The following is a 107,894-nucleotide window of genomic DNA, read 5'->3' on the forward strand; positions in this document are numbered from 1 at the left end:
AGCAAACGTTGTGACCTGTGTCACTGCTAAAGCAGCCAGGCTTTGGAAATTCTAATTTACCCAATAAACAAAAGGAAAATCAGGACTTGTGTGCAGTCCTTACACAGAAAACAGCGTGGAAGAATGGGAGTAAGTTGTTAGCACTATAAAAAGAAAACAAAAAGAGCAGTAAAACTTAATTTTTGTTATTCAGTTATTTATGCCCTACTCCACTGGAAAGGCAAACCAACTGGAATATTTTCATTTGTGCAGATGAGTAGACCTAGAAAATCCAGAAGAACTCCCAGGATATTTTTGCTCCATGCAAAGCACGGGCACCTCGAGCCTGGCCTGCTGAGCTCTCTCACAGGAATGGGTTGGGAGGCTGGAAGGAAACTGCTCCAGAGCTGTGCCCACCCTGCAGGGCAGCTCCAGGGCCAGCCAGGGGTGGGCACCCCCTCCCAAAGGAGGGCAGAGAGGAAGGGGTGAGGAAAGGAAGAGGCTCCAGAGGTTCACAGCATGAACAGTGAGTCCCACTATAAACGGGACTCCTTTAGAACTGGAATTAAAACTACTGCATGGAGGCCCTTGGACAGAGCATCCCTACACCTTCCAGAGTTCTCCTACCCAAATTCTTTACAAGTTTATACCCCCACAGTGGGCTCTTGACCTGAATTCTGAGTTTACAGCAATCACATCACAGTCCCTACCTCACAACTCAAGAGCCAGCTCTCCCAACACATTTCCCATTTCTTTAGCAGCTCTGGCAAAGCAAAATGAAATATTTCTTGTATGGAAAGGCAACTAAAAAAAGGCAATTAATGGGGCAAAAATTAAAGTGCACTTTTTCCTCTACTTTGGATTAACATTGGGTTTATAAACAAGACCTTGGAGCGCAGCAGGAGGAACGGCAGAGGAGGCTGCAGTGTTTTGGGGCCGTTTGGGTGGTTTTGTGAGTGCGGGGAGGGCCGGGCAGGGAGGAGCCGGGAGCTCCATTGGCTGCGGCCGCAGGTGAGCGCGGGGATAAAGCCGCACCTGCGGCCGCCGGGAGGGGCCGGGGCCGGCACCGCGCTGTCCTGGGCCCCCGCCCCCCGAGTCTGCTCCAAACATGGAAAGAAAGAAAGAACGAACCCCCCAGTTTCCTTACTCGCCCACTGTTCTAACTGAGTCTCTTGCCTCCTTAGCCTGTTTTTGTTGTTTTGGTTCAAAGTTGAGTGGAGCGGCCGCGGGATGGGATTGGGACCTGTTCACGAGAGCCAGGTGAGTGAGTGACTGCTCCATCCACGTGTCCGGAGGGGTTGGGTAAAAGTGGGGCAGGGTCTGGGAGCCACCTGTGTAGAGATGGGGGTTTGGGGAGTGGAGACACAGGATGCTTTAACGAGGTGTTCTAATTAATCCCGTTCCTGTGGCAGCAGCGCAGCTCATTCCCTACAAACACCAACACAGCTGCCCGGGGCCACGTGGGAGCTGAAGCCAGGACATGGCTTCTAAAAGGAAAAATGAGAACTTCTTAAACAGCTCCTGGGGATGTTTCAAGTCGTAAATGATAGCAAAGCTACTGAAAGCAGCAGCTGATGGCTCTTGGGGAGGTATTTCCCAAACCACCGAGAGTGTGGAGGTTGGTTTAAGAACAGTCTGACTCAATCAGAACCTTGCAGTCCCTCTGGACTTGCACTGGTGCAACAAACACCAGATCTGAGCTGCTCTCCAGGCCACCACTTGTAAGGATTTAACTTAATTTTCATCAGTTGATTCTTCTGTTGATTTTTCTGTGAATCACTTAAAATTGTTTCCTATCCAGTGATATCCCAAGAAGTGAAATATTTTAGAAAACAGTCACATTTGTTAATTTGCCTTATGGAGACAATTTTAACTTGCTTTAGTTTGAGTTTGCGCAGGTCTCTGAGGTCCCAAAGTCATTGTGATGTGGTGTTATAAGATGCTGAAGCTTAGCTTGGGTGAGCTCCCTCCTGATCTCTGGGATCAGAGGGACCAGGGGCCTCAGGCTGCATCTTCCCCTTTCTGTGGATGCCTTGTGTCGGCTGTTGTGTACCAGCAAAAGTGTCCGAAGGCCTTCTCTCACTTTTCCAAGAGAGAACCAGGAGCTTTGGCTTCAGCTGCTGCTGAACAATCAGGTTCCTCTCCACGTGCAACGGACAGGGGTAAAGCCAATTTCAAATGTAGCTGATTATTATGGGGTAAAACTTCCTGAAAACCAAGAGGAATTTCCCTTTTGAAAGAAATAGCAGCCAGTTGAAAGCAAAACATATGGAAAAGTGTGAGGGTAACACCTGAGAAAGGCAGGAACCCCCTGAATGAGCCTTGAGCAGGAACAGCCCAAAGGTTCTTGTGAGACACAACAGCTGGATCAGGCTGGGGCTGTGGAAGTGCTGCCTCTGGAAGTCCCAGTGTCAGAGCTGAGCCAATATTACAGGGACAGGAATTATTTTATATTTTCTCTCCAGGATGGGGAGTTCCTGGCACTTTTCAGAGCACGGAGGGCACGGCACTGAATTTCCAGAGGTTGCAATCCCTGGGGTTCATGCAAAGCCCTTTCAGTGTAGCCAATGCAGCCGGCTCAGAGCATCTGCCTTGACTGCTTGGTTCCTCCACAGACAAAGGAACAGAGAAACGTTTGCTCACTTTAAAGTTCAGGGACATCCAGCACAAGTTTACCTGACCTTTAGTTAAAGGTTTGCCCCTTCTGAAGGATGCAGCCGACCTTTGCTGCTGTTCAGGGGGAGCTGCAGCCTGACCCTTCACTTCTCCCAAGTGAAAAGCAAAAATCAAGGGGTGTCTCATAAAAATTTGAAAATCCCAACTCCCTACACTTGAAATTGGCTGTTCAGAGTTGAGGGGAGCTGTTGGAGGTGGGTCCCTGGAGCTCGTATTTCAGGTTTTTATTACCATTTATTTAATGTGAGATTTCGCTGATAAGCACCTTGATTTAACGATCTGAGCTGCTCCCGAAGGAAGCTGGAGCCGAACCCAGCCTGCAGCTGTTCGCTCCCTGTGCTGGGCTCGGTGTGTCCCAGGCAGGAAGGGGTTAATGGCCGGGAGCCGCGCATGAGGCATTTTCGGGGCTGAACCCGTCCTAACTTGCCTGATAAAAGGCATTTCAAATAAGCCAGGATTGCACTGAGGAATTTCAGTTGATGGGTTCCTGCCTAGGCCACCCTTTCTCAGGGCTTACCCAGAAGCTTTTAACAAGTCCTGACAAAACCAAGGGAGAGGCTTCAGGGCAGCAGCAGGTTTCGATTTAAAGGCAGGAGAGAGAGAGAAACACCCTGAACTATTTGTTCTCTTAAATCGTCCATCAGCACCTCCGCACTGGGGGTTTGTGGGTTGGGTTTTTGGTTGGTTTTCGGGGTTGTTTTTTTTTTTTTTTTTTTTTTAATTTAAGTGCAGGCAAACATTTCAGTTCACCTCCAAGGCAAGTTTTGCACTTTAAGCTCTCTTTTCCCAAGCTGCAAAGGGCAAGCAAATTAAAATTTGAAATCTAAAGTTATCCAAGTGCGTGGGAGGTTTGCCAAAAGTCAGAACTGGACCCTTCTGAAAGCCCCAGTTTTCCCAGGCATTAAGGAGGAAGGAGTTGGGACCTTAATTTGGAAAAGCCACCCAAACTGGAAACACCATTTGCAATTCCTTGCTGGGATGTGGTGAATTTTCATTTCATTCATGGGATTTGTGTGTTTCGAGGTAGATTTGTCTTACTGTTTTCAGTTATTTAGAGGAGAAGCAACATGCGATGCTAAGGATATGCATTATGTTCTGATTTGTTAATTTTATAGATAAACCCTGGACATATCCATAAAGTAAAATATTTCAACCTACAGATTCCTTTACAGGAATCTCAGAAATGTCTTTATTGCACAGATGTAGGGATGGGTTGGATTTTGAAGGTGGAATATTCCTAACAGTCTTAATTTTCATTACTTTTCTCTTTCACAGATTGGAAGCTTTCAGGAAGAGGCTGAACACCCTTTAGAGGGTTTTAAACTATTTAAATCATCATGGTGCCACAGGGCAATCCCATGATATCCATGATATCCATGATCCATCTCACAGAAGGGATGAGCAGGAGCAGCCTGGCAGTGCCACGCTGGGACAGGGGATGAGTCCCCTGCTCTGCCCGGGCTTCACGAAGCACCTGAAGGGAGCAAACCCCAGTTCCCACATCCTGGGGCCGGGACTAAATGGGATTATCTCTCCCCTGTCACGGCTAAAGGGAAGCAGTACCTTAACGCACTCCCAGTATGGCCAGAGGTCTCTAAAAAGGACTGGCACTTTGAGGAAAATCGCCTCCAGGCATTCCCTGGGTTTTATAAGTTCAGGGTTTAAGGCCGTGGCCATTATCTGGTCGCAGCTCCCTTGTAAAAGCCATAAAAGACAAAAAAAGCCTTGAGCATTTGATTTGCAGAAGCTCCTGGTGCCTTAAAGGCCTTCCAAAGACGAGGTTGCCACATCCTTGGCTCGGTTGTTCCCACAATTAACAGGACTAAGTGTCCAAAGTGGCTGCTTTGTTCCAGGCTAAAGTTACAGAGGTGAAAAACACGGATATGGTGGGGGGAAAGGAAAAGGATGATTTCAGCCCAGAGAATCCCTCCAAGCACCAAGTTCACACCTCTCACACACGCCTGAACATCGCAGGTGACCCAGCGGGCGTCCCTAAAGGCACCTTAGCACCCCAAAACCTCGCCCGCGTTTTCCTGAGGGAAATGAGGACGATCCATGGGTTCTGTTGTCCTTCATTCCACCGGAGTCTGTCTCGTACCTAACCAGATTTCAGTGGAGTGAAGCACAAGAGACATGGAGCTGAACCGGCACCAGAGGAGCTGCTTCCCACTGCCAGAGCTGGGGAACCACGTGGAAATTTGGATACACCAGGCAGAGACCACACTGCTGGGAACTGGAGAGGAGCAGCACGAGGAGCTCTTTAATAACCTGAATATTTCCTGAAAATCCCCAGTAAGAACCCTCTGTGAGCATGTACTTCCTTTCTGCATAATGTGTAAAGATTAAAAGTCTACAAAGACCACAAGCTGCTTTCTGGAAGGTTTAAATACCTTATTAGCAGGAAATTAAACCCTAAAGTGGATAAACGAGCTGTGTAACCTCATCCCTTTCAGCCATCTTCCCTCCAGGATGGGACAGCCAGGGAAGAAACCAGAAAATAACCTCATTTCAGTGCGCTTGCACCACTGCGTTCCCTCAAAAACCTCTCCCTAAAGAATCCCCAGTTGTGCCTGCTTCCCTCCAACTCTCCTGCCACACCACCTTCAGAACCTGGAAAAACTCCATCAATATTTTAGACTCATTTATTTTGTAATAAAATTAATGTAAATAAGATGGAAGTTGAGGGAGAATTCAGATTTTTCAGGCTGAGCACAGGATAGATCTTTCAAGGTGTCAGTGTAAATTCCTTGAAGGTTAATGCAGTTAAATATTTGATGCATAAATGTGTCACATCTAACACTAATCACTCACCAGTTGTAATTGCCTTTTCAAAGTCCTCACCTCCCTGAGACAAATGCAAAAAAAAAGGAGATCTGGCAAATTTAAAACAAAAAAACAAATAATGTCTTCCTCCCATCGGGATGTATTATTCGCCTTGATAGATTTAGTAGCAGATTTCGAGAATTTATTGTCCTGTATTATTCCTCAGCCGCCTGCCTAATCCTTCTTTTCCCCGGCCCCTTCTCTCTGACTGATTTGAAAAGCATTCAGGAAGCACTTGCTGATGGCTTTTCCTACAAACACAGAGCACGGCCACCGGCTCCCTCCCACCCTGCTGCTGAGCTCTCCCACTCAGCGAGTGTCAAAGCTCCTGGTCCTTGTTTCCAGGCCCATTCCTGAGCCCAGCACAGCCTCTGTGTTGAATATCTCACAAAAGCAGCTTTCCCTGCTCAGTGTTGAAGTTCCACTCGAGTTCAAACCAAATCACTGCAACTACAGATTTGCAAATGGGACTCTGGCCAGCTCTGCACTGCTTCAGGTTTTCTTATCCATCTCATACTCCATACCTTGAAATTCATCACCACCAAAACCAGCTCTTGATGGCTTTTCATAGAACGGTTTGCTTTGGAAGGGGTCTTAAAGATTGTCCCATTCCAACACCTTCCGCCATCCCAGGCTGCTCAGAGCCCCGTCCAACCCAGCCCTTAACACCTCCTTTTCCTGAAGGATTTTCCCTCAGAGCATCTGAGAGCTCAGCAAGCCATTCTTTGGAGTTCTGGTGGTGGGTGTCAAGAGCACTGGGCAGAAATTGGAGTTTTTACCGTTGTTATCCTTTTAGCAAAACCAGGAGTCCCAGTGCACCAGGGTAGGTCTCACTTGCCAAGCACAAGTGGATGAAAAACGCACAACTTTGTGTATTTGCCAACTAAAAGTAATAAAACAAGGGATCCTACCTTGCCCCAGGTCTGGAGGGCAGAACTTTGTGCGGAGAACTGCTGCTGCTGAAGATCCATTGGAGCAAAATTTGCCTTCCCACCGTTCCCTCCTCCCCTCCCTGCCCGGCTTCAGCTCCCCAGCCCTCCTCTGCAGGGCAGGAGAGGCCTGTGGATGAAGACACAAATAAAGCTGGGTATTAATGACATGCTGGGGAATGTTTACAGCACTACAAGTCATACATTACTCATCCATTTGTTCTATTTTTCCCTATATGAAGGACATTTTGGGTAACAGCTTTCCATACATTAAAGCGAGGCACATAACGAGACAGCAGACAAACTGCCAGAGCTGTGCGGTGCCGTGGACAAGGCTCTGTCAGCACGGGCTGAGTTAGCAGAGCTCCCTTCAGAGCTGACAGGTGCTGTGTAAATGCAAGCTCGTTATCAAAGGAACCACGGCTTGTTGCTCACACTGATGTAGCACCAGAGACAAGAAAAACCCTCCAGTTACTCTTTGGAGTAATATCTGCAGTCTAGAGACTGAATATTCCCAGGCCGTAGAGAGCAGCTGATGATTCAGATCTGGCAATTCACACAGGAGAAGGCTCCTCTCGGGGGAAAGGAGTGAGACCAGGGCCCAGCAGCCAACAAGTGCCAGCCAGCAGGGTCTGTGCCAGCATCTGGGAGCTTCTGGGGCACTTCACACCCAGTGCCCTCTCCTGCTGTTGTTTGTGAACATCAAACCCTGAACGGTTTCTGTCACCGCAGCTTGGTGAGGGAAGCTGGAGAACCCCAGTGGAAGGGATGGATTTGAGGCGCATTTCTTTGGCAGCTTGCATGTGCAAGTCCCGTGCTGTACTGAGGTGCATTAAAGCCTTCAGGCACAGGGATCCCTGGTGTATTGGAGGGAAACAATCACGAATAAACCCTCAGGCAGGCCAGGTTCTCTTACTGGGCAGCATAAAAGCAGCAAGTGCTCACCCACTGCAACCTCCCTGTCAAAAACTGAACTATCAGGAGCTGAAAGGTCCCTGAAATGGCACAAAACCAGGCTGGCTTATTCCAGCAAAATATCTGTTCTTTCTGAACATTTCCCCAAGGAAACAAGGTGAGGAATTACACTGCTGAGCCCAGGGAGACACACTGCTGGAAAAGCCACGAGTTTTCAGCTTTTTTAATGGTTACATTTCATTGTTGTGCCTAAATGCTTCATTTAAAGCCAGTTTTTATTCAATAGACAGCCTGGCCTCAAACACCATTTCAATGCAAACCTTCCAGCCCTTCCAGTTGCTTCAAATAAACGCTGTCTTGTCTGGTGCTAACTTTGCCGAGCCCACAAGCAGAGGGGAGGTTTGGATGAGAGGCCCTTTAGAAACCCTTTACAAATGTAGATTTGATTGACTGACTGATTGAACTTAATTGCAGACATTCTCTTAATTGTACACTTAATTACTGACACTGTGTCAAAAGATTTCTGATGCAGCACCTGGAGGACAACCTTGCAAGTGCCAGTCGGAGCCAGCTGCACTAGACATCGGGGAGGTGCTGCGCGTTGCCGCAGCTTGGAAGGGGGGAAAAAACCCATAATATTTTAATAATATACAATTAGGGTTCCACCCACCCTCAAACACGCGTGTGCACATGCACACAATCACAGATCTCCTGGCGGGGAGGGCGGCCAGGCATGGGGAAGAGAAAAGGAACAAAGGGCGGCAATTAGGGCCCGTGTGACAGTGCCACCCCTGCGGTCCCTGCGAGCATCCCCGGCGCGGGCAGGGACCGAGGGCACGGCGGCCCCGGGGCTGGCAGCGCTGCCACAGCTGCCGCTCGGGAACCCTGTGTCTGCCTGGGGAGCAGCGCAACGGGAACAAACCCCGCGGTGTTCGCTCGGAGGTTCCACCCCTGGATGTTCCCAGCGGCGCTGCGCGGTCACTGCAGCTCTCGCTGCGAGTGAGGGAAGAGATAACGGTGGTCTCTGCTTGTGATAAGGAGTGTCTGCGGGAACTTTGTATTGTTCTTGTACTTCTCAACAGCAAAATGAGCATTTTAGTGAATGCAAAAACCCCAAAGCAGAGCACACCAAAACTCTACAGACAAGCAGCAGAGAATGCTGGAATTTACACTCACAGAACTGCAATTTGCTCAAAACACCTGGAGCCTCGTTAATTTACCTGTGACATGTTGCTATACTTAATTGCCTTTGACAATTAGTAACATTTCAACACCTCCTTTAATGGCCCAATTATGAGAACACTTGTCTTCCGTGCAGCAGATAGAGGAAAATAGATGGGTGAATCTCCAATGCAAAACTCCTCTGCAGGTATTTTAATGAACAGCTCAGAAAACATCCCCCGAGGAGGCCGCTGTGACGGTGTTTGGTGACAGAGGAGCTGTGTTTGCCCAGCTCTGGCCCTGCTGGCACGGGCTGGCACAGCTGCCTCTCCGTCAGCAGCGCTGCAAAGTTCATTACAGGGAAAGTGCTGAGCGCTCCCCTCGCTCCACGTCCCGCACTCGGGGTTTTATCGATTCCTCCTCTCTGCTAACAAAGGGCATCCTCTGGAAACCAAATCCTGCCTCCAGACTGCGACCCGCACAGAACCTCTTCCAGCCACACGAGGTCCTGCCTGTCCAGCGGAAATCCCTGTTAGAATAAGGCTTTGCAGAACTGCTTGGTTAAATGTTAAATGTGGCCATCCTCTTGTCAGAGAAAGCAGGGAGCTCCTTACAACACAGCCTCGAGCTGGGCACAAGTGCTGATTTAACAGCTCCTCTGAGCAGAGGGACTGGGGGAACCTTGCTGCTGTTGCCTGTAATTGGAACAATCCCTGCTGACACACACGCAGAATTCACCAGCACAACAATTCTTCTTCTGTCTTCTCTTTTTAACAGCAGCTCTTAAATTACTTGGATCAGGACATAATCTTTTGCTGACCACTTTGTTCTCTCACTGGAGCTGTGTAAACCAGGAGTGAGTCTGAAGAAAGCTCCCCAGCCTCAAAGCTGCCCCAAAGTGGCTCCTCCAAAAGAGCAGGTGGAGTCTCAACGGTGGATGGAGTTTATGAATAAAACAATGTTTTATTAAACTACTATTACATTTTGATTGAACAGCGTTTGGACTACAGAGGAGCAGACACATTCCTGAAAGTAATTGGTTTTCCACATCTGCTTTCCTTTCTAATTGGACTAATTACTTCAGTGTAGGATCATGTTCACTACTCTCCAGAAAGCAAGAAACCCTGATTTACAGTGAGAAGAGCAGCAATTAGAGAGAATTAATTCATACGGCAACATCTAAATAAATCATATTATGAGAAGACAGCAATGTAATTATTGTGACTGGTGACTCCCTTGTGGAGAAACATCATCCTTAAGCCAAAATCAAGCAGCTCAGTCCTCTGAGGAATCCACCACACTCCTCCAATTTCACAGAGCGTGTAGTACCGATTTTATTTTTAAGACCCAACTGAGGTGCACTGTCAAAACCAATAGGTTCTAACACTCCTCAGACAGCTGAGGAAAAACAATCAAATCCTTGACAACTCCATGGTTGTCCTCAGAATCCAATGTGTGTTCAACAGCCATGGATAACAGATGCCAACAGCAGCTTCCCATCAGAGGTGCAGGGATTTCAGGGGAGGGATCCTCCCTCTGGCATGAGCCAGGCTTTTCTTCCTCCCCCAGCCCCATCCCGGGCTGGTTAAAGGGTTTAGTGAGGAGAACAAGCCGAACCATGGGGTTTCAGGAGAGGATCCTGCTCCACACATGGATAAATTACCTCGCTGTTCATCCCTGAGCAGTCTGGAGCTGCCCTCAGCACGGGGATGAGATTTTCTCTGCTCCTTTGGGAAGTGGTGAAAGCGTTTTAGAGAGCTCCCTTCACCTGTTCGTCATTAACTCTGTCCTTAATGCCACTCTCAGGTTATTAGTAACGCTAATGACTCATTAATGACACGTCTCTGTCCTTAATGGCATTCTCAAGAACTTCGGTGCTCCTCTCACTTGCTAAGGAAAATGCTGTCTTCTTCTCCTCCTGTACTTCCAGCAAAAAAATCCACAATGCCTTTTTTGGGTGAGGAGAAATAGATAATTTCCACACCTAAACCAGACAGCACTGAATATCCTGTTGTCTTGGTTTGAAAGACAGGTGTCTGCCAAGGAAGGCAGGAGCCTCCCTCGAAATGGAAAATGTAACGCCCTTCCTTCCGAATTATTATACTTTTGAAACTAAGGGGTTTTCAGGCAAAGATATGAGGAATAGGAACAACAGTTCCGTACTTATATATATATATACACATACATGTGTGTATAACCAGCCAAACAAACAGCGATAACTCTGGCAGTAACAGCAAACACAAACCCAGTGCCAGCCTTCTCGGCTGTCGGGCCCTTTCCCCTCGGGTGCAGTTCCGCTCGCAGCCGGCAGGGGCGCTGGCGGCTCCCGGTGAGCAGGGCAGGTGCGATGGTTCCCCCGCGGCTGCAGGGGGCGCTCCGGAGCGAGCTCGGGGAGCACGCGGCACCGGTGCCCTGGGATCCCGGGAAGGGATGGAACAAAGGCTTCACAAACCCCTGGGCAGCCGATCCCGGTGTCCGGCTGGACCTTTGGGAACAGCAGGCTGGAACGGCAGGGACGAGCACAAATCCCGGGTGGCAGACGAGATGTATCGAACTCCGGAGCTGCAGCAGGACCCCCCCGAGGTCTGGGCAGGCAGGGCGTGCGGGGCTACAGAGCAGCAAAGGCTCAAAGCAACAGCGGGGCAGGGCGGCCACAGCCTGGCTCCCAGCGGGGCGGGGAAGGCGGGCTTGGAATCCTGGGGTTCTCCCCGAAGCACCCGAGCACACGGTGGAAAGGTCCCTCTTTTAGTAAGGCGGGGTGTTAAACAGGGTCCCGGTGTAACAGCCGCTCCAGCGAGCGAGCTCCACTCACGGTAGAAGGAAGGCAGCCGAAAGCAGAAACCTGCAGCGGTAACAAACTGTCCACCACGACAACAGCCTCCTCTCCCTCTGAACTCTGGGAGAACAAGAGCCCTCGGGGCTGTCACCCAACCCCTTTTTCCCAGTTCAAATCTCCGCCCTAAAGGAGAGAACCCCAGGAGAAAGGCAGTAGCCCGATGGACCCCTCCCCCTGTAGCCAGGTCTTTCGTATCTCTCAAGCACCCAGTAATTTGTCCCCCCTGGCAGCACATATTGGGAAAATTCTTTAAGAGAAAAAGAAAACAAAAGGAGAACTCCTAAAACCCCCACACCTGTGCCATGATTCCATGGTTTACATGGAGCAGCTCCCAAGTTTCTCTGTGGCTTCACCACACCACGAGAGGCAGAATAGCCCCGTGCTCCTCCTCAGTGAATTAATTCACTTAATTTGGTTGTTCTGCTCTCAGGAGGTGTCTCTGTACAAGTGGCTCTGTGAATCAGGGCTGGGCACTCCCTGCGCTCAGACTCTCTGCTCTCACACACCAGCCCCTCCCAGGGTCTCACGCTGTCACACAGGATGTGCATAAGCAGGGCACGAATTAGCATAATGAGATGTTAGACTTCGTGTCCACGCGCTGACACCTCATAAATCCCTCACATCACAAAGCCACGCTTCCCATCCAAACACTCACCCACTCTGAGCAAACGCCTGATCCATTAGGATTTAGGGTGATAAATTGTCACTTTGGACAGGTGCAGGCAGATCCATCCCGATTTGCCGTTCTTGTGCCACAGCAGATAAACACAACCATCACTTCAGCACCGGGACTGGCAGGGAAAGGTGTTTAACACTGAGCCTGCGGGAAAGCAAAGCCTGGGGCTTGGGGGGTTTAAGCAGATTTAGGAGCCTCAGCTCTCTCTGTTATTATTTACTGCAATTCAAATCTCCCCTTTCCTTCTGAGAGGTTTTCATAGCTGCCTTTAAATCTCTAAACGCTTCCAAAAAAAAGGTAAAAATAAGATCAAATAAAAATGAAGAATTCCCTCTGCATTGAGAATTTATCCAGACTCTCAGACATTTGCATCCAGAAGGTGAGAATCCCTGGGGATGGATTCCCTTCATCCCACACCTGGGGCCATTTCTGTGCAGAAAACACACAAAGGGGGTAAAATGCTGCACAAAGGGGGTAAAATGCTGCACCCCAGTCCAACTGCTCTCTGTGCTCACTCTGTGGCAGCCACAGCTGGCAGAAATTTGGGTTTCGGTGCCACAAGAACTCAGCTCAGGATCGAGCCCACCTGTGCAAACACCTCCAGCAGAGCAACACAAAACTCTCCTGTTTCACTTCCTTGCTCCACTTTTATGTTAATATTTGTTACCTTAGCCAGACAGGCCTGGAAACAGAATAATGGGGAAATGGATCTAATTACTCTGGAAGCATGGAAGAGATTTTTAATTGATTTTAGCCCTGTATAGCCCTGACAAAAATATAGATGCAGAATGAGCAGAGGTCCTAAAGGAAAATTAAGGCCACAGGAAGCACAAGCTCGTTAAAAAAAGGGAAAAGGAGTACAATAATAAATATACCCAAGTATCACAACAGTGTAAGAACTATTTTGAAGGTAAGTGGAACAGCTAATAATTCACAGCCATTATTCTTTTATCATTGTTCAGCTGAAGGTTGAGAAGATTTTAAAACTGCAATTATGAACAATAGATTTGCATTGAAATCAGCTCCTCTGCTGCGTTTCTCCCTCCTCTCCCCTCCTCCTCCTCCTCAATAAAGAGGTGGAAGCAACAAAGAAAGCAACATCTTGAATACAGGAGAGAAAGGGAGTTTTTAAGGAATACCCACATAATCAGATACTCCAAAAAAGGAAGAAAAGCGGAGCCTGGCTCCTTGGGCATTTCTTAAAAATCAAACCAGTTAAGTTGGGTTCTTTGTGCCAGTTGGTCAAATAAGTAGGAAAGTTCCCTATTGAGCTGCACTGACAGATCTTTACATCCTTTTACAACCATCCTGAGGCCAGGTTTCCTTTTCCACTCCTTGGGGGCCCTTCTCAGCTCACTGGGAAGGGGAAACGTCTCAGCACTGGGAGAAGTGGAAAGGAGAACACTCAGATCCAAGGAACGAGGCTGAGAATCCAGGCTGGCTCAGCACAGGAGCACGCAGGGAGAGGTTTTCCTCTGGAAAACCCTTTGGAGAGAGGCAGCAGCATCCCTCACCTCCCCAGCCTCCACAAGCAACAGCTCTCCTGACAATTTATCTCCTTCAGCAACTTCAGAAATTTAGAATCACTTTTCTGGTAGAACACTGCCCGCTTTGGGTTTGTTTTTAATTTCTGGTGCCTCCTTCCCCGAGTCTCCTCATGAGTGTGGATTAATGAACAATTACAAGGCTTCATTCTCACTGCCATGTAGTTCCAAGAAAGGAAGAGCATCTCTCTAGAACATTATGCTTGAAAAACAAAGGAGAGCTTTGACTGTCAAGTCACTGATGTTCCCTCTTCACTTAAAAGCTTTCCAATTTACTTACAAATTATAGTGTTTTTAATGCAAATTAAGCACTAGAGAACATTCTTTCCTTCCCCCAGATTAGCAAGAACCAAATTGACCAAGAAAGCCAAACATGGAATCTGGACTCAATGAATATTTTAAATAATGAGGCTGTTTAATTATTCTGATTGGTGAAGGATGATGTTATTAAACGCCTCTGAGCTGATGACAGGGTTGGAGCACAGGGCTCTGCTTTGTGAACGCCGAGAAAGTGTTTCCTGACACTCCGTGTTCTGGTATTTTCTGTTGCGTCAACTCTGGGGCTGAAATGCAGCTACACACGCTCAGGACCCCTGGGGAATCTCCTGGTTCAGAAGCAAATGCCAGGATGGGAGGGCAGAGCAGCTGCAGGAGAGGTGGGAATGAGCACACCCTGCCCCACTGCTGCACCAGGAAACAGCGGGGCATCAGTCCAGGGGTTTGGGGAAATAAAACCACAAAATCAGAGTTCACTCAGTTCTGCTTTTGCTCCAGCACCCCTCACTTTCATGGACCTTTAGGTTTGTGCTCTCACTTCCCACAGGAAACAAGGAGAGGGATTCTTCACCAGGAGCTGCAGCGATAGGACAAAGAGTGATGGGTTCCAACTGAAATAGGCAAAATTTGGATTGGCTATTGGGAGGAAATTGTTCCCTGTGAGGGTGGGCAGGCCCTGGATCCCTGGCAGTGCCCAAGGCCAGGCTGGACATTGGGGCTTGGAGCAGCCTGGGATGGTGGGAGGTGTCCCTGGCATGGCATGAAAGGATCTTTAACATCCCTTCCAACCCAGGCCGTTCCGGGGTTCTGGGACAGACCTGATGGCTCTGAGATAATCGGTGTGTCCTGCACAGGACCCAGCTGAAGCTCGTTACACCCCACCCTCCCCACCTGAGCCTTGTGACCCCACTCCACCCTCACCACACCCCCCCCATGACCATCCCTGCACCGCCTCCAGCGCTTCTGGCATCGAATTTTGTTAAAAGCTCAGGTCCAGGTGTTCCCACGGGGCCCTTCACGAGGTCACGAGGGTGAAACAAGATCCCGTCCCCATGGCAACCCATTCACACCTCATTAACATCTCATTAACACCTCCCCCGCTTCCCAAGGCCACCTGCCCCGCCCTGAGCCTATTTTTGGCGTTAATTAGAGATTGTGGAGCTTCTGGAGACCGCAGGTGAATGAGAAGAGGCCAAGAGCACACCTGGCCCTTGATCTCTTGTCCTTGAACGCCCCCGGTGCCCCGGCTCCGAGCACAGGCCCAGCCCTTTGATGAGGCTGGGAGAGGTCAGAGGGAAATCTGCTGTTCCTGGGCTTTTTAGTCTGGATCCCATGCTCCTGGTTCCTGTGCTTTGGCTGTGTCCGTGTGCCCCTGGCTCCTCATCCCATCCCATCCCCAGAGGATTCTGCTCCCTCCAGGAGAAACCGGGGAGAGCTCAGCACAGCCCTTGCCTTGTCCAACACCTTCCCTGAGCCAGCACGAGGGGATTTATCCAAATCCAACTCCCCCTTGCTCCTCCACTTCCCTTCCTTGCGCCCTGGAGCAGCGATGTTCCAGAGGAAGAACATTTTGACCCCAAGCCCGGTGCTCTGAAATGGGCCAGGGGAACACAACAGGAACAGAGGCCGGGCTCAGGAGGAAGAGACTGGAAACAGCTGCAATTGCTGGCAGAATAATGGAGAAATCTGCTCAAAATGGGGCGTTTTTTGTTTGTTTTCTAAATGTTTACAATTAATTGTACCTAAGGGTAGGACCCCAGCTCTCTCCTGGCACAGCGCTGCTTTGCTGTAACACCTGATCTTCCCCAAAACGGGCAAAACCTGCTGCCCTCAGTGGCCGTGGGCCCCCAAACCAGGTCTGCAGCAGCCCACACACCGCTGCACCAGCCAGGGACCTCCTCCTGCAGTTCCCACTGAGCTTTCCCACTGCTGGCAGGGGCTGGCAAATTCCCCCTCAGGAAAAAAAAAAATAATTCAAGCTCCTACCTACATGAGCTACTGAAGGAAAAGACACAAAACCCACAAAAGCCAACTAAGCAAACAAAAAGGAGATAAAAGCAGTTTGCTTTAAGGCAGCAGCTTTTCTGAAAGCCTGCAGTAAATCTTTAAGATTATCAATAATGAACACATTCAATGTCTTTTTTCGTCTTCTTTTAAATCACTTCTTGCAGTGGAAAGAAATCAGTCCGGGGGGTTGTTCCTATGTGAGCTGCATTTATTATCAAGGGATTGAGAGAGCTCGAGATGGAAAGAGGGAAAATGAGCCTCGGCAGGGCTTTGGGAAAAAAGCTCAGCGCCACTTTATAGCCCTTCCTCCACCTCTTTGTCACAGCACCCCGTAATGAGCCCTGGAATTCATCTCAGCTCTAATGACACTCACAGTGGTGGATGTTTCTCCCAAATTTAGTCAAGTGACAACACAGAGTCTTTAATATGCAAAGGAGGCCTTTGTGTAACTCCCCAGAACTTTGGTGTCTTGTCAAGGCTTACAGGAATTCCGGGGGAAACAAATTGCGCTAATCACAGGAGCGAGCGCGTGGGGAGGGCTGTCACGGCGGCGCTGAGATGTTCACTCGCCCCGGGCTCACACGAACATCGGCACCTCCAGGGACTCCTCTGAGCCCGGCTCCGGCCCGTGGGGACCCCGCGGGGCCACTCGGTCACTGCCCCAAAGCCCAGCCCTGGCCAGCAGCTCGCCCCGCTCCTGGCTGCTGATTCCCAGGCAGGACGGAACCCAGGGCTCCTGGGGGAGCTCAGCAGCCTCGGGGCTCCAGGAGAGCTCCTGGGCAGTGCCCAAGCCCCAGGAGAGGCGAGGCTGCCAAGCCCCATGGTCCAGAGATTTTCCTGGGATCGTCTTTGGGGTTTGGTGGTGGTCGCTTTGGTTGGTTGTTTTGTTTTTTTTTTTCCTTTGGGGGGATTTTTTGGTTAAATGGGGAGGAAATAAAGCGACACTCCCCTCCTAGCCCAAATCATTACTTTAGAAAATCCTTCTGGCCCAAGGCATTAAATTAAAAAGAATGTGTCATTTCCTCCTGATAATTTTTAATTGATCACATCCACCACGGAGGTGGAGCTTGGCTAGAAAGGGTCTGCACCAAACAGCTCCTATTTGTCTGTGATTTCCCTGGGGCATCTTTTAAACCATTAAAATTTACAAACAACTTCATTTCTTATTAACACAGTTCCTTAATTGCTTCCATGGGAAAAGAGTCAAGTTATTTGCATCTTCTTTTCTTGGGGCTCCAGGGCTTCAGAGCAAACATTTCAGGATAAGCTTTGAAATGAAGCAGAAGTTCTGCTCCAGACCCAAGCCTGGCTCCTCTCCAGGCTGGCTCAGACACCTGCACATCCTACAAGGCCATTTTAAACCTCTTGGACAAATAAAAGGATGGTTTTGGGGCAGGTTTTTGGATAACCCACTACTGGCAGATCACACCAAGCCACCTTTCTTGTCCCTCCAAGCCAAAAGCTTCCAAGAAGGGCAGCACCATCACCTCTAGAACTGAACAGCCAGAGACGGCATCTCCTGCCTGCGTGAATGTACAAACCCCCTCTGGTAACACAAATCCAGCCTGGGTGTCTCCAGCACGGCACTCACAGAGAGCTCCCAGCCGAGGACATTCTCATTCCCCCCGAGTCGAGTCCCTCATCACCGCAGGGCGTTAATCAAATCTCCCTGGGTCAGGGCCGCAGCCCCTGCGTTCATCATCAGTTTGGGATGAAGGCATTACCTAGGCTCAGAGAATGCCTCCCTAAACATAATCAAGCATCACTTTCTGCAGTGTCCCTGCCCCGAGTGTTCTCCCTGTGAGGAGCCCATGGCAGGTCCCTCAGGCAGCTCCTGCAGGGCTCAGGAGCAGGGGCAGCATGGGCATCTCAAGGGCCACCAGTGAGACTTTCACTTCAGACAGACCCTCCAGCCAGGCCATCAGAGCAATTTTAGCATTTTTGGTCTGCCAGAGGCCCCTTCAAACCCCACCAACCTCCTGCAGCTCTCCCATAGGGCAGCTTGGACAGGGTTTGCTGCAACCTGGGACAGCAGAAGGCATCCCTGCCCATGGCAGGGGTAGAACGAGGTGAGTTTTGAGGTCCCTTCCAACCCAAACCATTCTGTGACTGATGATTCCATGAAATGGTGATTCTCTGACGGCAGTGTTAGTGCCGACTGCTGAGATCTCTCCCGTTTCCGTGTGTGTCTGTCGGAGCACTGCTCCAGCAGGATCCATCAGCTGTGCGTGGGAACACATTCCCAGGAAGCACCCACATGTGAGATGGAAATCCCCAGCTCCTCCCACGTTTCCCGAGGAGCCCGGGCTCTGCTCTGTCTGAGCACGGAGCGTGCCCCAGGAAAACACTTGCAGCAAATGGCACCGAGTTTGCCATAAGCTGATACATTTCACAAATTCACTTTACATTTAAAGACTGAAATATAAATCCCAGAGCTATATTGAAACTGGATCTCACCCAAAGCCAGGAGTCTGTTGCTTGGCTTTAAATATCACTGGGAAATAGAAAGGGATCCTTTTAGTTAATACTAATTATTATTCAGTCTATCATTAACAGCAACTGCACTTTGATAGACGGGTGGAGAAGCAGCTTTGGTTTGCACTGATGAGTCTGTGACGAGTTGCCCAACTTTTCATATTACTGATAATTAGCTCCTGTTCTTCATCAGCTGCTCCTGCTCCAGCACCGAGTGCTGGGGGCTGCTCATGCCTGAGGGGGCTGGTTCTGACACAGGAGGGATCTGAGCAGAACTCCCAAAAATCGGAGTGGGCAGGGACAGCTGCCTGCACCAGGACAGAGGGGAAGTAGGGGAAAAATGAAAAAAAAAAAAAAAAGAAATTTTGCTTCCATGACCTGAACTAATTTTAATAAAATGACCTTTGCAGAACTCGAGCTGCTCATCCTCTCTCCAGCGTTTTTAGCAACACAAATGCAATACCGTGACTGGCGACGGCAACTTTTAGGTTTCCTGCTGGTGATCATGGAATGGCTTCAGGTGTGTTTTAGAACTTCTGACACATCCATCAGGGGATGAAAAGAGAGCTGGGGCACAGAGAACCCATTAGAGGAGATTTGCTCGAAATTCCTGGCAGTTGAGTCATACTTTTGTAAAATAAAGCCTCTGTTGATGTCTCCTCAGGGCATAAGAAGTGTTTATAAAATACCCATTACACACAGGGATTATGAGCAATTTGGGGATTTATTTTCATACGTGAAACTGATAAAAATCTCCGAAAATTTCAAACATTAATTCCGCCAAACGTCAGTTTCGCAATTCCTTTGTTCCAGGGGACAATGGTAAACAATGCTCCAGTGACCTCCAGTGGGGACGGCGGAAAATACAGACCCTGCAGGCACCCTGTGCTTGGGGCAGCGCGGTTCTGCGGCACGCCCTGGAGCAGGACAGGCTGGCATCCTCCTGCAGGGGCCGCCCCGTCCTGATCCCAGATGGACAAACAGAACAAGGGCTCCGAGAAAACCTCCTTTGGTTTTTATTGAAACAGCTCAAACTCACCCCCATCCCTCTGATACGGAAACTCAGGTGAAAATCCTCCCTGTTTGGACAACAGGACCTTGAACAAAGCTGCCTGAGCCCAACCAACCCCAGCATTCTGCAGGTTCTTCACCTTTTCATCAGTCAAAACAAGCCAAGGGCTCTGAGCTCACTCTCATTCCTGGTTCTCTCCTAATGACTTCTGAGCCAGCCAAGAACCAAAGACTTTTAGTCTCAGATTAATCCCCTCCCTTCCTTTTGTTGGTGAGGGCCAGGGAAGAAAAGGAGGATGGTAATTTTTAAACCACAATTCCTTCTTATCACCATCTGGTCCTGATGAATATGGGCAGGACTCTGGTGCTACATTAATAAATCCAGGATTACACGGTAGAACAGATAGCGGGGGAACACATCAGTCATACCCAGCAAAGCTCGCTAAACTCGGAGGGATGACCTTGGAATGAAAGGAAACAGTGATAGAAGGAAAGCCCATGTCCTGGAATGCCTGTTCTGGCAGAGTCAGGAGAGGAGCCAGGACTAAACCAGACCAAGATTAAAAATCTTCTCTTGCTCTCACCTTTCCACAGCCACCAAGGCCTGCAGTGATGTCTATCTACAGGGGGGTGCTCCCTTTAGTGCACCTGGAGGAACTCATGGGAGCCCTGGAAACTTGGTGTTCCTGGAGAGACAAAACAGCCACGGGCTGCCCCAGCTGTGCTCAGAGGGACCCCAACAGTCCCACGTCCATCCTAAAAACACCTGAGCAGGGGTCCTGAGCCATCCCCCAAAACACAGCAGCACACACAGGGAGCTCCTCTCCCAGGCGGATTCCCCTCACGTTGTTTCTGCCTGATAGCACAAGAAAAACAATTGTGCGTTTTGCCTCTTTCTTTTCATAATTAAAGAACAAACATTTCCCTCAGAACTCATTTACTGTCCCAGAACACCATCCCTCATTGCAATGAAACTGCACAGAAAGGCAATTCTTCATGATGGAGGGAACACCAAGACCAGTGCAGGGTCTCTATCTGCCACTGTCTGCACAATATTAATGTAGAAAATAATATATTGGCTCGAATCAATACTTCCCTGACTCCTCCATCCATCAGCCCCCCTCCATTTGATAAAAGTCCCTCCATGTCATGTTTCCCCAGACTGATGAGATCACAGCACCTCTTCCCAGCATGAGTGATGGTGTGGGGATGTGTAATTGCCCAATAAATCACACTCTCCGGATCAAAGAGCTGAGATCCTCTGGGTGCCAAGGAGGCACAGCAAACATCATAAAATACAATAAGTTAATTAATTGCTGCAAGATTTTTACCACCTTGAGACAGGTTGAGCGTAACTTGTCACATACACGTACCCTGAGAGATCCAGGCAGAACAACCTGACTGCAGAGCTGCATCTGGAGCCTGGTGGAAAATCCAGACCCTCCTGGCTGTTCCCACCCCTGTCCCAAGCACAGGCCAGCACCAAGGAGCTCGTTCAGCCAAGAAAGTGAAGCCACAATCTGTGAATGCGAGCTCAGGAAATAACCCCACAGCATCCAGAACCCTCTGCTTTACAGGCATCTGATTCCACAACTTTTAATGCCTTCTGTCAGCCCTGGAAGATCAGGTATTAACATCTCTGTAACCTCTTGTACTAATTAAGACAGCACATCTTTGGTATTCACCTCCCCGGCAGCTTCAAAGCCGAGCACTGACAGGGCACTGCAGTGTTTGTGCTTTTGGTGAGTGGCCCTTGTAAAACAGAAATGATAATGAACACACCACAGGAAGCTTTAATAAAAGTGTGCAGCCATTAGCAAGTGGATTTGGGCTAAAAAACGCAGGTTCAGCTTTGGGAAACTCCCAGGTTGGTGCTGTGGGAAGCAGGCAGTGCTCCCAAACGCTCAGGGGAGCCTGGGACGCTCTGTCCAGCACTGCCCTTTCCACAAACCACACTGACACACCGCAGACCTTCTGCTTCTCCCAAACGCGCCTCGTGTTGCAAACGACCTAAAAAGCAGCAAAGACTTCCAGGAGGACCTGAGAAGCCAAAGCAGTGTCAGATAAACACAGGAGCAGGGATTCTGCCCTCCCGGCGCTGAAGGAGGGTTTAGGAGGAGTTCACACGGACGCAGACCCAGGGGTTTAGTCTCTAGCTCGCTTCTCAGCAAGGTTTCTGCAGCAGGGAGAGGTTTCTGCACTGCCCACAGCTCGCACCCCTGGGCAGGACTGACCCCACTGCCCTCCCCCAGCACAGCCTGGAGCTCCAGGTCAGGGAGGGCTGACCCAGCTGGAGACGAGGTCTGAGCTTAAGGCACAGCCCAGGATACAGGATTGAATGAAGTTTAAATCCCAAAAGCTGCTTAAGACTTAGCATCGTTATTTTTGCTTGTCTGTCCCCACAGCGCACTGAGGAGAGGCTGAGCACTTTCTCCACTTGCAGCTTGAGAACCACAGGGAAAGGGAACAGGAAAAGATGGCTTTTTGTATAAATATCATCAACTCCCTGCACAAACACCTCGGGATGGTGGGAGGCCAGACCTCCAGACTTCCCTAACCACACCTTCTACCTGTGCAGCAACCAGGAGTTCAGAGAAAATATAAAAACAAGAAAACAAGACAGAAAAAGAAAGTAAAAGCCTCAAAAACCTTTTCTCACGCACCCTATCCAGTCCTCCACAAGCCCCAGCTTCCATTTCTCTGCTGCTGTCCCAGCACAGGCTTTGCCAAAGGAGCTTTGCTGCCATGAACCTCCCTATCCGAACACAGTTCACCTTTCCTTCATCATCTGCATCTCCTTCACCTGCTGGGGCTGCCCACAGCAGATAATTTCAATAAAATCATTTGGCCATAGAGGTTCAGATCTTTGTCCCTGCTCTGCCCTTGGCCAAGATGAAGAATTAAAAACAAAACAAAACACACAAATCAAAAAACAAACTCAGAAAAAAATCTTGGTACGGGGAATAATTCAGTTGGAAAATTCAGTACTTTTCCAAACATCTCTGCTGGATTTCACTCCATGCTGGTCTCTCCCAACTTAACAACACACTTGGCCAACTTGACCTTTGGAAAGGTTCTTTTATTGATCAGATGTTCCACAGACATTTACATTTCTTGGAGGGAGGGAGAGGCAGGGAAGAAAATTAAATTACTTTGCTCAGCGATCTTAATTATCTGAAATAATTATCTTCAGTCAATTCTCAAACAAGAACTCTCTGGAGAACAGTGTATTTTAGTTTGGATAAAGCAAAAGGAATTGAGTCCAAAGGAACACATTTTGTAACTTATTTAGAAATACCTAATTAACCATCTGAGTGAGGAATCCAATCAGAGCTCCTCCATTACACTTAATTATTAAAAGCCATTTGCTGGGGGGGACAAAAGGAGGGGTCTAAAGCAGCTCTCTGTGCCCCAAAGGGTAATTTTAGCAAAGAACTGGACAAACTGTGTGCAGGGGCTGTGCACACAGCGGTGACGTGCCTGTCTTGGGGCCATTTGAGGCATTTCCAAGACTTCTGTTGGATCCATGGAGAACTCAGACTAAGGACCCTCCTCCAGCCCTCGCTGAGGGGACATTGGTCCCTGCTGTGAAATCAAATCAATAACTCAGAGCTCAGTGGCAGGGAATGGTTCTAACACAGCCCAGAGCTCCTGGATGAGAAGTCAAACACCGTTTTCAGAGATCTGGGATGGTTCCTCACCTCAAGGAGTTCCTCTCCTGAATTTCCTCGTGCAGAGTTCAGCCTACCTTGTCAGCCCCCAAGGTGATTCCAGGACTTAAAAGCAGGGTGCTGTTTAAGGGTTCAATCAAAGCAAACAAATTGCTAAAAATAAATTGGTATCCCATCTGTTGCCAGGCAGGGAATTCAGCCTCAACAGTTGGGGAGGGGATGAAAGGCTGCGATAAACACCTTGAAATGGATATCTGAGAAATTCTGGGGCCTCGGGAAAATGGTCTGATTTTCTCTTCCTTCTCTTTTAATTCATTTCTCCTGAGGGGAAGCGTGAGTGTGGGTTTGTGCAGCACAGGGAGAGAAACAAAGAAACACCGAACCACCGAGGTTATTAATGTTCCAATGAACTTTTGCTGATAAACAGGATTTCATGGGGATGAGCACAGTGCCAGCCCAGGCTCTGCACTGTCCCCACAGCAGGCAGCAGGTGGAAATCCCATTCCCACAGCATCCCAGGAACAGGGACGCCTTCCACTGTCCCAGGCTGCTCCAAGCCCTGTCCAACCCAGCCTTGGGCATTGCCAGGGATCCAGGGGCAGCCACAGCTTCTCTGGGAATCCAGTGCCAGGGTCTGCCCACCCTCCCAGGGAAGGATTTCTTCCCCATATCCAGCCCGAATTTCCTTTGTTCGGTGTGAAGCCATTCCCCTTGTCCTGTCCCTGCAGTTCCTGCTGAAGGGTCCCTCTCTGGGCTCCCTGTGGCCCCTTCAGATGCTGGAAGGTGCTCTGGGCTCTCCTTTGCAATCTGCTCTTCTCCACAGCTCTTATCTATCCCACGTGTGGGTGAGTCCAGTGGACACTCCCAATGCTGGTGGTCAGCCAGGGCTCAGGAATGTTCCCGAGCTCCAGTCAGGGCCACTGGAGTGCAGTTCCCAATGTCAGGCAAATCCCACGTTTCTCAGCCTCCCACATGCCAGGAGATGGACTCTGTGACTGCTCATGAAATGTTTTGTCATCTCACTTCCACTTTTCCGCAAGCTGATGAAAAAAAGCACAAATCCCTCCGACGTGTTGTCTTCCCAACTCCTGATATGTTTTGGCTACTTACAGAGAGTAAGAGGAGTCTTCGGAGCAGATGTGAAATTCAGCTCTTGTTTCCTCGCTTGTCATCACTCGGAAAGCAAAACAAACACTCCTGCTCCTGCAGAAACCAGCCCTCATGTCCTGCTGCTCTCTGTGCCTGCTCCTCTTCCCCAGGGATGAGGGTTCCTCTCAGTCCTTGTCACAAATTCTTTAGAACCTGCTGAGAAGCACCAGAGATCAAGATAGTGTTGGTGTATCACTTACAGGAGGGGTTTTTCCCTCATGTTCTTAAGCCTGTAATCACAGATAAAATAGAAGAAGTGATTTAAAGCTGTTCTGTGGCCCAGGAGGAAAAAACCTGATCTGAAACACGCATAATCCTGTATGAGACGAGCCCAGAAGAATCTAATTGGATTCTTCCCCAAGCTAAATTCTACAGTGCAGTTATCTCCTTGATTATTTACTGCACACAGTAATAAGCAGACAAAGAAAAATTGCTCCTGGAAAAGTTTTTCAAGCAGATTTCGGCATCCTGAAAGATTTCTTTTGTTGGGAATGCCTTAATAGGTCAGGGTTTTAACGGCCATCACAAGGTGTAAAAGGAATGGCTCTGGAAATTCTGAATTCCATTGCTCCTGTTGCCTTTTTTGGCTGTAAGAACTGATCTGTTGATTTACTGGACCTCCTTCCCTTTGGCACCACGGAGCAGGGAGGTGTCCAGGGCCCCAGTCAGAGCAGCACTTCACCAGTGACTTCTGGAGGGTGCTGAAGTTCCCGCTGTGCTCCTGGTCCCGGATGGAGTTTCCAGGGAATCCCGGAGCCTGGGGACGGTTCTGGGAGCTGCCAGAGACTCCAGCGGGAAGGACGTGGACTGAAGCCAAGCCCAGCCCCAGGCTGCCCCCGGCACCAGCTCTCCCCACCTTGCCAGGGAGGGGTGGGCACTCCCTGCAGGCTTCTCCGAGGACGTGAGCGGGGACTGGGGAGGATGAACTCCCCGAGGCTTCCCAGGCACCGCAGCCAGCAGCCACCACGGCTCCCCGAGCCTCCCCAGATGCACTAAATGAAGTTTTGCTCTTCACGGATGCGTAATTAACCCCTTGAGTAAACATCTATTCAAACCTGCATAATTAGCACTACATTTTGCAAAAGGGTAATGAAAGGCCCTTTTAGGTTCCTAATTGGCTTCCTCTCAGTCAGCTCTGGGTAGGAGCTATCAGCACGGGAAGGGCTCTGTACGGCAGGGACCGTGCGGATCGGGAATGTGAGGCTGGAATTCCCCACAGGATGGCCGAGGGTGCCCAGTCAACCACTCCTCGTGTGGACTCACAGAGAAAACCTGGCTCAGGTTGGAGAAACGCAGCCCTACACCCCCAAAGTGTGACTGTTGGGTAAATTTTGGGATGGTGGTTTGTGCAGTGGGTTGGGATGTGTCCCAGAAAGGCAGTTTTCTATGGAAATGATGGAGATAAAAGAGATGGTTGGAATTATTAGGGACAGATAATGAAGCTGTGCAGTAAATGTGCCACTGAACAGGGTAATTAACAGTAATGCTCATCAGGAGCTAATTACATGATTCTTTACCATTTTTAAATGAATGGTTACCATGTAGTTTCCAGGACCAGAATTCCCAGGTTAAGGAGAACGTGCAAAACCTGAGTTCCTTGGGTAACTCAGCCACCAATTTATCCACTTAATTTTTAAAAACTAAGCCTGGAAAAAAGAGCAGCTCTTTCCAGCTGAGACAACGTGACTCAAATAATCAGCATCCAGACCCACCTCAACTCATTCCCAATCAGGCCATAAATGAAGGAGCCTCCCTGCTTCGCAGAATCCCTGTTTTAAGGCAACAAAGAAAAGCAAATAATGCTCCCAGACTGAGAGGAATGTGTTATCGGACTGCACATTATTTCAAGGAGTTCAGCTACAATAATAACACCTTCCCCTGGCCAACTGCCCAAAATCCCAACTGCATCACTCGCGTTTTTGCAACTTTTCTTTAAAGAAGGGTTTTTCCTCGCCTGTTTCCTTTTGCTCCAGAGGCCAGGTGGTTCCATTGGCTGTGCTGCAGTGCTCTCTGCTGGCACCAGCCCGGAGCTCCTGGGATGCTCCAGCTGAGCAGAGGCTGTCCCAGACCCTGCCACAGAATCACAGAATGGTTTAGGTTGGAAAAGACCTTCAGGAACATCGAGTCCAACCCTTACCCCAGCACAGCCACCAATACTGCACATCCCCAAGTGCCACCTGGGATTGCCCTTCTGGTGCTGCCAGACCCAAGGATTACAACCCCTGAGTCAGGCTCCAGGAAAACCCAGGAATTGCCAGCCCTGGCTCTCTGTATTTGCTTTCTGAGTGTGTGTTTACATTCAGTGTGTCCTGACTCAAAATCCTCTGCCTGAACCTCCCCCCGTGCACACAGGTCCTGCCTGAAGGGCCCTGTTCCCCTCTCACAGAGGGTTTGGGTGGGAAGGGATATTAAAGATCATCTATTTCCAAATTCCACTGTCCCAGGCTGCTCCAAGCCTTGTCCACCCTGGCCTTGGACACTTCCAGGGACAGGGCAGCCGCAGCTTCTCTGGGCACCCTGTGCCAGGGCCTCCCCACCCTCACAGGGAGGAATTCCCTCCCAACATCCACTCTAAATCTTCCCTCTTTTACTTTAAAACCACTCCTCCTTGTCCTCTCACCAGCTGCCTCTGTAAAAAGTCCCTCTTCATCTTTTTTATTACACTCAGGGGATATTTTCTTTCCTCATTCTTTGCAAAACCTCCCAGGCACGTTCCAGGTGCTCTTCCCTGGGGATGGGGATAGCGGCGCCTTCCCTGCCCTGTGCAGAGGGGCTGCTGTGCTGTGCTGTGGTGCTGCTGTGCTGTGGTGCTGCTGTGCTGTGACCCTGGTGCTGCTGTGCTGTGACCCTGGTGCTGTGCTGTGGTGCTGCTGTGCTGTGACCCTGGTGCTGCTGTGCTGTGACCCTGGTGCTGCTGTGCTGTGGTGCTGCTGTGCTGTGACCCTGGTGCTGCTGTGCTGTGACCCTGGTGCTGCTGTGCTGTGGTGCTGCTGTGCTGTGACCCTGGTGCTGGTGTGCTGTGACCCTGGTGCTGTGACCCTGGTGCTGTGACGTGCTGCTGCTGTGATGTGGTGCTGCTGTGCTGTGGTGCTGCTGTGCTGTGACGTGGTGCTTGCTGCTGTTTCCCTCACGCCCCCTCACTCTGATTCACGCCAGCAGTGCCGCTCGCTCCCACTGCCTTTGGTTAAGAACTGCTATTTTGCTATTTTAGCTCAAGCCCACGGAGAGCTAGGCACAAGTCCCTGAACTGAATTGCTGCTGTCCCAGATTTCCATCAGGCAAGGTCAGGAGCCACCATCTCCATCGATTCCTGCACAGCAGAGCCCTCAGGGGAGCTCTTCCCTCTCACTCCTGCAGGTTGTTGGTGGCCAAGCTCTGAACTCTGGTGATGTGGGAACACTGCAGCTGAAGAGCTCTTCTCTCCTTCCATTTTTTTCAGGAATGTTTCTTCCTACTCTGACTTCTGGTCGTCCCCAGCACCGCCCTGCTGCAGTCGGGCTCTTTCTGTGGATTTATGACACATTTACAGCGAGTTCTGCAGGACAAGGCAAGGCGTGGGCACCCAGCGCTGTTTGCCAGAGCCACCTCCCCTCCAAACAGCTCCAGGGGCTGGAGCACAGGCAGAGCTTCCCTTTTGTTCTGCTCACCTCTGCCTTGAACTCCTCCAAAGCCATCCCAAGATGGCTGATGAATCCCCTAATAACCCCCCCAATAAACCCCCCTAATACCCCCCCAATAAACCCCCCTAATAACTCCCCAATAAACCCCCCTAATAAAGCCCCTCACATCACTCTGGCTTTGGTGTCTCCCCCAGCAGTGGGACTGACTCCCCCTCACTCCACAGCTGAGGCCTTACATCGACTTTCAGGGTAAACTCAATGCAAATTCCACCAAAACCTTGCACTAAAGGAAACCTGCATGTTCAAACCCACATCCAGAAATCCTAACAAAGTCCCTGTGGAGTTCCCAGAGATGGAACCCGAACAGCAAAGAAAGGAACAACACCAAAGAGCCTTCGCCTTGGAACCAAGCTACTGAAGGGAAATATATTAAGAAAAAGAATGTGATTTTCAAGTATTGCCTCAGAGCTGATTTATTCCTGACATAAAACTAAACTTCACAATGATATGGACTTTTTCCATGCATTATTCTAGATGGCAGTGTAAATCAACTGAGAATGCAGTCAGTAAAGTTGTTATTGCCAGCTCTAAAAATCCCACACTGTAGAAAAGATTCAAAGAATTATTAATATTTCCTCTATTCCTGTGTGCTGTGCTTGAGCAGGCACACAGAGGGAGGTTTTGAAAGTCAAAATAGAGCTATTGTATGGAGTAAAATAGCCCCAAATTCCAGGCATGGAGATTAACCTCAGCTCAGTGATTGTTCTCCGTGGGTTTGTGCCATTTAAACGGCGAGGAGCATCCCCTTCCCAGTGCTGGAGCTCCTGCTGGGAGACCCTGTCCCAGCCCAGTCCCACAGAACTCCCAGCGCCATCCGAAGGACAGCGGGGCGGTTTCCAAACGCTGAGGAGTCGTTTGTTTGATGAAGGCAAATTCTATTTGTGTTCCACCTGGGAACATTGCAGCGCCAGCCCGGGCAGTGGCAGGAGCTGCTGGCCCAGCCCCGTCCCTCTGGTGCCCGGTGGGATCGCTGGCACTGCCGCTCCTGCTGCGCTATCCCCGTGCTCCTGCTGACTCCCCTGCTTCCCAGCTCGGTGCTCCATCCCTTCCTCCTCCTCCTCCTCCTCCTCCTCCTCCTCCTCCTCCTCGCCGAGCCCGGGCAGGCTCTAATCCCCGCAGACTCGGAGCTGAGCGGGAGCAGCCAACTGGAGTTGCTTTGTCTGTGCTGACTTGGGTAAGCAAAATATTCTTTCCTTACGAGCCATTTGCTGTTCCTGCTCTTGCACTGGAGCAGGTGGGATCCCCGCTCACCTGCTTTTCTTTAAAATGGATTTTATCTTGTAACAGGGAAATACCGGAGGACTTCTCCTCCGTAGTATCCTCCAGCACTGGTGTTATATTTAGCGATTTCATAGAAAGCTGTCTCTGGCATTTTACTTCCAAAGTATTTTAGGAAATCTGGGATATTTATAACGGAAATGGAGATTTTTGTAAGTGTTCCCCAAGTTGCTTTGGAAGGGGTGGCGTGGTGGGGGGAATACGGGAGGTTTGACATGGGTTTGTTTTTAATGGCGAGCTCGTGGTTTCAATTTCTTATTCTTTTGTCCCTGAACACGGAGGCTGCCCTGGCACTTCATTCATTCATTCATTCATTCACGTGCAGATTTACTTGCTTTGCTGTATTTTTTTTTAAATCAAAGCCCTTTGAATTTGTATTCTCCTCTTTCTCCTATAAACTTCTAATTCCAAAGGCAAACCCCTGAAAGCTGCATGTCTGTTCCCCCTGCACATGGAAGTTTGTCACGAGACCATTAATCATGCCTTACAATCATTCTGCTAATGCAGTGCATCCATTCAGAAGCAGGGTCTGGCTGCAGATGGATTTGTTGCTGTGGGATATGGAAGCAGAACAAATTTCCTCAGGAAATATTTAAGCAAGGTCATAATAACATCCCTGGCACTCTGAGCAGTGTCGTGCTGGATCAGACAGAGCAGAGTAGTTCGTTGGCTCAGGCTGTAGAAGAGCCCAAAGATCAGACATTAATATCAAACCTGTTTATTATCTTATCTCTAGAACGTAAACTCGACTGAAGCCCTGCATGTCGCTGTATTTGTTATGATGGGGAAGAGGGAAGCTCCACAAATTAAAGCCATGTTATGCACTTCATTTTCAGCTCCAGAGGTCCTCCCCTGCATTAGTTAATGAGCTCTTCAATCTCATTATGCAACCTTAGCACACCGGTGTGCTTGCACTGCCAAGAGGTGAACGGGCAAAAGGGCACCACAGACCCCTGTTGGGATCAGGGTTAAAATAACGCGTATTCCATGTGCCTGTGGGTGCCCTCCGTGTGCATCCCACTGCTGGGGCTGGAATGTCCCCAGGCACACCTGGAGGGGTCAGGACGGAGCTGACAGGGGAAGGAGGGCAGGGCAGGGATGGGAGTGTGCAGATGGGCACACCACAGGGCAGGAAAAGCTGCCAGTCCCAGCACAAAGTGTGTGCCCAACTTCTGCCACGTTCTTAGTCCTGCGGGAAGCTTCTCCAGCTGCGTGGGTCGATCCATAAACCCAGGTTTGTGCACCAACAGTGGGACAGGTGAGGGCACTGGAAAGGGCACAGGGTGCCCAGAGAAGCTGTGGCTGCCCCTGGATACCTTGGAAGTGTCCAAGGCCAGGCTGGAGGGGGCTTGGAGCAGCCTGGGACAGTGGGAGGTGTCCCTGTCATGGCAGGGGTGGCACTGGATGAGCTTTGAGGTCCCTTCCCAAACCGTTCTGGGATTCTGGGATTGTTGCACCAGAGCTTGAACAAATAACAAAAGACAGACAACAAATACATCAAAGGTTGCATTGTGACCAACTGCTGTCAAGTGCAACAGGTGACTTAACCAGAGTGAGAGACAAAGATGGGCTCCCAAAGACTCAGGGAATTCCCATTCTCCTGATCCCATAATCATGGCTGGACCCAGGCTGCCATGTCCTGCACCATGGCAAACACTTCCCCTTGTACCAAAAGAGGAAAAATCATGGAGAAGGATGTGATCCAACATGAGGGGAGTTGGCAAGTGTCCCTCACCTGAGCACATATGGAATCACAGGATGGTTTAGGTTGGAAGGGACCTTAAAAACCATTCCCTTCCACCCCCCCTGCCATATGCAGCTTTACATCTCAGGAACTCAAACATTCCATTATTTTGCTCTCAAAATAGCAGCATTTACTCCCCTTCCTCACAGAGAGGCGAGGGCAGGCAGGAAATGACTTGCTGATGATGGCACAGAAAAACTGAGAAAGCAGGAAATCAAATCCACGTGTAGGGAGCGAGAGCTGCTCATCCAGCCTGTCCCCAGCACCAACTGCCACACACCAAGTGACAGCAGGAGCAGCTCTGACAGGAGCAGGTGATTCACAGGAGACTGAAGAAAACAGGATACTTCGTTCCGGTGGGAGCAAAATCCGCTTTAAAATAAGGAACTTGTTGAATTCACAAGGAATTAAACATCAAAATACTCCAGGAATGGAGCTGAAATGAGCCAGGATTGGGCAAATTTAACCCTTGGGCTTGAATGGGCCAAATGCTCAGAACTGAGTGTCCATCACGCCACTGTCACCTCTGCCCAGTGCAGGAGGGGTTTGTCTGCCCTGGGTCCCTCTGCCCCTCTCAGGCTGCCCATGGAGCTGCTCCCAACCAGGACGTGCTTCAGCACAGGAGCCCAAAATGCCACTTGTCCCCAGGGCCAGGCTGACCTACTTGGGTTTTTTTTCTTTTTTCACCTCATATTCTCTGGTTGGCAGCAGGCTGGGAGAGGAGTGAAGAGCTCCTCTCAATTTCCCTGTCACTCAGCACCACTGCCAGCCCGGGTTTGATGTTTATTTAAGGTGGATAAAACTCACCTGCCATCACCAGCTGAATGTCTCTGCCAGCAAATTCTCCTTCTGTGATGTTCCATGCCTGTACATTTGGGATGGGCAGGTGACTTCAAAGAAAACATTATTTAGGGGCATAAAATAATTGGCAGAAAGGTTTCTACTGATTGATCAGCATTTTTGTGAGGGACTTTTGACCTTCACTGATTTCAAACAGCAAGATAAAGCTGGGTTCTATAAGGAGCTGCATTTCTAAGAGTTACACAGGCATCAGAAACCAGGAGGTAAATAAAGGTCAAGTTCATGAGGCCTTTGGTGATTTTATGGACTGAAGCCTTCAACTGTTTACAATTGAGTCAATTTTGGTTTCAATAATATTAAATTAACCTTTAAAAATTGTGTCAAGGAGCTGAAAACCCTGCAAACGTGCTAATTAAGGAGATAAAGTAGGTTCAGGACGAATCCAATATCTAAGCTGTCTCTCATGAAAAAAGACCTTTCAGCTTTTCCTCTGCTTTAATACTTCTGCCTTTTCCAAATGGATAACTAACATCCATGAAAGCTTTTGCTTTGTCTTCTAAAGGCCCAGCTATGTCCCACAGTTCCTGCTCTGGGAAGGCAGATTCTCCACACTCCCAGGGATGCTCCCCATGCCCCTGCTGCCCAGGGTCACTTTTACATCTGTTTTTCCCTCTTTTCCAGGCTCCTTTCTCTCCTTCCATTGTCCCTCCAGTCCTTAGACCCGATCTCATTATGAGTGCTGAGGGGTTTGTGGAACATTTCACACCTCCGAGACCTCGGCCAGCTCTAATTCTAATTCTAACTGGGGAGTCCTGGGCTTCCTGCAAGCACAAACCATGTCAGGCACCTCTTCTCCCCCTCACAGCGTTCCCTGCTTCCACTCTGGAGGAGATGGGGCGCAAGGAAGAGGACGACAGCAGCTCCTGGAAGAAGCAGACCAGCAACATCCGCACAACCTTCATTTTCATGGAGGCCCTGGGATCGTGAGTACCAGCCCTGCCCTCGGGGCAGGAGCACCCCCAGACCCGGCTCCCTCCGGGTCAGCCCGGGAACAGGTGAGGGGTGCCCAGGGCTGCTGCTGCTCCAGTTCCCAAACAGCTCCAAATCCCCCCAGCCCCAGGCACAGCTGAGTCCCCTCTGCCCTTCCCTCCATCCCCTCTAACCCTGATGGAAGCCTGGATAAGTTTTTGCTCCGTTCCTGCCTGCTCCTGCTGCTGCAAGGTCAGGGCTGGCGCAGGGAGAGGAATGACAATAACAAGTCGTATATTTAGCTCAGGAACCCTGACTCAGTTGGGGAATGAAACAAAAACAAGGATGTTGGAGTTGTACAATCCTTCCCTGTTCGTTAACAGCTTAATTTGCCTATTCATGGGGATGAGACAACAAAACATTTCCAAGGTGGTGGGGGAGGAATTGAATTACCTCCACCAGCAAGTTCTGTCATGGACAAATTTTCTGTGACTTCTGAGCCCATGACAAAGTTCCCAAAGAAGCAGCTACTCCAAATTCTGTGCCTTGTCAGCCTCAGAAATTAACTGAATTATCCAGCAGCTTTCACTAAAGGAATGAGGTTAGAAAAAGCTTTGTTCTCTCCTATCCCACTTGTTGATTCATCATTTTTAATAAGGGGCATAATTATTATAAACTGTTTGGGACAGAGATGTAGAACAGATGCCCCAGCAGCTGATTTGTAGGTTGTTCATTTCCTACTATCGCTTTAATAGGAAAATTTATCATTAGCAATTGGGATTTTTCCCCACATGCATTGCTTCAGCTCCCTGAAGAATTGAAATTAAGATCTAGGACCTAAAATCACCTCAAACTTGTTATCACTTTCCCCCAGGGTCCACAGCATTGCCCTTCCTTGCCCTGCCCTCAGCTCCCTGCAGGGCTTTGCAGACTCAGAGCAAATTCCATTTCATGGCCCCCAATTAATGTCCCGCGGGTTTGATGAGGATTAGTGAGGACTGACCTGGCACAGTGTCACTGTCACTGCCCCGAGCCTCGTGCTCAGCTCCCCAGGACGAACCTTTAACAGGATTTAGGGCTTTAGGCAGGTTATAAATACCTGCTCCTGCTGCTTGGGGTGAGCCCTGGCCAGGGAGGGAGCAGCCACTCCCTGTCACTTTGTCACTGAGGGGACACAGGTGGAAGCAGGTGACACCAACCCAAGCTGCAGCTCCCCGTGGGCTGGGCTATCTATTTTATAGATAAAACTGTGGGGTTTTATCTATACTGCATAACCTTGCCTTGAATATCCTAAGATTGGGGCTGCTGGAGGTACAGTTCCAGCTTTACAATCCCACCACGTTGTTTTCCCTGGCTATTTCCCCTCTCTGTCGGTCCCTCCCAGCTCCCAGAAGCAGCACCCACTGAAATGCAGCTTCTCCCCCTCTCTGCAGAGGTGCCTTCTCAGAGGTTTTCCTGGTGAAGCAGAAGAGCACTGGCAAGCTCTTTGCTCTGAAATGCATCAAGAAGTCTCCTCTCAACAGGGACAGCAGCTTGGAGAACGAAATAGCAGTGCTGAAAAAGTGAGTGTTACAGTCCAAGGAACGCTTCTGACGGACTGGGTACCTCAAATAAAGGGTCTGGTCCCCACCACTGATGGTGCTTGGTGCTTCAAAAGGACTTGGATGGGCATCAGTGATCCTCTGCCACACAGGGGGAGGGACATCAGCCCCAGAACACCCCAGTGAAATTTCACTGGTGATTAAAGCAAGATGACCATCGGGTTTCCCACCTCAGAAGCCCCTTCCGTCCTTGCCAGGTTTTGTTTCTGACCCATGTTTCCCTTTGCAGAATAAAGCACGAAAACATTGTGACTTTAGAAGATATTTATGAGAGCACAACCCACTTCTACCTGGTCATGCAGCTGTGAGTACCATCAGAGCCATTTCTGTGGGGCCACAGGGGCAGGAGCAGGGGGATTTCAGCACCCACACCCCAGAGCCCCTCAAGGGCCCATTCAAGCACCCTCAGTGCCAAGGTTGGAACCAACCCGGACACTCCTTGTGGCACCTTGGCTCATCCCCGTTTTAACAGCAGCTTTCTAAACCATGATTTGGATCTATTTATGCAAATGAATTCCTCACAGTTTAGCAGGGCAGAGGCAGAAGTATTTCTAATTAGAGCTGTGCCACGCAGGGTTTCTAGAAATGGAATGGGCACCGTGTCAGCAGAAGAGAAAGAGCCCTGAGCACCCGGCTGCTGCTGCTGCTGCTGAACTGTAAATTTAGCAAAGGACAAAAGCCTATAACCACTTGTGGAGTAGAGCCTGAGGCAGGGCTGGATACCTGCAGCTCAGCCCTACCAGGATTTACCTCACAACCTCACCCAAGTTCCCCAGGTTTACCAGCAATCCTCACTGGCAGCCTGGAATCGCACCCAGGAGCATCCATCGGCCTCAGCCTCCCAAAAGCTGCTGCCCGAGGAATGGTTCTGCTGTAAAAGGACCAGAAACTCAGCTGACCTAACACCAAAGCATGATTAGCTTTGTTTACGTTTTTTCCAGTCCTTTTCTGTCTAAGCTGCCCTCTCCACAGGGTGTCTGGGGGAGAGCTGTTTGACAGGATCCTGGAACGAGGCGTCTACACAGAGAAAGATGCGAGCCTGGTGATCCACCAGGTCCTGACAGCTGTCAAGTACCTCCACGAGAATGGGATCGTGCACCGGGACCTGAAGGTGAGCCCTGCCCTGGCTCCTGGCCCGTGGGGAGCTGGCAGCTTCACCTGCTCTGCCCCACCACCTTCTGCTCCTCTTTGCCATTTTCCTGCCACAAATTTCACCCTCTGACCCCCGCCGTGTTCACAGCCTGAGAACCTCCTTTACCTCACCCCCGAAGAGAACTCCAAAATCATGATCACGGATTTTGGCTTGTCGAAAATGGAGCAGAACGGGATCATGTCCACAGCCTGTGGGACTCCAGGATACGTGGGTGAGCCAAGGGGCAGCAGTGGGGTTGTGCTGGTGGATTTCCTGGAAAACAGTTGTGCACGTACAGGACATTGCCTGGAAGAAGGGAAAAAAATACATCAATACGTTGCTAATGACATGCTACTCACAGATGAACTGCACAGACCCTACAAACAGGTGTAGGGACTGAAAAACATCAAAACTTTTAAAATGCAAAGAAAAGGGTAATTTTGAGAAAAATATATTTATTGAAAAAATTATAAAAATTATTTTAATGCAATGGGATTTTGTTTAATTCCCACCAGACTACATTGGCAGGATGCAGCTCCCTGGTTAAACCTCACTGTGCAGGCAGAGATTGTCTGTGGTTCCTTCTGTTTAATGGCATAAAATAGATACAAAAACCACAGACCAGTTCAGCTGGGAAATGGGGCTGGTGCTGGCTGAGACTGCTGCTTCTCCCAGTGCTGGATAATTCATTACTGCTCAGAACTCCCCTTTGGTTTTGCTGTCCTGCAGCCCCCGAGGTGCTGGCCCAGAAGCCCTACAGCAAAGCCGTGGACTGCTGGTCCATCGGGGTGATCACCTACATCCTGTGAGTACCAGCAAGCAGCAGCATCCCACTTGTTTTTCCGTGAGTTTCCCAACTCCCCCGGGGCTCTGCGGAGCGGCAGCGGGGGCGATGCCAGACCTCCTATTTTTCTGTGGAGCACAGCACTGAATTCCTCCTAAACACAGGAATTAAAGGGCTGTGGGGAATCAAGTGCAGGAGCGGAGATGAAAGGAATCACATTTGCTCTGTTCTGCGCCTCATCCTGTGCTTTGTTTTTCTCCAATTCCCTACAAATACCGTTCCATCTTCCCGGGGACTTTTTGTTTCATTCCCTCCCACACCGCTCAGCTCGGTACCAGCTGTGGCTTTGTCCTCTCGCTGCTGCAGGGAAGTTTTTAACTCTTTTGTGCATCTTTACAGATCCACTGAGCAGAGAGGGACGGAGGAGCGGGCAGAGCAGCTCCTCTGCCACTCCTCACTCCTGTGGCCTCCCTGGGCTCTGGAGAAGCCTGTGCCCACTTTGTGGTGGCATTGAAGGGCCCCTGGCTCTGTGCTCTGTTCCAGGCTCTGTGGGTACCCCCCTTTCTATGAAGAAACTGAATCCAAACTCTTTGAAAAGATTAAGGAAGGCTACTACGAGTTTGAGTCTCCGTTTTGGGACGATATCTCCGAGTCAGGTAAAGCTCCGGCACTGGGAAGCTCCACGCTCCCTCCCGCAGGCTCAATCCCAAATCCCCAAACCAGCCAAGCCCTGAACGCCCTGTGCTGCCTCAGCAGGGAAGGGGAGGGCTGGGGCTCTGAGTGGAGTCACTCACACAGCAGCAAGCCCTCGGATGTGGGGATGGTGGGGATGATCAGAGGCTCCATCTCCTCAGTGCTGGGGGAATGATGCCAAAGCAAAGCTGCCCTGGCAGACAGGGGGGTGCTTGGAGCCTGCCTGGAATGCAGCATCCTCAGCTGAGGCCTTGGTTAGTGTAAACCTGATTTTCACAAACGATTACTGAGCTCTGAGCGGGCTTAGATTTCCCTTGGAAGTGTCCCAGGCCAGGCTGGATGGGGCTTGGAGCAGCCTGGGACAGTGGGAAGTGTCCCTGCCCAGGGTAGGGGTGGCACTGGATGGGCTTTAAGGCTCCTTCCAACCCAAATAGTCTCTGATTCTGTAAGAAGGGAAACTCCAGGGGTTTTCCGCATTTTTTTCCTATGTCCTGTCAGCCACCACTTCCCCAGCCCAACCTGCTCGTGGAGCTCCCCTGTGCACAGCTCACTGCAGGCTGCATCCTCACGGCCCATTCCAACATCAATCCTTAATACAAACAAACAAGCCTAGCAGGGCTGTGCTGGGGTTTAATAACAAACATCACGATCCCTCCTGCAAGAAAAAGAAAAAAAAGGGGAGAGATGTAAAAGCTCTTCAGGGCAACTTCTAAATCTGCTCAGTTGGCACTTCATGGTTTTTAGAGTTATTTTTTAAGTGAATAATTAAACTGCAACTCACACAGTCTAAGAGTGAAGTTTGGCACATCCACAGTTGATATTTTTTCATCTGGAGCCTGTCCCTATGAGAATCTCCCTTTATTGGAGCAATTACAGAATTACTAAGGTTGGAAAAGACACGCAAGATCACGTCCAGCCTTTGAATGAATCCCACCATACCCACCAAACCACATCACCAAGTGCCATCTACTCACTGTTTGAGCACTTCCAGGGATGGTGACTCCACCGCTGCCCTGGGCAGCCCCTTCCAGTGCCTGACCACTCTTTCAGTGAAGGAATTTTTCCCAATATCCAACCTGCACCTCCCCTGGTGCAGGGATACAAATCCCTTCTAATCAGGGCTGACCTCTGTGATGTTCATCCAGCAGCATTTCCCATGTTCTGTTAGGGCCAGGTCTGGCAAGAAGGTGAAAATAACCTTTTCTCTCTGTTTTTTTCCCCCTTTCCCAAACAGCCAAGGATTTCATCCGACATTTACTGGAGAAGAACCCAAGCGCGAGGTTCACCTGTGAGGAAGCCCTGCGGCACCCGTGGTGAGGGGACAGGGGTGGCCATGGGGATTCTCCAGCCCCCATGTCTCGCTCCATGTGCTCCGTGGGAGCTGGGAACAGGAGCATCCCTGGGAACAGGAGTGTCCCCCACCCCGTCATTAACGTCACTGCCGCCCCCGCGCTGGCTCCTTCTTGTGAGCAAAGAAAGCAAACGATGAATAATTAAAGATGCAATTTGTGCATATTTGCCTCCACAAACAGAGGCAGAGAAGAAATCCCACCCTGAGCTTTCTCAGGCTTTGAAGTGTGTGTTTGTGTTACATTTTGTTGCTGTTTTTCCTTTGGGTTTAATTATTGCTGATTGAACGTACGAAGCAGTTCAGTGCTTCCAGAATGTGGACTGCCTTACAAATGCCATCTGCTTACGAGCCCATTTTCTTCTCTTCCCATCTGCAGGATTAATGGAAATACAGCCCTTCACCGTGACATCTACCCATCTGTCAGTGCTCAGATCCAGAAAAACTTTGCAAAGAGCAAATGGAGGGTAAGTGGCTGCTGCCAGGAGCCCAGAGCCATTTCACCAACAAATACCAGTTGCTGTCAGCCAGCACGGAGCAGGGCTTCAGCTGGGTGGGTAAGCACCCAAAAGTTGGGATCCTCCAAAGCTGGATCCTCCACACTGCCTGCAGTCAGTGTTTGCAGGGTGTTTGGAGCAATATTCCCTGCTGCAAAGTGAGCTGGGAGATTCACCACAAACATCAAGCTCCAGGGCCTCACCAGGAGAGCAGAGGGCAGGGGGCCGTTCCCAGCTGTTCCCCATTTTCCTCGGGTGGAAACTCCAAATGCATCAGCAGCTTGCACTCGATGGAAAACACGGAGTTTATGGCAGGAACGTGCCCGTGCCAACAGCCAGTGCCAACAGCGCTGTGCCCGGTGTCACCTGGGGGGACAACGTGTCCTGGCAGCACCAGGTGCTCACCAGGGGTTTTGTCTCCTTCCCCAGCAAGCCTTCAACGCTGCGGCCGTCGTGCACCACATGAAGAAGCTGCACATGAGCGGCCACGGGGCAGCTGAGAGCTCTGTCCCTGTCACAGAGACCTCAGAGCCCCCCAGACCCAGCAGCCCCACGGGGACCCCCCCGCCAGCAGCGCCAAGCGGTGACAAGGACACAGCGCAGGGCCCCTCACAGGGGTACCCAAACCCACACACTCAGCCCGAGCAGGACACAGGAATGGGCGAGGAAAAGCTGCCAAGCCCCCCGGAGGAGGGACCCCTGCCCAGGGACAGCAGCCTGGCCCTGCCGGACACCCACAGCCCCCCGGAGGAGGGACCCCTGCCCGGGGACAGCAGCCTGGCCCTGCCGGACACCCACAGCCCCCCGGAGGAGGGACCCCTGCCCGGGGACAGCAGCCTGGCCCTGCCGGACACCCACAGCCCCCCGGAGGAGGGACCCCTGCCCAGGGACAGCAGCCTGGCCCTGCCGGACACCCACAGCCCCTCGGGCAGGAGCTCCTGCGGCTGCAGCCCCTCCTGTGTGGGCCACGAGAGGACAAAGGTGTCCTCCTGCTCCGAGACAGCGCTGCCCAAAAAGTCTTCAAAATCCCAGTAGGTATCCAGGTCCTTTCCATTAACTTCCAGCACATTGTATGGGAATGACCATCCCTGGAAGGAGATGCCTGGCACAGGGGCTGGTGCCAGGTGGAGGGAGAAGGGGAGGAATGAGCCAAGGCTCTGGCTGGGAGCTGTGCCCAGCCCAGGCTCTCCTGGGTGTGTCTGAGCACGGGGTGGGCAGGTGGCCCCGGCTGGGTCGCCCGGCTCTCCACAGACTGGAGCACAACTGGTTTTCCAGAAAAGCTTTCAGTGTTCCAAGCTGCTGGTGCTGAGTGCCCAGACCCTGCTGTGGCTGCAGGGGCTGCACCCAGCCATGCTTTGCTCTCATAGCTGATGTTCTGTAATTAACACCACAATCCCCCTGCAGAATGACTGTAAATAATTGCTATTTCTCGTCTTTCTGTTCTGTTCCACCCATTCCCAACCAGTCATTTCAAGTCAGAGGTTCTTGTTCCAATGAAAACCAGTAAACACTCATCTCACTGTGGCACTGGGCAAACTGGAGTTTGTTTGATCATGTGATGGAGGCAGCCACCTGGTCAGAGGTGAGTGCTCTGCAATCCAATCACCAGCTGCTTTTAATTAATCCAGTTAGGGCAGGCAAAAGAGAAAGGCACAAATAGCACAGTGACTGTACATGAAGTAAATGAACCCCGGTTTTTTGCAGCAGAAAAAGCCTTTCACCAAACCTCCTCTCAAGCAATGACTCAGCTCTCAGCTTCCATCAGGGCCAGGCCAGTGACTCTGAATCCAACTTTTACATCACAACAAGGTTGCCCAGGAACATGAGAGAGGAACCCAAGCATGGGTTTGTCACACCAAACTCTACAATTATTTCAACCTATTCATGAGGGAAAAACACTGGTGCAAGCCTCTCCCTCAGCTGGGATTGGGGCTGTTCAGCCAGGTCTCAGACCATGAGCAAAGGGCTGACAAGAGCTGCGGATGCAGGGCTCAGCACAGGCAGGACCTCTCTTTCCCACATTTGGCCCAGGCAGGTTTAAATGTCTTTGTGAGCAGAGCACAGAGACGCTCATTTTGTAAAGCAGAGTAAAATAATGCGAGTTTGATCCTGTTTGACCACAGCTTGGCTCAATCCTGCTATCATCTGCATGGCTTTGTGTGTGAGCAGTGAGAAGCTTTGCTGTTAGATCCTGCTCTAAGGAATGGCCCAAAGGTGAGCTCCTGCTGGCAGAGCTCTCCTCAAAAGCTACGTCAGGGAGCTGCCTCCTCTCATGTCCTGTGCCAGTCTCCGCTGATGAGGTCGTTTGAACAGGACTGCTACGCACAAAGGATGAACAGCAGAGACAAATACGAGTTAGAGCCACTACAGACTCCAAAAAGGCCCATTCCAACAATCAGTGCTGTGACAGCCCTTTGTAACCGAGCCCTCAAAGGGATCTGAGCTGTCCCTCGCCCCCACTGCTGCTCATTAGCAGCACGTTCTGCAGGCAGCAGTGAGTGAAACAAAGCCCAGTCCTCACCTGGAATTCTTTCTCTTGCAGAACCAGAAGGGCTCTTTTACTCTTTTCTGCACTTCAGAGCCAGACACCGCCAGTGTGAGCAGGAAAGGAGGCTCTGCCCCGCCAGCAGCTCTCGGAGAGCAGTGACCAGCTGGGGACAGGGGCACAGTAGTGCCAGGAATCCATCGCTGCAGTGGCCTCGAGGTGTTTCTGGATCATCACAGCTGGGAGGAGGCACGGGAAGGTCTGAGGCTCCTGCTCCCACACCCAGTGTACATTATCCATAGGGCATCATCAGTGCTACAAGCTTTTGTTTTCTGTTTAGTTGTCAATGCACAAATGCACTGCACAACACCAACCCCATAAACCAAAGCCATGCAGAGCTTTACTCCGTGGCAGCTCAGCTGTTTTTACAACCCTCACCCTCTCCACTCCTTGTGCTTGGTTAGTCCCAGGCTTTGGCACTCTGGAGTTCAGCTGCCCAGCCCTCACTGCAGCTGCAACAGGAGAGAGAACCTGCTAGAAGCCTCCCTGTGTCTGACAATAACACAGCAAGGTCTGAGTTCCGCTTCCAAGGCTGTAATTGCACAATGAATACTTGCTTAATAAAGCTGAGTTTTGTTTTCTAAAGCGCCTCTTGGTTATTCATAGAAATCTGATGTGGAAATGGTCTGTTAAGTCCCTCCTAAAGCTTTCCCTGTGCATCCCAGACCTGCTCCCGCTGGTGTTTCTCTGGCAAAATGTTCCGTGGTAAATAAGCAGATTGTGGCAGAAAATCAAACAAGACATCTGACTTCACCTTCGACTATGTGTTTCTCTAATTTGCATAAATATAGGTATGTTGTAGAGAGGGAGATAAAATTCTCCGTTTCTCTGATCTGCTTATTTGAAGGAAGATCTCAGAGGGAAGTACTGAAGCCATGGCATGTTTGAAGAATTAACTGCAGCACAGATAAAAAGCTTTAAAAGACCCCACAGGAGGGCTTTAATTTGAACAGTGAAATTCAGCTTAAAGAGCTTGAATTGGCTAAAAGAAGAAAAAAAAAATGTCCTGCTTTCTAAAGCCCTCTGGAAATAACAACCTGGGGATGTGTTTATTTGCCACGGGAGCCTGATGTCTCTCCCCTTTTCTCCTCCAACCACTGGGCAGCTTTGGCCAGTCCAACCCACTCTGTGGGGCTGCTCCTTTGGTTCAGTGCAGCTATTTTCCAGAGGTATGGAAAATTAACTTGCTAAAAATAGAGATACTGGACACAGGAGAACTCCAGCTGGAAAACGGGAATGAATGCACCAGTCCGTGTGTGCAGAGGAGGCAGCAATGCCCTGGAGCACGGGGGCTCCTCAGGAGCACCTCTCGTAGTAGGCAACTCTCTCCTTGATGGTGTCCCGGATCCTCCCCACCTGCTCCTCCAGCCCTGACAGCCGGGACAGCCTGGACATCAGAGCCTTGTTGCCTTCCTGAATTTCCGACTCCAAAGCTGAGGAGAGAGGGCAGGGAAGGGCAGGGCAGGGCAGGGCAGGGCAGGGCAGGGCAGGGCAGGGCAGGGCAGGGCAGGGAAGGGAAGGGAAGGGAAGGGAAGGGAAGGGAAGGGAAGGGAAGGGAAGGGAAGGGAAGGGAAGGGAAGGGAAGGGTTACATGGTGGGGTTGGGCTGAGCCTCCACCTCCCTCCTGTGCAGCTCTGATGGGGCAAGAAAACCAACATCCTGCACTGCCTCTGCTCCCCCTCTAAAACAACCCCAACCAACCACTCCCAACAAAGCCATCTGCTTTGAATGCTTAAAAATGGAAGTGAGTGTGTGGAGGAAAACGGGAGCACAGTGGCATTTGAAAACTCTCAATTTCCTGGCACAGCACCACCAGCTACAGCCCAAATCCCACCCTCTCACTGCCCAAAGTGCGTTGTCCTCCTCGTCACTCCCTTCCCTCACACCACAGCAGTCCAGGAGCTGCTCCCCAGGGCACAATTACGCTGAGTTTGCGAGAGCCTTACTTTCCATCCTGAGCATGATGCCCATGGTCTCCTCGAAGAGGGCCTGCGCCTCCCGGCCGATGCTCTGCACCCTCCTGCCCTGCTCGCCCAGCGCCGGGCTCTGCCCCATCCTGCCCTGCAGCTCCGTGTACAGCTCCTTCACTTGTGCAAAAGCCTGGGGAAAAGCAAACAAGCACTGCAGGTAGGATCCAGCAGGCTGCAGAGAAGGGGTTTTTCCAGTGTTGAATCCTGCTTAGATATTAAATGGATGCTGCACTAGAGCATTGTTACCAAATGTGTGACAGCTTGTGATGCACTCAAAGACTGACAGACAGCTCCATGGGCCACTCTGCCTCAGGCAGGACAGACCAGAAATGAGTTCCCAGCAAAGGTCGTTAGGATTGGGAATGACTCTGGAGAAATTCAGCTGTGGGATGATGCTGCGATGTGACAGCACACGAGCCATGGCCTGGACAGGAAAATCTCCTCTCCTCGTCCCGAGCCAGGACACAGCTGGCTGCGCTGTGCTGCTGCTGGCAGCGGGGACACCCCGCAGCTGGTACCTGCTGGGCACTGCTGGCCTGCTGTGCCGCTGTCCCCGCCATGTCCTGCATGTCCCCGGCCCGCAGGCGGTTCTGGTCAGTGCCGCGCTGCAGCTGCGAGAGCCGCCCGGCCAGCCCGGCCAGCCCGGCCCCGATGGCCGCCACGTTCCTCTCGGCCGGACCAAGGACAGCCTCGATCTGAGAGCAGAGGGATCCACGTCAGGTCACATCCAAAGGCCCTCCCTGTGCAGGGACCAGCTCTGCTGGCCGAGGGACTCGGGATCGCTACTGGGAAGGCACCGGGCATCGCTCACCTCCTCCACACGCTCCTGGATGAAGCGCAGGGAGGAGCCCGAGCCCCTGAGGGCCCCCTGGGCCTCCAGCAGCACCGTGTTGGCTCGCTGCAGGGTCCCCACCACCTCTTCCACGCTGCCCTCCACAGCGTTGGCCCGGTTCCTGGGGAAAGGTTAGAAGCAGCCAGGAGTGAGCGTGGGTAAGGGCACAGACTGGAAGTCGAGGTCACAGAGGTAAAATCAGGGAGCTTGAGAAGCAAGACAGGATTGCTACTGGGAAAGTTGCCATCTCCCATCCCCAAAACCCACAGGTCTGGACTGCAGCAGGTTTCCTTGTGAGAGAAACATTAGTTCCACTTCACAGCCTCAAGCAAAGGAGACAAACTAAGACGGGGAGAGAAACACCTTCCTTCAAACTAGTCAGAAACACTTCATAGTGCATAACAAGGTATCGAAGGGGAAGCAATAACCATGGAAGCAGTTCCAGTGAACAGTTTTCTGCTCGCAGTGGGACTGTTCAGGCTGGGTGGCAGAGCCCTGGAGAAAGCCAGGCTCCCCTGTCTCATCACTTCCAGCAGGTTAAGCAGGTGTCAGACACTGCCAAGGAGTTTACAGACTTATCCTGCTGACCTTCTCACTGGGGAATTGCTGCAAGTCAACTTGTGACAAAGCAGATACTCCAAATTGGCAAGGACACCCTGTAATTACTTTTTAAGGGACCGTGGAATAATCCTCCCAACTTTCACCCAGAAAACAAATAGCCCACTGAATCTCCTCATGCTCTCTTGTGCAATTAGGATGTAGGTCACCAATATCAACTAATACCAGGGCAACACTGTCATGTCCCAACACAGGCACTCGAGATAAGAGAAAAGCCTCCATTGCTTTTGATAAAGCCCTTCTTGTCCTGGTATCTATAATAGGATCTATTCTTGGTAGATTTATTCGCCTAGGGCCCCAGGGAGGTGTCTGGAGATTGCAGACTCATTCTTTTAGGCACTGGATGGACACAGAAGGTTCTGGCCTAAAACTTCAGATTGTGCAAGCCAGGACAGCTCAGGCAGAGCGAGATTTGAACCCAGCTGAGAACCACCAGTTCCACCCCAGCCGAGGGACCCTCAGCTGCCAAAGGCCTTGAACCCCCACCGACCTGGCCTGTTCTGCCTCCTGCTGCAGCCTCTTGGCCCTGGCAATGTCCTCGGCCGTCTGGGCAAGGATGTCCTCCGGGCACTGCAGCTCCGTCGCCAGCTTTTGGATCTCGGTCATTTTCCTCCGGACTGCAGCAGCGTCCGTGGGGAGGTGCAGGGACAGAACTGACTCACTGATTTCCTGGATAGAGGCAGGATCCGTGTCCTTGTCTGCAGACAGACAGCATCAGGAAAGGTGGGAGTGCAAATGCAAGGGAGGAGGAGGGCAGACACCCATGCACATCTCACACATGTCTCATTCCAGACAGCTGCCAGCATCCCTTCTGAATTAATCTCTTTGAATTCCATGTACTTCTCATTCACACCAGCAAAACTTTCAGCAAACAGCTGAAATGATACCTTGAATTTGGCAACGAGAACACCATGGCTGAGCCCAGAGCAGTCAGGAAGCCCTCACTGAGCAGATGAGGGTGTGTTTCAAGACAAGCCTTTTTTCATTTCAGAAATAAAAGTTAATAAATCAGAAGCAGGCATAGCCCAAGGGACATTAGCCCAGCGATTAGCTCAGAAATATCTTCACTCATCATTAGCACCAGGCAGCACCAAATGACCTGATTTTCTTATTCAGCTAATGCTCAGGAGGCTCATTATGTTATTACAATCTGTCTGTGAACAATAAGTCATCCCATCAGTTTGTAGGACAACAAGGAATTCTCATCTGATTAACAGCCTGCTCCAGAGAAGGGTCATCTGTCTGTTTGCATCACTGAGCCTGGCCAGAAAACCTCTCTGCATCGGGTCACTGCTGGCTGCAAATCCCCATCCCCGGAGTGTCCAGGGAGCACCTGGACGTGGTACTCAGTGCCCTGGGCTGGTGACAAGGTGGGGATCAGGCACAGCTTGGACTTGATGACCTTGGAGGTCTTTTCCAACCTCATTGATTCTCTGATCACTGTAAAAACCAGCTGTGTCCCTGCACAAAGCAGGCTGCAGCCCCAGCCTTGCAGTGCCAGGGGTACCTGACAGGAAGCTCCGCACTCGCTGGATGAGCTGCCGGATGCGCCGCACGTCCCCCTCGATCTGCGTCCTGGTCACCCCCAGCTGCTCCACCAGCCGCCGGGTGCTGCTCTGGATCTGACTCGCAGACAGCTCTGTCGTCTTAATCTGCAAACAACAGTGACCTGATGGTGCCTTCTGCTCGTCCTAGAGGCCACAGCCCTGCTGCAGCTCCGAGGGAACTGGGCAAGGAAACGATGCTCTTCCCTGTTCTCTCTGTGCCTGAGCTTTAAAGAACTGTGAACGTTAAAGATTGAGGGTTGGATCTGCAAAGGAGGCTCTCAAAGAGAGACAGCACCTTTCAGCTTCTAAAAACACCTTTGAAATGGATTTTGAATGACTTTGAACCCTCACTTTCTCTTTGCAAGGCACAGAAAGAAGCTGCAAGAGCCCTAACACACAAACTCTCCCTGATTCCACCAAATGCTAGAGCAGACACACCTAAAGGATCCAAGAGTTTTCCATATTCCCACCCCTTCTGCCGTACTGATCCCAACCCAGGAGTGAGAAAGATTTCCTTGTGGTCTGTCCAGAGCCACTCACGTGCCTTCAGCTGGGCAGGCAGGACCCACGCACACAGCAGGAAGCCTCCCACTCAAAAACTCCTGGATTTCTGAAGCTACCCAAAGGATCAAGCCTCAAATAAGGTTTGAGGTGGGGCATTCCTCACTCTCTGCTGCGGTAAGCAAAGGTCCAAGCAGGGGGACAGGCAGTGCCCACACTCACCAGCTGTGCCGTGTCCCGGATCCGGGCACTCAGGCTGCCGAACTCCTTGGCCGCTTGCCCGGCTGCAGCCAGGGCCCCGCTGGCCAGCGGGAAGAGGCCGCGGCAGGGCCGGCCGGCCTCGCAGGCAGAGCTGTTGTCCCGAGGGCACAGCAGCCCCTGGCAGCGGGCAGGGGTGCACGGCTCCACTCGGGCCCCTCCACACACCTGGGTAGGGAGAGAACAGCTGGAGTTGGGCAGCGCCCGGCTGGAGACCCTTGGTGCCCGTGGGGGGCAAACACAGAACCACAGGGGCTGCAGACCCGGCCAGGGCAGCTGGGAACTGCTGAGCTCGAGCTGCAGGAGCTGCCTGGGCACCAGGAGGGAGCGCAGAGGGGCTGGCAGTGACACGGGTGGCACAGCCCAAAGCACTGCAGATGTGCCACTGTTGGACAAGGGCAGGCAGAGCTGGATGCCCACACCTGAGCCAGCGACACCAGGTCAGCATCGCCTCACCAGCCCGAGCTGGAGCAGAAACAGGAGCCAAAGCCCAGCGGCTCACGATGAGTAACAGCACATCTGTGTGGAGCAAACACCTCTGCAGAACCACCCATCCACCCTGCACTGTTTGCTGTGGGGAGACCTGGACCAGAAGCCCCTGGAGAGCAGCAGCAGTTTGCACTGCACAGCATCTGGCAGAGTCAGCCCCAAGCTCACACTGCAGCAGGGGCACGTGCACAGCCAGGGCCAGGCTGGCGGCTCGGAACGTGCTGGTGCCTCGAGCAGCAGAGAGGAGAGGCTGGTGGTCTCCACAGCAACCGACACTGAAATGGATCTCCATGGCAATAACAAAGCAGTGAAGGAGAAATAAGAGAAACCTCATCCAGAAATTAAGTGGTTCTTAGAGATACCAGAACTGCCACAAGAGAGCCCCCAGAGGGAAAAGCACATGACTGGGAGGGGGTGGTGGGCAATGCTTTGGGATCTGTAATCCCCGGGCAGGGGCTGCTCAGCCAATTCTCCACCGATGGCCCCAGCAGCAGCTGAGTCTGTCTGGACAGAGACTTTGTCCTGCCGTGCTGGCCTGCCTGAGGAGATGGCACGGCTGCGAGGCCAGGCTTCTGCCTCCCGAGCTCTGCAGGGCCCCCCGAAAACCGCACACACCCCGTGGGGAAGTTAAAAACCCACTTTGCATCTTCACCTGGTTGATGACAGGGGTGAGGTTGGGGGCTGAGGCCAGCTCGCCCTTCAGGGCCAGCAGCTCGGCCGCGGCCGCAGCCAGGCCCCGCTGCAGCCCCGCGGCGCTCCGGCGGCTCTCCCGCGCCTGGGCCAGCAGCCCCGGGGCACCGGCGGCCAGGCTGCTGGCACTGCTGGATGTCTGGTGGGCAGAGCGGATAGTCTGGAAGGCTCCTGTGGGAATAAAGCCGGTAAATGGCACAAATGACGCACAAATGCAGCACAGCCCCTCGGCGAGGCGCTGGCTCTGCCCTGCAGCGGCTGCCTGCACAGGAGCGGGGTGCAGCCAGGGGTTAGTCACTGAGGCGTCACCAAAAACTCCTTTTAATTCCAAACACCTTCCAGCCATTCCTTCAGCGAGCTCGAGGTCTCCTGAAGGACTGAACTCTGGGTTGGGGTTAAAAGGCTGAAACAAAACTGAAGGCAGCCAAGGCACACGTGCTGATCCTGGGCTTTCGCAGGGCAGGACAGATTTCAGAGCCTTTTCCCAGCTCCTGAGCAGCCCCAAAATTCCTCTCCAGCACAGGCTGGAAGGAGGGTGGCCAGGACATGGAGCTCTGAGCCCTGCACGGACAGAGAGGTGCAGAGTGAACAGCCCTGGTGCAGCCACTGGGCACAGCTGGCACGTCCCCGAGCTGAGTGTGTGCTGTGGCAGCGAGGGGACAGAAGGGAGGCACTGGGAGAGGAGCTGGAGCGGAGATCTCATGGCAGCAGCCACCAGCAGCGTCGCAGGGCTTAATTAGCTCTTCTCCTCCCAAGTGCCTGACAGCCGCCTGGCTCTCTTCCCCACCCTCCATCCCTTCCATCTGTGCACAACCTCCCTCCTCTCAGCCATGGATTCAGTGACACTTTCCCAGCAGGGCTGTCCCCTTCCCCCCCTCCCCGGCAGCAGAGATTGTGCTGGTGGGGAACAGGAACACAAATGAGCTCCCAGCCCCAAAACACCAGAGCAAATACCCCAGCAGTGTGAAAGCCCAGGTCATGGAGCAGAGGCTGCATTGGAAGCATCCCTCTCACTGGGAAAGGAGATCTGTTTGCTGTTCTGAGGCTGACAGCAGGTTAAAAACTCCTTCTCATCCGCCCATCCGGGGGGAAACCCCAGGCACAGTCACGCTGAGGTAAATTAATAACTGCAAATGAAGAGATGTTGCAGCTGCAGAGCTGTACCTGACAGGTCCGTGCTGCGGCTGGCTTCAAACTGGGTCTTCTTGCTCTGGTACTGGGAGTTGGTGGCAAACAAGCTGCTGTTGAGGGCTTCGAGCTCCCTCGAGAGGGAGGCAGTGTCATCCAGGAAACGAAGGTCAGGATTTATGCCTCGGACCTGCTCCCTAGCAGAGAAAAAGAACAAAATGTGAATTAAGCAGAGAGCAAAGCACCTACAGACAGAGAGCAGGGCTGAGAGAGCCATCTGTGCTGGGGCACTGCCAGCACCTGGCAGAGGGGCACTTCTGAGCCCAGGGACAGCTGAGGACCCGCCAGGGCCTCACAGGTTTGCAGAGAGAGGGGCTGGGCTGCAGCCCCCCACAGCAGGGCCTGGCAATGCTGGATGTGCCCTGAGAGTGCCAGCACACAGCCTGCCCACGCTCCTCCTGGGTGCACGGGACAGGCACACATGGAAGCGCTGCTCTCCTGCGTCCCCGCTCACTCCGTGAGCAGAGCAAGGCATTGCAGGGACAGGAACAAAGCAGAACCCATGCAAGCAGCTCCCAGAGAAACCCCAGCAGCTCCTCCTGGATCAGGGATGTGCCCCACAGGCAGCACCCATCCCTCACCTGATGGCAGCGAGCGCACTGCCCACCTGGGCCAGGCTCTGCGGTGTCACAGCGGAGCGGCCGAGGATCCCCTGTGCCTGCTGCAGGTTCCCCAGCGCCTGCGAGAGGCGAGGGCCGAGCCGGGAGTCCCCCGTGCCCGTGGGCAGCCACGCCGTGGCGTTGGCCAGGCTGGCCTGGCGCAGGTGTAGGCGCTCAATGTCCCCGTCGTAGGTGTGGAAGCAGGGGTGGCACAGCTGGCAGCCGGGGTAGGAGCTGCAGTGGCCCCGCTGGCACTGGTCACAGCGGGGCCCAGTGACACCGCTGCGGCACAGGCACCGGCCCGTGGCCTGGTCACAGCCCACCTCCTCCGTGCCCTGGAAGTCGCAGTCACACTCTGGGACAGGAAAGGTGGAGAGAGAGAGAGGTGAAGCCCAAAAGAAGGTGGTGCTGAATAACTTCATATCTGTATAAGACTAGCCCTTAATTAGGGTTAATGAGATCCCAACCTGACGTCCATCCCCTCCCACCAGCTCCTGCAGCAGCTGGGACAAAGGTGGCATGGGCAGAAGAATGGGAAGAGCCCCTGACCCTGTAGGGCCAGCCCAGGGTGGCCCAGGGCCTGCCCAAAGCTGCTGGGAGGGCATTTGTGGATACTGCAGATGACCTGGGAGGCTGCTCCAGAGAGGAAATTTCTCTTGCAAAACAGCATGGGAACTGGGATGTCAGGACATGGGCCAGCTACGCCTTTTCCCAGATAATCCGTGATTTCACATGGGAAACGCCAAGCCAAACCAAAAGGAAAGGTCCCTACCTGTGCACCCTCCCCGTGCATCTCTGTAGTGCCTGGGTGGGCACAGCTGCTGCCCCATGGCCGAGCACGTCTGTCCCGTGAAGCCGTCCCTGCACGGGCACTGTCCTGTGAACTGAGAGGGGAACACGTCAGGGACATTGCTGGACACTCTCCCTCAGCTGCTCTTGACCACCAAAACCAGCACATGGACCATTTCCTCTGCTCAGTCTGTGCCCAGGCCGTGCCCGTGCTGCCCATGCCAGGCTGCACCTCAGGCACAGGATGCAAACAGGCTCCAAACAGCCCCAGCACCACAAGGAGGGTGTTCAGCCTTGTTTCAAAAACAAAGCAATCGCCCACGAGCAGCTGCTTTGCCATCTCAGGTCTCCTCCCCACGCTGAGCTCGTTTGGAACCTATCTTAGGCTCTTAGAATTTGTCATGGTTTGGGGTTTTTTACATTTAACTTTAATTTTCCCAGTTGCCTCTTAAGCCTGAAGTGGCACACATGCTTTTCATTGACAAATGAGCATAATTAACTTCCCTCGCCTGTATGAAGATGTCTTATTAGGGCTTCCTTGATAAATATCAGGCTTCTTAAAATGACTTAATCTTGCCTCAGTAATTACCACCTTCTTTCATTTTCCTGAATAATCTGTCATGGTGTTTTCTAGGAATTAGGAGAAGGAAAGTAAGAGTGGGATGCACTGGGGAACACACGGCTCTTTTTGTGAAGGTTCCCATGGATGGGACAAGACAAAGGAGCCACCCAACAGGTGGGTTTGATGCTCTGACAGGTCCCCAGTGAGGGGACACGTGGCCGTGGCACCCTGGTCTGTGCAGCTCAGCCCCCAAGAGCCCCTCACAGCAGCACTTGTGGAGTCAGGAAAGGAAAAAATGGAGCAAGCACAGGGAAACAAAAAGGAAACCCTGCTGAAGGAAGAGGCGTCACCCCGAGGCTGCCCAGGGCGGGCTGGGGGTACCTGGTTGCACTGGGGGCTGCGGGAGCCGCGGGGGTGGCAGGCACAGGGCCGGCAGCCCTGCCCGCTGCCCAGGTCCCAGTGCCCGGCCGCGCACTGCCCGCAGTCGCTGCCCACCACGTTGGGCAGGCAGGAGCACCTCCCGCTCTCATCATCACAGGGCTCGTCCTGCCGTGTCCCCAGGGCATTGCAGGCGCATCCTGGAACGCGGAGGGGTTGGTTTGGGATTGGTACAAACGAGCGCAGAGCACCAGGCCAGCCTCCCGAAGGACCTAGTAGCCACCCAAAGGGGCTCTCCCGTCTCTCCCTTCCCACCCGAGCTCAAGGGATGTGCACCTTGCTCTGACAGCCCCCCCAAATGCTGCAGCAGGAATTGGAGCCCAAGGGGTCCCAGCATCCTCCAGCCCAGGGGGACACAGGCCTGCCCTGACCCACGGCTGCCCCGTGCTGCTGCCCCGCTCTGCGCACGGCATCACCTCCTGCCTGCCCTGAGCCCCGGGGGCACTCAGATACAGCTGCACCCCCCAAACCCCACCTGCCCTGTGCTTTTTGCTAAACTTACACCTGAAACCACCCCCAGACTGAACAAGGAGCTTTTACAAACCTTTACAAAACAGGCCCTTGGCTTGAAAACCCCAAACCAAAGCTGGGCAGGACCTGGGTCCCTTTTGGGGCCACGGAAGGGGCAGAGGTGGGGAGGGGGCACCCCGGGGGCAAGGGGAATGTCCCAGGGGTACTCACTGCGGCACCCAGCAGGGTTGGCGCCGGTCAGCAGGGCAAAGCCCGGCTTGCAGAGGTGGCAGCGGTCCCCCTGCACGTTGTCCTTGCAGACACAGCGCCCTGTCACCGGGTCACAGGCAGAGCCGGGCATGGTGCCATCCGGGTCACACTCACAGGCTGCAAATGGCCAAGAAATGTCCCAGCTGAGGGGCGCAGGGGCTGGGGAAGGGGCTGCAGGGCTTTAGGGATGTCACTCACGCAGACAGGCCTCGGGGTGGCTCAGCTGCTGCTGGTGGTTGCGGAAATAGTTGGTTTTGCAGCGCTCGCAGTTCTTGCCCTCGGTGTTGTGCTGGCAGTTGTCACACACCCCCCCGCTGGCCCCGCCACTGGCCCGGTACAGCTCAGGGTCGAAGTGGCACGAGGACGAGTGGCCATTGCAGTCGCATCCTAAAAAAATCCCAGAACACAGCTCGGTTGGAGCCGGCACCGTGCAAACCCCTCCAGCAGCAGCAGCAGCGGCACTAGAGGGTGCCCAAGGCTCCTGTGTGACACAGGGACACCCGATGACAGCCCCACAGTGGCACCGGGGAGCTGGGCACTGGTGCAGCCCATGAGTGGCAAAGGTGCCGAGACACCCGTGTCACCACCCACCCCACAGAGGGTCCCAGGAAAGGGGCTCGGAGCTCACGGCTGGGCAGGATTTGGGGCGGGGGAAGCACTGGCCGTACTCTGGCACTCGTGGGGGTCGCTGTCCTCAGCGGGTGCCCAGGGCCGGGCGTTGAACAGGGCGGCACAACGCTCGCAGTGGGGCCCGGCCGTGTTGTGCTGGCACACGCAGTGACCAGAGACCTGCTGCAGAGACAAGGTGTGACCCATCCTGGTGGCAGCGGCTCAGGACAGAGTTTCATCCTCCCAGTACCCCTCCAGCTCCTGCCTGTCCGGTTCATGCCCATTGAAGAGCCTCCCACAGCCCATTTCTGGGCACCGTGGCCAAGGCATCCCTAGGAGCGCTCCAGGCAGGCGCTGGAGCCATCCCGCTGGTGCCGAGGCCCCTGGCGCCCTGAGCTCACCGTGCTGTGCTGGTCCCCCGCAGGGGCGCAGCGCTCGGCGTGGCCGTGGCAGAAGCAGCTCCCCAGCACCTGCATCTCTGTCACGGCGTAGAAGGTGCTGGGCGAGTGGTACCCCTGGCGTGGGACATGCGGCAGCTCCGTGAAGTTGATCCGCAGGTTGGTGAAGGGCCCCAGCTCTGTTGGGGACAGGGGACAGGTGTGATGTGAGGGGCAGCAGGTGCCCAGCAGAAGCTCTTTGCAGTTGGTGGGGAAGGCTTGGAGCAAGGGAAGGAGGAACTGGCACAAAGAGCAGCAGCTGAGCTGTCAGCAAAGACCAAACGCTGCTGCCTGACGCCCCGGACGGGCAGCTCAGGGTCCCCCAGGGGTTACCCCAGCTCAGGGCTTCCCTTCACTGCAGGGAGAACCACGAGGAGCCTCATTCCTCTCTCCCTTTCTCAGCTCTGAAGGAGGCCCATCACTTACTCTCGATGGCTTGGCTGTAAGAGGAGGTGGTTGTAGACCCCAGGTCTTGGACACTGAATTTCACCTTAGAGGGACAAACACCAGGTTAAAAAGCAGGAAACTCGAGCTGCTCTCTATTCCTGCTTGGGGCACCGTGTGCTCCAGACCTGCCTCTGCACAACATCACTAAACACAGGGAAAGCCTTCGGAGCTGCAGAGGATTTTGCAGGAAAACCAACACAACACCTCATGTGTCACAGAGCAGCAAAGGATTTCCTGCCAGAGGAGCAGGAATCCCAAGGATTGCCCTCAGCAGTGCTGGGTGGCCACGGGCCACATCCCTCACCAGGTGTACAAGACTCCCAGGCCACCCACCCCAACCCAGGGCCACAAGAGGGGGTCCCTGCCACAAACCCCAAATCCCTACCGTGCCCCCGTGCACAGGGTGCCCCCGCAGCTCCTGGCACCGGGGATCCTGCCAGCCCTCGGGGGAGCCGGGGGGCACGCGGGGGAAGGCGGCGGCGCAGTCGGAGGCCAGGTACCGCAGCACCTGCCACGTCCTGCCGGCGTCCACGGAGCGCTCGATCAGCATCGCTGCGGGCGGCGACTGCGGGCAGGGACAGAGAACCACAGGCTGGCACCACGGGGTGACACCACAGCCCCGGCCAGGCCTTGCCCTGGCACTACCTGTCCCTCCTCCTCCCTGCAGGCTGCTGGAGCAATCCCCATCCCCTGCAGGGTCCCTCACGCCTAGGCCAGCCCTGCTGCAGCCAGCACACACAACCTGCACCAAGGAGGCTTTTCAACAGACATTCCTGGGATGGGGACCCACCACCCTGCCCCACCACCCCCCAAAGGAATGAAATTCCCAGTTCTCACGGGAACAGCCATAAAAATCAGGGGAAAAGGACAGAGACTCTGGCGTGCTTCTTATCAGGAGCCTGAAGGGAGCTGTTCCCCAAGATCCCCACACCCACGGAGCCAGCAGGGCCCCTCCAGTGCCATTCACGGCCTCCTCAGGAGCAGAGGAGCTGCCCAGAGACACCAACCCTGAAGTGGAGCACGACGCTGTCCAGCTGGAACATCTGCTCCAGGTCCAGCTGCAGGGACACGCGCTCGACACCTGCAGGCACAAAGAGGCACCGTCACAGGGACACACTGGGGACATGGGGAGAATAAACAGTCAGGCCAGTCCTTTCCTTCTTTCCTCCCCATCCACAGAACTCAATGCCATTCCCTCCTCCCCTCGGGCGGGTTATTGCCAGGAGTTTGTGTCCCAGGTGACCCCGGTGGCCCTCACCGTTCTGGGACTGCCACCAGCGCGCGCGGCCGGCCGAGGACAGGACGTTCTCCACGCGGTGCCCGTTGTAGCTGTGGGGCAGCCTTGAGTCACACCTGCAGCATTTCATGCTCCACTGCAAAAGAAAGGACAGTAGGAGTGACCATCCCAGCATCCCGGAGGGATGAGCAGGAAAGGCAGGGTGGGCTCCTTAAGCAGCAGAGAGCATCAGCACAGCTCGTTTAGAGAGAGTTGAAGGACCATGACCAGTCAGACCGATGACACACAGGCCTCAAGTGCTCCCATCCACACCTTGTTAAAAATCACGACTCAAGGTTTTATGGACTAAAAACTAAACCCAAAATGCTTTTGACTAACACAGATTTTTGGTAAATCATCAAAATTGCGGTTTTTAAGCAACGCCCCTGGTTTCCACAATGCCAACACTTGATAGAAAGCCTTTTGCAGCTTTTCAGGACTGGTTTGCCCTTTCCGCACAGCCAGGGGCTGTCTGGTGAACAGAAGGGCCTTTCTCTCCTATCCAAGGGCTCTGGGCGATGCTCGGCCACCGGGCTCTCCCCTGGGAGCAGAGCAGGAGCAAGCAGTGGGTGAGAAGCCAGGGGGTGGGAAGTCGAGTGGCTCAAAGTTCAGCCCTTCACTTGAGCAAGTAACCCAAGGAGTAAACAGAGATTTAGCACAGGGAATGTGGGGACGGGAGAAGACGGTCCCCTGGGAGCAAACAAATACCCAAAATGTGGCTAACCAGGCAATGCTCCCTGCAGCCACCACCGCGGGGCTCCGGAGCAGGCCCAGACATGGGCAGAAGGCAGCAGGAAAGAGATTGAGCAAGAGCCGGGAGTGGGGAAGGGCTGGACGGCAGCCAAGGGGAGAGGCAGGCGCAGGGTGGGCGAGCAGGTTGGGCGAGGACCACCAGGTAACAGGGAGGGAGACAGCCAGGTGAGGCCAAGGTGGGGAAGGGCAGGGGGATGGTGAATTAGGAGATGGTGCCAGAGCCCACAGCAGCGTCCTGGGGGGACACAGGGAGGCCCCGGCTGGAGCTCTGGAGTGGAGTGAACACCAGGGACTGCAGAGGCCCTGGGAGGGGAAAGATGCTGCTCAGGGCATGAAATGAAGGGCTCAGCACCTCCAGCCTGGTGGAAACAGGTTATCCAGGGAAACTGTGGCTGCCCCATCCCTGGAATTGTCTGAGGCCAGGTTGGACGGGGCTTGGAGCAACCTGGGATGGTGGAAGGTGTCCCGTGACAGGGCACTGGAACTACATCATCTCCTCCGACCCAAACCTTCTGAGATTCTGAGCTGTCAGTGGCCTGAGCTGTTGAGGGGCCGCTCAAATGGAGCAGTGGGACACATGTATCACAGTGACACATCCCGGAGCCTGAGGGATTAGAGAGGATCAAGCAGAATTTGCCAGAGATGGCAGGAGCTGGCCCTGACGGCTCAGAAAGGTCACCCTGGGTGCAAAGTGGGTCTGGGGGACTGGGTCTGGCAGGGGCACAGCTGGCACTGGGGAAGCAATGAGATCCCCCTCTGCAAGGCTGGCAGGCACTGCAGTGGCTTTAAGGTGACACCAGAGGCACAGGGATGTTGGGACCCCAGTGACGAGATCAGCTTTCAGTGGCTGAGCAGGGACACCGGGTGACAAGGAGCTTTTTACAGCCACCTCCGTGCTAAAATCTTCCACGGGATGCTTAAAACAGAGGAGCCAATTCCAACCCAAACCCCAAACAGGGCCTTTCCTAGGGCCGGGGGAAGGACAGGTCTGTGCTCCAGAGAGCAGCAGGAGGTGGCAGCCACTGGGCCACGGTGGCACCACAATTTCTGCTTTCCCCTTTAGAAATTAATTTGTGGTTTACAAAAATTGATTTGAGGTTTCATTCCTAACACAGCCCAGGCCTGCTTCTGCTCTGTCCCAGGCCTGGGAACCCTTCCCCAGCTGGGTGCACAGTGAGATCCTCACTTGGAACCCATCTGTTTCCATAATATTCCCCACAATCTTTATGTTCTCTGTCTATAAATACCCCAGCACAGGAGCTGGCAAATGACAATATTTATAACAATATCGCTAAGTAAGCAAACAGAGCACTGGAAATATATAATCATGCAATTTCCCTGGCTCTACCAGTGAGAATCACAAATAATTTAATCAGGACTAGGCAGAACTCATTCCAGATAATGGCCACGAGCAGCAAATTGTCAGGGAGCTGCAGGAATTATCCACAGAAATAATCTACTGAACAATTGCCAGCGGTGATTAAACTTCCCACCAGTTCTGACCGTGCTTAGCAAAGGAGAAGGGAAGGCTTTCTTCAAGGGGAAAGGTTAATCTTGGCTAAATTATTCATTAGGACTGACTCGTGCATACTTATGAGATCATTCACACAGCCAGGGACACCGGTGCTCTCCAGCAGCGACAGTGCAGCTGCAGCCCCACTTCAAACGTGGTGCTGAGTCAAAAAGAAGCTTCAACTGTGTGAGACAAACCCTTCCCAGGCAGCCCAGGGCTGTGCTGGGTGCAAAAATCTCCTATTTTTTTTCTTTTCTCAGTTTTTTAATTAAGACTAAAATTAATACTTGAAGCCAAATTCATTTCACGTCCTTGGAGTAAATTGTGAAAACCCCGTATTGCACAACAGCAGGATTTGCTCTCACCAGCTGTGACTATGTGTCTCAAAGTTCCTTGGGACAGAGGCAATTACCAAAAATGACAGCCCAAAATGCGGAGGGATTTACCAGCACGTACCTTTTTCCAGCTCTTTCCCTTTTTATTTTTTAACCAGGGCTCAGTGGATCCCTGGGAGCTGGGCCAGGAGCACACGAGGGCTGCAGCACTACGTGATAAATGGCAGCGAAGGTTTTGGGATCTACCCCGGGTCATCCACCCCGGGGCAGCGCTGGCTCTCCAGCACGTCCTCCCTTCCTGCCAGGCAGAGGAGAACTGGGCTGTGCTTGGGAAGGGGTGGGGGCTGAAAAAGCCGTTTTAGGGAGGTAAAAGAGGTTGTGGGTTTGCGAGGAAATCATTTCTCACCCTCTGTGCCTCCGAGCTACTCCAGAGTCACCCAAAATATGGGTTAAGGAAGTCCTGGGATTAAGGGAAATTCATTCCAGACTTTTGAAGGATAATTCACAACACAGTTGTGTGAGAGGGAAAGCTGCTGTGCTCAGAATAAATAGAGCCATGTCTCAGAAATAAATGGAAGGGGAGGAAAGTCCACAAAAAACAACTTGAAAATGCCCAAGCGTGACACTTCTGCAGGTCTGTGCTGCTCTCCTCCTGCCCTGACTTGTGACCCGGCTCCTGAGCAGCCTCTCTGCTCCGCTGCTCTTGCAGGGCAGCAAAGCTCCAACGACTTTAACCTGATGGCCCCTGCCCAAAGTTATTTAAGGAGCTCCTGCTGCCATTTTAACACGAGCAGAGAGCCCTTGAAATCAAACCTCCTGGCACAGGGGCACAACCCAAAATAAACTGCACTTATTCATCAGCAGAAAGGGAAGCTGAGCTGTGCAGCCACAGAACAGAGACCTTTCATCCCTGTGGAGACCTTGGGGGTCCCATGTCTGACCCTGCAGCGTGGCAGGGAGAGCGAGCACTGTGCCAGCCAGGCTCCTGGCACTCAGCCTCCCACCAGGGAGCTCTTGCACAACCAATATCCTATAGGGACAGCAATTACCATTCCAAGTTTATCTAGGAACAATCTGGAAGGCAGTGGGAATTTATACACACACAGAGATTAAGGGCTATTAAACAATAGGGTGGGCAGCAGCCACGAGTTACCCGGGGGACAAAGGCACCTGCAAAGCCAAGTGATGTAATTCCCTATTCCAGCCCGTTTTCTGCAGGACAGCTCTCTATTCCAGCACTGTTATCTGCAGGACGTGGCTGTGCCAGGCTCGTGGAGCAGGGCTTGTCATGCCTGTGAAGAAATCCACACATTTTCCATGGCAAAAGGCAGCAGAAGTTCCCATGGCTCTGCCCATACTTCCCAGTGAGCAACTGGTACTCACTAAACTGGACTGGGATTCAGTTTTGGAACATAGATATACCACAGAATCATGGAATTGAAAGGGAGCCACAGGGATCACTGAGTCCAGCTCCTGGCCCTGCACAGGACACTCCAAAATCCCACCCTGGGCCTGAGATTCTCTTTGCCGTGACATCAGTGGCACTTCTTGCCTGGCTGGTTGGAAATGACACTGAAAATGAGCTCCAAGGTTACGCTCAAAACACAGAGAGAGGCCTCTGCCCCCCAGCTTGGTTTTACCCCAGATTCAGAGTGGGCGGCAGAGATGGGGTAAAGACACGAGTTGGACAAACATCCCATGGATGGGGTTTAAGGAAATAAAGTTCCTTTCCCTTGCTTAAAAGCAAGCACGTGGGTGCCTGTTTTCCTCACCCCATCTGTTCTCACATCAGCTAAACTTCTTCTAAAATCTGCCAGGATGACAGGCTGCAAACCCCAAACCGCACCAGCTTATCCCACACCCCACACGGGTCCTGCTGCCTCTGCAGCTCGGCTGCAAGGCAGTGATGAGATGTCTCCCAGCATGTGTCAATCTGCAGCCCTGTGGCCAAAAAAATGAGATACAGAGAAGGGAGGAGGGAAAAAAAATGGGAATTAGGCTTTTTCTTCAGCAGGTAGGGGCACATCCCTGCAGCAAACAGCAGGGAGTGCCTGAATGCCTGAGTGAGATAAGCACTGAGCAGCAGCCTCTGGTTGCTGCATTACCTTCAACCAGTCAGGAACACACATTATTCAGTGCAAACCCCGACCTGATGAAGAAAAGCCCAACACTAGAAGCCATGCTTTGGTCCCATCATGATTTTTTGGATGCATTGTGCCTGTACAGAGCTCGACGTGGATGTAGAACGAAAGTGAGCTGGGAGGCACAGCTTTCCCTGCTCCAGCGTGCTGGGGTGGGCTCCGAGCTCCCTGAGTGACTCAGGCAGGTGGCCTGGCAGATGAAAGCACCAGCCAGCACCAGCACAGCACCAGCTCCGTCTGGCGCTTCCCTCTTGGCAGACACTGGCCGGTATTTTTGGAAGCAGCCAAAGAGGAGTTGGTGCTGAGGCTCAGAGATGCTGCAGAGCAGCCCTGCCAGGCAGCTGCCACCATCCGTCAGCAGCAGGGACCCCCTGTGCTGTGCCAGGAGCTCCAGCGGGCTCACATCCCCCTCCCCTGACTCCCACAGGGACTGGGATCCTCTGGAACCTGTCCTCTCCATCCCCCGTGGATGGCCCCGTGTCACCACGACAAAGAGCTGACAAAGGTGACTTCCCACCCTTCACGTCCACCAAGTGCCCACAAAGATCAGGTGAGAGAAGGCAGAAAATCTTATGCAAACAAGGGCTGGAGGGTGAGAACTCACAGTCACAGAGCCCAACCTGCTCCAGCAGGATGCAGGGAATGGCAGCAGCACCAGCACAGGGACACAGCTCTGCTCCCGTCCTGTCCTCTGGCACAGGATCCCACAGGGGTGCTCAAGGTGTCTGTGAGAGCCCCTCCGTGCCTCCCCTGGGCTGGAGGTACCGGTGGGAGCTGCTCCGTGCTCCTCATCACATCTCCATGCATTCATTTATATTTACATAGATATAACATATATATTTGCATATATTATAGATCTATATTTAAAGAAAGAGAAGTGTTAGCTGAGGCTTCAATCACACCTCAGTCCCTCACAGTCTTTCACACTGAGCCTTTCCTCAGCACCTCCCTGACTCCAAATCCAGCCTGGCTTATTTTCCTATTCTATTTTCAGTTTCCCTCCCCGGCTGACTCCAGCAGCGCTCCCCAAGCACTGAGTGACTTCCAGGCCGGACCATTGGCCTGCCTGGTTCCACCTCCCACCGCTGCTCTGTTCACTGCCCTGTGTGCTATAAATGGCAGTGCTGAGCGTCCTTCTTGGATTTCACCGGGCTGAGCCCCCAGCCAGGGATGGAGCAATCAGGAGGGCAAAGTATAAAGGTTAGAGGGATCTGGAGCGGGGCAGACAATGGAGCAGAGGCTGAAGTTGATGAGTGACCACCAGAGTTGCAAAAGAGGGCCCTGGGGCCAGCAGGGAGCAGACGGGCAGCACTGGCAGCCCCGGGCACCGCAGCAGTGACAGCAACCCCTCGTCCTGTGCCCTCTGCTGAGGTTGCAAAACCACCTCCAGATTTGTGCCTATTTGGCAACTAAACAAGAGCAAGGCTTGTAATCAAAAAAGGACTCCTAGGAGCGTATAAATTAAACGAGCTTGCTTTTTATGGGATGGGAATAGGGAAATCGAGTTCAGTTTTGCTTAAATTAGAGAAGTAGAGAAAGGGAGGGAAAAATTAGGAAATGCTGAACCCGTGGGAATTTCTCCCAAGTTAAGAGTTGGTATAATCAGACCTCCATCGGTAATTACAGCTGCAGAACAGAAATCAGGGGATTTGCTATCAGTAACTCTGAATCTTTCATTTCAATAAAGGAAAGGAAGCAAAGACCCCATTCCCAGAGCTAGAACTGGAGAATCCAACTCAACATAATGTTAATTGTTCCATATCCCCTTTAACCCTGGTACTTGTAAGGGATGAAGAACATGAAAACTGAATAGTTTGGGGACTTGTAGCCTGGAAGAGACCTCTGCAGCCTTGCTCCCTGCCTTCCTCCACAGCACATCCATGAACCTGCACTCCCTAATCCTGCGCCCAGCAGATCATTCCTGCTCCAGGTGTAGCACAGCCAGCAGAGATGTCCAGGCTCTACTTCAAAGATTACAAATGATGCCGAGGATCACAATGATGCCCTTCAGAAGGAGCTCCCAAGGTCAGGCACGGGGTGTAACCAGCCCCTTGCAGCTGCTTTTAGGATGAGCAGCTTAATCAAGGTTTTGTCCACACTCACTTCCCAAGCACAAGGCCCCAAGGCCCCTTTTCAAATAAAAGTCAATGCCAAAAGTTGATGTTAAATGAAGATTTCAGAGGCATGTTTATGTGCAATTTTCCCCATCTATAAGCAGAAATTGGGAAAGAACAACTAATTAAGTCAGAGCAGAAATAATTGCTTCCATTTCCCCCGTCCACGGGCCGCAGCAGCCACGGGAAGCAGCAGGGGTTTATTTGTGTGATGAGCAAAAATCCCGGGAGCAGCAAAAAAGCTCCAAAACAAGGGAATGGAGGAAATGCCTGACTGTGACTGCCAGCCCAGAAAAGAACTTGAAGGAGGAGAGATGCTGCAGCCAGCCCAGCATCCAGGAGGATTTGATGCTCTCACCCCTCTGGGCCGGGAGCTGCCCCCTCTCTGAGCTCAGGGATGAGTGGAAATCTCTCCAGCCCAGCCAGAACACCACTGGCTCCACAACAAATCCACTCACAGCCACATCTTGGCCTCCAATTTGCAGGGGAATTCAAACCAGGGGAAGGCTGACTCACTGGAGCTGGGTTTCAGAAAACACTGCCCCACTGGAGGGCTGCCACTTCCTTTCCTCCAGAGCATCTCTTCCAAGACCTTTTCTGCCTATCCTGCACTGAACCCTTGGGGCTCCTCCCCAGTCAGTTACGGGGTTAACAGCAGTCACAGAAAGGCTTTAGGAAGTGCTCACACCACACATCACCCCTGCAGCTCTCAGCTCTGTGCTCGGGCAGATTTATCCTTAAATTCTCCCCCTGATTCCATGGCAGCTCTGGGAATCTGCAGCTGGACGCAGCATTATCCCCCCAGCAGGATCTCCTGCCCCCGCAGCACCAGTGATTGAAAACAGTTGTTCACTTTAGCAGCTTCTCCAAGTCTTTGTGAAAGACCTGAAACATTTCCCTTTCTCACAAGTAAAACACGAGTTTAGTTTAGAACTAAAATGTCCTGAGATAGGAGGGTTTGGGATAATTTGCCCACAGTGCTTCATGCCAGAATTTTGCTGCCCGTTCCCTATCACTGCCTTCATGCTCAGCTCCTCATCCATGAGGATGGCAGAGAAGGGCTCCAGGGGACACTGCAGGTGGTGCCATGACCCAGCATGGCTGGGAGGGGGACAAATCCCAGGACCCTGGAATGGTTTGGGTTGGAAAGGACCTCAAAGCTCATCCCATTCTACCCCCTGCCATGAGCAGGGACAGCTCCCACTAGCCCAACTCAGAGCCCCATGAAGCCCGGACACATCCGTGCCAAAGGGTGAGGAGGATGGGATGGATGAAGGGAAGGTTTGGGGTGCAGGGGTGAGCAGTACCTCTCCGTGGGGTGTGCAGTACGTCTCGGGCTTGCTGAGGCCGCACGTGGAGGAGGCTCTCAGGTGAGCAGCTCGTCCCAGCAGCAGGTCCCCAGGGGGAGGGTAGCAGGCTCCCTGGGAACAGGCTCTCTGCGCTCCCAGGAGCCGTGGGGCAGCTGCAACAGGGAAAAGGGATCAGGGCTGATGTCAGACAGGCACGGGCGCCAACCAGCATCACAGAACAGGGAGCTGTTTGCTGCACCAAACCAGCCACGAGGCCATGCTTGGGACAACATACCCCATGTGCTAACAAAGAGAAGGGTGCTTCGCCCCGAGACACCTTTTTAATAATGGTGCTTTGTGCTAAGAGTTACTTGCAAAACCCTTCTTTGCCCTGGCCCCAGGCTTTGGGCTGCAGGGATGCTTAGTGCCCTCCCCTTCGAACTGACCAGCCCTGGTGGTGTCCCCTGCTCCCAGAGCCAGCCCTGCAGCTCAGGGCAGAGAGCAGCAGCCTCCTGCCAGCCCCCAGCACTATCACAAACCCAGGCTCTCTGCTGCTGCCCATGCAAAGCTCCCATCAGCAGCGCTGCTCTTTAGTCAGCCAGACCCTGTTCTTTCGGGAGCACTGCATGTGAGCCTTACCCAGAAGGACAAACACTGCCCATGGCCACAGTTGGCAGCGAGGCTCCATTCGGCCACGGACACACCTAGGGAAGAGTTTGCAGCGTGAGTGAAAAGGAGCAGAAAATGTCAGTTCAAAAGCTCAACCCAGGTCCGCTACCTTCCTTCTCGCTTTACAGAGAGACACTTTTAATTGATCTACACAGAATAACACAGGGGGGAAATCAAGACTAATGAAGAGGAAAATCAGCTGCTCAAACGGAATTTGCCTATGACGCAAGGAGCCCCTGCCCCAGCGCCGCGATCGCAGCGTGGCGGGAGCGGTGCTGGTGCCAGCCGGGAATGCGGGGCTGGAAGGGATGGAGTGTGCACACACACCCCCGTACAGCCCCCGCCACCCCTTCCCAGGCACACTGCGCTCTCTGTGCTCCAGCCCCACCCTCGCCCTGCGTTTCCAGAGTCAATTCCCGATCCAAACTCGTCGCGTGATGGCCCAAAGTCTCATTCCAGGAAAAGGAGAAACCCATAAAAACCTCCTGTGAATGGCTCCTCCAGGGAAAGGAACCCCAGGGGTTCCTTTCATAGGCAGCCCAGGGGAGGAAATGCTGCCAGCACACTCCCCCAGCAGCCAGAAACCTCACCTGCCCTCTTCCCTGCGGGAGCACGGCCACGGTCCCTGCGGTGTCCCCGTGTCCCTCCCGGCAGCCGCCAGAGCCCTCTGAGCGCCGGGTGCTCCTCGCAGGCTTTTAACGCGCAGCTGCCTCACCTGGAGAGAAGGTGCCTGTGGGTGCAGTGATGATAAAGCAGTGATTCAGGGATCCCCAGACATCCACACCCTGTTACCGCATAACTCACCACAGCTCCAGACGGGCGCAGCGCACACACGAATCACCCGGGCAGGGTGAGGGCAGCGGCAGCTGCTCCGTGGGCAGCCAGCGGGGGAAAGCCCAGCTGGGGTTCACCTAACCCACCCGGGGCTGCAGTGGAGCCTGGGCCCGGCCCCTCGGAGCTGCTGCTGGGCTCAGCATCGGCCGCTGCGCCCCAGTGCTCGCCCACCCTCCCAGGCAGGGTTTACGCGCTGAGTTTGGCAGCGGCTGGCAGGGCAGTGCCACTATCAGCACCTCCGCTCGGTCATTCAAAGCCACACCGTGTGTGTTCTCACATCAGACTGCAGCCCAAGCAGGGAGAAAGGCAGATCCCCCTCCTGCCCGCAGTGCTGGAATTCCTCGAGATACGAAATTGCCCAGGATGAGCTCTGCGAAACGCACTCCTGTGAACCCAGCAGCTGTGAAAAGTCAGAGAGCCACATTTTCTAAGAGACGTGGTCCGTGTTTGGGTACCAGCCGCATGCCCGGCTGATGAGGAGCCCTTGCATTGAGCCTTTTCCATTTACTTCACTGAAATAACCCCAAAGCCACCGCCTCTCCCGCACTGGTGAGGGGCTCCGGACCCATCAGATGACTGCAGGTCTCTCCTCCGGTTGCTTTGCTGTTGGTGTCACCCACCTCCCATCCCCACGCTGAGTGACACAGGCACGTCAAGGACCAGCAGCTCGGAGCAAGGGTACACACAGAGCTGGAAAAAAAATACTGTCCCTCAGGCTACAGTGTGTGAAAGCTGGGCTGAGCTTCCTCCGGCTGAGCTGTGCCACACCTGGGCGTGCCTGCCCGGCTCCTGCTCAGCAATGCGGTAACGCCGCATTCCTCCTCCCCAGCCTCCGCCCCGGCCCGGCTGGCAGCAAAGGGGAAGCGAGAAGGAACCCTGGAATGCTTTAGAGAGAGGCAGGGATGAGACGTGCCCCGAGCTGCCGACGCGGCCTCTGCACGCTGGGGATGAGTGAACCCCGGACAGTGAAACCCCTCGGTGTAACCTCGTGTGTGTAAAGTGCTCACACCGACCCCAGGCTTGCCAGAGAAAGGTAAAACAAACATCACCTGCAATTCCAGGCTCCACAAGTTCAAACAAGAACAAAATCGAGGAAAAGGCTCATTTACAGAACATCAACTGCACACCAATAAAAACGGGAAAGGAAAAAGCCAGCTGTGAACGGGTGGGTGCTCAGGGGCAGCTGGATGATAGGGGATTCCTGCAAGCCCTGGGCCCTGATGGGAGTCAGGAGGCTGAGGCTGGAACAGCTCCAGGTTGCCTTGTCCAGTGTTGTCATGGGTAGCAGCAAGGGAATATGTTGCAGATGGAGGCAATGGTAAAAATGCACCACAGCAAATGAAACGTAAGCAATGGAGCAATCTGGGACGGGTGGAACAGACCAGGGGGATGCTCACAGGGCTCGAGTTCCTCTCCAGCTCAGCCTGTGCTAACCTGTGCCAGGCTGTGCCCACAGCCCTCAGAGGGCTGGGCGAGACATTCCCTGGAAAACAAATATTATTAACTCCTGCAGGAAATCGTGCTCTGAGTCATGGGACATCCCCTGTCCTGAGGAGGCTGTAGGGGACATTACTCTGCAGAAAGCATCTTCTCCAGGACCAGAGCAGCAGCAGCTCTCGAGGAGCTCCTGTTCCCCACCGCTGCCACGGAGCTGCTGCCTCCTCAGAACCCAGACCTGGGTGAACTCGGGCCTGAACACACTCCGGCGTTGCAGCCAAAGGGGGAAAGGATGTGACTCCTGCATGAGTGGCTTTGTTTTACTTCCTCCAGGCTGACATTGCTTTCTGTTCAGATCACAGGCACACGAGTACTTTACTCCCTTGGGAGCTTTCCAAGGACACTGTCTGAGTTCAGCAGCTTTGGATTCAGCTGCTGTGACACCCGCTGGCCAGGTGGGAATGTTCGTGTTCAGTTAGTTTTTAACTTCTCTCTTCTTCTTGAAATGCAAAACCTCTGTTAAGGAAAAGGATGCTGCTTGAGGATGGTTTTATATTTCAAGCATACAAAAACTGAACAATACTTAATGCTGCTGTGACATTTTTCATTGAAGGATTAACAAATGTCTGAAGCACAATTCTTGAAAGCACATTTGCTGCACAAGCAGCTGCTTTACAATGGAAAAAAAAAGGCAGAGGGATAATCTGCTTATGCTGAGCAGGATCTTGGCAAGAGGAGGGCAGACTCCGGACTCCCAGCCCCTCCAGCTCCCGACTTCCCAGAGCTGGGATGAAACCTCCCATCACTGGGCAGGCACAGCCTGTGTGAGTCCTGTCAGGTGCCTGCAACCCTCGTGGGAAAATCCTGGAAGAGTCACGGGACATGGAACTGGAACCCTGAAGCTGCTTGGGAAGAGGAAAACTTGGGAAGGTTTTGTCAGGGGTAAGAAATTATGTCTCGTGTTGTAACTTCTTGACAGCTCAGTTGCAAGATTACTGATACTAGTAATAAAACAGGTTTTCCTCCAGCTAATCTTTTCATTTCCCATTTTAATTCAAACCTGACCTGCAAACCACCTCCTTATTCCAGCAAAGATGATTTACAGCACTGGCTCTGCTAATTAACAAGATCTCCTTTAAAAGCATTTCAGGAATTCCTGACAAAATTCCAATTCATGTTCTGAAAACCTGCTCTGAAAGCAAATAAAACTTTGAACCGAAATACCACTGACCCACTTTAGGTCTAAATTTCAGTAACTCTGGGAGCTGGCTCCAAAGGGCAGCAGCCCTGTGACCCCAGCCTCCCTCTGCAGCCCTGCAGCCCCTGCCCGGTGCCAGCTGCAGGCACAGCTGGGACATGGCCCGAGCTGCCGTGGAGGGGACAGTTCTGCCCAGCACAGAGCTCAGCACCTGCTCCAGCCCCAGCCCAGCGATGGAGCAGAGCAGTCGTCCCAAATCCCTTCAGGAGCCACGCAGCAGCTGTACAGCAAAGCAAAGGCTCAGGATTTGCCCTTAAATTGGGTTTTCCTTTTTCCCCCCCAGCTCCTTCCCCCACCCCATGGAGTTCCCTGTGCCCTGAGCCACGAAGGGTCGGCACAGAGTCCCCCAGTATCCCCCGTGGAGCAGGAGGGGCCGGGCTGCACAGGCTCCCCAGGCACACAGGGACACGGTGCAGAGCTGGCAGGGCACAGGCTGGGACTGCGCCCGCTTCCCACCGGGACCTTGATAAAATTATCCTTGCAGGGGAACAGCGTTATTTTTGTCACGTCCCTGTTTTCTAAACGGGAAAATATTCCATTAGGAAAGCATCCAGCTCCCCTCTGGAGGGTTTTGGCTTTTCCAGGTGGCGGAATGGAGGGGTTCTGCACCCCTGGTGCCAGCCAGCAACCGCCCCCCACAGCAACCCTGCCTCCCCCTGCAACATCCAGGGCAGAAGTTTTTATGGGGTATTTTAAGACCCCCCCCTTTAAGGCACAGATTCTCCTTGTGCGTGACTGACACAAAGGACACGCTCTTTGCTGCTCCTGGCTGCCAGCTGTGCCTCCCCCGAGTGCTGCAACTGGAGCAGGGGCCTGGCTGTGCAGGGGTTCGAGCTGCCCAGCTAAAACTCAGAGTCTTTGCCCACCTTTGCTCCCTCCCTGGCTGGGCTGTGGGGTGAGCACAGCCCGTGGAGCTCACACTCATCCCAGACAAAGTCCAGCAGTGCCCGTCCCTTGTGCACTCATGGCCTTGTGGGAGATGAGGCAACACCTCTGTCCAGCTCTCGTGCCCCTGCCAAGCCCCCTGAGGGGAGGTTGTGCCACACTCGAGAACATGGCACCAAGAGGCAAGTGTTTTGTCTCAAGATCCCTTCCATGACCCTGCAAAGCCCAGAACCACAGCCCAGGCTGGTGGGAAGGGGCTTCCAGTGGCCATCGAGGCCAAGGTGCCACTCAGGGTGGGACTGGACTCGTGACCAGGTTAGGGGGGGCCCCCAGACTCAGAGCTCTTGCAGAAAAGCATTGAGCTCATTCTGTTTGAATGTCTTTCCAATGTAAACAAGAAAAATAAGATTTGGATTCGGAACTTGGGGTGAGACGAGAACGTGGCCAGGCTGGCTGGAACCCGGGTGCAAAACTGCACAAAACAGGGCAATATTGGGTACCCAGCAGCAAAGTCCCGGTGGCTGTGCCTCTGTGACCTGTCCAGGGCAGCAATCGCTCCTCAGACGCCGCAGTGACCAGGTCACCTCGGCCCGGCCCCGTGGCCAGAGCTGTCTTCGCTCTGTGCCCATCACAGCCTGGGGGAGGCTCCTCTGGGCCCAGCCCAAGCAGGCACAGCCAGGCCCACGGAGCCAAACCTGCATTTTTGCAGGTTTTATTTTACTTTATTCACTTTCAATAGGACAGATCTTTAACATGGCTTGCTGGGCTTTAGGCTTTCCTTTCCTTTTCCTGTCCTTATGCCCTCGAGTGTTTCAGGGTGACAGCACCTACAGGAGCCTGTGCCCGAGCAGATCAGCTGTCCTGGGAATTTCTTGGAGCTTCCTATGGAGGTGTTCTGGCAGGAGGGGCAGCTCCATTTCCCTCCCAGCCCCTTTCAGGGCAGTTCTCCTCCTCCCCGAGCCTCCAGCACGCTCCCTCGGCGTGCCCAGCGCCTGCCGCCCCTGCCAGGGCCGCGGTGCCAGCGCGGAGCGGTGCCGGCCCCGGCACGGCTGAAACCGGAGCCGAGCCTCCCTCCCCGGGGCTGGGAGCGCTCCTCGCTCCCGCATGTCCACCCACGGCCAGGGCAGCGCTCCCAGAGAGCCGCCAAGGCTGTCCCCGTGCAGAGCCAGCCAGGAGGAGACCGAAATTTGGGAGAGACGCCCCGATGCAGCAGAGGCGGCAGCTCAGCATCACCTGCGCCCTCCTCCAGAGCAATTCTAAGCAGATTTCCGCGAGCTGGCAGCTCCGGGCGGCTGTGCAGCAGCATCATCCCCCCTGAGCTGTCGAACATCCCAGCTTCCCCTCCCTGCCAGATTTAGGTTAAGCCTCGGCTGCTGACTTTGCTTTAGAAGTTCAGACAGAGCTCTTCCCCCCGATGACGTTAAACTTGTGCAGTTCCCCCAGTCACAAAGCCTGGTTTAATTAAAGTTGCTATTAAACCTGACAACATCCACATGCAGGCTCTCCTAAATAAGATATAGAACAGCTAAAATTAGTCTAATTTACTGTTAATCATTAATCGTTTTATCCACACTTAATTCAATTTAAATGAAGCACACAACAAGCTTGCACACTTTGTTACTGAAATCTAAACCAAAATTGAATTGGATATTGTTAAGTTAGATCAACACAGTCTGAGTGCTGCTATGAGAAGCGTTTGCCAGAGATGATTATCAGATGATTGCTTAATGCTCAAAATTATCCTGAGCTCTCTATTATCCCAAAAGCTCCAGCTCCAGCACTTTGGGAATGCATGGACATCTCCATCAGTATTTAATGAACAAAAATACCCTTCCCAACCCTCAGGAAAGACTTGCAAATATAAGGTTCAGCAGGCAACAAAAACCCTGCCTGAAAAACCCAAAACCAACCAAAAATCACTTTTTTAGGTGAAATGTCACAATTCCAACACTTCACAGTGACCTTTGTGTCAGGGACCAGGTGCAGCTCAGACACTGCTGGGGTTGAGCAGGACCGGGGCAGCCCCTGCCTCTCCCTTCGTGCTGGGAAGGGTCAGCACAATGACCCCCAAAGAACTGGCGGTGACCTTGAACTTCCCCTGTCTGGCTGCTGGCTCCTCCAGCTATCTTTTCTCCAGTGCTCATTTTTCTGAGTGTTGCAGAAGAGAAAAAACACAGCCCGAACGCAGGAATCAGCTGCAACCTCGGCTGCCAAGTTGGCAGAGAAGATAAGGACCTTTTATTTAAAGTAAAAGACGCCAGACGCTGAGGAGGGATAGACAAGTCTTTAGCAACTTTTACAGCCAGTCTTGCAATACAATTTCCTAAGCAGACTCAAAACTTGCAACAAAACCCCAAGTTTTCACTAGAAGCTTTCCTTGGAGCGCTCTGCTGCTGCGGGGGCAGGGGGAGCCTCAGCCTCCCCGGGACGTGCGGGATGTGAGGAGCGGGGCTGACTCACTGCCCCGCAACCCCGCGGCACAGCTCAGAGAGGAAGGGGAAAAACCCCACAAATTCAAGGAGCGCGTCCCTTTTTGGGGCGGGTCGGCAGTGCCCGTGCTCTCGAGGGCAGGGAACCTGTGTGGGGCATCAACAGCGGGGGAGGAAGGGAGGACACTCCTCACCTGGAGGATCGCAGGGGCAGGAAGGGCAAACACAGCACCAGCCACTCCCGTCACAAGTTATTTCCGTCACTGGAGGTTTCCCCTGCATGGGCTGAGACAAAACCCAGCTCAGGAGCATCACATCCACGTTCCCTGTGCCTCAGGCCTTGTCTTCCATGTGCCGAGAGCAGGAAGTCAGGGAACCTCCCTTCATCCCTCCCTGGTTTGAGGACAAGCCCCCTTCTTCTCCAGATGCTTTGGGGGCTGCCTGACTCTTGGGCTGTGCCTCACCAAGGGATTCAACCTCCTTTACAGCCTCCTTTGAAGGCTCCCTCTGAGCTTTACTCTTTCCACATGCATCAGTCTCTCTCTAAAATTGTTGCTATTGCATCAACTTGTATTTTAATTTCTATACACTGCCCTGGCAGAGCAATTCCCATCAGCAGCCATATGGATCAGACAAGAAATCTGTCCCAGAGTCCATCATCTGCTAGAAATCAAAAGCTGTACATCCCAGCAACTTCTTGTGGCTTTAGCGGCTCTCTGAGCTCAGCAGCTGCTGAGATGGGTGTGGAATATCCAGGATTCTTGCAGCCACAGCAGTGTCGGTGCTCTGATGCACCCTGCAGCAGGAACAGATGATGGTGGTGGTGATGATGCAATCATTCTGGCATCATCAGTAATGCCGAGGGTCACTGGTGCAACACTCCTTCCTGCAATCCAGGCAAGCAGAGCGGCCTCCTGCTTTACCCAGGATGGAAACAGCACCATCCTGCAGGTGACACAGGAGTGACACAAAGGGGGTGACAGACACTCAGCATCAAGTGCGGGGAAAGTGAAGATCGGGTCTTAACAAGTTGATGTAACTTCCTCCAGCTTTGGAGTTTCCAACTGTTCTCTCACTCCCGGGAAATCAGGGCTGTCACACACCGCAGCATCACCTGCGAACGGCTCCCTTCGCCATGAGCCACCTGTAGAAACCTTTCCCCAACACCGTCACACCTTGGCCTGGGTGACACCCGACCTGTGCTTCCCTGGGGCATTTTCTCACCCACTTCACCGAGACAATGGGCACCAAGGCAGGGACATTTTGCCGAACTGGCCGCACACAGCCCCAAGCCCTGGATCCAAACGTTGCCCTGTTTTGGGAGCTATGGACACAGATCCTCTCCCTCCCTCCCAGGCACTCAGTAAAGCTTCTATTAACATATTAAATATTTATTGCAGAAGCAGGTACAGAGCTGCACAGCAGGTCAGGCATCAGATCTCTGGTTCGACAATTAGACTTCGAGACAATTTTGGGGTGTTTTTTGGAGGGGTAAAACCACAAGTTTTTGAAGAGAAAAAGGAGAAGTGGAACGAGGAACGGAAGGAGAAATGGAAGGAAGAGATAAAAAAGAAGAAAAAAATTTTAAAAGGGGAGGGGGAAGGGTCTAAAAAAAAAAAGTGAGGGTTTTTTTTCCATCTGGCCGGATTAGGGGCAGGAGCTGCCAAGCGGCGGGGGGGCCAGGCTGGCCCGAGCTCCGGGCCCCGCGCCCGGCCCGGCCCCCGCCCCGCCCGGCCCGGCAGCGATAAAAGGCGGCGGCGGCGGCTCCGGGCAGCAGCTGCAGAGGAGCGGCCGCGACAGCACAGCCCGGCCCCGCAGCGCTCATAGCACGGCACGGCACGGCACGGCACGGCACGGCCCCGCAGCAACACCGCCGGTGAGGGGGGCGAGGGGATGGGGAGGCCGTGGGGATGCAGTGGGGTGGGACGCGCTGGGGATGCAGTGGGGTGGGACGCGCTGGGGATGCAGTGGGGTGGGACGCGATGGGGATGCAGTGGGGTGGGACGCGATGGGCCGGGGGACGCTGTGCAAAACGCGTGGGACCAGCTGTGTCCCCCTCTCACCGCAGCCCGGCTGGGCTGGGGAGGGTCTGCTCTGTACCGGGCACCGCGGGGACAGGGTGGATGCGTTTTCCTGAAGCAAACCTTCAGCAAAAATCGCCGATCCCCATTTAAAGCACAGCCGGGGGTCTGCGGGGAGCTCGGGCAGCCCGGAGACTTCTGCCACCACAGCAGCTGGATTTAACTCACGTCCCCTCTCTCTTCTCTTCCAGAACTGACGTCTAAACCTGCTGCTGCAAAGCTAAAATGGAAACCATGCACGAGCTGATCCCCTTCGCCAAAGAAATGCTCAGCCAGAAGCCCAACAGGAAGATGATCAAGCTGTACATGCTGGGCAGCGTGCTGGCGTTCTTTGGGGTGGTCATCGGGCTGGTGGAGACCGTGTGCAGCCCCTTCAGCTCCGAGGGCAGGATAGAGGAGGAGGAGAAGGCCAAGCCGGCGGCGCCCCGGGAGCAGCGGGTCCCGCCGGCACGGGAGGGTTTGGTGCTGGACAAGGGCAAGGAGCCGCCGGCGCTGCACAGGGCCCTGGTGACCCGGCACCACGCGTCCTAGGCCGGCTCAGCGCTCAGCAGAGACTCCGCGGCCCCGCCCGCCCAGGTGGTTCCAGCACGAAGAGAAGGCTCGGCTGAGGGAGACTGCACGTGTGAGACTCGCCAGAAGTGAAGGGTTATATTTGCTGCTGTGCAGCAGTGGGAAAAAATACCTTTTGTTGGTATGAACCTGTGCACGACGCACAGCATGGTTTCTTATTTTTCTTACGGACGCATTTTACACCATTTTGCAAGATCAATAAATGTTTTATATGGTACCAGTGCTCTCTCTCGCTGCATTTATTTTCAAAGCCTTCTCGTGTTGATTTGCAAAGAGGTTTTGCTCACACCTCTGGCTCCTTTTGAGGGGCACAGTCCAGGGGACAGTGGAGGAGGGGGCTGCCCCCTCCCCGTAACGCCCAGTGAGGCTGCTCTGGGGTCTGTTCTGTCTGTCCCTCTCCTCTGGCAGCTGCTCCTTCCCAGAAGGGGCCAGCTGGGGAGGAGGTGGCATTTGTGCAATGGGTGCCACATGCCCCGAGCTGGAGTTGTACTTCAGGGGTTATCTGGGTTCAGTGGCACAGATTTGTGTCTCTGCCATGGCCACGTGTGCACAGAACTGGTTTAAAATAAATAAAAACCCAGTTCTTGCCCCAGCAATCCTCCAACAGGCTCCAGCTGCTGCACAGCTAAAAAACCTTCAAACCAAAAACCTTCTACCTTTCCTGGGATCTTTCTCAAAGCCATCACAGACACCTAATTGTGCAGAGTAATACTGGCTTCCAGCGTCACAGGGTGTCACAGATGGAAAAACCCAGAGATGGCACAGTCAGGCTGGAGGGTGTGGAAACTGTTCCAAGCTTCAGGCTCTACTCAGAGCGCTGCCAGAATCATTAGAGGACTTTCACCTATTTAAAAATTGTTCTGGGGCTGAGCAAGAATCTGTTGCATGTGGGACTGTGTCATGTCAGTCAAATAAATTCTCCAGGCAACCACAGCTGAGTGATCCTGACCACACTTGGGAGGGGAGGGCAGGGAAACAGGCCCTGCCAGTCCTGACCAGGGCAGAAAATCCTCTTTATCTGCTCAAAGACACACCAGCAGGGCAGGGGGAGTAGCAGGATACACACCTTGCAAAGAAACTGGGAGATGCACCAGCCATGTGCCACTCTCCAGCTAAAAGCAAAACAATTGAGCCAAACACTGGACCATGGGAAATGAAAAACCCCTGCCAGACCCCAGTGCCCAACGCACTCCCAGAGCTGCACAAGGTAAGATCAGAACCTGAAGACGTCAGAATACAGATGAAATTCACAACTTCATTTTCATAATACCCACAATTCATTTTGTTGACAATTATTTCTGTTACCAAAACAAAGAGGGAGGAGAAAGAATCCTACCCAGTATCTGCACAAAAACCCTGCTCAAGCTTTCAATCAAATTTAAAGTACCTTTTCCTCAACTAAAAGTATATTTTAATTTAAATGGCCTTTGAGAAATACTTCATTTACTCTGTAACCACCCCTTTGGACTCTGGCAAGGCTGAACAATCCAACCCCTCACTGGTACCAATGGAAGTTTCATGGGAAAACACGAGAGTTCAGGCCTGAAGGGAGCCATCAGCTGAGGAGTGCCCACTGTCCTCCTCCCTCCCTATCAATTCCAGCTTTTAAAGAGGTTTTACATTTCCAGCAGGGCCTCAGGGACAGGGAAGGCTGAGCTGGAATTCCCTGGGGCATGCTTGGTGCACAGACAAAGCAGGGAGCGGGGCGCCTGTGGCTGTATCAGGGATGGAAGCGTCCCCAGGTCGGGTTTGTCCTGCATCACCGCCAGGCAGAGCCCAGCACTCCCACAGATGAAACCGAGGTGAGAGCCACAGCCCTGCCCGGGGCAGCTGGGAGCTGCTCATCACCCCTCAGTCCCAAGATCAGAGCTCCTCTGCAAGTTCCAGGGGTCTCATCCTGCCCCGTGGGAAAGGGGGCTTGAAAAGGGAGGAGAGGGAGCTCCTGAGTGCCCAGGTGACCGGGGGGCTCCAGGTGAGCCCGCCCAGGCTGGCTCCCCCCGCTCCTGGGCTTTGCCTGCCCTGCTGCCCGCACCTCCTCTTCCCAGTGCTCCAGTGCCGGGGTGATGAGCTTAAAGCAAAGAGGGTTGTGAACAGTCAGAATAGCTGCTCCTAAGACACTAACGGGATTAGACAGCTAAACCCCAGCCCTGCTCCGGCCACCCCCCTGCACAGGACAAGCTCCTGCCCTGCCTCCCGACGTGCTGCAGGCTCTGGGTGGGAACCAGACACACAGCACAGCATCAGCCCTGCGTGCTCCCACTTCGCCAGGGGATTGCAGGGACTTGAGACAGGGCTGGCTCTCTTCAGCAGGGGGAATTAGAGGAGTATTAATCACTGACTTTACCACAATGACCACATAAAGTCTTATTTAAACCACACAATAAATTGGGTGTGCACGAGGCCTGGTAACCCTTTTGACACCACTCCAGCGGTGACCAGTGACCAACCGGCCTGACACAGCAGAGTAAAAGGCTTCAGCAAAACTTCCTCATCTCTAAACCCCAGCACAGCCTCCAGCCCAGCCTGTTCCCCAGCCCCACCACAGCTGCACCCCAGCACCAACCCGCAGCACAGCCCGGGCAAAGCAACGCCGCAGACACAGCAAACAGCATCCCCGGAGCACACAGGGCCATTCCCACAGCCCCCGGGTGAATTGCAGAGACAAAGTTTAACTATAAACACTGGGATAGAGCAGAGAGAGACCAGATGGGATAAGGCACACAGACAGGACCAGGGAGGACACCTCGGGCGAGCTGCTGGGGAGAGGCAGAGAGCATTTCAGGCTGAGTTAAACCCAAGTCCTGAGGGACAAACTCCTGGGGAGGGCCACACGTTGCCCCAGGGCTGAGTTACGTTGCTGGGTTTGCATGAGGTTGATTTCTGTTCTTCTCAGACTTGTCTGAATCGGGTTTATTCCAACCTGTAAACGGGACACTTTCCCGGTACGTTAAATCCTCAGAAAAAGTGCAGCTGGCACAAAATCTGGCCAGTCTTTGTCTGTGCCCATCTCTTCAAAGATCTGGTTTCAGCCTGAAGCTGTCATCCCGCCCCTCATGCCATGGAGCTGAAGGCCACTCAGAGCAGCAGCCCTCCCCTCACAGCTCAACACTTCAAAGGCAGGAGCTGAATGTCTTCAGAGAGTCCTCACTTGCTATTTGCAGTGTGGACACTGGATATTCCAGGAGCTGCCAGGCTAAATTTAGGGGTGCAGATAACCATATCAGCCTCAGCCACGCAGCTCCAAGGGCACTGGGAACATGGACAGCGGCCAAGGCTCAGAGCAGCCACAGTTCCAACAATGAAATAGCAAGGCAGCAATTCCCAATTGGTCACACAGGGAAAAAAATGCAAATTTAGGGTTTGGAAATGACTTAAACATTACAGTATTTTCTCTGAACCAGCAGCACGTAGAAATATGATGTCAAACCAAACCAAACCCATCCTACAATCCTCTCATCTCCCATGGGACTGGGAGTGCATTTTTCCAGTGGTGTAACCGTGACAGCGATGGGGTTCTGCAGGATGTGCAAGCAGAAAAGCAGAGCTGAGGACAGCCCTTTATATCATGATGGCCCTGTCTGTAAAGAAAGGAATTAGAGCTGTGTTCATGGGAAAGGGCACTGGGACAGCTGGGTAGGAAAAATAATATTTTAATGTCTATGAGATAAAGGAAAGCAAGAGGGGAAAGAAAAAAAGAAAAAGGGAAATCCTGTGCATTTGACCAAGATTTAATAAAGGTTTGAAAAAAGCCAAATATCTCTCAAAAAAAGGAAAAGAAAACAACGGTATCCAAATTCCTGCGAAGTGTTTTTGAGTCTTTGAGCTGCCTGCACAAACCTGCCCGAGCCTCAGCCGTGCCCTGGAACGTGCTCCCTCCTCCAGGGGCTCTCCAAGCTCCCCTCTCCCAGTTTGTTGTCAGAACAAGTTTCCTTCCCGGACTCGGTTCCTCCCCGCGAGCTCCGGAGCGGAGAAAGCCCCGAGCAGAGCGGGCAGCGGCGCAGGAGCATCCCCTTGGAAAGCACAGCTCCCACAGACGGGACCCAGGAGGGACCTGCAGCAGGGGAATCCATCCAGGATCACCCCAGTGAGGTGCTGCAGGAGCAGCAGGGCTCCCTCGCACCGGCCCAGGGCCGGGCACAGCTCTGGGCTCTGCCGCTGCCGAGGTTGGACCAGCTGGGATCACAAAACCCTTCCCTGTCAGCCCTTTCCTGCCGCCCCCCCCCCCCCCCCGCCGCTCTCACTCCCCGCCCCCAGGAAGAAGTTGAAAACAAGTTCTTAAGTTGCACAGAGGAAAACAAGGCCAGAAAAAGCCGCGAGTGGGAGTGAGGAGCAGCAGCACCCTGGCAGGGATGGGAGCAAACCCTGCGGGCAGCGCAGCGGGGCCAGAGCCGGCAGCTCCTACCCCAGCCCTGGCCCCGCACCCCGCACCCCCCACGCCCCCTCCCGCACACCAAACAGCACTGAAACTGCTTTTACAGGAAAACTGGGGTCAGTTTTGCCCAAAATATTCCATCTCTCGGTCCTTTATTATCAGCTACTTGGCAAAACCCCAACCCAACCCCACAATTCTCGTTGCCACCAGCAAGGCAGGCACAGCGTTGGCTCTGGGACCCCCCGGTGCCTCCATCCCCACATCCCCTGGTGCCACCAGGGAGCAGAGAGCACAATCCCTTCCCATCACACTTGCAGATGGTGCACAAAGGGTGGTGGTTATTGCTTTACTAATGCCAGTAATAAACTAAAATATCTTGAAAAGAGCCTCTCTCCCTGCCACAGCAGACATCTGACATCTGGCTAATTACTTCATTTTCTTCTCTTTTCCATAGCCAAGGAATGAAATGGTTGCCCCATGATCACAACCCAAGTTCAAAGCAAAGGGAGGCAGGAAAAGCAGAGTGACTGCACTGGTGTTATCTGGCTGAGTGCTTCTTATCAGAGGGAAAGTCGAGACTGGAGCAGAAAGGCAGAAAAAGAAAAAATCATCCATAAAGCAGCAGCAAGGCCAGAGAGCAACACTGCCCTAGCAGGCACACCACTGAACTAAAGCACCTGCATTTTAAAGATGCAGTACAAGGGAAAAGAACATTAAACGATTCTGTCTGGTTCTGAGTCTGTTGGGCAGAGTGCTGTGCCCCCAGAAATCAGATCCCGGAGCAGCTGCTGCCCTGCAGATGAGGCTCCTGTCCCACAAACACAGCTTTTGTCCCACCAGAGGAGGCCAAGGCTCTGGCAGGGCAGTTCCAGGAGCTCCCACAGCGTATCCCCATCACTGGTACTGTGGGATGGAGACCCCAGCCCCACAAAGCCCTGTCCAAAGCTGGGACATGGTTTATCCCTATGGCACAAGATCCACAGCATTGAATTTGCTGCTGAGGCTCAGGGAGCTACAGGGTGTTCTGTGGGGTTTCCTCAAGATTATACTCATTTAAAAGTCAGAACAAAGCTCTTGCAAAACCCCCAGCAGAAACCACGGCAGCGAGGCCACTGATTTCTCTGCAGAAAACACATCCAGAGTTTCCCTGCAAACCTCCCTGTGCCCAGACTGCCCCTTGGGGCCAAGGTGGCTGCACCCCACAGATGGGTTCAGCTCGGCCCCTGCTCCCTCATCTGCTCAGAGATGAATAAAAATGAGATGAAAAACTCAGCCCTGCCTCAGCAGAGCATTTCTGGGCTGTTTGGGGTGCAATGTGCTGCTGAATCCCTGCTGCCAGCATCCCAGTGGCAGGAGCTGCTTTGGGGCACAGAGCAGCCACGCCCTGGGGAGCACGGGACTGGCTCTGGGTGTCCCCAGTGCCGGAGCCGGGTCACAGCCATGTCCAGGGCCTGCAGGAATAAAGGACAACGTTTAACCACCTGCACTGGGCTCCCTCTGATGTTCTCCAAGTGAAACTTGATGCTGCTCAGCAAAGACACACCTCTTCCAGGGTGTTGTGCAAAATTCTGCATTCTAACGTAGGACAGGAAATATGAAAAGAGCCAGGCAGAACCCAAACAGCCCTGCTGGCCAGGCCGAGCAGCGGGGAGCAAACCAGAGGCTTTTGCTTGGCTTATCCATCCACCCACCCGTGATTTTCCAGGGCTTTGGAAGCTGCAGCTCCTCCGCTAACAGGTTTTTAAAGAGTCACGTTGCTGCTTCCCTCAGGAGCAGCTCTGCAGAGGGTTTTTTGTTCCTTCCTTCTCTCTCATGCTTTATTTCCTGGCTCCACAGTGGGATGGGTCGGTTGCAAAAGATTCTCATTCCCTTTCTGGGATTGGTTTTGGCCTTCTGGTTCTATTCTGCGAGGGACACTTTCAAACCGGGTAAGTATCCAAAGTGAATCTGTCTTTAAGGAAAAAACTACGAAAAGCCACATTTGGGTGTTTTGCATAGAAACCGGACAGAGCTCGGACCAAGCCACATCCGAGCCTCTGTGTGGTGGCAGATACTGGGAAGTTGCTTTAACAAAGATCTGAAACCAAACTGAGCAAGGACTATGCAGAAAAACCTCCTGAGGGAGCAGCAGGTGAGGCAGGGGGTGAGAGGGACAGGGCACCGAGCGCTCCATTTTCCTGGGTGTAGGAAAGGAGTTAATAAACGTGGCGCGCGTTAAAGTTTGGAGCATGCACTCAGTGGATTGTTTTTATTACAGAATAGTTGGGGCGTTGATAAATTGTGCCCCGGCTTGTGGAAAAAGCTGCTGGAAGAGTCAAGGGCTGTCCCTGTGTCACTGCATTCCACAGGGAGCTGCAGCGGCTCCGCAGCTTTTTCCATGAGATGGGAGCCGGATGCTTTGCGCTCGCGGGCTCATTTACCTCCCAATTAACTGCTGATTCTGAACGGCACTTGGGGTTTTTTTTTTTAGCTTTACAGTTTTTTCTAATAGCATTTGGATAACTTAAATGGCTGTGCCTCGGTCCACAGAGATGCTGCGAGGGAAGCGGGTGATCGTGACGGGAGCCAGCACCGGGATCGGGGAGCAGATCGCCTACCACCTGGCACGGATGGGATCCCACATCCTCATCACGGCACGCACAGAGGCCAAGCTGCAGAACGTAAATGGCAACCGGGGCACTCTCACGTGGGCATGGCAGGGCTCACACAGACACACGGAGGTGACCTCCCATCCCAGCCACAGGAACATCCACGGCACAGACCCCAGCTAGGCATGGTGACAGTCACAGGTCCCAGCCGGGCACGGTGACAGCCCCCCCTGTGCTCTGGGAGCTCCTGCACACACAGCAATCCCCTCCTGCAGACACAGCACGCTGCACTCCACGTTACAGTGTCTGAACTGATGCACACACATCCCACACACCCTCATTCCACTGCAGCGCTAGGCAGGCTCCTGCTCCCCTGCACACGTGCAACTGCAGCTCAGCCTGCACGGAGGAGCCAGACTGCCTCGGGTAACGCGCTCACCCAAGGAATCATTTTCCAGACTCCCTTTGAAGCTCACAAGGCTCCAAACACACTCCCAAAACTCCAAACCGCTGGTTTAAGGTGTGGACACATCACAGGGAGCTCAGACACCCACTCTAGAGAGCACGGCGGGCTCCCAGGGCAGGCAGAGGCGCTGCTGACCCGCGCTGTCGTGCAGGTGGTGCGGCGGTGCCTGGAGCTGGGAGCAGCCTCGGCGCGGTTCGTCAGCGGCACCATGGAGGACACAGCCTTCGCCCAGCACGTGGTGAGGGAGGCACAGACCTCGCTGGGTACGTCTGCAACCTGCTTCTCACAGTGCTGGCATCTCCCCCCCGGCCCTGCTTTTTGCCACATGCAGAAAAAATCGGGAGAGATGGGGCGAGACGGGAAAAATTCTCCCCTAATCCTGCCCTTCACAGCCCTGCTCCTCTGCCTGCATTGCTGCCTCTCAAACTGAACTGCGCTCTCAATTTCAGCTCTGTGGCCTCCTGACATCCTCTTGCAGTCTCCCAGCCCTGGATTTCATCAGCTCAGTGCCAGGGCCTGAAGGACCCAGCAGCCCTGGCCATTGCGGCCAGGGGTCACAGCTGCAGAAATGCACCAGTTCAGCTCCGTGTGGAGCACTCCCTCTCCCTCCCCGGCCCACAGACAATTCAGGGGTGATCTCCCTTGGGCCATGGTATTTGTGTTTTGAACTAAAAAAAAAATATCACAACAAAATATTTACTGGTATCCACCATCCAGGCTGCATCCCCACTCCGGAGATAACAGGCCACAGCTCTGACCCAAAAACCTGATTTCCTTGGATTACACTAATTCTGCTCCCAGAAAATGTTGTTTTGCTGGTTGCAGCCCTCTTCCCCCCAGCACTAATGCCCATTTTTCTGCTTGCAGGAGGCCTTGACATGCTGATCCTTAACCACGTCGGTGCATCCTACTTTGGCTTTTTTGACGGGGACGTTGAGCACGTACGAAAGCTCCTGGAAATCAACTTCCTCAGCTACGTGGCCATGACCACGTCAGCCCTGCCCATGCTGAAGGAGAGCGAGGGCAGCATTGTGGTGGTTTCATCCATGGCAGGTGAGTGGGGAGTGTCACCTGGCTGGTGACATGGGACTCTCTCAAAAGGCACCTGGGCTGATTGTCAGAGGGAGCACACAGAGACACCAGGCATCCTAAAGGAGCCATAACTGCCTAACACTCAGAAACCCCACCAAAACCAGCCCCAACACCCAAACCCAGATCGGTTTGGGATTCTCTTGATGGAATTTGTTTTCTGATCAATCCAATTACCCCATTTTGCTTTTTGACCAGCGCTGCAATAAAACCTCACAGCTGCTATGTTGGCCAGTGTTCTGGTGAGCAGCTCAGTGTCCAGGGACAGGAGTTTCAGCTTTGCTCCATCTCTCCCCACTGAGGGTTTTGTGGTTCCTGTGGACTGCCCGTGACCTGAGCAGAGATGTGAGCCATGGCTTTGGCCTTGAGAGCTGGAAGCCAACAAGAATATTTGTAATGCTGCTGTTCAGGTGCCAGGATGACACTTGACTGACTGTAAACTCCCTTTGGGTAAAATACTTTCTCTGATGAAGGGCAAAAGAGAGGCTCAGGGAGAACAGCCTCCTGTGCTAACACAGAACTTCGCTCTGTGCCCAGGTAAAGTCGGGTTTCCCTTTACCGTCCCCTACTCTGCGACTAAGTTTGCCCTGGATGGATTTTTCAGCTCCCTGAGGCAGGAATTCGCCATTCAGAGCATTAATGTTTCCATCACGCTCTGCATCCTCGGCTTCATCGATACCGGTAAGAGCAGTGCCATTCCTACCCCTGCTCAGGGGCTGAGCATCCCCATCCCAGCTCCTCCTCCTGCCCCTCCCCACCCCTCTGCCGGGGCCTCAGCCGCAGTGCCTCTGGGGGATCGCACCTCTCTGCCACCAAAAAACAGCCTCGAAAGTCACTTATTTCCCCAAGCCGCATAAAACCGGGCGCTGCCTACAGGCTGGCACAGCCCAACACCCCCTCGGGGGCCCGCTCTCCCCTCATCCCCGGGTGCGCCCCCGGGGGTCCCCTCTCTCCCCTCGCCCCCCGGGGGTGCCCGGCGCTGATGCGGCCCCCAGAGCGCGCAGTGCGCGCTGCCGCGGAGGTGCTGCGGGAGCGGCCGGCGCCGCGGGACGAGTGCGCGCTGGAGATCCTCAAGGGCGCGGCGCTGCGCCGGAGGGAGCTCTACTACCGCTACAGCTCCACGCGGCTGCCGCTGCTGCTGCGGGACTGCGCCGCCGAGCTCCTCGATTACCTGGTGCGGAGCCGCTACCGCCTGCCCGCGGCCCCCGGCGCCCCCCGCCCTCCGCACTGAGCCGCGGCCGCCGGGGGGAGGTCGCCGGGCACCCCCTCTCCCTGTCCCGGCATCGCCACCTCCGGTTCGCGATGCGCGGGCAGCACCCGCAGGGACAAAGCGGGGCCCGCAGCGGCGGCTCCGTGCCCTGCTCGCCCCGCCCGGCCGCGGAAAACTAATTATTAAGCTAATTGTTAATAAAGTGTACTAACCGGACAGCTTTGCGTGTGCTGGGGGGGTTTATCGCCTTCCTCAGCTGTTCATGGGCACAGCTCCACTGGACGCTTCCAGGGATCCAGAGAGAGCCACAGCTTCTCTGGGCACCCTGTACCAGGGCCTCCCCACCCCCACAGGGAAGGATTTCTTCCTAATTTCTCTTCTCCTTACCCCAGGATCACCAACACAAGCCAGCACACACAGAGTGGGCTCTGCCCTTTAAACTTTCAAAAAATTACTCTCAAACCCATTAGCCATCTGCCCAGCAGATGCTGAGCAGTACCACAACACTGAGAAAGCTGAAGATATTTCTTTCTTATTCATCCACTTGGCTCTTTTACTGCCTTTTGCAATTCATGGATTCCTCAAAAGTGATCTTTTCAGGGGTAGGAGCCACCCAACAAACTGTCAGTATAATACCCATGGTGATATCCCAGAGGATAAACCAGAACCATCAATCAGTAATGGTCGGAAAATGTAACCTTTGCCAGCCCTTTTCTCTCCAGATACTGATATGAACCTGTACAACAGAGATAGCGCTGATCAGTAAATGCTTGTGGCAGCCAGCAAGGAAGGGAAGGGTTGCTCCTGGTTTACATGAGGAGTGGGGAGAGAGGGATGTCCACTCACACCATGGATGTCAGTTCTGAGAGGACACTGCTGTCCCAGCCCCGAGGGCAGCCACCAAGCCACATCCCCACCACGCTGTGGAGCTGGAAGCTGCTCACTGCCTTCCCTTCAGCACTCTCAGAAAGCACACCTGACATTCCTGGCAGGCCAAAGGTGCAAAAGGACAGCCTAAAGTCCAAAGCCACGCTCTTCATTAGGTTAATGTTTGCTAAATCACCGGCAGGGCAAAGAAAAGTTCCAACTGATACCAGCAAACTTGCGTGAGATAAGAACGAGCTCAAAACTTCCCAGCCTCATTTGCAACCTCCAGCCACCTTCACCTCCCTGTGGGGCTCGCCTCATTCCTGCCTGCACCTCTGCAAAGGGATGGGATTGCTCCTGAAGGTTTTCATCCCTTTGTTGGGAGCAGCACTGGCCTTTTATTTTTATTCGGCATCTGAGAACTTCAATGAAGGTAAGTCCTGGGGAAAACCGGCTTTACAACGGCAGCAAGGCTGCTGCCAGAGGGGCAGCGTGTGCCACGCACAGGCACGTGGAAGGGCCTGTCAGAGCAGGAGGGCTGGGAGGGCAGACAGCCCCTGGGCAAGGGGTCAGAGCCCAGGAAAAACTCATGGAATTACACTGGCTCTGCTGGGACACCGTGTCTGACCTCTGCAAATGACTTATTCAGGAAACAGGCACTTTTCCCACTTTAAACATTTAATCCTTTTGTTGGTCAACTCTCTCTGCTCCCAGGCCAGGTGCAGAGCTCGAGCCTCACACATGCTCCCCACCAAACTGGGATTAGGGATCAGACTCCAGCGGGGTCTGACGAGGGTGGCAGGGACACAGAGGAGCCACAGGGACAGGGCTGTGCCAGCTCTGAGCTCTGCACCCTCCTCTGCAGAGATGCTCCGGGGGAAGCGGGTGATCGTGACGGGAGCCAGCAGCGGCATCGGGGAGCAGATGGCTTATCACCTGGCACGGATGGAGGCCCACCTGCTGCTCACGGCACGGACAGAGGCCAAGCTGCAGAAAGTAAATGGCATGCTGGGCTGGATGTGGATATTCACCCCAGCCCAGGCACACGGGAACGCCTGGTACCCCACAGACCCACCCCAGGCCTTCCCCAGCACGAGCCCTGTCTGGCCAAAGACAGGAACAGCCTGGGATGGGGGGTTCCCTGCAGAGGAACCCATCCAGCCCCGTTCTGTCCCCCCAGGTGGTGAAGCGATGCCTGGAGCTCGGTGCTGCCTCCGCCCGCTACGTCAGCGGCTCCATGGACAGCCCCACCCTGCCCGAGGAGCTGCTGAGGGAGGCTGAGAACACCTGGGGTAGGTGCTGTGGAGCTGCCCCTCCTCACCCCACAGCACATCCCAGCCACCAAGAGGCTGCCTGGTCTGGATGATGGGTGCTAGTGGCAAACCTGCTCTGCCCCCAGGCGGCCTGGACATGCTCATCCTGAACCACATCGGCCAGAGTGGCTTCACCTACTTCAACGGGGACGTTGAGCACGTACGAAAGCTCATGGAAATCAACTTTGTGAGCTACGTGGCCTTGGCTACAGCTGCCCTGCCCATGCTGAAGGAGAGCGAGGGCAGCATCATCGTGGTTTCATCCATAGCAGGTGAGCTCACGGGGGCCAAGGTCCCCCTGCCCACAGCCCCTCCTCTGCCTGCCAGGGATCCCTGCTGAGACTGTTCTTCAAAAGGCAGGATAAGGGCGACAAGGCAGAGAGCTGGATCAGCATATGATTTAGATCAATCAGCACAATTCAAGTCCTCTGGGAGGTTTATATTGTGTCTGTGTAGCCTGGTGCCTGCCCAGTACCTGAACCCCAGCATTGTGCCTCTGCTCCAGGTAGAATTGGCGGCCCATTTACTGCTCCCTATTCTGCAACCAAGTTCGCCTTAGATGGATTTTTCAGCTCCTTGAGACAGGAACTCATCATAGACAAGGTCAATGTTTCCATCACACTCTGCATCCTGGGCTACATCGACACAGGTAAGCTCAGCCCCACTGGGAACCCAGGGGAGGTCCTGTGGCCGCTCAAGAGGTGGAAAGGAAAGGGAAGGGCATCCCATAATTGTTCTTTTCAGTGTTCTAAGCCTTGTTAAATAGGTCCGATCCCCGGAGTTTGTTGGTTTGAGGATGCCCCTGACACCCTGAGTGAGCTGGTGGTGCCTGTGGCAGTGCCCCCACCTGACACGTGCCTGTCCCCCCTCCCTTGCAGAGAGCGCCGTGCGCGCCGTCTCGCACGTTATCCCGGATGCGCCGGCCCCAAAGGAGGAGTGTGCCCTGGAGATCATCCGAGGGGGAGCCCTGCGCCAGCGGGAGGTGCGCTACCCGCCCCGGGCAGTGGGCAGCATGCTCCTCATCCGCAGCTTAGCCCCAGAATTCCTCGACTCCATCATCCGGAGCAGCTACCACGTGGAAAATGTCAGGAGAACATAACATAGACCCTGGAACTGTGCTGGGACACCCGGGACCAAGCGTGAGGGATTTGGGTGTTAACTCTGCTGCTTGGGTGCCCCTTTCCACACCACTGGGGCATCCCTGTGCTGGCACCCTGGCAGCCTGGGACAGGACACTCCAGGAGTCTGTAACAGCACAAAAACGTCCTTTTTAGTAATGGATTCTTGTAAAGGGCTTTTTCCAACCAGGAGGCCCTTCAGAGGCCCTGCAGCAGCATCTGCTGCCAGTGTCTTGCTCAGCGGCAGGATTCCTGCTCAACCTGCAGAAACTGTTCCCTCTGCAAAGCCACTGAGACAGCTGAGCCCTGGCCCAGAACCAGGGTTTGGGCCAAGCAGCACAAATCACCCAAAGCCATGAGAGAGTCTCTGAATCTGGACATTTTTTGTCACACATCCCTTCCATGCCGGTCTTTGTAAAAATAAATCCAATGTTACTTTGAGATCTCTGTTTTTCTGGGTGTTCCTTCTCCACGTGCACAAGCAGAGAGCCCTTATCAGGGCATGGAGCCTTTATCAGTGCCCAGCTGGCTAAAGTGACCTCCTCCCGATTTGCATTAAGGAAGCTTTCACTTCTCTAAAGACCTTAATGAATTTCTGCCATTCCTGACCTCTCCTCAGCTGCCAAAACACCCTCTTTTTCCTCTTTCCAATCTGCAAGAAGCCTTAAAATAATAGCATTACTGTACTTCCCTAAGTCTGGATTTCTCTGCCCCAAAGCTGCTCAGGGAAACTCCGTCACCGAGTGCCACAAGCAGTTTCATGAGCCAGCGCTCAACCTCTGTGTCAGACCAGCAAGGGGAGATGCCCCAGGAGACAACTGCTGGCTCTGCTTAGAGCCAGGCTGGGCACTCTGGGCTCCCCAGATAAGCCCAATCCCGCAGTGAGTCGGGCCCGTGTCCCGCAGCCGGGCTGCGAGCACAGACAGGAACCGGGGCTCGGCCGCAGCTGCAACGTTTCCTGTTTTACAGAGAGAAAAAGAGAGCGAGAGCACAGGATGAGGTGCTTGGCATGAAGAGGGCAGTTGGGGCGTGTTCCTGCCTGATAACACCCGGCTCCTGCACAGCACTCGAGGGTAGGACGGGACCCCTGGGACCAGGTAAGTGCCAGAGCACCCACAGAGCCAGGCTGGTGGGGCTGGAGGGGAGCGGAGGCTGAAGGCAGCACCAGGCATCTTTTTCCTCTTTTTTCACCCCACTTTCAGCCTACACAACTTGCACCGGGAAACTGTAACATGAACCAGCAAGAAGCACAGTTTTTTTTCTGGTCTCCCTTGAAGCAAGAAGTGTAACAGCTTGGAAAGGAAAGATAAAGGATATGTTGAATTAGAGAGGGTAATTTGGGGTAACAGAAGGAGGAAATAGAGCATTAGCTTGTCAAGAAGGCCTCAACAGTTTGCTCAGCTCGAGGTGAGTAATGGACTGTGTTTCTTTAAGCTTTACCCTGCTTTTGAGCGCATTTTTGGTGAACTGAGGCTTTTACAGCCCTGGGACAGGCTGGGCAACCCAGAGGCAGCACAGGTGGAAGGGTGGCTGAGCTTTTCCTGATGGGAAGAGATGGATGAGTGGACACTGTGCAGGACATGCAACTGGACCTTTTCTAAAAGACAGCAAAATGAGTTGAAAAACACTCAGCATTTGGAGCAGTGTCCTGGCTGGGGCTTGTCAGTACCTTCCCCACCCAGGGCAACAGCTGACCACCCCAAAAATGCTGCTCTCCTTCAAAGGAGGCCCCTACAGTAAAAGATATCACCAGGAATGAGCTTTGAGCACCCCACAGCTATCACAAGGACAGTAAAAAGAAATTACAAGAGCAGATTTTAATACGAACTAAAAAGCATGGAAGTATTATACATGTAAATGCCACTTCCGAACCGCTGGATACCCCACAACCATTAAATGCTAGAAATGACTGGTTTTCACTCAGCCCCTGTGTTCTGCCCTGGTTTCACAGGGCAGAGGCCCCGAGGGGACGAGCCCACCATGCCCAGGCGGGCACGGCCGCAGCGGCGGCGCCCGGGCGAGAGCTACGAGGAGAGGAGCGAGCGGCGGCAGGAGGCGAGGGAGGGGCTGCGCAGGAGGGACAATGCCACCGCCTGCCGCCCCCCGGCCCGGCCCGCCCGGCGGCCAGAGCACAGCCCCCGGCAAAGGGAGTTCCTCAGGAGGAGGAACCTGGCGGGCGAGGCCGAGGGGACCCTGCCGGGACAGGAGCCCGAGGCACGAACCCCTCCGGACCCCTCCTCACGGGTGGAGCCCAGCCCGAGCATCCTGCTCCAGGTAACGCCTGCCCTGCAGCACAGCTCGGGGCTCAGCCTGCTCCAGCCACCACTAAAGCATCAGGATCCACGTCAAAACACAGCCAAAATGGAGATTGCACAGACAAAAATGCGCATTTCCCTACAAACTGCAGAGTCAGGCGCGGGGATGCAGTCACCTCCTCCCTGCCTACTCCTGAACCACGTGGAGATTTTTCTGCCATTTCTCCAAGTACAACCCCACATTTTTGCTGCCAGGCTGCAGCTTTGCAGTTACACAAATTATTTTCACCCTTGGTAAGTGAGCTGCAGCCACCTGGCTTCCCTCCATCGCCTTCACTGCGAGCAGAGAAGGTGGAGGAGTCAGGAGACTCCCTGGTACTCATTACCCACCCTGTGCTGCACAGTGACCCAGAGGGCTCCCTGCCTTCAAGAACACCTCTGGAAAGGTGCAAAACGCCCCAGGCAGAGCCAAACAGATCTCCTGGTAAATGCATATCTGTGTAAAATTCTCTGGTACACTGAGTTCATCCTTGTGAGATGTTCAACCTGTGAGAGCAGAGACAACTGAGCACAAGGTGATTTACAGACACACCCTGGAGCTCCCTGTGCAGCACCAGAGTGTGCAGAGCAATCCCCCACCGCCTGCTGCCACTTGGTTCAGCAGCTTTAGTCCCAGGAATCTGGAACAAGCACTGGCATGCACGGGGCCTTCCCCTGTTTAGCTGTGCAGAGGCCCCAGCCCGGGGGAAGCCGGTGCAGAACCAGCACCTCTGCTCCGAGATGGCAGCAGACACCCACCCCAGGGCCCAGCTCCCGGCCACCTTGTCCCGTTCTGGGGTTGTCATTCCCCCATCCCAACAGTCAGCAGGCTTTTCCCCCACTTTCCCACAAAGCTCTGGAGCAGCAGCAGCCAAAGCAGCAGATTCCTGTGGATTTGCCACAGTTCCTCGGCATCTCCTTGCTGCTCCTCACCCAGTCCCTCCCTGCAGGTACAGCCCCTCCCATCAGCCTGTTTTGGGGAGACACTGACTGCAGCTGCCCTCTCGTTCCAGCACCCGAGGAGCTGCCCCACACTGTCCCCTGCACAGTCCCTGCTGCACCTCAGCATCCCCCAGGGACGAGGGGACTCTGTCAACACCCAAGGTACGTCAGGGATGCTCAGACCTCCCAGCACAATATTCCCTTCCCACCTTCACGTCTCCATGGAGCTGTTTGGGATGAGCTGGCAGCTCCCCAGCCAGCATCCCCACTCCTGTGCTGCTTTACCATCCCAGTCTGAGGTTTCCCTGCAGACTGCAGGAACCAGGAATATTTTTCCTGGGGAAGGATAAACCAGCCCACAGCTTGACCACCAGTGCTGCCGAGCAGCTGCTCTGCCCCAGGGCTGCCCTGTTGCTGTCCCAAGATCATCCAGGGCTCTGGGGAGTGACTTCAGTGCAGGGGAACTTCCATTCTGCTTCTCTGTCCATCAGAGCAGGGCATTTCTTTGCCTCCTGTGCCCATTGAGCTGTCACTGGACACTATTTAAACTGGGAGCAATGGGAGCCATCTGGGAGCAGAGATGGACGCCCTCATGGAAAACATCCTCAGATGGGGATCATTCACATCCTCTCACTTTGCTTGCACAGGGACCCAGACCCTCCCAGACGCCAGCACAGCAGTGAAAGACTCGAGCCAGCAGACAGAGTAAGCAGCTCCTGCCCTCCCTCCCCCTCAAAAGGCACAAGGTTTGCTGCACAGACAGCTCAGCCTGGGTGGGGGTCCAGGGCCAGGGATGGCTGCAGACCCTCCCTGACACCTCAGTAACACACTTTGTTTTTCATTTCAGTTGGGGAATTGCAGTTTTAAATAAGGTAAGCAAAGCACAAGTAATGACCACCAAGAACTTCTGAAAGTTAAACTGTGGTGGAAATATTTCCACTTGCCTGGAAAAAGCAACCCAGTAGACCCCAGCAGGCTCTCCTTCTCCACCCAAATATAGGCTGTTAATACTGTGTTAAACTCTTATTTCAAAATATTTAGATTTTTGTAGCAAGTTCATGAAATGTTTATAAACTGAAACAATCCTATTTTTAAACATTTGCCCTTTCCCTTTCAGGAAATGGTGCAGCTCTCCAACTACCTGAAGGTAGGTATCAAATAGTGCTCAGCACCCACCAGGACAGCTGGTTTTCATTAAGAATAATACTTTTAAAATTAGTATTATTATTGCTAAATGAAGGGGTGTTACGTGCCCAATTTTAACGTGGCAAAAAAGCCAACAGACCTCAAAGACCTCGAGCCCCCCAAGCAGGGCAAGCCCAGCCCTGGGCTAGGGGGGCTCTGGGCTGTCCCCACCAGCTCTGGGTCCCACTGACCACATCCCCTTGCCCACAGGAGGCCCTGCACCGCGAGCTGCTGCTCAAGCAGAAGATGGTGATTTTGCAGGAGCTTCTCTCCACGCTGCTCCAGGCATCAGAGAAATCCTGGCAGGTACCAGGGAGCTGCAGAACCCCTCATCCCCTCCCAGTGCCTCCCTGCCTCATTGCCACCTCTCTGCTTAGGGAGGGTGGGACAAACTCAGGAGTTAAGGGGGCACTTGGCCTGAATTTTTCCCTTTTGTGCCCCAAGAGATTCTTGCAAAATGTACTTTGCTTTCAGATCAACAGCAAGTCTAAAAATCTGTATTCTCCTGTAAGGTTTGGGGTGTTTTTATAGCTTGCCTTTCCCACTGTTTCTTAAAGCAAACAGCAGTGAGTGGGGATAAAATAACAGGGTTATCCTCCCTGTTCCTGTCAGGGATGTATTCTGGGCCCCAAACACAGGCCAGAGCCCCAACACCAAGGCTGTTGGTGCTGCATTGTGGCCTGGCATCAAACTGTCTCCCCACAGCTCAAAAAAAATCCTCTGGGCACCCTGAGCCAGGGGCCTTTTTTTATGCTGTAAGGACACAAAATTAGGGTGACGCATTTAATGAAATATATGAAGATTTCCTAAAGGATTATTAATCAAATATTAATTTGTGCCATTTAAAAAAAGTAGTTAGAAAGTTCTGTTGGGGCAGAAAAGCGAGCGATTGGGCGAGGGGGCACAAAAACTTGTGTTAGACATCCTGTGGTCAGAAACTTCCGCCTTCGCTCGCTCCTTCAATATAATGTGAGCAGGAAAAAACACCCAGCCACACTCGCAGGAAGTGGCCACGAAACCTCAGGTTACAAACAGGTGGGTGCTCTTTGCTGCTCACTGCCCTTGCTGCAGGAGAGACTTTGCTGCTGCCTCTTGCACTCCGCTTTTCATCAGCCTAAAAATCCCCTTGGTGCTGGAGCTGATGGGGTGAACAGGCAGATGCTGCTGCTTGGAGGGAATTCCAGGAGGCAGGTGGGGCTGGGGGGCTTCTCCAGAGGGTGCTGGCCAAGGGAGGGAGGGATGGATGGAGCCTTCCCCGTGATGCTGTGCGATAGAAAGTGAGGGTTGGCTGCCCCTTTCCAGCCTCAGGTGAGACGCCAAATGTTTGTTGTAGCAGCTTTTTAACCCTTTCTAATACTTTGGGTTTCAAAGATGAGCTGTTGAATGCATGTGAGTGACGTGGCTGTAGCTCTCAGAATGGCCACAGAGTCATTTTTGAGGTGCTGTTCATGTGTGGTTGTGGCTTGATGGGGCAAGTGAACGCTCTGCGGGAAGATGGGGGTGTCAGACTGAAAGGACAAAGCATTTGGGCCCTTCCCCCTCTCACAATTTCACTCTGAGATTAGAGAGACCTTCCTACCCCGGGTCTGTGCCTTAAATCCCCCACCAGTTGTAAAAGCTGCACAGTTGATTCAGAAATGCTGCCAGGTGAAGGATGATGCTAAGTGAGTCTCCGTTATGATTAAGGTCCTTTTCAACCCAAACCCTTCCATGATTTCTGCTCCAAAGCACAGGAAGGGCCTGATTGCCTTGTCCATGGCACAGCCACATCTGTGCACAGCAGCTGGGGCCCATGCAGATAACAGGAGGAAACCAGGAAGAATATTGCACATCTAAAATTGCCTTCCAAAATCCCACCTACTTACTAAGAGCCTTTAGTTCTTTGCACCAACAACTGAAGTGGGAAGATTTAGTCTTTGGGACTGTAAACGTGCTTCTGTGCAAATTTAAACAGTGCTGAGACACCAGGGAATCTGGTTCTGCTTGGGTCTGTCAGCTATTCCTGTAACATCAAGGAGTTTCTTTTCAGAGTCGTGACTTCAAACAGCAGTGGGCAGAGAGGATATTGGTGTTCTCAGTATTGGTGGTGGAAAAACAGCCTACGTGAACTCTTTGCTAGAAAGATTATCTCAATTTGCACGCAGTCTGCTTTCACAAAGCCTGAGCAGCCTGACTAACACCGAGAGGAGATGATGATAATGGGCAAAATGAATCATCACCAGTGCCCTCGATCCCCCTGCCCAACTGCAGATGTTGCAATGCAGACCCAGCCTATTTTCCAAGGAGAACAGTGAGACAAGATCGTTCCAGCAGCTGGAGCTTGAGGCAGGGAGGGAGCACAAGCAGAGAACAGGGGTATCCATGGGGACAGGCAGCAGCTGCACTTCTGCTAAACTCAGCCAGAGCAACCCAAAATCCCCTCGCTCTTAACTTGGCATGTCACTGCCAGCACCTGCACTCAGTAACCAGAGAAACTGCCTCAGGACAGGTTTTCAATCCATAAAAGTTTTACTTCCCCCATATCCCATTTCTTCTGAAGCTGGGAAGGTTTACTTGAGCTCTCAGCACTGAAGAGACTTTGAATTGATTACAGACAAAGAGAGAAAAAGAATCAAAACACAACCTAACAAAACATTGGGGGCACATTGTGCAGTTCATAATTTCACATCTCACTTCAATTTCTTTTTCCCCAGGGTCAGCTGAATGAAGACAAACTGAGGTGTAAACTACGGGTGCTGGAAAATCAGTTGCAGGCCTGCACCCAGGTAATGTCTGATTCACTGACAAACAGGTGAGGAAAGGCAGGAAGACCAAAATCAAATCTTGTAATTGGGTCGAGTCTCAGTTTCTACACCAATCAGATTAGATACCTATCCAAAAAGGACTTTAACTCCTTGCTGAAGCAATGCTTCACAGCACATTAGCAGTAGCATTTACACATTCCGGGTTTGCTAATATTCAGGTTTAGCAGGGTCAGGAGTCTGACAGATAAGCGTTTCAAGCTCTTTATTTCTTTCTTTAAAGAGTTACTCAAAGGAGTGTGTGAAGAAGATCCTGATAGAGATGGAGGACCAGAAGCAGACCTATGAGCAGAAGGCAAAAGAGGCTCTTCAGAAGATGCTGGAGGACAAACTCCAAGCAGAGCAGCAGCTGCAAAACTCTCAGGTGAGCAACACATTTTACACCTGGCTTGGCTTTAATTTAGTCCAGCTGTGACAAAGAAAACCCACACGTCAGGGAAAGGCAATGACAGGCTTACCATTAACAGCAAAGATAAAAAAATTACAACGTTTTAGCTACTCAGCAAAGCCCAAAGCAGCTTTAATGCAACCTGTGCTCATTGCACTGCACATCAAGCTACAGACAGCTCACAGCTGGGGAAGTGTACTCGGGTTTGTCAGCTGGAATTGCAATCCCTTCCCCTCCACCACCCCTCTGTGCCTTTCCCTGCTCTGAACACACACACCAGGGCACGATGTCTCCAGAGTTGCTCGTTTATATGAAAATACCTTTTCCCCAAGAGGCAGCAAATTGCTTTGACCCACAGGATAACTGGTATTTGCAGAAAAACAAGCGAGTTTTAGCCCAAGTACCACCAGGCTTCTCAAGCCTGCTGGCAGCACAGGGACGTGTTCCAGAGGGAACACTGCCCGTGTTGGCTCTGTCCATCAGATGGCATCAGCCCCATGCAGGTTTTTGTATCCTGGTGCTGGGGGAGCCAGCACTGCCCAGCACAGCCCAGCTGTGTCACCCAGGGCAGCCTGGCCCGGTCCCACTGGGCCCTGGGTCACACCCACCCCGGGTCCCTGCTCTCCTCCCCAGAGAAGCCTGGCAGAGACACGAGAGGACCTTGCCCTCTGGAAGGAGCACGACACTGCCCTCAAAGCCGAACTGACCAAGGTGACCACAGCACACACCGAGCTCAAAAACAGCTTCCAGTCTTTACAGAGTGAGTTCCAGGTATGTCGGTTCCCTGCAGGAGCAGCTTCCTCTGGAATTCGGGATTTTGCTGATGCCAGGGTGCCCAGAGCAGCTGTGGCTGCCCCATCCCTGGAAGTGGCCAAGGCCAGGTTGGACGGGGCTTGGAGCAACCTGGGACAATGGAAGGTGGTCTGGGGGGCAGGACGAGACGAGCTTTAATGTCCTCCCAAGCCCGGGCAGTGTGTGACTGTCTCTCCCCTCGGGCAGCGGGCGGACGCGCAGAACGAGCGGCTGAGCCGGGAGCTGCAGGTGCTGCGGGAGGAGCACACGGAGCTGCTGCAGAGAGCCAGCGCCCTGCGCAGCGACAACGACCGCCAGGCCGGCCACATCCGCCACATCCAAGGTACCCGGGACACGCACCGGGCCGTGCCCTCCGAAAAAACGGAGGGACAAGGAAAATACTCCTAAACCCACGGTGCTTAGAGCCGCACGCACACACGGCTCGCTTCCAACGCTGCGCACCTCAGCTTGCCACAAAAGCTTCTGGTTTCCAGAGTCCTCCAAAAGTTGTTTCCGACTAGATTAAAGAGTTCAGAGAAGTCAAGTGACTTTGCTAGAGGAAAGGATGGAATGGGAGACCTGAAAAGAAATAAAAATCTGAGATGTGGCCTCAGCTTCCATCAGGATTTTGCACCCTTGCCAGAGCATCAAACACAGCGCTGCAGCCCCTGGCACTGGGTATTACACAGGAGCTGATGGTGTCCTAAAGCACCAGTTCAGACAGGCAAGGAAACTCACACACGTTATTTTAAATTCACACATGACTATTTTAAAGCATAATTAAGGAAGAGAAAGTGGGTTGCAGTTCTAATCTCATAACAGGTCTTGCATGAACACCTTTAAAATAAACCATAAATGACTTGAACGCAAGGCACACAAGACAAAGCTGCCAAAAAAGGGCAATGAACAGCTAAAAATCACATCCCTTCAGAGAAGAAAGTTCAGTGCAGCCTACAATGTCTGCTCGACTCTGCACACGGGGAGAACAGAAAAGTACCACCCTTGCAAAAAGATACACAGAGATTTACACCAACCTTGATTTCCTTCTGTCTTTATTTCAGATAAATTGCAAAAAGAGCAGGAGCAGAAGGTAACACTGGAAGCAACAATCAGCCATTTGCAGAGTAAGTAACACAGAGATGCACAAAGTAAGAGACCTTCTTTAGTGCTGTGGATAATAATGTGGCTTTTTGTGTTCCCAGACTTGATCCACAACCAGAACAACCAACAGGAGAGCCAGGAGGTGATGGTGCAAAGGAAAGGTCAGCAAACTTTGTAATCCCCACATAGCACTCCCTGGACACAGGAACACTAGCCCTGACTCTAGGAAAAGTCTACATTGGTTTAGAATGAACAGTTATTCTAGAGCTACACCGAATGAGTTGTTTTGCTAGATAACATTAAAACAGAAATGTATTTATGATGGCAAGGACTTTAAAAAATAAATGGATTTCACTGCAAATTCTACTTCAGTGGCTACGCCATATTTTTTCCAAACAAAATATATTCCAGCTTATAATTACAATTACAGCTGTACCTGACAAAAGAAATTAATGAAAAAAGCATTTTGATTCTCCCTCCCCATTATTTCTGGCAAATGCTTAGAAATATTGCTCTAAAGATGATGAACTTGTAGCTTACAGCAGAGACAGGCCTGTGATAACAAAGTCAGCTCCTGTGTCTTCTGCTTTGTGCACAGCACACAAATATTATCCTTAAACTGTGCTGAGTAAACAAGAGCGAAAGCCAACCCAGAGCCTAGAGTTGTTTCTCATCAGAAGCCTGACTCTTTTCTAGACCAGGTTTTCACCACACAGACCCCACCTCTCACTCCTGCCAAGGAAAAACAAAACTCTCTGTTAGAGCACCCTGAGGAGGAGGGAACAGAAAGTCTGAAGGATGAGATGCAGAAAAGGACATCCCAGCTCACAGCAAAGGAGGACGAGGTGAGGAAGTCCCTCAGTTGTTGCTGGTGCAAGAGCTCCAGCAGAAACACCACACACCAAAGCTCCTGCAAGTAACCCAGGCTTGGGCTCTCCTGTAAGGATTATCTCCCCTAAGTTTTTGTCCTGGTACCACTCTTGCCTAAACCCCCGATGAAGCACCTACACACAAGGACAGGGTTCCAGGAGCCTTGGCTGCAGGAGCAGAGCTCTCCCCACACAAACCCACTCCTGCTCTCACAGACAGGAGAGCCTCAACAGCCTCCCAGGGAAAAGCCAAAGCCACACGTTAAGAACCAACCCCCTGACCATAAAGGAAGGAGAGGAGGAAAAGAAAAGGCGTGCAATAATAGCAACAATGAAAAGAACAGGAAGGGTCTGTTAACAGAAGCAATGCCCTTACAACTGGGCTGCAAAAAACCCAACCAACCAAAGCTATACAGCCTTTTACACACACTTTGCCATCAAACCAGGCTTCTGCCAACCAACAGCATCTCAATTCTTATTGCAGTGTTCAGCCAGCAAGGATTTATAAAAAAGGACTTATAAAAATGATTTATAACTTACTGTAACAGAGCTGAGAGCCATGCAGGAGGAGAGCTTGTCACACTAACCCACAAGACTGAGGGTACCACCACCATCAGGTAGCACCCAGCAGCCCCCAGGAGGGGTCTATAAAGCACAGTCACAGCAAGAGGGAACAGCTGGGGAGGACAAGAAACCCCAGCTGCCCCCACTTTGGCTCCTGAAGCCTCTGGGCACAGGCAGGGTGCTGCTGCCAATGCTCGTCAGAATGTCAGGGAGAACTCACTCTATCTGACTGTTCAGGAGAAGGGGCCATCCCTGAGTTTTGGGGTTGCACAGCACAACCAAGGTGCCTGTCCCAGGTGTCCCATGTCTCAGAGGGCTTAAAGAACTGTCAGGAATTGCTGTTGGGATCAGTGAAATGGAGAAGGAATTTCAGATTGAGGGGCAAGCCCTGGTAGGAGTCTGCATTCCACATCTTCCTGACCTGCACGCTCCTGCGATCATAAAAAATCACTATCCCCCCCCGTGATGTGAACGTTGGCAGCAAAGCCAGGCAGGCGGTGGGATGGTGGCAGCCCGGGCATGGCCCCCAGCCCCACGCTGCCAGTAACGCTGAGCTGTGCTCTGTCCCGCAGGTTCATGAGGACACTTGGGCAGCGGAGCTGGGCCGTGCCCGTGGGCAGGTGAAGCGCTGCGGCTGCTGCGGCAGCCCGGCCGCTCTGGGTGTGTACAGACCCGAGGGGGCCCCTCCTGCTAAGAGCCCCTTGCTGTGCTTGCAGTGCTCGAAGCTGCGCTCGGAGCTGGAGGCGCTGAGCGAGGAGTACCAGTCCTGCCTGACCCGGCTGCGCCAGTGCCGGGACGAGCTCAACCGCTCCCACGGCAGCCAGGCACAGGTGGGAGCTCCTGTCCCGACCCCCAGCGCTGCGCAGCGGCCTGGGAAAGATCCCCCCCTCCTTTGTGCAGTGCAGAGAGATGAATGACATCCTTGCTAGGGCTGAGATGAGAAGTGTCATCCCCCAGCACATTCCTAGTAACACATGCTTCTCCTGGCAGAGACAGCGTGGTCACTGGATCCCTCTCCTGGTGGCAGTGGTAGCAGTGGCCGTCGCCACCTTCCTCGCGAGTTACAGGCTGTGAAGGAGCTCCTGGATGACTGACTTCACTGCAGGAACTGACCTCTGCTTCACCAAAAGCAACTCGACCTCACCGCACCTTCTGCTGTTTCGTATGTGCACATTTGGTTCTTATCCTGAGCTGGTCTCACTCCAGACAACTCCCAATAAACACGGGGACATCACCCCTTCCCTCAGCTGCTGTGGTTACTCTGTTCCTGCTGAAGGTTGCACTGCCCAGCCCCCGAGGCACTGGGGGACGAAGCCCCTCTGGCCACCACTGCCGTGGCTCTCACAGGGCAAGGAGGATGGGGCATCCCATGCCCTTGGGATCCAGCCTGCCTGGGTTTTATGCCCCCAAATTCTCTTCCTGCTTTTATTGCCTCCCTAAATGGGAGGTCCTCGATCCTGGACCATCTCTATTCTTACCTGACAAATAAACCCAGCTCACAGGGGCTCTTTAGCACAGTCCCCTCTTGAGTCCTGAGCAATTTTCCCACCTCACACCCACCAGGCCCTGTTCTATCCCACTCCTCCAGCATCTCTTGTGGCTGAGCATCCCCATAGCCACACCCGCTTCCCTTTCACTTCCAGCACATGAATTCATCAGAGACAGGGGTTTAAAGTCCCTCTTCCAGCTGCACTGTGCAGGTTTTATGGCAGCACTTGCCCCTCATTCATGTGCAGGCTCAGATACAACACAGTGCACGACACCACCTCGCACGGAAGTAAATATACATGAAATATACACGCAATATACACATAATAATATACAGGCAGTAAATACACATGGAGCCTACGATAAACTTCACTAATTCAAAACACTGTGGTATTCAAATCTTTTATTAATCTTCATCTGCCTATTGCAAATAAATGCACAGTGACTTTGCAGGGTGTGATGTGCAGGCAGGGCTGAGGCAGCAGAGCAGCTGGGAGCACACATGTCCACACACTCATCTTTAAGGTACATGTATTGGGTTTTGCCACTGGCCTGCAGTGACTGTCACAATTCAGCCTTCAGTGCTCAAGGACCAAGAGAGATGCAGGGGACAACACACACAGGGAACTGGATCTTCTGCCTTGGTCCCTGATGCAGCGAGGAAGGCTAAAAAGTTGTGAGTATGCTCATGTTTCACAAGGCAACCGCTGGAAGAGACACGACCTCGCTCGAAATGCAGAGATCTACAAAATCATCCTGAGCACTGAAAGCCTCCTTGAGCTCCTCGCACCAGGCATCCAGCACCTCCCTGAGCTCTGCGCAGAGGCTCTCCGGGACGCTGAAGGAGTAGATCTGGACCCTGAGCCCATCTTTTATCCGGGGGCAGGAGGCCTGGGCCGTGAACACCCTCAGCGGGGTCAGGGCCAGGCAGTTCTCGGCGCCCTCGGCGCTGGCGAAGGTGTACACGGCGGGGTAGCCCAGCAGCACCCCGGCCACGGTGCACAGGTTCCAGTCGCCGGGAACAACCTCGCTGGCGGTCACCGGCTCGGCGCTGGCGGCCTCAGCGTCCCGCAGGTGGCCCAGGAGGTCGGCGAGGTGGCCGCGGATGGTGCGGGCCTCGGGCGGGGCGCACAGCGCCGGGCCCCGCCGCCCCGCCGACACATCCACGAGCGGCGCGGGCCGGGCGCGGAGCACGGCGCGGACCCTGCTGCGGGCCAGCCCCGGCCGCAGCACCAGCGCCGAGCCGCCCATGCCCAGCACGTGGAGGCGGCCCCGGGCCAGCCCGGCCTCCCGCAGCCTGCCCAGGTACCGCCGCAGCTCGGCCGGGCCCGCGGCCCCGCAGTCCCACAGCAGCGCCGGCTTCAGCCCGGCCGCCACCGCCAGCACCTCCCCGGCCGCATGCAGCGCTCGGGCCGCGGGCAGCCGCCGCCTCCGCCCGGCCCCGGGCCCGGCCCCCAGCGCCTCCCGGGCCGCCGCCACCAGCAGCGGCACCGGCAGCGACGCGGGCCCCGGGGCCATGAGCGGAACCAGCGCGGCCGCGCGGTTCCGGGGCGGGCCCGAGCTCAGCCCGGCCCCGGGCGGAGCCACCGCCCCCGCCACGGCCCACGGAAGCGCTCGGAGCCCGGGCACCAAAGCAGGGACAGGGACAGCCCGAGCCCTGCTGGGAGCCGCTGGCAGCCTGCACCATCACAGCATGCTTTGGAGTGTACGGATCTGAAGGATCAGAGCCCAGAAGACTGGGCTAGAGGAGCTCCAGAGGCCCCTTCCACCCCCATTCCGGGATACACGCATTTACAATGCCTGCATACACCCCCCCCTCTACAAAACCGCACACTCTAAGGAGTATCAGCCTCCGAGGTTGCTGTTACAGCCCCGTTCAAGAGAAAAAAACTAGACAAGGTGATATTGTGCAGGCAGGTTTAATAGAGCACAGAATATTTTTTCTTCCACTCTAATGGTCAAGTGTTTATATACATTGTATTAATAGCAGATTAAAAAATATTACAGAATTGAAAATCTGATTTATACAGATGGGTTACTTAAGCAAACAGCTGAAAAGGGTGAAGGAGTTAGAAGTATTCCTCTGGTTTCAGCCACTTCCAAAACAAAAGCACCACAGACCGCTGAAATTGTGGAAGCAGATGACGAGATTTACAGATTTTATTTATTCAGATTTAGGCAAGGCACTGGTTAAGAAACACTTCTCTATATGTACAACATAAGAAACCCCGGTGGATGCCAAGGGTCTGTCACTGTGCTGGGAGTGGCTGTGCCATGTGCATGGCGGGGGCCTGCATGGGCCAGCCCTCCTGGTGGTTCTGCAGCAGCCGGTACAGCTGCTTCAGGTGCGCCACGATGTTGTCCTTGATGTCCGGCGTGGAGATCTGCAGCCGCACGCTGCCGCTGTCAAAGGAGCGCGTGAAGTCCCCAGAGAACATCTCGTAGATCATCCGGGCCACAACGGGGATGACCTGTTAAAGAGGGCATTTGTTCTAGCCTAAAGGCACACGGAATATCCCTGTTACTCTGCAGGAACCCCTCTCCTGGATGCAGAGACGGTTTCCACAATACCTTAAAACACACAAACCAATTCTATTCAGCACATGTCACATTTGTATTTGCTCTCCCAAACCCCACCAGTGTTACTGGAGTTTTCCTGGTGTCAGAAGCTACAGCAGAGAAGAACAGGTCTCGGTATCCATGGGAATTGATCCCAAACCCAACAAGGCTGGCACACGTCACCGCAGAGCCCCAGCTCCTACCTGCACCACGATCAGCTTCCTCTCCCTGGGTTTTCCATCGGGCCACTCTTCTCCAAAACAGAAGTAGATCTCGTATGGTGGCTGCTTCTCAATTTGTCCCTTCTGATGGGCAATCAGCTCTAAGAAGAAAAGCAGAGCACTGCAGGGTTGTCCTCTTTAAGCTGGAAACACCTGTGCCATCCCACCTGACTGCAGCACCCCCACTCTTACCTACACACTGTCCTCTGCCACCTCTCACAATTACAGCCCATTCCTTGCATGTGAAGTGCTTTCTTTAAAAGCAAGGCCCTCTGATGTCTCTCAGAGCGTTATATGAGTGTACAGCCCTTTGCTCCCGCCACACACCCGCTCCAAGCTCCCCTGAAGTCAGGGCAGCAGTGGCCCTGACCCACTCTCCACAGAGAACTACCTGGTGCATCCAGGCGGAGCCCCAGTGCAGACCACCCTTTCCAGCAGTGCCATGACCAGTGTCCAGAGCTATTTGCCAGAAGCACAAGTTACCTACCACTTAGGAACGTCTCCAGACAGAAGAGCTTGACCTTCTTTTGCCTCTCGATCAGATTTGGGGTGGTGGAGGAGGGGGCACAGGGACCAGACCAGTACACCTTGCACTGGCAGAGCCGCACGGCATAGATGGCGTGGCCACTGACCTCCAGGATCAGTCCCCTGTCCATAACATCCAGCAGCCGACTCGTGAAGATCTTCTGCCTTTCATTGGTGATCTGCTCCGTCCCTGGAAACTTGACTTGCTCCAAACTGATGGGCCCAAAGAGCTCTTCCTGGTCTGGCATAGGACCCAGCTCTCCATAGAAAAGTCTGCAGCCCTGCGGGTTGCTCACGGTCGTCGTGGGTCCGGTCTCCTTTCCTCGATACTCAAATTTGATTTCTAGGTCTGTCACTGTGAGAGAAACTGTCAGTGTGGCTTTTCCTGGATCATCAGCAGCAGGGACACCATGCAAGCCCCACTGCCTTCACAGGGATGTTTAAACCACACACAGTTCTATTTAACCTACACAAGTTCTCCTCGCTCACCCACAAACAGCCACAGGAAGAAAAAGGTAAAACACTATTTTCTGTGAGGTTTTAAAGTACAAAAGCAGAAGCACTGTTACAAACCCATGCACATACTTGGCAGGGAGCTGATCCAGAGCTCGGGGCTGCTGAAGAAGTCGTGCTGCAGTGCTGTCGGGGGCATTTCCATATCCAGGGGTTCGTTCTTTGGCCACACAGTTTCAGGGCTGCAGTTTTCTGCACTGGCTGGAGCCATCGGAGAATCTACAAAAAGGACACAACTCTTCAGTAAATCAAGATTTTATTTCAAGCATGTGCCAATTTACAAACAAATACCTTCACTAATACATTAGTCTGTGCCACCAACCATTGATATTAAGAAATGGAAATGTCTCTTGAATTGGGACATGCTGAGATTGATTCAATTCTTCCTCCTCTTCATCATCAAGATCATTATCCTTTTCATCCCACGGAGCTGAACCAGTGGAACCTGCAAACAAGCACATTCTTGTGGGTGGATGATCAGCATGAAACACTGAAAAAATATCTTCATATTGGTTGTGCACAATATTGGATATTCATTTGTGTATTTTTGAAATATAAGTAAAAAAGGATAAATCTGATCCATACTAGATGCTAATTTCAGTTTAATATATAATTCTAGAAAGCGAAGGTAAAGTATTGATGGAGTAAGACACAGTATTGCCAATATCAGATTGTTTAGCAGGAAAACATGCAACTGTGTGCAGCTTTATTAATTTTAGTACTAAAGCATGACTCAAAGTCCCTTTAGTTTAAGTACAGTCTTCACCTGGCAGCTGAAGAGTTAATGCAGAGAGGGAAGGAGGTGCCTTGGACAAAGGCCTGCCCAGGAGCCAGCCCGTGTCAGCAAGGCCCTCACCTGGATTAATGATTGATCCCTGCGACTGCGGGATGTCGCACACTTCATAAATTTTAATAGGGTTCATGGCACCTCCTTGGTGCCATCGTACATCAAATTAAACTCCCGGCTCTTGTTAAGTGCACATCGGAGCTGGGCTTTCCACTTTGCAGGGTCTGGCTCGTCCACTCCTTCCTGGTACTTTCCCGTTTCCACGGCCCATGCCTGGGGACAAAGTACAGCCAGCTCAGTCCAGCCCTCCCCACAGAGCAGCTTTTATCAGAAATCATACTTCCAAACAAATCCACTGTCAAACCCTTCTCTTGCAGAAGTCTTAATTAGAGCTCTTGTGATAACAAAAAAATGGAAATTCCCACTTTAATAGTTTTTCCCATTAAAATAAAGTGGAGAAAAAAAGATGTAAATCCAAACTCCAAAAGAACATTAGCAGTTTTGGGTTAGAGATTCTGTGGGTCTCAGATTCAACACCAGAAGTCCTTTTTGACAGGGAGCCTGTGCAGGAGGAATGGATTCAGTTAAAATGGAGTGGAAGGACAGCCACAGACATCTGGCTGGCCTCTCCCTCTCTCACCCCAAAATCTGATTATTGGTCCAAGATCCCTCCAAGACAGAGGTCAGAAATTCCTCAAAGGAGTGTAGGGAGTTACAGTGAATCCCTTGGGATAAGAATATTAGGGACAGCACTAATATTTGCTTGTGATGAGCTTGTGGTGGACCCCTTAAGATTTACAGAACAGCATTTCAGGGTTTGCTGCCAAGAACAAGCCAGTTACCACATCCCAGCCCGAGTGGATGAAGCCAACAGCAGTCATCTTCCAGAGACCACGGATCACACAGCATCTGCCCTTTGGTGGTGGGAAAGGGTTAAAAAACTCAACACTGTCTCAGGCAGTGCCAAGCTTGGCATCCAGGTGCACACAGTGGCTTTTCTGAGGTCAGATAAATAAAGCGTGCCTAGAAACAGCTTCCGAGATGCCTGTCCAGCTCCTGGGCCAACAATCCAGCCCTTTGTCTCTATTTCAGAGCCGTGGGATCCCCGAGCTCTCCCCTGCCTCACCTTGAAGATGGTGTTCTCCTCCTCGTGCTGGGGGCTGTGCCGAGTCGCGTGTTTCCAGGGGATCTGGAACCGCTTCGCCTCCCGGTTCAGCCAGATCAGCCCGGGGTACATCCCACTGTCCACCTGGGCCACCAGCCACGGCTTCAGGCGCACCCTCCGCGGGTGTAGGGCCATGATCTGCTGGGGTAACGGCAGAGCCACTGCTAGAGGTTACTTGGGACTCATCTGCTTCAAAAAAACTGAATTAATTTAACGAGAAAAGGCCCTATGCTGTGTAACTGCTGTATTGTGTATGTTACTGCACCCTGAAACCACCAGATCGAGCAGGGTGACTCCTCTGCCAGGAAGAGTCACACACACCTCACTAAGCGGGGCCCAGAACCGTTACAAGCACAACAGCTTCAATAGTTCAATACAGCTTCCACAATTCAACATTCCAGAGCACGTTATTTGTGCTCAACGAGCACACGGAGGGCAAGCCCCCAGCAGACCTGGGCTGCAAACCCTGAGCAGGAGATAAAGCCACAAACAAGCAACAGCAAGAACAGGCAGCAGAATTTCAAAAGCCTCCACTTACACCTTGGAGAAGGGGCTGATCTGATCTCGTGCTCCTTCAGTCCTGTCAGACTGGCACGGAGGAGGAGAAAGGCTCACCCAACTGAGAGGCTTTAGCCCAGCCGAGGTGCAGGGGCCCAGGCTGAAGCACAGGGGCTCTTTCACCACAGAGACAAACTCTGAAAGTCATTTAATGACTTTTCCATGAATGCCCTGAATGCAGCACAATCACTGGCAAACAGCACTGACCTGTAATAACCAGGATGTTTATCCAGAAGGACATGAACTGCAAGTCTGCCTGCACTGCTGCTAAAAATCGAGTGCTGTTTACTTAATGTTTTTCTTAAGTAACCCCGTGTTGCTCACACAATTGCAGCCAGCCAACAATATTTTCCTTGTGTAGAACAAAGCCAAACAAACAAAATTAATGCCCGTTCCTCTCCAAGAAGAGGCAACATTCAGTATCTTTAGATTTTGGGAGGGGATTTCTGCACTACACATGTGCTCAGAAGGTGCATCTCCTATATTCATTTGTAAATCCTGAAACAGAGGTGAGAAATTACAAATATTCCCATTAATAAAGCAGTTACAGGACAAGTAAAACCTCTGCCATAAGCCCTGAATATTGCCGGAGGAGTTGCAAAATGCATCTCGTAGCAGAGATGGAGAAAATTTTAAAAAATCCTATCCAAGAACTAGTCTAGGAACAGGTTTTATTTGTCCAAATACCTGCAGATCCCATTCAGATGCAAGTGCTCACACAAAATTAATCCAAACACAACTCAGTTTATCTGTTAATCTTTTCTGCAAAGAAAATGTTCAGCTTCAACTGCAAACCACCTTTAAATAATAGTTTGAAAATGTGTGGTCACATTACCAGACTGTTTCCCAGGAACTGCAAAGGGTCAGGAAGCAATCATCAAAATTATTTCAGTGCTCCTGAAACTCTGCTGTGTTGGTTCTCTATGTTGAAAATGCGGTCAGAATTAAATTTTCAGAAGCGTGCTTGCAAAGACACAAGGTCCAGATTAATCCTGGACTTAGAACTGAGACCAAAACCAGGTATTGATTTCTCTTGAAAAGGAAAAAAAAAAGTGACATTTTAAAGAACCCTTACTACGGCTGGTTTCCACGATCTCTTTTACACTGAACTCTGCAAGCAGTCCCTTCTAATATCGTGTGTTGTGCACACACGTTTGCAAGACCAGGAGTAAATTCAAACCCCCAGAACAGGAGAGATTCGTTCCCCTCTCACAGCAGAGGAGTCGGGTCACAAGGTGGGTGCTGGCTGGGATTGTCCCTGGGCCCGCAGACAGCGTCTGTCAGTGCTCCACACCACAATGCTTTATGACCTTTTATCACCAATGACTTGTTGACACAATAACTGAGAGCAAATCAACTTGAATCCCATTGCTGGGCTCAGACGGTGAGTCAGCCTCTTACAACCTTCAACTTCGATCCGGTGGGTTCCACTGATGCCAGACTCCCGGGGAATGTCTGTGCACACTCACCGGCTTTGCCAAGGCAGGCTTGGCCCTCTCTCGAGGCTCCTCAGCGCACAAACCCAGGGATTATCCAGTTCTCTTTATTCCCACTCAATTTGAGTGGTGTGTGAGGATAATTAGCACATCCCTGTGCTGCTAATGCATCTCTGGTCAGTGATGTAATTACTCCCTGTACCCTAATTATTAGTATTTCTCCTTGCAGACATTCACCCCAACAAGAACAACTCAAACTCAGGAAGGAGCAGCCAGCCTGCAGCCACACCCCCGAGGGCTGCCGAGGAGTGACCAAGGTCAGGGACAGCCCCGGCCAGCTCTGGTGACACTCGGGGCTCTGGTGAGGTGCCAGACAGTCCAACAACACACGGAGCACCAGGAAAACCGACCTGAAGCCCGATGCAGTTTGCTGCACAGACGCTTTCGCTCCCCACCTGCAGACCCAGATATATTCAGTTCCTGCTCCACCTCATCCATTAAAGCCTCTGGAGAAGGAAGGGTCTGCTCGGGGTTCACTGCTGCGAACCCACAGACCCCGCTCCTTGCTCGTTACCTTTGTTTGATTGCATTATCCTGTATTTCATGGAACTTATTAATTTTTTCAAAGACAAACCTTCACCCAGAGAAACTGAGGCTGAATTTCCATCCGACGCCGAATCACCTCCCTACACCGGGAGCCCGGGGCTCCCACATTTCAGAGTTCTGTACATCTCCTGCCTCCCACCACCCGTGCTGCCCCCAACACACCTGAACACGATTAACTCTTTGAATTCCCAGCTTCCGCATCCCAGTCTGGTCACCTCAGCCCCTGCCACGGCCAGGCAGCCCGTGAAGTTGGAAGGGGAACGAGCTGTTTGTTACACGAAGTGCGGGGTTTTGGGGTGTAACAGCTGCCATCCGAAAACTGCAGTGGGTGAAGGGGGTGGGGGGAAAACACCAGCCTTACCCTAACTTTAGGCCTCGCTTTACACCGACTTGAAAGGCGTAGCCCGGGGCTAGCAGAGCGCAGCCCGCGGAGCCGATGGGAAGGAGCGGTAAATTGGCATTTTCAGCGGGCTCTGCCCTCCCGGCTGCGCCCGGACCCGCTCGGCGCCCCCGCACCGCCGCCCTTCTGCCGGGGCCGGGGCGCTCCAGCCTCCGGACCCCCGCACGGAGCCCCGCGTGCGCCCCGAGCCCCGCCGGCC

General features: G+C 53.0%; 8 protein-coding genes and 1 long non-coding RNA gene across 22 annotated transcripts; 6 read left to right on the forward strand and 3 right to left on the reverse strand.

Moving 5' to 3' along the window:
- The first annotated feature begins 1,017 nt into the window (after positions 1–1,017).
- Positions 1,018–5,328, forward strand: LOC116455470. The gene is made up of 2 exons (XR_004244396.1): positions 1,018–1,239; positions 3,931–5,328. It is a non-coding gene; the product is annotated as an uncharacterized LOC116455470 (long non-coding RNA).
- A 23,204-nt stretch (positions 5,329–28,532) lies between these two features.
- Positions 28,533–41,785, forward strand: CAMK1G (calcium/calmodulin dependent protein kinase IG). Its single transcript, XM_032133047.1, has 13 exons — positions 28,533–28,982; positions 32,497–32,614; positions 34,034–34,162; positions 34,431–34,505; positions 35,174–35,312; positions 35,442–35,565; positions 36,063–36,138; positions 36,661–36,773; positions 38,045–38,123; positions 38,538–38,625; positions 39,085–39,686; positions 40,121–40,237; positions 41,198–41,785. Exons 2-12 carry the CDS (start codon positions 32,523–32,525, stop codon positions 40,212–40,214), a joined length of 1,611 nt encoding a protein of 536 aa, XP_031988938.1. The 5' UTR covers positions 28,533–28,982; positions 32,497–32,522; the 3' UTR covers positions 40,215–40,237; positions 41,198–41,785.
- Positions 41,786–42,065: 280 nt separating this feature from the next.
- LAMB3 (laminin subunit beta 3) lies at positions 42,066–83,515 on the reverse strand. Of its 8 annotated transcripts, XM_032133046.1 has the most exons (25): positions 65,439–65,516; positions 65,096–65,218; positions 64,575–64,714; positions 63,955–64,019; positions 63,334–63,488; positions 55,153–55,267; positions 54,902–54,975; positions 54,280–54,459; positions 53,874–53,937; positions 53,412–53,587; positions 53,070–53,193; positions 52,600–52,788; positions 52,363–52,518; positions 51,625–51,821; positions 50,665–50,776; positions 49,875–50,247; positions 49,270–49,430; positions 48,068–48,276; positions 46,891–47,094; positions 46,128–46,272; positions 45,111–45,318; positions 43,982–44,123; positions 43,689–43,865; positions 43,147–43,300; positions 42,109–42,633 (listed from the first exon to the last, which is right to left on the reverse strand). In XM_032133046.1, exons 4-25 carry the CDS (start codon positions 64,001–64,003, stop codon positions 42,497–42,499), a joined length of 3,501 nt encoding a protein of 1,166 aa, XP_031988937.1. In that variant the 5' UTR covers positions 64,004–64,019; positions 64,575–64,714; positions 65,096–65,218; positions 65,439–65,516; the 3' UTR covers positions 42,109–42,496. The 8 variants fall into 8 exon arrangements, with proteins under 8 accessions (XP_031988929.1, XP_031988937.1, XP_031988934.1 ...); XM_032133038.1 differs by lacking the exon at positions 65,439–65,516 and having other exon boundaries at positions 42,066–42,633; positions 65,096–65,431; XM_032133043.1 differs by lacking the exons at positions 65,096–65,218; positions 65,439–65,516 and adding an exon at positions 83,416–83,515.
- G0S2 (G0/G1 switch 2) lies at positions 72,607–73,695 on the forward strand. Its single transcript, XM_032133051.1, has 2 exons — positions 72,607–72,703; positions 73,100–73,695. The coding sequence occupies exon 2, from the start codon at positions 73,134–73,136 to the stop codon at positions 73,437–73,439; it is 306 nt and encodes a 101-aa protein (XP_031988942.1). The 5' UTR covers positions 72,607–72,703; positions 73,100–73,133; the 3' UTR covers positions 73,440–73,695.
- On the forward strand, positions 79,420–84,407 carry LOC116455333 (corticosteroid 11-beta-dehydrogenase isozyme 1-like). 2 transcript variants are annotated; one of them, XM_032133049.1, is made up of 7 exons: positions 79,420–79,587; positions 79,687–79,778; positions 80,380–80,510; positions 81,056–81,167; positions 81,772–81,957; positions 82,531–82,674; positions 84,273–84,407. In XM_032133049.1, exons 1-7 carry the CDS (start codon positions 79,445–79,447, stop codon positions 84,311–84,313), a joined length of 849 nt encoding a protein of 282 aa, XP_031988940.1. In that variant the 5' UTR covers positions 79,420–79,444; the 3' UTR covers positions 84,314–84,407. The 2 variants fall into 2 exon arrangements, with proteins under 2 accessions (XP_031988940.1, XP_031988939.1); XM_032133048.1 differs by lacking the exon at positions 84,273–84,407 and adding an exon at positions 82,989–83,421.
- An 8-nt stretch (positions 84,408–84,415) lies between these two features.
- On the forward strand, positions 84,416–86,942 carry LOC116455334 (corticosteroid 11-beta-dehydrogenase isozyme 1-like). The gene is made up of 6 exons (XM_032133050.1): positions 84,416–84,503; positions 84,936–85,066; positions 85,251–85,362; positions 85,470–85,655; positions 85,889–86,032; positions 86,262–86,942. Exons 1-6 carry the CDS (start codon positions 84,416–84,418, stop codon positions 86,480–86,482), a joined length of 882 nt encoding a protein of 293 aa, XP_031988941.1. The 3' UTR covers positions 86,483–86,942.
- A 198-nt stretch (positions 86,943–87,140) lies between these two features.
- On the forward strand, positions 87,141–98,683 carry TRAF3IP3 (TRAF3 interacting protein 3). 6 transcript variants are annotated; one of them, XM_032133326.1, is made up of 17 exons: positions 87,143–87,598; positions 88,453–88,775; positions 89,746–89,899; positions 90,385–90,442; positions 90,585–90,609; positions 90,855–90,884; positions 91,133–91,228; positions 93,616–93,687; positions 93,947–94,087; positions 94,745–94,882; positions 95,111–95,246; positions 95,965–96,027; positions 96,106–96,165; positions 96,701–96,849; positions 98,010–98,057; positions 98,154–98,267; positions 98,428–98,683. In XM_032133326.1, the coding sequence occupies exons 1-17, from the start codon at positions 87,511–87,513 to the stop codon at positions 98,509–98,511; spliced, it is 1,779 nt and encodes a 592-aa protein (XP_031989217.1). In that variant the 5' UTR covers positions 87,143–87,510; the 3' UTR covers positions 98,512–98,683. The 6 variants fall into 6 exon arrangements, with proteins under 6 accessions (XP_031989214.1, XP_031989217.1, XP_031989216.1 ...); XM_032133327.1 differs by adding an exon at positions 87,704–87,908 and having other exon boundaries at positions 87,507–87,598; positions 98,010–98,267; XM_032133323.1 differs by having other exon boundaries at positions 87,141–87,598; positions 98,010–98,267.
- A 628-nt stretch (positions 98,684–99,311) lies between these two features.
- On the reverse strand, positions 99,312–100,451 carry C24H1orf74 (chromosome 24 C1orf74 homolog). The gene has a single exon (XM_032133329.1). It carries the CDS (start codon positions 100,441–100,443, stop codon positions 99,619–99,621), a length of 825 nt encoding a protein of 274 aa, XP_031989220.1. The 5' UTR covers positions 100,444–100,451; the 3' UTR covers positions 99,312–99,618.
- A 377-nt stretch (positions 100,452–100,828) lies between these two features.
- On the reverse strand, positions 100,829–104,856 carry IRF6 (interferon regulatory factor 6). Its single transcript, XM_032133336.1, is given in 8 exon segments — positions 100,829–101,396; positions 101,688–101,806; positions 102,193–102,585; positions 102,816–102,962; positions 103,066–103,188; positions 103,600–103,665; positions 103,668–103,803; positions 104,657–104,856. Coding segments are annotated over 8 exon segments (1,380 nt in total). The 5' UTR covers positions 104,831–104,856; the 3' UTR covers positions 100,829–101,174.
- Between the last annotated feature and the right edge of the window lie 3,038 nt (positions 104,857–107,894).

The sequence above is a fragment of the Corvus moneduloides genome, chromosome 24 (assembly GCF_009650955.1).
Source record: "Corvus moneduloides isolate bCorMon1 chromosome 24, bCorMon1.pri, whole genome shotgun sequence".
NCBI lineage: Eukaryota > Metazoa > Chordata > Aves > Passeriformes > Corvidae > Corvus > Corvus moneduloides.

What these genes read in the sequence shown, in the direction of transcription:
- LOC116455334 (XM_032133050.1), top strand. Translation starts at nt 84,416, where the DNA reads ATGGGATTGCTCCTGAAGGTTTTCATCCCTTTGTTGGGAGCAGCACTG. An exon ending in ATCTGAGAACTTCAATGAAG is followed by an intron (nt 84,504 to 84,935) that starts GTAAGTCCTGGG and finishes CCTCCTCTGCAG; the next exon opens with AGATGCTCCGGGGGAAGCGG. An exon ending in GGAGGCTGAGAACACCTGGG is followed by an intron (nt 85,363 to 85,469) that starts GTAGGTGCTGTG and finishes CTCTGCCCCCAG; the next exon opens with GCGGCCTGGACATGCTCATC.
- CAMK1G (XM_032133047.1), top strand. Translation starts at nt 32,523, where the DNA reads ATGGGGCGCAAGGAAGAGGACGACAGCAGCTCCTGGAAGAAGCAGACC. An exon ending in TCGTGCACCGGGACCTGAAG is followed by an intron (nt 35,313 to 35,441) that starts GTGAGCCCTGCC and finishes CCGTGTTCACAG; the next exon opens with CCTGAGAACCTCCTTTACCT. An exon ending in GGACGATATCTCCGAGTCAG is followed by an intron (nt 36,774 to 38,044) that starts GTAAAGCTCCGG and finishes TTTCCCAAACAG; the next exon opens with CCAAGGATTTCATCCGACAT.
- LAMB3 (XM_032133038.1), bottom strand. Translation starts at nt 65,242, where the DNA reads ATGTGGCTCTCTGACTTTTCACAGCTGCTGGGTTCACAGGAGTGCGTT. An exon ending in TGCTTGGGCTGCAGTCTGAT is followed by an intron (nt 64,715 to 65,095) that starts GTGAGAACACAC and finishes CTGCACCCACAG; the next exon opens with GCACCTTCTCTCCAGGTGAG. An exon ending in CATCATGCTCAGGATGGAAA is followed by an intron (nt 42,634 to 43,146) that starts GTAAGGCTCTCG and finishes CTCTCTCCTCAG; the next exon opens with CTTTGGAGTCGGAAATTCAG.
- C24H1orf74 (XM_032133329.1), bottom strand. Translation starts at nt 100,443, where the DNA reads ATGGCCCCGGGGCCCGCGTCGCTGCCGGTGCCGCTGCTGGTGGCGGCG.
- TRAF3IP3 (XM_032133323.1), top strand. Translation starts at nt 87,511, where the DNA reads ATGAAGAGGGCAGTTGGGGCGTGTTCCTGCCTGATAACACCCGGCTCC. An exon ending in CTTTACAGAGTGAGTTCCAG is followed by an intron (nt 94,883 to 95,110) that starts GTATGTCGGTTC and finishes CCCCTCGGGCAG; the next exon opens with CGGGCGGACGCGCAGAACGA. An exon ending in TCACAGCAAAGGAGGACGAG is followed by an intron (nt 96,850 to 98,009) that starts GTGAGGAAGTCC and finishes TCTGTCCCGCAG; the next exon opens with GTTCATGAGGACACTTGGGC.
- G0S2 (XM_032133051.1), top strand. Translation starts at nt 73,134, where the DNA reads ATGGAAACCATGCACGAGCTGATCCCCTTCGCCAAAGAAATGCTCAGC.
- LOC116455333 (XM_032133048.1), top strand. Translation starts at nt 79,445, where the DNA reads ATGAAAAGAGCCAGGCAGAACCCAAACAGCCCTGCTGGCCAGGCCGAG. An exon ending in GGAGGCACAGACCTCGCTGG is followed by an intron (nt 81,168 to 81,771) that starts GTACGTCTGCAA and finishes TTCTGCTTGCAG; the next exon opens with GAGGCCTTGACATGCTGATC. An exon ending in GGTGGTTTCATCCATGGCAG is followed by an intron (nt 81,958 to 82,530) that starts GTGAGTGGGGAG and finishes CTCTGTGCCCAG; the next exon opens with GTAAAGTCGGGTTTCCCTTT.